Source organism: Fundulus heteroclitus, chromosome 10 (genome assembly GCF_011125445.2).
Source record: "Fundulus heteroclitus isolate FHET01 chromosome 10, MU-UCD_Fhet_4.1, whole genome shotgun sequence".
Classification (NCBI taxonomy): Eukaryota; Metazoa; Chordata; class Actinopteri; order Cyprinodontiformes; family Fundulidae; genus Fundulus; species Fundulus heteroclitus.
In genome coordinates, this window is record NC_046370.1 from 10,880,789 (window position 1) to 11,024,967 (window position 144,179).

At 40.0% G+C, this 144,179-nt stretch overlaps 1 protein-coding gene across 14 annotated transcripts; it reads right to left on the reverse strand.

Moving 5' to 3' along the window:
* Positions 1-1,832: 1,832 nt before the first annotated feature.
* Positions 1,833-104,698, reverse strand: nrxn1a (neurexin 1a). 14 transcript variants are annotated; one of them, XM_036142002.1, is made up of 26 exons: positions 104,412-104,696; positions 102,055-103,441; positions 93,302-93,319; positions 92,640-92,669; positions 91,673-91,684; positions 69,129-69,430; positions 67,274-67,297; positions 65,275-65,436; positions 58,861-58,932; positions 58,319-58,543; positions 56,556-56,703; positions 54,282-54,412; positions 50,164-50,416; positions 43,350-43,553; positions 39,607-39,633; positions 36,216-36,338; positions 34,662-35,043; positions 32,838-33,028; positions 30,222-30,395; positions 27,291-27,410; positions 26,368-26,549; positions 23,275-23,446; positions 22,255-22,344; positions 20,873-21,180; positions 7,373-7,448; positions 1,833-5,508 (listed from the first exon to the last, which is right to left on the reverse strand). In XM_036142002.1, exons 2-26 carry the CDS (start codon positions 102,785-102,787, stop codon positions 5,207-5,209), a joined length of 4,461 nt encoding a protein of 1,486 aa, XP_035997895.1. In that variant the 5' UTR covers positions 102,788-103,441; positions 104,412-104,696; the 3' UTR covers positions 1,833-5,206. The 14 variants fall into 14 exon arrangements, with proteins under 14 accessions (XP_035997895.1, XP_035997899.1, XP_035997896.1 ...); XM_036142006.1 differs by lacking the exon at positions 22,255-22,344 and having other exon boundaries at positions 104,412-104,698; XM_036142003.1 differs by lacking the exon at positions 93,302-93,319.
* Between the last annotated feature and the right edge of the window lie 39,481 nt (positions 104,699-144,179).

Consider the following 144,179-nt stretch of genomic DNA (forward strand, 5'->3'; position numbering starts at 1 on the left):
GGCCAAAAACAAGATCTCAAGCTGTGAACGTCTCACCGAGCACTTTTCAGTCTATCATCTGAAACGAAAAGTGCATCACAACCGCGAATCTAGCAAGAGATGCCCATCTGCCGAAACCGACAGACCAGAAACAGGGAGCATTTATCAGGGAAGCAGGCAAGAGGTCCCATAATAACGGTGTAAAATCTGTTGACACGTTACCCATTAGTCATACAATCCATGAATCTGGTCTTTGTTTATCTTATTTGCATCCTGCAAGTGGCGCTTTGCTTCAATTAGACCAGCATGTAATTATTTAGCCACCACACAGGAAAGCTACCACAGCACATCCCCCTGAAGGCACCGATCTCATAGTGAGGCATGGCGGTGGCTGCATCATGCTTATAGGATGGCGGGGATGCAGGGACAGTGGATGGATGGAGCTAAAAAAACGGAGAATCCTGGAAGAAAACCTGCCAGAGGCTGCAGAAGCTTGAGGAAAACACTGAACACACAACAACCCTAATGACTCCTCGTTACAGAGGAGTGGACCAGTTTCGGTTCAATCTGCTGACTTAATGGCTTTAACAACCGCCCATTACTAAGGGGTGGACCTGTTTTGGTTGTATTTGCATGTTATTTAAGCCATTACAAGGCCTTTGTTTGGACAGTAGTATAAAGCTTGGTATTGCACATTACTCCAGACTTTTTGAATTGAGAATGCTTCCTGGAGAAGAAGCGAAACGTCTTCAACTACAGAAAACAAGTCCAGTTGCTTTGTTTTTTTTTTTTACTTTTTTTGGAATGACCATGACCTGGATCACTGAAAATCTTCACCAGCACAGGGAGAGCTACAATGAAACAAGTTACTCGTGTGTGAGAATGGCCCAGTCAAAGTCCAGACCTAAAAGAAAACATAGAGAATCTGTAAGACTTGAAAACTGCTATTCACAGATTCTCCCCGTCCACTCTGAGAAGTAATATGGGCCAAAAGGTTAACCTCAAGAGACATAAAAATACTTACAGCAACAGCTCGTTCTACAAAGTACTGACTGAGTGGGACCGAATACAATGTATGCCACTGTTTTCAGATTTTTATGGACACATTTAAAGTAAGTTAAACTCATCCAACTTCTTCACACCACCTCATAATTGTCAATTACTATAATACATTAAGGTTTGTGGCTGTTAAGTGAAAAAAAGAGTCAAACAGTATAAATTTCTGCAGGTCTATCTGGCTCCTTGCTGTCACAGCAAATGAATATATTCTTGTGTTATACATGTAGAAAATGTCTAATTGAACATTTTCAGACGTCTTATTTTGTCCCGATTCCAAACAAAATGCGAGAAGACGAAACAAAGATATTCAAATTTCTGTTTTAGCAGACAAAAATAGTTTCTTTTACTGCCTCGGTGCATTTGTTGACTAAATATTGCAGTTACTGTACTTGTTAGACTTGTAAGGGCTTACTCTGGAAATATTCATTTGGACTGTATGTGACTGGATTTGAACTGAACATTTCGCTCTGTGTTATATAAATAAAGCTAAATTGATATATAGACATTAAACATACTTAAAGGAGCAAACTACTACATAAGCAGCCAGGCTATAGGCACAATTTTAATTGAAGAACAAACATAAAAGGGGTATCCGTCTTCCTTTGCCTAAAGCTCCTCTTTTAAGACGCGCTCAGAAAACTTTATGCAAATTTTGACAGCTTGGTTTTAATATGACAGTTATCTGCTTTCATGGCTGGGCGTAATGTATCCTGATGACAGACTGAAGCGCTGACTACAGGCAGACAGCAGCGGCAAAAAAAATAAAAATAAAGCCCAACACCCATTAGACACACTCCAGGCTCACTTGGGTAATATTTTATTTACTCATTAATCTTCAAAACTATTTTTTATAATAAATTTTCACTTTATGTTCATCAAAGAACCGTAACAATAAAAATAAAAGTAAATACTGTAGAAAAATTGTACATATAGAAAATAAACATGGTTAATGAACACCTAAATGTGGGATCCCGCCGACGGAGACGCCTCCTTTTGTTCCAAATGGCAACACAACATGAAGATAGAGGGGAAAGAAAGCCACATAAGTGGACAAAAGGAGGAGAAGAAGAGGGAGAAGAGGGCAAATAGGCCAGTTTAGGACGTGTAGGATTAACATGTTCTGTTAATTTCAACAATACACTGAAATCTCACATCTCTCACAGTCAGTTTCATGTTCTTCCCAGCCCTGGTCCGTATCACATGCATCCGCCTGGTTGGGTCGCGTTTTCGGAAGAACTCGAAGGGGCTTTGCTCGTGTCGTGGCACTGCTTGCGTCGTTGTTTTATGGGGCTACAATTAAGGAGCTGTAGAGGGCTCACACACTTCAAAAGTCCGTAAAGAAAACCCAACAGAATGGCTGCGTGAGGGCAGACAGAGCATGGAGGTAAATGGACAGGGAGTAAAGGATGGAGACAATGCAACCAGAGCAACTCAAGTTGCCGTGTAGCGGGTGGCATCAAGAACTGGACTTGTCTACCCATTAGCAGCACGTGATAACATCTACGTTGTTGTCTTTGTCATTGGTTGCCTCTGCTGGTTTTCGCTTTACTGTAAAAGGTGGACGGTTAGAGGAGGTGTAGTGGGCGTGGCCTTTAGGACATCGAACTAGAAAACAGGGCGCGGCCGACACACACTGCTATACATCCAGGTGTTGCACGGCAACCTCCTCCACCAGCTTTGGACACAACACCGCTCCACAGCACAGCTCCAAGACTCAGGCATGCAGCACAGTCCAGATGGTCACACTTTGTCAATAAAAGATCTGAGATTTAATTCAAAGATTCAGGCCCCGGCTACACTGCTTTGGGTGTTTTTTTTTTTTTTTTATAAAGCAGAAATTTTGTTCTCAGTTAAAAACAAAAACAAGCAAACATCTGAGAGTTTTGTGCAATTCCAATCAAAATACTAAAATAAAATGCTGCTATACCTTTGTTTAACCAGTAGGTGACAAGAGTGTCGTCAGGGTTCCTTTTTCATGTATAAATCACATATTCCTCCTGAATCAACTCAGTCCTTTATGTTCGTTTCAATATTAATAATATTATACATTTATTAATAATAATAATAATAATATAAAATACTTGCGCTTATGATCGATATTTCTACAATAGGCAGGATTTCAATATGAAACCTGGAAAAAATAGGAGCCGGTATGAAGGAAAGGACAAAAGGAAAGAAGGGAGGTAGGACAGAAGGTAGGAGGGTAGTTATGACACAAGGAAATTAAGGAGAAAAGGGTGAAAGAGGGGAAGAGAAGGAAGCAGAAAACAAACGAGGAAGACGGAACGGAATTAAAGCAAGAACGGTGAAAACAAAGGGAAGAATAAGGCAAGGACACTAGAAAAAGTGAAGAGAAAAAAGGAAGGACATAAGGAAGAAAAGCAGTACTCAAGGAAGAAAGGAAGGAGAAAATGGAAGGACAACATAGTAGGATGTAAAGACACATGTAGTACACTTATTTCCAACCTTCTTTCTTGGAATAAAGTCAGAAACATTAATATCTTGCACTAAACTCCATAGCAATGCCGTTGTGGAAAATACTGAAGTGAAATTCCAGACTTTTCCAGGCTGTGAAGGAACCCTGCACGTTTACCCTTTTCTCTGAATTATGAACTTTTTCAGCTTAATTTTAGGTTTGTTGGAAACAGCACCAGGACAAGGGGAGCCTAATGTAGGGGCAAAACGAATCATCATAAAGACTTGTCCTTTTTGCTGTTTCTAGGACTGAAGGCGAGAGTCGACATGTGCAAAGTCTAACATCACGCTTTTAAATTTCAAACAATTTTCCAGTTTGGAAACCATTTAAAAAAAATCCTTAGTATTTTTTCACCAAAAACTCAGTTTGCATGCGGCCATTAGGTGCAAACATAGAGAGAAAACCTCTGTTTTGTCAAAATCTCTGTGTCAGTGTGGACAGGGCCTTAAATTATTGATAAAAAAAAAAAACATTTGAAGCAGGTGTTTGGACAGAACTGAAGATGAGGTGGTGGAGTTTACGATGGTGGCGTATCTGGAGTTTCAACGCAGTATAAATCACACGGAGTAAGATAATTCACGTGCAATAAGATCCCCCCCGCCCCCCTCCCCACACCTCCCTTCCCCAAAGTCTGTACTGCCCAAATGTTCCTTGATATTCATCTTCCTCGCGGTGATCACTTTCACCTCGTATAGTCTTCAGAGTCAGTTATGAAGATCGTCGTGTGTCTTTAGCATTTGCAGGGAGATGTTCGTTTTTGACTGTTTCATGTCCGTCTGTGCGTGTGTGCCGTGTGTACGCGTGTGAAAACACCGCAGTCAGGCGCGACCGGTGTCTGTAGGTAGCATCTGAAGTCTCAAGTATCCCGGGCAGGAAAACATCTCTCAGTTTCCTCTGCTTCCTTCTTTGTGATTTATACAGGACGCCGTAAAAAAAAAAAACCTCAGCTCTGCAGCATAACAACAGCAGCTCACACAGCCCTGTCGGTGCCTGTTTCCTCGTAACTCATCGTCTCTATGGCTACACATTGAGTTCCTGTCCTGCAGCTTCGGGGCTAAGCTCGAACCACTGGTGTGCTTATTTCCTCGCTGTCCGCTGTGCTTCATCGAGTCCCGTCTGCTAACAGGGAGGAAGGCCAAGAAGCTTGGAAGAGACACTTAGTGCTTTTACATCATCTTTGTTCTGGTGTGCTGCCTCTCGCTCAGCCTGCCGTGTGCTTCACTCAAAAGTCTATTTTTCACCCCTCGCAGTCCGAACAGAGGGGTTTGACTGCGGCAGAACCTGGCCGGAGCCAAAGCGGGTTTTCTCGGAGTTTCAACGGGTGCTTTCTAACTCATTTGGAATGGTGTTAATGCTCATAAAACAAGCCCCTGCCAGAGGCTCTGCTCGTTGGTAAATACTGTACAGTGAGGTCCCGAGCCCCCAGGTCAAGTCTGTGTGTGTATGGTTGTGCTTGAATGTATGCGTGTGGGCTTGTTTGTGTTGTGTTTGTGCTTGGCTGTGTGTGTGCAGGTGTGATTATTGGAGAGTAAACATTAAAATCCTCATGTCTATGCCCCTGCGTATGAGTGTTTCTTTTTTTTTTTTTTTGGAGAATATATCTATTTATGTACATATATTGTTATATATAAAGGTGTACGCATATTTGTCTGTTTCTGGGGGGATGGGGGTGGGGGGGGAGGTTTGTCCGCCTCAGACGTAATACTCCTTGTCTTTGTTCTTCTTGTTCTTGGAGATCTTGGCGATGCCCAGCGGTTTGTCTTTGGTGCTGCCGTTGGGCTGCGTGGCCGAGTTGCTGATGTAGTTGCGGCTCTCGTCCACGTGGTAGGATCCTTCGTCTCGGTTGCGGTATTTGTACATGGCGTAGAGGAGGATGAGGATGCAGAGGGCGGCGGCTGCCACGATGCCCACCACCATGCCCGTGGTGCTGCTGCTCTCTCGCACCACCTCGGACGGACCAGGGAAAACCTTCACATCTGGCACCGGAGGGTGGGCTGTGGGCGGGACGGGGCGAGGGAGAGGTGAGAAAAATCATGTGAATTTTGCTGATCTCTTCATACATTATTAATTGGAATTACATGCAGAGGCAGTGGGCGGGGAGCAATAAGACATAAATGCATCATCATGATTAATTATTTGATAAGGACTTTGCATAATGGCAGCGTGGCAAGTGCAAACTGGAGCTGAGAGCCAGACCTATTTACACATCATCTGATTACATGACACAGAGGAGGTCCAGAGCAAAGAAATTACGTTTTTGACACTTGATGATGCAAAAATATTTCACCCTAACATTCATTGTAATTTTTAGATGGGATTTTATGAGAAAGTAATGTGAAAATGGAGGAAAAGAATACATGGTTTTCTAATTATTTCACAGAATAACCATGCATTTGCATTCAGGCTGACTTAGTACCTTGTGGAACCACCCGGTGCTCCAATTACAGTATTTTAAGGTTTATCTCTACCAGTTTTGCACGTCTAGAGACAGAATTTTTTGCCAGTTCTGCCTTTTTAAATAGTTCAAGTCCAAAAAGCCCAAAATGGGGTGTGTCTAAACATCAATTTTCAAGTTTTGCCACAGATTCTGATTTGGGCATGGGCCTGGACTTTTACTGAGCCATTTTAACATGTAAAAATGCTTTGATCTAAACCATTCCTGCCTGAGTGCTGAGTGATAAGATAAGATAAGATAAGATAAGATAAGACATTCCTTTATTGTCCCACAATGGGGGAAGATCAGGGAAACTGAAGTGAGTGGTAGGGGTGAACCAGAAAGGATCCCGCTCAGAAGATCTTCTGCTCACACCTCCAGCTGTGATTTTGTCATCTTCCCTGGGAGGCGACCATTTCATTGTGGCTCTGGCTGTATCTTTAGGGCTGTTGTCATACTGGAGGATGAATCTCTGCCAAATTCTCAAGTTTTCTTCAGCTTAAACAGATTTTCTTCCAGGATTTCTTTATATTTTGTTTCGTCTATCTGTCCACCAACTCTCACCAGCTTCACTTTTCTCTGCTCACATAAAGCATGTGCACAGCATGGTACTGCCAACACCATGTTTCACCATATTGATGGTGTATTTATGTTGTTAAGTATAGGTTTTATGCCACACAAAGCATTTTGCATGTAGGTCAAAAGTCAGATTTCCATGTTTTTCTGTCCAGAAAACTTTCTCCTACATGTTTGTGGTAACCTTTAAATGTGACCTCATGTCTGTCTTTCAACATTGACTTACCATTAAGACCAGATTTAAATGTACAGCTAACAGATGTCAGGTAATGGTTTACAAAGCGCTGAGTAGATGGGGCTGAATCCAGACATTTTTAATGTAAACAGTCCTGAATACAATTTATCCTAGCCTTTTCCCTCTAATTCACATTAATGCAATACTTTGTGTCGGTCTGTTACATAAGATCCCTGCTAAGCACATTAAAGTTTTTGGCAGTAAAGTGACAAAATGCAAACAAGTCCAAGTTCACTTTTGCAAAGCTCTGAAAAATTGAAGAGGGCGGCAGTATTTGACACATTAAATGCTTTTTGATACAAGAACGTCTACTTTTTTTTAAATCTGATGAAAGAAAATAGGCCGTACACAAGAAGAAACACTCAGGGAGAAAAAATAGATTCACCAAGAATTAGGGAAGAATAATAAATGGATAAGAGAAGGTGATGGGTGTGAGAGAAAAGGGAGAAAAGCCACAAAGATAAGAGGCGGTGCCTGCAGGCGGCAACCAAAGTGGAAATGAAAAATTCATAGCAGGGAGTGACCAAAGGAAAGAAAACGACAACTGAGCGACACATGAAAAACAAGAGGAGAAATCAATGTGACACGTGTACTTTTTCAGAACGGGTCTCACCTGAGATCTCACAGGGTTCCAAGTCTTCGTCGTCGCTTGGACACTCGGCCGACGCCACCAGCAGGTCGTCTGCCGTCTGCGTGGAGAAAAGAGACTGAGATTAGAATAAATACATAAATAAAAAGAGACTCCGCAGCCGTTCTGGTTGTTCTCAACACCTTTGAGCTCACAGAAGCCCCTCCATCGACCACACTTTTGCTAATACTTCAGCCTGCAAGAATGGCTGGCAACCATTAAGAGGAGAAGAAGAAAGGAGCAGGGAGGGGCGTTTGTGGGGAGGTGTGGGTGCGTTGGGGGCAATGAATCCTGTTTAACCCACGAGGGAACCACTCATTATCTTCTGCTCTTTCAGCCCTCCCCCTTTTATTTCCTCAAGCCTGGCTTTATATATCTGCGCTTCCTGAGTACAGCACCTCTCCATCTCATATTGGGAATGGCACGAGGGGGGAAACATTAAACAACCTCTTCCTTTTCAAAACCCTCTTGTTTTCAGCACCTGTCCATATCCTAAAAGTGAATGCCTCAAACAACAGCTCTTTCTCTGTCTGTGGGAAAGGCACCCTTTTTCCCTCTCCATCCCTGCTCCTCCTGTTGCCATGGCAACTCTAAGTTCATGCTGTTAAAAATGACGGGAGAATATATATATATATATATATATATAAAAAAAGGGAGTGTGCTCCCTCAATGGGGACCTGTGCATTGATTCGCTATTCCTGCCTGAGTGTGTGGAGCAGATAGAAGAGAGAGAGAGAGTTGGTAAAAGATAGATGGTCGGATGAAGAGGATTTTTTTTTTTTTTTTAGAACAGGCAGTTCTGGATAAAGAGAAAAAAAAGGAGATGAGGGCATTAATAAAAAGTGTGGCCATCTTTCTTTAATACCAGGCTAATACGCTGCACATATTCATGCACTACCATTAAGCATCGTCAGCCTTTGACGCCTTGGCATGAGAGATTTTTAACGTGTGTGTGTGTGCATTTTAACCACGCTGGGCGCTCGGTGCCGGCACTAAATTAAAATTGGATTGTGATGCATTGCAGTGGATGTTAGTAACCCAGTGAGAGCAGCAGAGCTTGAGAGGAAGATTACACCCAAACCGAAGGAGAACTGGAGCCTAATCAAAGCACTAATTGGCCCATGATATCTTGGAATAACAAACCCGCTAAACATGGCTTTCTCACTAACTTGTCTTTGTAGGAACATGGGCTGTATAAGCGAAAGACAGGATCCTATTAGTTTATTTGTCTAAAAAAGCCTGCCTGGGCCTTGTAAGGTACGATGGTGGTCCAAACAAGTCTTTTGTGGTTTACGTTGGCCTGAAACATGCATCAGGTCATCGATGCCTGGCTCTGTCTCTTCCCTTCACTGGGTTTCCAATCAGTTCTGCCCACTGGGCCGTCAAACACAGCTGGGGTGAGCTTAGTCGCTGGCATCCAGCCAGTCAATAAAGCCTCTGTGCCACTGCCAGGACGCGACCAGCACATGAACCGCATCACCCGTGACATCTGCCGCCGATCAATGCCGAGCAGCCGTGCTCGATCATTGAGCCGAAGAAACTTGCGCGCCCCGGCAGACTCATAATCGCACAAGTGCATTTTACAAGGTCCCTCCTCTGATTCGTGACATCACAAAATCAGCTGACCGCCCCCTTCAAATGGGAAGGTGTCAATTGGGAGTATCGATCCTCCTATTGCACGGGACACAGTGAACATGAGGCAAGCCAAACTCAATTTACGCCCCCCATTGTCGACTTGCCGATGCTCCATCTCCACCCGGTTCTCTCCCTGACCCTTTTTGTACCCCAACTTTTCAAAGTCTAACAACAGAACACGCTGACATACAGACGGACAAAGGTTTTAAACAACTGCCGAGGGAAGAAATACACTCAGAAGTGAACAGACAGGAAGCATGCTTAAAGAGTAAAATCTCTACCTGAGCAGCCGAGCAGTGCCAGCGGCCGTCCAAGCCTCCCTGACTGCCTAGTTCACACATGATACCTGCTCTGTCCTCACACACTCTTGCAGAAGATTCAACAGCTTGTCTGCTACTCTCACACATGCACACACATGCACTATATCAGCAAAGCATGCTCCGCTGCTCTGTTTCTATTTAAACTCATCTACACAGGCACACGGCAAACCGGGACGAAGTTAGAGGGTTGATGAAGAGATCCTGACGAGACGAGCGGAGAGGAGCTAGCTCCACTACTGCAGATGGTGAGATAGACTCATACAACGCCTGCATTAACAGCCTATCACTGGAGCTCAACCACAGACTGGGAGGGAGGGGGGTACAGGACACGAAGAGGAGGAGGAGGAGGGGATAGTGAGTAAATATGGAAAGATATGGAAGATAGGAGAGAGAAAGGGAAAGTGAGAAAAAGGAAAAAAAAGTGAGCAAGGAAATTTGGAAGATGAATAGTGGGCAGGCAAAAAAGGATGAAGACAAAGATGTGAAGATAGTGAAGAACAAAAAGAATGGGAGAGGGGAAGGGAGGGAGGATGTGGACGTACAACAAATATTCAAAGAGCTTGTGGACGCGTCAGCTGACTCCTGTTAGCCAATAGGGTGGTCCTCCTGAGCCCCAGGTTTCCTCCATCAATCTTTGCATTAAACACAAGCGCTCACGTACACACGAACTGAAGCGTGTGCATCCAAAAGACAGACAGCGAACATCAAACCCAAACCGGGGTTCTGTGACTCAGAGCGCGCCTCTAGCATAAACAGTCACACAATCTCCTCGCTGGTTCTCAGCTGTCATGCATTATTAATCCCTTCCACTTTTTCAGCACATACACACACACACACACGCACACAGAAAAATCAACTCACTGTGGACTTCAGGAGACGGCGCTGAAAACATTCTCTCTGCACAAAGCACTCGTGGAAGCAGTAAAAGCCACTGGCGATGTGAGCGGATCCACTTTCATTTGCACAAGCATGCACACACCATCGCCCTAATCGCTCAATTATTTGGAGTCGTAACACCTTAGTAAGACATCTCCCACTGCCCCACCTGTGATGCAACGAGCTGCAATCCAGGTCTATTGTTCTGGATCCACCTGAATGTTTGTGTGTTTCCAATCTGTTTTTATCTACACTTTTTTTTTCTGTGTGCTGGTTAAGGCCAGGTTGGTTGCCTGGCAACACAAGGCAACCTCAATAGAGAATCTGTAGACTCTTCTCAAACAAGACAAAAGATATGTTCAAGCTGTCCATTTGGACACTGTGCGGTCTGGGATGGATTTTTTTTTTTGTGGTGCTAAAATTCAAACTTTGTTCTTGCACTATATAGAGGACTAGAAACTCATTATTGAAGAGAGTTTACGGACCCTCCACATCACATCTGTCAAAATCTATCATAACCGTCATAACTGATTAAAAAAAAAAAACAGACTGTCAAACCCAGGACTAGACCTCAACATACCACTGACCACTAAGTTTGAATAAAACTTCTGCTTAATGCACCTCTTGCCATGGACTATTTACTTTACTTTATATACTTTATTTTTTTTATTTAAAAGGGGACAGTGTACATTAATCAACATTAAAACAATGTAAATGTACCCGAGTTAGCTAAAGAGTGCTAATTTTCATCGGTAGTTCCCCAGCCAGGTGTAAAAAAGGCAACCTTAAAAATAATCACAAGTATAAAATCACAAGATAAAATTACAATGCCAATTACATTAAAAAACATTATGGTTAAGAAATACAATTCATGTAAAATAATGATAAATTATTTAAATACACACAGAAAACCTTAGTGCTCACAAGTTTGGCTGTCTACAAGCCATTTTTTTGCATAAAAAAATAAAGTAACTTCTGCTTAATGCACCTCTTGCCATGGACTATTGCATCCTATTTCTTTACAGTTGCCACCTTTGCTGACGACTACAATAATGGTAATGCTAACTGGCTACTTCTCTCTCAGTCCAATATCTGCTGTATCACAGACACCTGGGGTCTCATTTCTAAAACCTTGCATGGAATTCATACTAAAAGTGTACGTACGGCAAGAAAAAGAAAATGCCGTACGGCAAGAAATATTCTGATGACAGCTGTACCTGGTTATGCCTCAGGTTCAGCCCTCAGCACACTGTAAAAAATAACTAAAATGTTCTTAAAATTAATGTATTTGTCCTTGATTTGAGCAGGTAAATAAGCTGATTTGCCAATGGAATAAGATTTTTGCACTTAAAATAGGAACAACTCATCTCCATCTTATTTCAAGTGCAGGATATCTAATTATCTAATTTTAGGGGTCAAAATACTCATTCCATTGGCATATCATCTTATTTACCTGCTCAAATCAAGGACAAATACATTAACTTTAAGAACATTTTACTTATTTTTAGATTCTTTTTTGCAGTGCACGCCCAGATTCAATCATACATGGTCAATGCAAAGTACCTCATGAATGTTAATATGTATTAAAAATGGGTCAGATGATTGTTTTTTTTCATCATGGTGACGTGGCAGCCATGGAGAAAAGGCAAAGAAACTGTGAGAAAAATTCAGAGAGAAGTTGAATAAGTGTGAAAATCCGAGGTAAAAGCACATATGATGCCCACATTAAAATAAGTTAATGAGTTGTTTAAATAACCTGTTAAAAAGTAAACGGCGACATGCTTCCTGTTGAAATTCCCCTGGGGCTGTGCAACATTAAAAAAAGAAAAAAAAAGACCTCAAAAAGCCTTTTAGGAAGCCGATGGGTAGGAGAGCTACCTTTCAGCACCTGAAAGGGAAATGTAGCCACTTTTCCCTGTAGGTTATAACAGAATGCTCGGAGTCAAAAACGGGATATTGGCCAGTCCTCATTACTGCCCAGGAAATATTTGATCCCAGAAACCGCGTTTCTTCAATTCTCCCATCTGCACGGTCTTCCAACAGTTCCAATGTATCCACCGAGCAGCATTACGCATGAGGGTGTTTGACTATTTACTGCAGTTAAAGGCATACTATGCAACATTTTTCAGTTAATTAATATGTTCCATACCGTTTTGGATGATTAAATGAGTCATTTCAGGTCGAACAAAGGTTTTCTCGGCCGCCCTGGTGGTCTGTGGGGGAAATACCGTACTTGCAATTGTAAGAGCCCTCGGCCCGCACCCACAGGCTCAGAAGTCTGGTGCAAGACCGCGAGAGTCGGTCTTGCTTTTACAGCGAGAACTCCATGTGTTTTTGCCCTGCCATTCACTATATGCACACGCGAAAGCAACAACAAAGAACCGCAAGTTTTTTTTTTAAATTATTATTATTATTATTATATATTTTTTATTTTTATTTTTATGTATTTTTTTTTTTTTTTTAATGTTTGCGAGGCGGTAGCGTGAGTTTGGCAAGGCGGCCGCCTCGCCAAGATAGCGCTGCGGGAAACCCTGATGTTTATAATTTTACTGTGTTAGTCATTGTTTGTACTGCCGTTTTTTTTACTTTTCGTTGCGTTCGCCTGTCTGCTAAGCTCAAAACAACCGCGCCTGGCTTGACGGAGAAACCTGAACAGCTGAGCATCTTTACGACAGTGCACCTTTACTTTCGCCCTCTGGGGGGAGCCTCGCTGGAAAATCAACCCCGGTTGCATAGTATACCTTTAAAGTGATTGCCACATAACTTGTCGCAATAATCTGTTAATCTGTGATACACATCTCCCTGGCGATCATTGGAAAAAAAACCCAGAGAAAATGTTGTACAGACTTTTATTTAAGATGGCTTATGGCCATGTACATGTATACTTTAGTGTCACCAACACTGCAGTTTTGAATGTTTATAATCAAGAGGAACGATGATTAAAGTCTGATATGGAGTGAAATTGAATGTCTGAGAGGAATCCTCGTGCGGTTTGGCTGCAATTCACCACTTTATCATCTGCGTCGCTAATTTCCCCTGTCTCCAAAATGAGCGTATGCCTGGGTCGGCTCCCGGGAGGACCCCATATTTTCCTGTCAAGTTTTTTTTAAAATAGAGCCTAACTTTTAGCGTGGAAAGTGATGTAAGCATGTTTCAGGCCCCACTTGTATGTACACAAGCTTTATAAATGAGACCCCTAGTGTTCTCAGAAGAGAACCACCTGACAAGGTACATCCCAGATTGAGGAACTCTAAAAATAAGCAAGAAAATTCTGCTTGTTCGCTATTTTGTTGTATTATCTGTCATTTTTTTCCCTAACTAAAAAACCCCCACAAAATAACGGACTTTAATTGGTCCATTTCTATTAAAGAATTAGAAAAAAAATCACAATGCACACTTCATAGCGCAAAAGCCCTGCCTCTCAATGATGTTAACAGTCCCAAATCATTTGCAGTAAAAATGACAACCAGCTATGTAATTAGCCAAAGCCTTAAACTCTGACATTGCTTGTTTGATGGTCCCCTGATTAACGGAGGAATGTACTGCTGTTTTTCTTTCACCTCCTGGTGGAAAATGTGACAGGGATTCTCATTTTTTTTTATTTCGAAACACTCAATTTTAGTTTAAACTGCCTGTATGCAATTTGTTTTCTCTTTAGAGGAGTGAGTGCTCAAATTATTTCTATCTCAGTCATGTCCTTGAGACACTATTATGTGTCCCCATAAACTGTCCTTCTGCCACACCTACGCACCTCCAAGTTCCATCATGCGCGCTCCTCAAACTCAGCTTATAAATCGACAATGAGATAATCAAGTTGTGACATTTGCAAACTGATTCAAAAGTGTCCATGTCCGCATTGAGATGCATCTAATAATAGACCCCCCCCCCCGCCCCATGCCTAATGTCGACAGCTAATTATTCACACTTGACAGAAATGTCTAATCAATAACTCATTCCCTTATTTACCAGTGCTGAAGGTGTGAGAGAATATAATGACAATGTGAACTGAAAATATGTGTCATTTAAATAGTTTTTGTTGGTGTCGGCCCACTTTGTTTTGTTAAGTATATTGTCAGCTTATCTGTCTACCATGGGATTTTAGAGCATTTAGTATGCCTTAATCACAATCAACTGAATGCTAGGGTAACTTTTTTCTTTCCACTCAACTTTCCATCAATGTGCTTAACCACCACCTTTAATGGTTTACCCTCACTGAAGAGGATGGTAAAGACAGCAGTCCTTTGAAGGACTGTGAATCAGCTATTCTTATTAGTCTCATGTAATATCTTAATTTTGTACAAAATTAACTGAGCTCTCTTCATGGAGAACATGATATAGTGAGCTAGTGAAGATTTACGAACATAATTATAGTTGACACGGGTGACTTATGAATGGGTAAAATTATTCAGCAGTATATTGAGGATATAGTGGGTCTGACCCAGTTTACATAGGGTGGTTTCGATTCTGCCATAAAACTCTGCATGTCAGATTTTAACTCTGGCATCAGAGCTTCACAAGGCTAGAGCAGTTCATTTAACACACATCCACATGAGCGGGGAGACACTGAGAGGTCAGGTGTGAAAGGCATCCCCCCTGACAGCGGTGTCACTCTGCAGCCGTATACATCCAGCTCACATAATCCATTATTGATGCCTGAGGCTTAGCTCACAGCTATCAGTGCTCCATTATTTACGTCTGAAACAGCTGGTGGCTTATACACAGAGGAAAAACTCTCTGTGGGAGTCTGGATGCGAGAGAGAGCGAGAGAGCGAGAGAGAGAGTGAGATAGAGAGAGAGATAGAGAGAGAGAGAGAGAGAGAGAGAGAGAGAGAGAGAGAGAGAGAGAGAGAGAGAGAGAGAGAGAGAGAGCTGCGGGTAGTGGGGCCCACTATTTCCATGGCAACTGGCATCATGTTGAATTTCTTTCCCGGTGCGGCTGTTTTATAACTCAGAGGAAGAACTGCAGCAGCCACAGACGCCCACAAAGAGCTTGACAATATTTTAATTGTAGTGATCCCAACAATAGAGCAAAAGAATAAATAAATAAAAACTAAATAAAAAAAAAAGAAAATCTGACGTGAAGCTTGCTGAGTATGTTTACACCTATACTAACGCCAACACTCCTGATTTCCTGTGCTTGAAGTTGTAATTCTGTATCAATAACTATTATGTCTTTCTGATGTCTCACTAGATTACTGAACACATATTTTGTAAAAGCTATTCCATTCTCCATTAGAGGAAACATTTATGGGCCCGTAGTTCAGCAGAGGGACCAATTAGTTGAGAAATTACCGTCTAATCCATTTAGCCGAGAGAAATGCAGAAAGCTCCTTAAATTAAATACTTTTCTCATTGCAGACCCGGAAGTCTGCAAAGACGAGGAGAAAATTATACAGCACCTCCTGGACCAACAGCAACAAGAAATATTATTTTATGATTATATTTAGAGCAGTTTTTTAATCATGAGATTAAATAAATGAAATAATTTTGTGTCATATTGAATTCCAGCTAAATGTATATTCAAAACGGATGGACTGATGAACTAATAGATCGGTTAACCAGTAATGGACAAATGGATCAATAGACGGTTGGATGGATGAACAAATGAATGGATGGATGGTTGGATCTGTCATGATTTGGGTTTGGTTATGTGTTTTGTTTATTTGATTAATTACTTTACTCTCCTGCCTTAAGTTCAGTTTCTAATTTTGGTTCTGTCTTAGTGTTTGATTTTGTTTTAGGTTATAAGTTTATCTGGCCTGCTCAGACCATTTATGTCACCAGTCTAAGTTCAGTTCACCTGCCAGCATTCTTTTGTCTTCCTGTCACTCCCCTTCACCAGTCACCATCCAATCGGCTTCAGTTTACTCCCAAGCACTTCCCTGTTCCCGATTAGCTCCACCCATGTCAGTAATTAGTTTCACTCCATTCACCTGATCACCCCCTTACTTATACCTGCCTCTGCCCCCTGCAATCGGCCACATCATTGTTTGTTTCTGCCATGTCCATGGGTGAGTTTTGCCAGCATTCCCTGTACTGTGTTTTTCCTCCCTTATCAAATTGCCTGCTTTTTTGCCTTGGACTGTTTTTTACCACAAGCTTTGTTTTTGTCCTGCCCTTCATTTTTGCCTGCCTGTCTTGGTTTCTGCTCACATCTGTTTTTGGAAAAATAAACCTTCTTTAACCTAACCTCTGCTTGTCTGGTTGAATACTGGGTCCTCCTGTCTCTGGTTCGTGACAGAATGATGTGGCCGATTGCAGGGGGCAGAGGCAGGTATAAGTAAGGGGGTGATCAGGTGAATGGAGTGAAACTAATTACTGACATGGGTGGAGCTAATCGGGAACAGGGAAGTGCTTGGGAGTAAACTGAAGCCGATTGGATGGTGACTGGTGAAGGGGAGTGACAGGAAGACAAAAGAATGCTGGCAGGTGAACTGAACTTAGACTGGTGACATAAATGGTCTGAGCAGGCCAGATAAACTTATAACCTAAAACAAAATCAAACACTAAGACAGAACCAAAATTAGAAACTGAACTTAAGGCAGGAGAGTAAAGTAATTAATCAAATAAACAAAACACATAACCAAACCCAAATCATGACAGGATCAATGAATGGGTGGGTGGACTAATAAATAGACAAAGGTATGGATGGATAGTTAAATGGATAAATGAGACTGACTGACCGTTAGCAGATAAATGGGTGGGTGGATAGATGGATGGACTTATTGACAGATAGTGAATGGATGAATAAATAGATTGGTCAAACAATAATGGAGAAATTGATGGATTGGTTGAATGTCAGTAAATATTTTTGGCCCTAGTATGATTGACCACCTAGTTAAAAACCAGGCATGTACAAATTAATTTTTGAGTGAGGTGTTCAAGCCAAAAACAAAACAAAAAAATGTATTCATGAAACAAAAAAAATAGCAGGCTATATTCAACTTGCATATTTATATTCTTAACACAATCAATGCACTTCTAATAAAGTATGGTAAGCCAAATGATAAATTTCAACAACAAAAATAAAACCAGGCAAAATTAGATAGAATAATGTGCATGCTTTTAAATAACCACAAAAAACATGAAATAATCATCAAATATTCTAACTTGAAAACTTATTAAAACTCTGTTCTGAATAGATAAAATAAAAATTCAGCATCTAATCTGCTATTTAACTATTTACAAAAAAGGCCTGGCAGTAGTCAATGGTTACAATGGGTCTATTATTACACCAATGACATCTAATAGAAAGCTGAGCAACATTATTCAGTTTATTCACCATTTTGTATGCATCTCTATATCACATAATATCATGTTTTTCCTTCTACTGTGAGGATCCCCAGGGATGTGACTACTTTGGTTAGCTCCCTGGGGATCCTGCAGTCTGCGCAGGTTAGCCTTCTTTACTGTTCACGCCTAGATCCTTGTTTGTCTCACTAGTCTAGTATTTTGTTCTGTATTTATACTTAGAGTGTATTATTGTTAGATTTGGTTCTTGTTTTAGTTAGCTTCTGTTCCTTATTATTTCAGCAGTCCTGTTAGATCTTTGCCATATTTCTCCCTCAGCCTATTTACCTTCACCAGTGCCATCGTTAACATCTGATTAGTCCCGCCTTGTTCCTCATGGCTTCATTCTCTCTCTCCTCTCAGTATTTAAGCTGTTGTTTGTTTCTTGACCCAATCACTGGTTCCTTGTTGTCTTCTCCACTGGTCTCTGTCATCTGCATTCCTCTGTTCACGGACCGCTGTTCTAAGTTTGTCTATTATTCATTAAGCACGCTTCACCTCATTCTGCTCTGCAATCTGAGTCCTTTAAAACCAAGATGTGACATCTACATTAGTTTCTACATTAGTTTATAACGTTCATTTCCCAGCAAAAGGATTCCTCAACCGTCTGTTGTTAGGAAATATCTTATGTTTGTTCCTATTTTCAACCCCTTGTGTGAGAGCAACTGGAGACTCTCTTGCAAAAAGTTTGTGGCCATGCTTTTCCTTTTCCTTTGGGCTTTCAAATAATAAAAAAAAGATTTTAAATTAAGGGGAAAAATAAGATTAGTGAACTGGTCTAGTTTCAAAAGCATTAAAACTGTCTTTAAATTCTCTGCCTGTCTGCTGCAGCCGTCTGTATCTCTCCCACCATATCTTCTTCAATAAATCAGATAAAAATCATAAAATAGCTGAAAAAGGGTTTGAAATCAAAGATTTTATGAGTAAAAAACATGTATGCTATGCGATATGCATGGATTCTCTTTGTAATGAATTCAGCAGGTGCGATGCCTAAATGCTCCTTCCCTTTTTTTTTTTAAAGACAACGTCAGACCAGGACCACTTAATATCTTCAGCGGCGCTTTAATAAGTACTCTGGTTAATTTTGCATCGACCAAAGTCGGGGATTCCACTAACTCTGACACTACCTGTCTGTCTGATGATACGACTCAGAAGAGAAGTGTGGGGGCTGCAGTGTTTGGACATGACAACCAGCACTGCTAAGAGTGGAGTGGAGGGGGAGGAGGAGGAGGAGGAGGAGGAAGGGCCGAGGCGGGGGCTTGTGCGCACCATAAATCCAGTCGATGCAGAATTCTTGCAAGAGCTCAAAGAAAATGTGCGCTGCCAAAATATCAAAACCCGTTTGGGGGGAATTGATGGTAGAGAGATACATTTTTAAATATTAATGAATAAAAAAACTGGGCTGCAACAAAAAGGGCCCTTTTCTCATCCAGGGCAAAACAGTCTGAGCCCCACTAGGGGTCTATCTGTGCACATTTCTGCTAAAAACTATTGTATTAGTCTTTTATTTCTTCAAAATCATCTTTGAGTAAGTAAATTACTAAAAACATCAACCTTTGGCTTAATTTTGACTAAAATGCTTGAATCACAATGTTAAAAACTTTATTCTCCTCTTTAACTTGGTTGCTAGTCATGATCATTATTCATTCCAGCTTTCTGTTCATAGTTATTTTTCCTGTGTAATGTCTCAGGCTGTGCCTATTATGAAAACATGAATAATGTATTTGGTTGAACACTTAAATTTGTCTCAGCATATGAAACAAGACACAAGGCTAAACTTGCCTCACCATTTGCAGAGTAAAAAGAAAACAATCCTAAACCTCTTAACACATCTCGAAATTCTGCTGGCCTTGATATACGGACTGTGTGCATACTAATCCTCTTATAAAACTCACAATGAATCTTCAAATTAAGAATTTTTAATTACCTATTGTCATACTAAAGGATGATTGCAGAATAGTGATAAGACTTGTGTGCTGAGGAAATCTGAAGAATTACATTTGAACAAGAGACATGACCACACAGAGACAGTCCATGATTGGACAAGGCCCGAAGCAGAATTTGATTAGGATGTTCATTTCTGGTTAGCCACCAGCCATTACAGCATGAAAAACTTTGCTTTTTAAATTGTCCATACCTGAATATTTGAGTAAATGTTCTAAATGTCATGGTTTACAAGTAAGACCGAAATAATGGACTTAATCACATGATATGTTTCATATTATTTGATAAATAAACAGCAGTAAATAAATTGAGAAGCTGTCTCTGACTTTTCCATTTTGTCTGGCAGTCGTGTTAAAAATTGAGCTATTGGTAGATTTTTAATGGTTCTTAATCCTTCATGTTCATTTAAAAATATAAAGCATGCACATTCACTGTGAATTAATTTAAATCATTACTACAGTGGGCAGGATTTAAATTTGGAACCAAAAACTAGCAAAAAAAAAAAAAAAGCGAGGAAAGGAAGGAAGTACAGAAGTAAAGCGGAACAATATATCACAAAATATCGTCAATGCAATATTAGTGTGTGAAATAGTCATATAGCAAAGGTCTGGAGTGAAAAAACTATTGGCTAACACATTCTAAGTTTTAGAAACTTGTATTTCACATGCCAGTTGGTCAAAGTCCCACAGCAGCAGATGCTCACACCAAAGACAAATGACCTTGGCCACGATGCTAAAGATCACAGCGTGTAGCAAAGCATATATGAGAAAGTTAAAAAACTAAATAGGAATTTATCCCAACTGATACTTTCAAAACAATATTAACCAATATTATTGCCATTGAAAGAATTTCCAATATGGTGCAGCCCTGCACACAACGAAGGGAGGTAGGGCAAAGGAAAGGAAAGCAAAATAAAGAAACAAACGAGGGAAAATGAGACACAAAGAAAGAAGGAAGGTAAGTCAGAGAAGAGTAAAGAAAGAACACATGGAAGAAGAGTATGAAAATGCAGAAAAAAAGGAGACAGACAGGAAAGAAAGGAAAGGAGCAACATGAAGAAGAAATTCAGAAAGAAGGGCACAAAGAAGGAATGAGGAAGGGGCATGAGGGATGAAAGACAGGAAGGAGTAAGGAAATTAAGAACTACCCGGACAAAAGGATAGAAGAAAAGACACAAGGAAGCGCACAGATAGGGAAGGCTGAAAGGAAGGACAATATTTATACATTATGATAGGGAATAAAGTCAAGATATACAAATGTATTTTCATGTTCTTATCTTGTTTTACTTGACTCATACAAGAGCAATTATAACCTTATGAGCCTACTAAGCTTAGCCTTTATCCAGACCTGGAAAGTAATGACATGCGTAGGAACCGTGTCAGAGGCTGGCAGACAACATAAACCAAAATTTTGTGCTGACCGTTATCTCGCCCTTCTTCTTATTCGTGGCTGTCGTGGTTGTGATGTCGCTGATGGAGGGGGCGGAGTCAGAGCGGTTGCCCCCGGCTGCAGCGCTGGACTGCGGGGTGATGGAGGAGGATGGCATGTCGCCGACCAGCCGCGCACTGCCATCCACTCTGATGTGCGGGTGGCCCTCGGCGGCCATGTTTAGGATGCGCAGGCCGTTGTAATAAAGGCCGGACAGCTGTCCCTGGAACATGGCAGTGCCTCGCTCGCCTCCGCCGACACGAACCGTCGTCTGGCTGTTGAAGATGGTCAGCTGACGACCTGCACAGGCACAGGCAATCACACCCAACACACCACGGCGCACCAAGAAGAAAAAAGTGGACAAACACACACACACACACACGTGCCAGTGGTCACATACGTGCACACACACACGCACGCACACACAAACATACAACAGTATTTGAGTGTTACAGAATCCAACCCCCTCCCCCGAGGCATGGTGAGAGGATGGGATAGATTAAGCATGGCAGAGCAAATCGAAGCCGTGGAGAACCGTGGAGGAGACCGAGAGATAACAGCGATGGTAGAAAACAGAGAAAAGCACGGAGAAGAGACTGAGGAGTGTGAGCGGAGAGATGAAGGGTACAGAGAACAGCAAAAAAAAAAAAAAAAACAGAGAGGAGAAGAAGAAGAGGGAATCAGAAGGCCACGAGAAGACGAGGCTGACAGATGGTTGATATGGTGATGGCTGTGCAGCACAACATCGTATCTGAAGGAGCAACAGACAGGCAGACAGAGACAGAGATCTAGAGAAATGTTGTCACAGCCCTATAAAGCATGCACAGGTTATAAGCTCTAGCACTGCTCACTGTTAAAGGGACTAGAGGCTAATTTAAGTAGCTCTGCTGAAGTTTAGGAGGAAAACTTTTACATTTTTTTTTTTCAAAAATCATTGCTCTTTTAGTCATTTCAAATTTACATAATTCTTACACAATAATTTGCATGTACTTTAACTTGATTACAATTTTTTTCAATACATTATATCTTTAATAAATGCTTTAGTGTTTACAATTTGACAGTACAATTATTTACCAGTCTTAATAAAAGCATCTTTTATCAGTACTTCTTTTTCTATTTTCCGATTTATTCACATTTAAATCTCTCCATCGTCCCTTTAACCTGATATTATCAGATACACACTAACAAGATAGGTTCACAGGCACTAGAGTTTACACAGTATTACACACTACAGCCTGTCCAACTTTTAATTACTTAGTTATGGATTTAGATTTTTAGATGTTAGTTGATGGTGCAAAATATAGTATAATCAACTGCCTTCATGTTGTATTTTTAAAGCTCAAAGTTTTAAGGAATTTTAATCAGGGTTTTTACCTTTGTCGAGTAGCCAATCGTCAACTACTCGACCGAGCCGATAGGGGATTCGCTGTCTGGCGATGGCCAGGCGCTCGTTATCATTGTTGCCTTTAATTTAGAGATGAAAACACAGTAGTAATTACGCACATCCATACGTGGTACAGGAGCTGGATACACAAAGAACAGCAATGAAAAGAAAGTAATGGTCTGCTCATTGTTGGCATGTCACTGAGGTTAAGGTAAGCCTTATGTGTCGTTATTTTTTTTTTTGTTGTTTTCTTTTTTCTAACAGAAGAGAAGCTGCACTCATTACGTTTCCAGTGAGCGGACTGTTACTCTCTGTTCATTGGGTTTAATTTAAAAAAACATTTCAGGGGTTAACATCTGCAAGAGCACAGGGAAATAATGTTACAGCTGCCACATACTTACTATGACTGACTGAGTTTAGATTACATACACACACACCTCACAACAACTACCTTTTATCATTTTACCTATCTGAAGCCTCATTATGTTACCTATGATTACCACTTTTAAATATAAAAACAAACAAATAATATTCAACAAAATACACTTTTTCTTTTACCTTATTTTTTCTTTCTAGTTAAACATTTATCTCAAAATATGCCATGTTTTAAAATTATTATTTGTCCAAAAATGCACCAACTGTTATTATTTTCTTTTATGGTGAGAAAAAACACTAACAGCTGAATTGACTATTTACATAAATTACCTTTAACACTATTTAACAGGACTAAAATGACACAACTGACTAGTATACAAGCTACTGTAACGACTTCATTTTATGGTTTAAAAAGTCATATTTCATGTCAGATCAAACATATTTCATTTCAAACACAATAACAATAAAACAAATTGTATTGTTCAACCTTAGTTTGTGAAAATAAACAGAAAGAAACAAAAGTTTATCATTCGTCAGTCAGGAAAAGATGGCTTGATTTGGACTGAGGTGTGGTCGGATCTGCCTCAGGACAGGCTGAGCCGGTACTTGGGTTACACAGGTGGGGCAGGGCCTACCTGAGGGGTACCGCTCTATGACCGGCAGGTCGTCCAGCTGAAGCGTCGCGTTGCCACCGCTCCGCGTGAACCGCACTACATGGTACTTCCCGTCATTGACAAACTTGGAGCTCTCCTCAATGTTGATGTCGTCCGTGCCAACGTTGAAGACCACCCTAATGTTGCCCTTGTCCTGAGGAGGAGAGGAATGCTGAATGTTTTTATTAGTTCTTGCTCCAAAAAGAGAAATCTAGATTCTAAAACTAAGAAAAACTATACTACAAAGTTATGGCAGATACTACTACAGTAGAGCTTAACTAAAAAAATATTGAGTGGATGGATAGATGTATAGATCATAGATACAGATGAATGGATGGATGGATGGGGCGACAGTGGCCCAGGAGCTAGGCATTCATCCTGTAATTGGGGTTGCCGGTTCCAACCTCTACACTGACCTGAAGTGACCAGTAGGCAGCCCTGTTTATGTCAGTCTACCCTGAGCAGCTATGGCTATGATGTAGCTTATTGCCGTCAGAGTGTTAATGAGTGAACGTACTGTGTACCTATACAAGAACAGGCCATTTATCATGGATAGAAACAGATGGATGGATTGATACAAATGAATGGATGCAAAACCTAAATGACTGGACAATGAATAAACCTAAATATTTTAGCCTTTTCTGTTTATAATTAGACTGTGATCCTAAAAAAAACATAAAACCAAAATCCTGACTCTCTGTCTAAATGACCACAATGTTGTTTAATTATTATAATAAATTTGGTATTATATATATTATATATATAGTATATATATATATATATAATCTATATATATATATATATATATATATATCTATATATACCACAATGTTGTTGAATTAGTATATATATATATATATATATATATATATATATATATATATATATGTTTATCCAGAATTTAAATGTGACTTACATAACCCCCCAAATAAGTTTTCATGAAAACAAGTGTGAGACTCAATTGTACACAAGACTCCTCAAAACTCTTCAAAGTTAAATATAACTTGAGCTTTTTTAATCACTCTGGAGCTTTCCCACCAACAACAAGAGTCCCAAATTATTAATACACAACCCTTTGTTAGACTTAGATGTGTTGCAAGAGAAATGAAGCTGTAGAGACCAAATGCTCGCATTTATAATGATGTGAGATGTTGACTGTTTTGAAAGTTAGGAGCAAACCCTTTTATCTTCTTTAAAGAAGCAAAGAAAATAGGCAAAAAACAATGAAACTGTATTAGACTGGATTTTTGTTTGTGCCATTGTTCTTTAAAAGATGATAAATGAAGAAGACTTCCTAAATTTTAAGAGATAAATGTGATTATTGATCTTTACTGTAACATATACATATATACTGTATATATAATAAATTCTTAGAATATCTTAGCTGAGCAGCTACATTTCCAGTAACTTCCTATTTTGCCTGTGTGCTTGTTATAACTGCAGACATGGAAAGGCTGGTGAGGTCTTGCTGAAACATGGTTGATTAATGAGGCTGTCAAATAAGTCTCAGCTGCTTTGTTGTTCATGCCCCCCCCTCCCAACAAGCAAATAAGTAGGATAAACCATAAAGCATTATGGTTACAGCTGAAATAATTAATGCAGTTAATGAACCACTTACGTCGAGAATGCGGGGCATTGCACGCAATGCGGCTGCAATAAGATAATTTTGGTAGATTTTCTTTTACAATTTAGTGATTGATCTGAAAAGCAGTAACATCCCTGTAGGTTAATTATGATAAACCTGCTAGGTACGTTTGTTTATTTAGCTTGAAGTGATATAGGTGCATCCTACAGTTTATTAGAATATAATTGAAAGATGTGTTTGTCTCAGTAAAATTTATATAAAAAATGCAACTCACTCATGATGTAGATCTGTTATAGATCTACATTATCTACATCTACATTAATACTTACAAATTTCAAGTATTAACTAATGTTCATCTGGATGATTATAACTAATGAAAACACAAGATTCAGTTTCTCAGAAAACAGTCATGGAAAGTTGGGTGAAAGGAAAAACTGATTAAAAGTACTGTGGTTCATCTCATAGACTTTACAACAGGCTTAGAGCATGTTTAGCAGGTTCTCTCTACTAGATGAAGCCTCTTAAGAATCCGCTGCTGCCATTACCGCTTTCCTTTTTCTTTCCTCAACCAGAGCTGCTATTATTTAGTCTCTACTCTGGTCTTTGTGTCTACTCTGTCTCCTTAAGTATGTATGAGGGATAGCTGCAAAGTTAACAACTTGATGCAATCGGCTTTGTTTCCTCAGATAATATACTGTTTACCTATTTGTGAAGATAAACTGAACTTAAAAGCATTGTTTTAGAAATGGGATAAAAGTTGTGATGTACATATTTGACTGTAAATCATGACTCTGACTGTTTTGAATAAACAATGCATTTCTGTACATACACTTAGTGGTGGGCCTTAATCTTATTGTTTTAACGTTATTGTGAAAAGTTTCTTATCATGATATAAATTTTGGTTTATCTTGACAACTATAATTTACAACTAGTGATGTCTGAAAACCCCCAAAACTGCCAGTATTGACCGGATTTTTGCTATTTTCTCTCCTGTTCGCTTATTGAAAGCATCAATAAATATCATTGAACTCAATAATATAATTAAATATATGGTAGTTACTGTCTGCACTTTGTTGATAAAAAAATTATGTTCCATTATTAAATGTTTTTTAAAGGACAGCATTCATATTTATTGGGCTATGATTAACCTAAATGTTATCTAAAAAGACTGCAAGAAGCTGTAAATAGTCTTTTATCATCGATTTTACAGTTATTACAATAGTACCACAATATATTGTTATAAAATTTAAACCACCCCACCCATACACTCAATCTGTCAGGTTAACAAATGCACCTTGAGACGGCATGCTGTGAATCGACTCAATATAAAGAAATGCATTTTACTTGAAATGAATTGATGAAACAAATACAAATTTCTTTTCTTTTTTTTACATTTTTCTTATTTTATTTTTTTAAATGCATACCTATATGTATAAAGAATAATGTAGCCCAGATAGTGCTATTTCCTAAAAAGGACTGTGGGGTCTTACTATCTGTAGCTGAAGGTAGTCTCCAAGGCCAGATGCACTGTCCACTCGGAGTAGAACGGCATTTTTCTGCTGGGTGCTGAAGCCGAGGGCCAGCCGGTCTGCTCTGGTGCTGGGACGCTCATTGGGGGGCCACGTGTAAATCACCACGCCTCCATCCCGGCCAAAGATATAAGTGGTGCCAGCTGGGCAGCGCAGAGAATAGCCAACATGTTTTATATGTCACAGTAGCTGGTTGTCCTCATTACAGATGGTACCACAGCTCAGATGAAGCAAAAATGTTTCATAAATAAGGAACATTTGGCAAATTGGAAATGTAATAGAAACTTTAAATGTCACAGCTGAACTGTTCCTCCTACAGGCCTGAATAAGATCTAAAATCTGCGTTTCCCAAATTATTCACCATCACTGCAGGAGGCTGGGATGACTCACACAAATACCAGCTCATACATTTGTTTGGCTTAGAGGGTGACAACAAAACTATTCTGTATCTCACTTCTAAATGAGGCAACAGGGGATAATCTGGTGTTTAAGGAATTTAGTGCAGTGATTATCTTGCTTGATGCCAGAGACACGGCACTTTTAAGAGATTCAACTGTAGCGGTCGGACTTTTTGTTTAATTTTAGAAGTAGTTGACAGCGCCCTCCTGTGGTGGCTTTGATTAACACATAAAAATCCACAATGCAGTGTTTAAAATATTTAGTAATAGCGCTGGTAGATTAGTTGTTAATCCACAGTTTGTAAAAAATGCAGTTAAAATGTATCTTTGCATCGAGACCAAAAAACACTTTTTTAAAAGAGGCTTTATTAGATATTCGAGACTCTAAAATGTTGGAGGAAAGAGTTATCACAGCCTTAAGAGGCTGCATCATAAACAAAGTCTTCCTTCATTTATTTGTAGGAGAGAATGAAGGAAAATAGTCACCATCATTGCAAAGCGGTCCAGCGTATGAAGTCATGCTGCAGTCACAGGTGAAGCCCTCCCACTGTTGCAAACAAACTCCTTGATTTGAGCAGGAGTCTTCTTGACATGTTGTGCTGGGACCTGCAGTGAAAGACATGGCGACGGGCAAGGTTGCAAAAGTTAGAGGGAAATAAAAATAAAAACACTTTGCTTTGTTTTTTTTTTTTCAGCCCGTTGTTATTTTTGACAGCCACATGTTGTTATTTTGGGGCTACATTTTATTGCAAAACTTTGCGGTCTCCAAGCTATAAACTATTGTGCTTTAATAACATGATTAATCGTATACAGTGCTGGCCATATCTATAGGCACACCTAAGAAATATGTGTAAACACCTTCAAATAAATTAATCTTTTATTGCAGCAGCATAATATCAAACTGCAAATTGATGAAAACTGGAACTTTTAATTTAAGAACATGAATCCAGTTGGGAGAGAACTGTACATGTGGAATATATTTAGATAACAATAACTAAAGTCGACAAAATGTAGTAAAATCAAATAAAAATCACAATAAATGATATCACAAAAACTAAAGTAAATGACAAAAAACAAAAGTAAAACACTGTCTACTAACCTGCAATCAAACATCAAGGAATAAAGATGAGTCTTGAACAGAGATGTAAATGTCTCTTTGGTCTGAGTAGTGCAAACATAATTCAGTAAACTGCTTTGGTGCAGCTACAGCACCAGAGACACCAAAGACTGGTCACTTATCTCCCTATATTCTAGTCTGGATCTCTGAAGATCTGGGAGAAACTGGCTAGTTGCTCTTACAGGAGTGTTAATGTTAAGAAGATCCATTAAGTAACACAGGGATGGACCATTTAGTACTTTAAAACATAATGGCAACATCTGAAAATCAATCTGTAAACGGGAAGTTAGCCAGTGCAGAGATGACAGGAGTGAAGTAAAGAGGAGACCCTTTTTCATGAAGGTTAAAGGTAGCAAACAAACAAAAAAACAAACAAATTCATGCACCGAAATTATTGTTTTTAACAAAAACACTGCTTGCACCGTTTCTGGTACCCATAAAAATCCCTTAAAACTAGCCCGGCATTTTGCGGATATGTATTTTACTCTTTTACGTTCATCAGTATCTCGGAACTCTTAATGAGCAATCATTTACTTTCTGCTTCCCGGAAGCATAAATGTGACCTGACACAGTGGACAATTTGTATAAAGTATTCTTCAAAGTAGGAAAGACAAGAGAACATGCCATTCCAGAGAGGCATACTTGTTTTGATCTTCACAAGTCAGGAACGGGCTACAACAAAATAGCTACCAGCCAGATGTTGTTGCCCATATCTAGAGCCAGAACTATCATTGTAATGTTTAAAAGAACCAGTGTCACAAACAAGGTGGGATGAGAACCCAAGTTTATCTGGACACCATGCAAAGTGAGCAGGATGATAAATACAGTAAAACAAAATCTTCAAAGCTCAATATTGGAGAACAGTAGCAAAGTGGGGCATCATGGATTCACTAAGTTTCTAAAACAATCATTAGAGGATAATTACGAGCCAATATGTCGTTCTGGGTTGATGCCAGAATAAAGCCTTTTTTGCTCTACAATTAGAAACCTAAAATGTGTGGAAGTCGATTTGAGACACTAGCTGGAATCAACAAACACTCCAGATCGGCTTGAAACAGAGGACGAACCTCTGAAAAAGCAACTCACGGCCACCGTGAAGTACTGTGAAGGATGAGTCATGTTGTGGGCCCATATCTCTTCTAAGGAGCCTTGCAGCTCTGCTTGACTGCACAGCATCATGGACTCTCTGAATTACCAGGATGTTTTCAATAAAAACATCACATTATGAACAGTAGAGGTACAAATAAATGTTATTGGTACCCAGAATAATTATTTCTGAGTGTGGGTGAATTTACCAAGCTGCATAATGTACTCGCATTAAGGGTTGGTTTTGTCGAATTGCTTTCACTGCAATAAAGGTTACTTTATGTTAAGGCTTTTTACACATTTAGCAGAGCAGAGGTACCAATGAACGTGGCCAGCACTGTAAATGCTTATGAGGATTTTGTGGCTAGACTTACTAATAGAAGGATGCTGTATAACTGTATAAATAGAACTGAACCTGTATTGGACTGTTACCAGGTGAAAAGTGTGGCATGCATGTGGTGAGTCTAGATGTTTGGGGCAGAGGCTGGAGGAGGAGTTTGACTGTAGAGCCATATATCCCAATACTCAGTCTCCATCATTCTGTCAGTTTCCTCTCGGTGCCTCATGAGGTAGAAAGCATCAAACCTTGAAACTTAGTTCCCTCGTTGAAGTTCTAACATGAGGCATGGAGGAAAGGCTGTGAAATGATTCATCATTGGAGTATTGAATTGGAGCTAAGGAGTCTTTGGGAAAGGGTACGAAGCATGCAGTTAAGAAGCCAGAAAATTGGAATAGTGGGGAACTCAAGCGGATGTAATGCCTCTAACGGTTAGGAGAGGATAAATCGACTCTGACCTCTGACTCTGGATCGCTGGGATCCACACAAACACTAAACATCACTGGGTAGTTTTGTAGCACACTCAGTCGCTCACACTCACACGTCACACAAAGCGATATACCTTGCAGGTCAGCTTTCATCAATGTAACTTTTGTCGGCCAAACAAAAAAGCAAACAAGCAAAATAAGTTAGATGGTTAGTTAATGCACACAGATGCCTGTGAGCTGTTGTAAGAGTGAAGCCGAGAGAGAAAACTCAATGTGCAAGAAAAAAAAAAAAGAGGGCAGGATGAAGATACAGAGAGTAAAACTCACGGCTAACGGAGCGAGAGCTGGGTTAGTGGGTTATCGTAACAGCAGTGAGTTAAAATGAAAACTAAAAGTAGAAGAGGTAGGAACATGATGGCTGGAACACAACTGATGTCATGGCGCCCCACCTTCACATCCTCTCTCCACTTGCCCCATGGTCGTCAAGGCATCAGCAAGAAGGTCCGGGAGGCGGCCGTTTAGATCTAGTGTTGCCAGGCAACCTTGAAATCCCTCTCGAGAGTGAACCAACTTTGGCAGCTCACGGTACATCTCTTTGGTAACACCCCCAATGTATAGATCACCTGTCGAGGAGCATGAAAGGAGGCACTGTGAACTGTTTGATGTATTATAGATTAATCTGTGAAAAAATTATGAGAAGACTTCTCTAGCCAAAAGTCTTTAGCGCGATGCATGGGCAAGGAGAAGTTTCCCTAAATAGGCTCTCACACTGCACCTTTTATCACAACATACTGTGTGTTGTGTCTAAACAGGTTTAGGAGGATCCAAACGTAAAGAGATCAAGTGTATTTTGTGAAACATCAAGTGTGTGCACCGATTATGATGAACTCCTTAAACATATACTGTGCATGTGTAAGGATGCAGGGTGGAAAATATACAGGTTTTTGTCAGGTGTCATTTCTTTCCATAATAAATGATTGCTTGACCATTTTGGGAAGACAGTTCAATGAAGAGCCTAAGATGGCCCCCTAGTGGACAGATAATTATTAGCTAGATTTTGAGTAAACAGGAAAAACTTCCCTGCCATGGCAACCCAAGCATTTAGAATGCTGAGTTGAGCAAATCTTCACAAGTGCAGACAAAGTGTCTGCAGAGCATAGGAAGACATTTTAAAACTGTTATCAGGTAATTTCTTTAAAATTTAATTTAATTGCCCAGGTACCTTTGTACGTTATATATTGCATAAGGTGCAATATTGATGCCACATATGCTACAACATCAGATGCTTAGACAGGCATTGCGGGGACATTATCTCCATAAGACACACCTTTATAAACTACATAAGACAATAATTTGAAAAGGGTTATAAAGAAAAATATGCAGCTCAGTAAAATAAACAACCTACTCCAGATCCACTACCAGATAACAAAGCTGATCATCAGCTAACATAAATTCGTCAGGCTCACATCATTTCTTCAGAAAGAGAACAATGGTGGAAAAACACACATCTTGTTCAAATAAGCCTCTTTACCTAAACACAATAATTAGCACTAGCTAAACATGCATACATTGTGAATTCCACAGGAAAATCTGACTATACTGCTTTAATTTAGTTCCATCTGGCAGAGACAACTGGTGCTGAAAAGAAAGACTGATAAAGAATGTAGAGTTTTGGACGTCTAAGTAAGGGCTGCACAGTATATCATCATTGCCATGGCAGCATAGGGATTAGTAATGCTATAAATACTGTTTGAAATGCAAAATGTAGCCTGTTGGAAGGAGTCAGTGCAGTAGATGTACACATCCAACACAGATGAAGCTCAAAGCGAGTCGTGGAAACATTACTATCCCAATCCAGTTTGCTGGTAACACCGTGCAGCCTTATGCCTAAGTATTTCTTTACTAAAGTCAAAGGAAAGGTTGCTGTGTGTGTAGAGAACAAACATATCAAACATCTTTGAAATAACGGCATTAAACTGCATGATCCGCAACAATAAACAGAATTACTGATGTGGTTCTTTAGGAAGAACCAGGTTGTCATTACTTGAGGGTCTTCCACCATCGTGTGGTCCGTCCTGCTGGTCCTCTGGTGGTTTAGCTCACACTCACTTTTAATCTCATTTTAATACATGAGATTTAAGTAGGATTTAAAACATAATCTTCCAAATACCAGTAGCTGTCAGTGATGTAAAACTAGTATCAGTATATAGAAAGCAAACAAATACAAATACATCTTGTATGTGATATGATTATAATGATGCTATTTTAGCACCAGTGACAGTAGATGCTTTCTTGTTCTTAAAATAAAAAGAAACTGCATCATATTACGTTTTTCATTCAAATCACGTTTTAAACATTTTAACCGCATAATCCAATTAAACCTCGCTATTTCTTCCCAAGGTTACCATCCTCTTAGAAACTCACACCAGCCCACGCCTAAACGTACACATTTTGCAGTTTGTTATGTGGCAAAAGCAACAAATTGACAGTGAATAGCTGTCAGTTTGATTTAATAATTTAAAAACAATTAATCAATTATGCATGCTTTTACCCCAAAATGTTCCAGCGGGAAGTATGGTTAATTGCTTCTTTTTAATGAATGCAACTCTATAAAACAGGCACAGCTCTCATGTCGGTATGATAATATGCAGCCACTGCCTGAAGACACTTAACTTAGTTTAGCACCAAGACTGGAATTTGTGAGATACAGGAAGCTTAACTCTATCCAACGGCAATAAAGAAAAAAAAAACTCTTTTAGCTGATTGGCCAGGAATAGTCTGGCACTTAACTCTTGAAAGCATTACCTAAATTGGTTTCAGTCTTTGTTTTTAACATTGATTAAAGAGAGGCAAGGTGTTAATTAGTCGACTTAAGAGGGGGAGCTAGATTCTTACTTTGTCTATTTCCCAAAGGCCGAACTTCTCCTTTAGCCTTCCAATCATTTCGGACTAATGAGTGTTTAATCATTAAATGCCAAAACAATCTTCTACAAAGTATCAGTCTAATAAATGGATGTAAGCGGCATCAGCGTCAACCCTATAGTTTTTTTTTCTGTTTTGTGTACCTTTTAAATCAAGGTTCTTGGCTCCCATTGTGGTCTGAGTGGTAACTTTGGTGTCAATCTTGACCGTGTGCAGGTTGTTCGTGTCCCGGGAAATGTGCACATTGTGCCAGTGGTTGTCATTAAGCGGACTGTTGGAGTTGCCCTTGATCAAGTGTGCTCCGTTTCCCAGGTCAGAGATGTAATGAAGGTAACTGGGGGGAAAAAATGGAGAAAGGGAAGGGTTAAAGAGAGTGAGGAGGAGGGAAAAGGCAAATTAATCACCATCGTGATGAAGACCAACACAGGGTCGCACACTTCGGGGCATTATTAACTGTCTTGTACAAGCTTAATTACAAGGCTTAAAAAAGAGGTGCTGGGCTTGTGCATTTTTCATATTGTATTTTTAACAGTCCATTTTAACCTTACTGTCAAAACCTTCTCTTTATCAAGGACAAATCCACTTTGAATAATAAAAAAACGCTTGTTTTTCTGGATAAATCTTTCCCATTTTAGGTCAGTTAAAATCACTAAATTATTTATATTTGCCAGAATAATGATAATGTTTTTTTTAAACAATGCATCACTTTCTAAAAAGTCAGACATTTACATGCACTAAACTATTTGGGAAAGCCCAGAGAATGATGTCATGGCTTTGTAGGTTGCTGTATTCGCAATATTTCAGACAAATGTGAATGTATTTTGAATCAACACTTCCAACAAAATGCATCTGAGTGTAAAATCACGGAAATGTCTAAAACAAAAACCAGACAGGGTTCTATGAACCTCAAAGGGCCTGGTTCATCCTTGGGCACAAATTCCAGATGCCTGAAGGTACTATGTTCATCTGTTCCAATGCAAGTATAAACACTGCATGAATGTCCAACCATCATACCGTTCAGAGAGGAGACAGTTTCTGTGTCTTAGAGAGAAGCTGAAGCTGTTTCAAGAGTGCTGACGGAAAAGGCTGAAGCGCCACTCAGGGATGAAGAAGCTGTTACTTCAAAAGCAACATGGGAAGTAATATTACAGCATACAAAAGCACCAAATTTTGGCAACACTTCTTGTTGTCTGCTGAAACTAAAATTAAAGTGTTTGGCCAAAATGATCACTAGCTATGTTTCCATCCAATCATCATGTGAATTTTAAGCAAACTTTTAAAATGGCGCAGAAGAAGAAGAAGAAGAAAATGCTAGTTTGCCATCGTTCCACCAACAGGTTTGGAGTGAATTATCCAGCCTGCGCAAAGCATAAGTTCGTCAGAAGAGCTATAATAAACAAGAAGTAGAGGTTGCAAACTAGCATGGACCACACATCCGAGAAAAAAACTGAGAGGATTTCAGGAGTGTGTTGCTATCAGGCAAGTTGTAATTCTTCTGACATGTCAACTAGCATTGGCAATGCTACATGCCAATGTCCGGAGACGTAGAAAGAAATGCATTTCTATGCACGTTATGGGAATATCCGGGAAGACGCTGATCAGTCATGCGAGGTAAATGTTCGCTACGTCAGAACTAATTCGGCAAATAAGATTCCATCTCCGGTTTGGTGCATTAACTCTTTTTCGGAAAGCCAAAAAGCACCTCAAGAGAGCGTAAAAAACGTTTTTTTGCCAAATTGAGAAAGTCACAATTTTTGCCATTTACATCAAACTTTTCTAATTCAATTAAAATCACTTCAATTTTTTTGTCTGATTTAATATTAAACATGGAGGAAAATAAAGAAGAAAATATTGCTTTTCATTCAATGTATGTAAATATTTAGTTTCTTTATAGCTTTATATATCCCAGTGTATCTAACAAGAGGATACTACATACTCATGTATACTTTTTTTATTCTTCAGCTCACCCTTTAACCAACTCAATGACTATGAAGTCATTGCCGTCTCCCCTGTTGAAGAGAATAAGACCGTCCGGGGACGTCGTCTTGAACTGCATGAAGAGGTGCATGGAGTAGTAGGCCTGCAGCGTGGGCAGCGTGACGAAGCTGGAGCGGGACCGGAAGGTGATGGGGTCAGCCACGATGCTCTTGTAACCGATGACGGCATTGAGCTCGCAGTAGTCGATGTCGCCGTTCTTGCACAGGTCGATGTAGGGCATGCCGTTCAGCGTCAGGCCCTGTAGGTGGCCAATGAAGTTGGAGGGCACGATTGGCATGAAGCGCTTCTCTGTCACGATGCCCGTCTCCACGTTGTGGAACTCGAGCTGGGTGTGGTCACCCGCCATCTGACCTGGTGGCGGTGGGGGGTAAACTTCAGAGGTGAGGGCTCTGGACAGATGTAGATCTACTAGTGCTGATTTACTCAAAAGCAAACACCTATTTCAATGCAAGAAGTGCTGATTACAGTACTTAGTGGACATTTTCACTTACACTTTAAAATGTCCTCCATGAACAAATACTATCAACCAACCAATTACTGTGCAATAAAAGTCAGAAACCACATCTAATGTTTTTATATTTTCCTTAAAAGGAGCCGAAACCTTGTTGCAATCCTTTAAAGGGGATCAGCAAATCTTCAAGATTTTTGAAGGTTTTTAAAATTTCTTCTTTGGACTTTGACTGACTTTTCTCTATTTTTGTTTCCAGTCCTTGCAACTGGGACAGCATAATATAGTTCAGTTTGTGCTTAAACTGAAACTGGAACGGGCCTAAAAAAAACCTTTAAAAATCTACTCAATTTCTTCATGCTATTTACTCACAAAATTAAGCCATATCAAGATAATGGACAATGTATTTGGAACTACTCTTTATTTGAAAGGAAGCCGACAGAAAATAGGGTTGAGAGAGAGGGGTAAGACATGCAGTAAAGGTCCACGGGTCGGCACTTGAATCCAGGACGGCCGTGTTGAGGACTGAGCCCTCCGAATGTAGGTTGTGTGCTCTACCCCTGTGCCAGAAATGGAACAAATATTCCTGCTGGTGCTTAAATAATTAAAAGAAAACTGGTTAGTTTGTAATATTGCTGTATCTAACACACACATATTTTATTTTGATCACAGCAAAAACAATTGGGTACGGTGCCGGAGGTCCTGAAACCATAGGTCTTACATTTTTGGCCCACTTTTCATCATCTCTTGACAAATTTCATGCCTGAACGATTCAAAGGTCAGAATTAACTGGCATTTATTCCTCTGAACGTGGCTACCTACTGGACTGAAACTGAAATTAATGAGGAGGCAGTTACTGTCCAAAGAAAAACCTGAAAGACCTTCAGAAAGTATGAAGAAATATTGATCGAGACCCTTTCTTAAGAGTGCAAAAAAACATAAGAATCTATCTCCTTGAAACTTAAATATTAAGACCTTTGGACATATCTGCATATGAATAACGTCTTGTGCAGTACATGAGGAGTGGACAATAAAGACCAAGCTGAGTACAAATTTACAAGGCTGCAGTGGTTACCTTCAACAGTCTGCAGGTCGTCCACGGTGAGTTTGAGGCTCTTGCCGCGTCGGACTACCCTCACCGTGTGCCATTCATTATCATTGAGCCCCGACCCAGCAAAGATGGTCTCTGGGCCTTTACCTACACATAGCCCAGAGCACCATTAACCAAATGCACAAAGAGGTGGAAAGAAACAGAGTTGTAGAGATAGAAGAAAACCAGAAGGAGAGAAAGCAGAAAGCCAGGCAGGTTGAATAAAAAAAAATAAAAAATGTGAGGACAGATTTCGAGGAAATGGAAGCTGGGAGCAGAGGGAGGGGGGGGGGGGGGGTTCTCATTCATATCCTGGGGAAACATACACCTCTGTTGCACCTCACACAAACAGACAGACACATCTTCTTTGAGATACAGCAGAGAGACAGGTGATGATGCACACACAGGCTGAAGGATTAACATAAGGGAATGCTTTGGGTGCCTAAGATGGAGACTATGAGTCACAACAGGCCCATCTAGTCCATCTGTGGATAAACAACATCACCATGATGACCACCTTTCACAAAAAATACAGCTGCAAGTCTTTAGGGGTATGTCTCTATGGGCATCAGACATGGGCATCAGAGACTGAAAACTTTGTCCTTTCTTCTTTGCAAAATAGCTCAGGCCAATCAGGGTGGATAGAGAGCGTCTCGTAAAATCAGTTTCCAAGTTCTGCAACAGATCGGATAGAACCAGGCCTTTGACTGGGCCATCCTAAAAATACACATATACATATACATTTAAACCATTCCACTGCAGCTGTGGCTGTAGTGTCACCTCTTTTACGTCTTTGAAAGCTTTTCCTGCTCTGCATCAAGCTTCCTTCACCTTTCCATGAACTTTGACCAGCCTCCTGTCTCTGCTGAAGAAAAGACTCTCGACAAGAGCACCTTCTTCCAACATGTTTGCCACCTAATAGCTTTTCTTTCAATGATAACTATCTTCACACCACTCCTTAATAACGCCTAGATTTGTGAAGTACACAACTAATGGCTATTCTGTGAACATATTCTTCCACCTGAGCTCAGCAGCTCCTCTGGGGTTACCTGCCTCTCAGTAGCTTCTCTGCACAGTGCTCTCTTTGCCCGGTCTCAGTTTAGGCAGTCAGGCTTTCCTTGGCACTACTTTGTGTTGGTCAAACCCAATATAATCCCAGTAAATAAAGTAAATCGATGTTTTGTGTTGTAATGTGAAATATATGAAAAACCTCCGGTGATACAAACACTTTTGCTGGATACTGCAATTTTAATTTGCTTTTCACCAAGAGTGCAATGCTCCAACTGACCTCAGGGTGGCACTACACACAGAGGAGCCACAGAGTGCTCTCCAAGGTGCTGACATGCAGCAAAATGAAAGAAGCTGTGATGTCTTTGCATGATGTCTCTCTCCCTGTCCATCTACAACCTCATATCTTCACATACTTGACTGCACACATCTGACAGACTGACAGCGTCCTCTCGCTCCACACTTTACAACCACCCCTCCAACCTTGAACATGACACACACACACACACACCGAAGTCACTTTCCTTCTCCGAAGAGCTTTGGGCTTGTGAGGTGTGACTGAATCTGCTTACAGTGACCTATAGGAGGTAATGACGGTGCATTGGGGAGGGGGTGGGGGGGTTGAGAAGTAAACTGACCCGAACAGATTCTGCTGCAGAAAATGTCAAGCATGTCTACATCAATCACGGAGGCACGCAGGCAGGGCGCGTACACAAACACAAACTCGCAGGTAGGGAAAAACGCTGACGAGCAAACTTAATTAAACAAATATGAGAAGTCGATCAGAATGGAAGTGGCAGCGTGAAACGGCCGAGTGTGCGTTTGCGGAGCTGAAAGAGCGCGTTGTCCATTAAGAGAGGACACAGGGTTCCCCTGAGGAGACTCAGCTGTGCTCTAGGCAATGCATCTCATCCAGTTACCATGGATCACTGCTTAGCACCGGAGTAAGGCAGGAGAATATGTGTAAGCTTGTGTGAGTTGATGCATGCATGTGTGTGTGTGTGTGTGTGTTAGCGTGGTTCTCCACATGTAACTGAATACTCAGAGAATGAGCAGACTGAAGTGAGAGGGAGGCAGTGATCTGTCTCAACCTGGGAGCAGACAAACACGCACCTATTTTTGGGCAAGAGTTAAAAGGGCATCGAGCATGATGAGTTGAGACTAATAGACTGTCTGCAGTCTGTCAGCTATTTGCTGCAGAGGAAACACAAATCAAAGCAAATAAAATAAACCACCGAGGATTATAAGAGGGGGGAATAATGAAAACAAAATGGAGAAAAGCAATTCATATTTCATTAGCTCTAAATAACAAATGGCTTTTTTTCCTGAACGATAAGCCTCAAATCTCTGCAATGCTGAGGCTTTTATTTGACTGCTGAGTGGACTGTTTCAGTGGCGCCTGGCTGTTAAATAAATTTCTCCTTCCCCCCTTGAATATGATATGCATAATTTATTGTATGCACAGAGTGCCAGAAAAGTGGCTGCCTACTGAAATCTTCATTGAGACGACCGGTCTAAAATTGGCCAGCAGACATTCAGAGCGGCAGCGCTGTGTGGCTAGCAGGGTTTCTATGGCAACTGCAGTCGTCCATTTCACCACCTCTTCGCCGTCACGGAGTTCCCCCACCACCGCCACCGCCACCACCACCACCACGCTCTTTCCTTACTCCATCTCCATCTCGCTCGTTCTCTGCGGTCGTGACAGAAGCGCCACGTGAGGGAATTAAAACTCCGTCAGGGGACTCGGCTCCGATCGCGGCGGGATAGATGGGAACGTCGCCCAGAAAAAAACGCACGGACTCACAAGGGCGGTAAAAAAGAAACACGGCTCAACAATGGGTTTTGTGTTTAAAGGTAAAACAACGAGCTGGAGAAGTCCTTCATTCATCCACCTGCTCTCTCTACTTTCTTCTTAACATGCTTCATTTTCCCATTACCCCTCCTACTCATCTTCTCTCCTCTTCCTCTCATTTTTCTTTTATTACACCACACCCAACACACACACAGACACACACACACACCCACACTTCCTCTCCTCCATCTATCCTTCTCTGCTAAAATGGCCGACCTGGAAAACCCTGGCCCTCAGCAAAAAAAAATCGCGCCTCTCCCTGCAGTGTAGCCTGACATGCACACAACTCCCATATCTCGCCGTTCAATAACACGCATATGTATCTGCAAGCAGACATATGGCACAAAGACGTGTTGAATAAGAGATTAAGATGAAACGGATGAACATAGGACAAAAGGAGTAAAAACTGGTCAGACACATTAAAAGCACTCACTACAACACACACACACACACACACATACTGAGGAGGAGGAGAAGGAGGAGGGGAGGAGTTAGGTGAGATGGAGGATCACTTACTGGCTGTACAGTTTATCCTGATACAGTCTGGAGGGAGAGCAGAGCAGAGGGTTAATGCTGCACACATAGACATATACTCCCCACGCCCTGGGGACGCACACGCCGACACACCCTGCGCGTACGCTTTGCAAATACACTGCTGAGGAAACACTCACTGGACCATAAAATGGACTCTGTGTTTTCTTATAACAGTGTGCTGCAAAATTCATCTTCTCTGAGCGTGAAATTTGTTGGTAAATCTGTAGAAAAATTGGAATATTTCAATTCGGACATAAAGCCGGCGGGGTTATTGGCTGCACCGGCCCAAGCGACAGCTTTAGATTGAGATGGGTCATGTGAGTCAGTTTGTCTAATGACACCTGTAGCGTGAACCAACATTTGGACTTTGGCATTACATTATTTGGACTCTTTGTTTTTCTGCCTGCTTCACCTGGGTAGCTGGACTTTAGGATTTAGACAAAATTAAACCTAATTTAGAGAGGTATTCTGAAAATATTAGGCTGGACTTTCAAAAATAGTTCATGTTTTCTATGACAGTCCTAACTGTTATATAATTTTGCTTGTATGTTAATCACCATTATTGTGGCAAAGATCCTTGTTGATGCATCTGCACAAGCTTTATCTCTCAGATGCTGAGAAGAGAGTCCAAATTTGGTAGTGTTATATTTCCCAATATCAATAACTAGTTTCCACAGCTGCACCAAAATCCACTTCTGACTGGCTACTCTGTATCCTGTGACAAAATTTTGGTGATCAAAGAAGCTCGAAGGGACCCAGTCCTGGGCTCTGATCAATTTTTTTGGTCTGAGGTTTCAATAAACTTGTTTTGCATTATGGCTGCACAAAAATCAGTAAGTGCAATAATAATTAATCAGGCTACTGTTAGGACTGCAATAAATGTTGGATATTATATTTTTTGCATCATGAATTCACATATTTCATGATAATATATTGTAGAATCTGTGGATGGCGTCTCACTATGGTAAATGTTACGCACAGCTGACAGACTATAGTGCCCAAAATGCTTAAGGACACAAATGAGAAAGAGAGGAGTGAAGAAAACAGGGATTTATCCAAACTGATCTAGTCACTGTCATATTGGTAAATATAAATGCATGAATTTATAATTTTGTGGGGTGGTTTCTTTTGCAACACACCCTAAATGGCCTGCCAAGCAGTTTTTTTTTTTTGCTGACTGTCATTGGTGGATGTGGAACGACCGACAACAGCACGTGTCAGACCAAAGTAAGGCATCTTTAACTTCCCCATCTTTGGGGCTCTGATGCTGAAAGCTGAGAAGGATTATCCCGGTGGTTCCAGGACTTTGAAAGAAACACTTGTTTCTTTTCTGCCCCTTGTCAGTCTTTTCTCTTGTGTTAAAATAGGTAATTAAAGTCTGAATTAGACCGCTGAAAGAACCTTCCTCTTGACATCTCAGAGCCAAACGAATTGTCGATAACTTTAAAGGGTTTAATCAGCTTTAATTCTTGCCGGAAAGTGCATTCATCTTTTGATAAACTCTTCCTTAATCTATCTTATCTGTAGATAAATAGTTTATGTCTGTCTTATTTTATCTAGTGTTGTTTCATCAGCACTAACTGGACATTAAATGATTAATCGATGCGATTTTTGCTCTGCGAGAAGTAAACAGTTAATTTTTCCATCTTCATTCTTTCAATTAATATTAATCATGAAAATGGTAAGAAACGTCCTCTTTTTAAGTGACAGGTTATGAGATTCTTTTGATTTTTCATAATCAATGAGACTGACTGGTTTATCGACAGTCAAGTCGATTCAAGTAGGTGATTTCCGCTACACGCTGAACACATGCCAGTAGTTTAGTCGCCCATTTAGAGGAATAATCTTCACAATAAGCACGGAAGATTAAACCCTGTCTCTTTTTTTTTTTTTTTTTTTTACCTGCGATGCCTTGGTGTGTCGTGTGGCGTCAACCACAGAAAAGACGTGGCTGCAGACAACCAGAGACCAACACATGCACCCCTCTGTGAGGATGTGTACGTGTGTGTATGTGTGTGTGTGTGTGTTTTAGCTTGTGAAAGTAATACAAATTCATGTGCCAGTGAGGCTGAAAATGAACAAGAAAAATGAGCTGCTTGTATGTGTGAAGTCAACAGATTGTGTGTTCTTGCGCTGATAGTTTGAGGATGTTGGGGATGCACAGGTCTGCTGGGAGTGAGCAGAGAGAATGCAGCTTGAGGCTTGACCCTCTGTCTAACTGTGCTCGTTGGTGTACATGATCGGTATATAAACAGTAAGCCACATACAGGTAAGACAATATGCTTTTGGTAACACAGAAACTGCTGTCCCTGGTAAAGGTGTGCAAAAAGCCTTAAAATAAATAGCAAATTTTAAACTTTTTTGGAGTGACATAATCTCTCCCTGAACAATGTGGAGAAATCCAACCTTTAATCTGAGAACATTTATTTTACTGGGGAGAAAAAAACTAAGTAAATCCAATTTGATTGAATAATGTTTTTTATTAGCTGCATAATTATTCTTTCCTAAAACAAAGGATTTAAAATAACTGAAACATATTTTTTATTTTATACTTTATTGTTGTAGGTTAATAACAGTTTTTCTTTGGGATTTCTAATTAGTAGTCAATGACTTTCTGCTTCTTTCTATCCAAAGCTCACAGTTTGTGAACTGCAAAAAGCAGCATCTTGGCATCGCCTAGTCTCCATAACAACCTTTGTTTGAGAGGCATGTGAGAAAAAAATGCCTTTTCTGACCTTCCTTCACATGGAGGGATTGCTAAACTATATTAAAACTTTAACTGGATTGGACAGCCTTTTTCAGATGAGATTATAGCTATAATAATAACAAGCAATAAACACTCCAGATGGGTCAAGAGTGAAACAAGAGATGAATATGTGGAGAAACATGTTAATGCCCATTGCTAAGTACGGTGGAAAAACTGTGATGCTTTAGGCCTGTTCCTCTATCAAAGGCCTCATTGCTTGATAAACTAAAAAGCTGGTGTCTTCTGCAGGGAAACTGTTTTTTTACGTCTTTTTTCAACAAGATAATCATCCAAAACATTAACAAAAAGCAAAATTACCGCACAAATGTTTCAAAAGATGCACAATCCACCTTCTCCCATGGCCCTCTCAAGATCTAAGATCTGACTATTATAGAAAACCTACAGGGTGACCTTAACAGAAGCAAGCATAAGAGAGGACCCGGGCCTCTTGATGGTCCAAAAAGATCCTTCAAAGGAGAATGGAGAGAAATCGATCTCTCTCTTAACGCTCCAACCTTGGGAAATGTTACAGGAGACTGAAGGGGGATGGAAGTGCAAGTTGTTACTAGAAGTGATGTTTGTGCTTTACGTGATTTAACAAAAAAAAAAAAAACAATTACCACTGAAGAAATGTACTCAAAATAAAAGTTGGATTTTATTAAATTTTTTAAAAGGGATCATGCTACTGTGATAAAAGATCAATTTATGTTGAGGCCTTTTATAGATCCTCACCAGGGATGCCAGCAAATTTGTATCTCTTCCAAAGTCAGTAACTCTCTCAAGAACAAGTCAAATTACTACACATTGAGTGTAATTTTCCAGATTTGTTCAGAAAAGCAGGGCAGAATTATTATTCAACATATAAATCTGTGCAAGGAATAGCCAAGAGGCTGGTGTCAGCTGCATTCCCCTGACAGGTAATTAAAATTTAAGATCCTACTTTGTGTGTGTGTGTGGGTGTGGGTGCGGATGGGTGTACCTAGGTTTACAGTCAGTCGGACACGGCCGCCATCCAGCTCCAAACGAAGAGTGTCTGCCGAGTTCCGGGATGTGGTTGCCATGAGAATGCCGTAGGCCCGCTGGGAGCGAAAGCGTAGCGAGACGTCCTCTGCCTCAGTGTGCATCACCACAGGCAGCTGCACCTTCATAAACTTACTGCCGTCGTAGGAGAGGATGGTCGCATCTGTGAAGGAAACGTACAAAAAGGGACAGATAAGACCGGAGGAGAAATATATAGGAAAGATGATTGACACAGGGGGGCAGGGAGGGGGTGGGCGGAGGTAGGGGAAAAGAAAAGCACAAAAGCATTGTCTGACATTGAGTGAATCAGATTTAAACATGACAAAGTATGTTTCTGTACTGCTGCATCCCCTTATTTCCCCCGCCGCGACATGCTGAGACTCAAAACCTGCTTCCGACAAAATTATCCCGTCACTTTCCCAACCCTGATTCATCATCACTCCCTCGCCTTGGAGGAGAGGGTGCAAAAATAGCTGCAGCTGGTTGTCTGGCCCCATTATCCGCTTAAATCAAAATGCAAGGTGCCAAGTGTGTTAGCCGCCGCCGCTGACATCCCGGACCCTGGAGTCATAATGTAACAAGCTCAGGTGATCCCACTTTAATGTCTTTTGCATAATCATTTGCATATTCATAATCTTCTCTCCCTGCTACCTGCTGGGGCCAGTCCCTAGCCGCTAAACTGTTTACCTCCGAGAGCCCCCTGTTTTTGTTGGACAATTACATCCACACAACTACATGCACTCCCAATGCATCTGCATCATTATTTCTTCTCCTCCATCTTCCGTTTCTCCTGTATCTCGCCACGCAATTTATGCTTTGGATTCGCTCACCCTGTTTCTGTGTGAGACGGTTGAAACTGAGGGGAAAAAAAAAAAAAAAACCCTGGAAAAAAAAAACAAGAGAACAGGAAGGGAGGAAGGCGTCATGAATACTGATGAGCTAAGAAGGAGGGAAAGAGAGACACAGTGTGTGTGTGTGTGTGCATGTCAGAATAAGTGAGTGAATTTAAGTGTGAACAGAGAGGGGTTTAGTAAAGTGAGAGCAGGGGGAGAGAAAATAAGGACAGAGCACGAAAGGGAGGGAAAAGACGAGGGAGAGGCAGCAGAGCTCTTGGCTAAAATGCAAATGAACCCTCATTAACTTGAGGAAAAAAAGAAGGTGGTTGGCCTGTTATATCACAGATAACATAAGTAACAGCCACACATATACCCACTCGGGCGCACACGTGCATGCATTTTTGATAAGCGAGACAGCTGACTAAATTTTCCAAACCACAGCACCTGACTCACAACCAGCCAAACAGAGGATGGAGAGTCAGTGAGAAGGAAGAGTGCAGGTCTATGTTCGCCAGGAAATTAAAAAGAAGGCGACAGCAAAAATGCACCCTGGCTGTGTCACAAACCATTAAATGCCCGTAGCTTCCACTAAATGGTTAATACCAATAAGAAGAAAGAATGAAAACCGGGATATTCTGTATTTTGCCTGGCGTCAAAATTAGGCTAAATGTAGCATCATAACTTAATTTCTGTTTAACCCATCACTTCTTTTTATGATATATTAAAAAAGTCTTTATATACCCCCCACACCATAATACCATCTGTATGTTACAGCTGACATTGAGACTCATCAGACCGGACACTATTTTATAATCTATTATTCTGCAACTTTGGTGATCCTCTGTGAACTGTACCCTCCGTGTTCTGTTTTTAGCTGACAGGAGTGACTCCCAGTGTGATCTTAGGCTGCTGACGCTCATCTGCTTCCTAGTGCTTTAAGAGATCGCATGTGGAAAACCTTCACTTAAGCAGTCTCTGTAAACCCTGAGAGACGCTTCTGTGTCAAAATCCCAGGAGAACCCTGGAGTGGTCCTCTGCTGCTGTAGCCCACCTGCTACAAGGTGCTACAAGGCGCATTTAGAGATGTGATTCCACTTACTGTGGTCGCAACAAATGGTTGTTTGAGATGCTATTGCCTTCCCATTAACATCAAAAACAGATTTTTGTCCACTCAGCTCTTGCCAACGGGATATTTTCTCTTCTTCCAGCCATAAACCCGAGAAATAGTTGTGGGAGAAAATCCCCGTAAATCAGCAGTTTCTCAAATACTAACAGTATCCGTCTGACACCTAGAACCATGCCACTCTTAAAGTCACCTTAATAACCTTTTATACCTGTTCTGATGCTCAATTTGAATTTAGCAAGTTGTCTGCCATGTGATTGGCTGATTCACTATTTGCTAACAAGCAAGTGAATAGGTGTTCCTCTTAAAGCAGACGGAGAACATCAGATTTTCACTGAGGCAACCTGTTGCCAAGTGTACCACTATACAGAATCAGTCTCATATGACACTTTCAAAGCAAACGTTGTGTTTTTGAGTTGTTTTACAAATTACATGCAATTTTAGTTCAGGAACCTCATATTTAAGGATGTTTTAGTTCTTAGAAACAGGCTGTGAAGGGATATTTAGAATCACTTGCAGTGAGGTTTTATGAAGTTGTTATCAGCCTTCAGCATCTTACTAACAGCACTAAGAGTTGTTTAAAGGGGACATATCATGCTTTTTAATACATTCCTTTTCACATTTAAATCTGTCAGTTGTGATCTACATAAAGTGGAACTGCAAAGTTTTGGTCTGAATTCCCTGTTATTGTTGCTCCACAGCCCCTCTTTTACCCCTGTCCTGAGGTTCGCCTGAAAACAACTCGTTTTGGTGCTGTCTCTTTAAATGCAAGTGAGGCACTTCACACCTCGTTCCCCCTCCAGGTCGCAGAGCTTTCCACTCCACCCCGCTCGACCAGTTTTGTGTTAATACACCTAACAACCAACCATTTTCATGTATCCACTTGTAGCGTCAGCATCCTTGAGCTTGGACTGCAAAATTAGCTGATTTGCGAAATTGGTATGCTGGAAGTTTATGACCTTGTTTAGCAGTTTCACAGCAAATAGTGTGACGGTATTGTTAAAAAAACAAACAAAAAAACATGTAATACAGAACAGACAAATCTGAACGGCTTGAAAAACATGACACAGACCAAATACAAAGATATCTATGCAGACTCCAAGTACACAACAAAATGTAATTATGGGCTAAACAAGTGGATTTTGCATAGGTCCCCTTTACGTCTGGATGAACAGAAAGAAAGTCTCGCTTGGAGCTAATTGCCTATCAGAGTGAGGGCAGTTCCAGAGCAGAAATTTGCCATCTTGAAACAACTCCAGTCAATGTAAACACCTTTCAACAAACTTATGCAGAGTTGTCACTTTGAAATTGAAAGTCGGCAATGTTGATCATAAGCAATGCCGATCATAAATCTCGTACTCTGTGTGGAGGCGTCTGCTATTTTATTTTAGCTTTATACTTACCTCTTGGTTGCTTGATCTTATATGTGAAGTTAAATGGGAAATTCTGTTTTGCAAAATATCTGTTAGTTTGGCTAAGGCCTGAGATGTATGCTGATGTTAAGATAACTCCAAAGATGCTCACACACAAAACTCAAATAAAATTATACTATTAATTTGGGAAATGCATCAATCGATTAGCAGAGATTGGAACTGGCCCCTTTTTTTTTATTGTTCGGACTTGTGAAAAGCAGCCAAAATACATATTTTTTTCTTGTTCAATAAATGCAGAAAAACTAATAACTCTGACAATTCGGTGCACAACCACATAAACCAACAGCATGTACCTTGATGCATTTTATTTAATTTAGTAAAAACATCATATAAATTCTAGAAACATATGTTTTGATGCATCAAATAAGACATATATATATATATTATAAATGATTCATTTTCTAATAGATTCGGACTTCTGTCAAACAACCAATAGGACATGTTTTTCACTTTTAATGTGTTACTGTCTTTAGAAAACAAAACTGGAATTGGTCAAAATAGGAATTGACTGATCAATCCACAAAGAAAACCAGAAACTGATGTCGGCCAGGAAAAGCCTGATTGGTGCATCTCTTATTTTGATTTGCACATGTTATTTATGTAGCTTCAATGCTCTGCTGAGTTCTCGCTGACAAATAAAAAATATCTAAAAAAGCTTCAGATTTCTAGCTGCACTGACTGCACAACAGAAATAACTCCAATGTACTTGTCTCAATACAATGTACTGTCATTGCTGAAATGTATTATTTCTCATTAGCATGTTGGTTGTACTACTTAAAATACATACATCAATATCTGGGTAGATATACTGCCTTTCATTAAAATAAAATACTTTTCTTGTCCAGTCAGGTTTCAGGTATCACCTGCTCCATCCTGATGTCAAACTGTAGTCATGCAGGTTAGAATTACTGTAACTACATCTGTTTTTAACATACTTCTAATAATAGTTTATGTTAGCAAAGAAAAATCAATTGAAGCTGTCTATTGGGAACCTAAATCCAGGGCATCTAACATCTTCACAACTGGGAGTTTTAAACTTTTTAAATTATTGCCCTAACTGTTGATGCGGGCAACTATTTATTTAAGTGAGTAACACTTACATTCTTAGACCGCTGTATTTTCACATATTTACCCATAGCTATTTCTAAACGTTTTAATTAATGCATAGACTATAGATAGTTTGAAGCCATTTCCTGACATATAAACATCAATACACGTCCGCCTTATGGTACAATCTGCGTTATTGTCTTGCTCATTTCAAAGGTGGCTAATTATTAAAAATATGTTTATCATCACTGAATTAATTTGCAAACGTAAATAAATTACAATATTCACCTTAGCTGCAATAATTTTATAGAAATTCTTAAGTGTGTTAATATCTGCAGCACTGGTAATTGTGTTAAAAAGAGGCATTTCTAATATGTGGAAGTTTTTGTCCAATTAATAAATGTAGTTTAATTAAATTTTTTGGACTTTTTAAATTTTTTTGTGTGACCTCTTGGTATAGCAATAAAAAAAAAGTAATTAAGGCTTCTTACGCATCTCATATGCTCAGAGAGGTGAATCTTTTTTGTCGTACTCATCGTCATATGAATGAAAGTCAAGATGAATCTTAAAATAAGTGGAAAGAGAAAATTAATGTCTGAGCCAAAGCACAGTGACTGTGTTTGTTCAATAAAGTAGAAAGAGAGAGGGGGAAAAACAAGAGAGTGGGAGAATGAGGAAGGGAAAAAAAGGGATGGAGAAACCGCAGGTAGAAGGCATAAACACGGCCAATGACTCCCTCCATCTGCTTCTCCATCTGTGCTTCCTCAATCCACTGAACCACCAGTTAGTGACCCCTCAGTGCACACAGAGAGGGATGAAGAAAGATAAAGATGGGACGAAAGAGCATCGGAAAAGAGGAGAAAAGGGGCTTGCTGCAGATTCTTGTCCTCTGAAATAAAACATTTTCATATCAACACCTTTCAGGAAGCCTGTGTGCATTTGTGTGAGCTTTACGTATCTGCTGTTAGATGATAGCACAATCATCACTGGAGACGCATCAGTGGTTGTGACACAAACAACATTTCGACCTTATTTTTTTTTCTTGTCTGACTCCATCTCGCTTCTTCCAACAGACCTCTATCAGCCCCTCTGTCATTTTGCTTTCGATGTGAACTCGTACCTTTTCTCATAACTCTCTCTCTCTCTCTCTCTCTCAGGCAGATTTTCTATTCCCATCTCACACGCTGTCATATGGTGGTTCCAACCCGGTGAATCCTCCCCCTCCTTCCCTCCTCCCTTCTCTGTCATGGCTCCCACTCTGCACATTTCCTCTCTCATCGATTCCCAGTCACTACACCTATAGCAGCCCAATAGTCCTGTCTGCAGCGCTGCTTCCTCCCACTACCTCTCTTTCACCTTTGTTCCTCACTCTCCTTTCCCTGCCTGCCTTTTTACTACGCTGGCTCTGACACAAAAAAATGTGCAATTTTAAATGTGGAGAAAAACAAATAACAGATTTAGCTAAAGATAGAAATCCAAAGCTATTACATTTATTTTGCTGCCGAGCATTTTACTCTTTTCACCTTATTTTCTACCAACAAAGTTAAAACATTTGATCATAACATACTGATTAGTGGCTTGGAGAAGTGGGTGGTATTGTCTGGTTCTGTGCAAGAATGGTTCAGATATAATTTTGCTGACTAGGGCTCACATATAAAAAAAAGATTCTGCAGTTTAATTAAAATTGTGTTTGTTTCTGTACCTTAGGTATAAATGGTGGCATACCAATAAACTACGTATCCCTACCTAATGCCCTCTTCATCTGCCCTCCTCTCTGCATCAGAAGAGAGGTAGTTGAGGGTAAACTCCATTTCAGCTCTTTTATTTGAAAAGGACTTTAGTCACATTTTTATCTGCCATAAATTTTTATGAGGGTGCCTTTTTAGCACATCAGAGCGAGTACTGTCATGCTGATGTAATCTGCTAGGATGGGGCTTTTAAAGGAAGAAAAGCATAACTCAAAGGTATAATGAATAAAATTTTTACGACCCAGTATAACTGATGATCATAATGTATTTTCGACGGTGGATGGGGGTGTTTCTGACTTAACTACTTCAGACTATTCGCCCTTTGTCATTCGTTGTCTGTCACTCATTCTATTGGCATTATTCAGTGTTCTCGGGATGACAAATGACATATCTGTCATTATGACTGTATTTTAAATCATGGCATTTTAGAAATTTTTTCACAAAATGCTGGTGTTTAGAGGTTGTTTTAATTTAGCTGACTCATCTCTATTGTGAGAAAGAGAGTTTGTCATCGATGAGTGTGCCAAGAGTCCAGTTAGTGTTTGTTTTTTCACCCTGTTCCTTGCTAGCGTCTCGTCATTCTCACCTCGCTCGCAAGAGCGCCCCAGGTACCCAGTCCCGGAGCAGTCGCAGACGTAGCGGTTCCAGCCCTCCCTGCAGTTGCCGTTGTGCTGGCAGGGGTTGGACAGGCACTGTTTGGGCAGCTCTCTGGAGCACGAAGGCTTCACTCCGACAGCCCGCTGGGCCTCAGCAAGCCGCCTGATGTCTTTACTCTGGCCGTCCACAAACAGGTCTCTGATGCAGCCTACGTAGCCGTAGTTCAGCAGCGCTGTCCACACCTGAAGAGCAAATAACCAGCAAGAAAAACATTATTTTATTTTTACATATTTATCAACATATTGCAGTTCTCGATAGGGATGTATTAAAACCCCACTATATTTCGTTCTAGTCATTTTTCTGTGCTTAGGAGTCCTGTGAAGGCGATGTCAACCTGCTTTCTCAGTGTTTAGATTCTTACGTTGAAGTAAGGAATTAGTTACTGAGTTGTAGTCTGACTGAATGTGGGAGTCAGCTAATAAAGAATGCTGACCAGACTGGCTGTCAACACTCGGTTACAAAAGGAATGAAGAAACGGCATTGAAGGGACTCTGTTGAGAAAAAATAAGAAAAAAAAAGATTACGATGCTGAGCACAAGGTGCTTCTGGCTAAACGTTAGCCACTAATAAAGCTAAAATTAGCTTCTGCTTTGAAGCTTACTGTATGTGATAAATCAAAAGGCCATTTCACTGTTTTCAAAGAATCTAGTTTTAGTTGTGTACCTCTAATTTTAATTCTAAAGTATCGAGTTGCACAGAACCAAATTTAACACAGACTGATGGTATTAAACCTTTACCCAATTGGTAAAATAAAAAATAAAAAATTCAAAGCTTTTTAGCATTAAAAGAGCGAGGCAAAAAAACAGTGCAATAAGGACTAATCAAACTCGGACTGAATTATCCTACATTGATGACAGATTCTTTAAAACATAGTTTTAAGTTGTTGCTTTTTTAAGTTTTTATGTTTTAAAACAAGAAGTTGGATTCTTACTCTTACCAAAAAAAATATTAAAAATTCCATCTTGTTTTCATAAACCAAATACAACGTATCGTCCAGACTGGTGGATGTAGCAAGACACTAAGTGTCTCAGGTTAATTTATCTTTAAATTGTATTACATTTTATTTTCTCTTCTCTTTGGTTAGGCAGTAAAAATTCAGTTGAAAGGTTATTTTAATTACCACATTATTACAGCCATAAATAATCATTTCAGTATTAGATTTAGTGAACAAAAACTACATGCTTTTTTCTTCTCTTAATAACTAAATAAATAAATAAATAAGTTTTACAAACACAACACTGACAATAAAGAACAAATAACTCCACAAAGAACAAATATCCAGTATCCTCGGCTATAACACCAACCAGCCTGAATTAAGAAATTTAAAGCAAAGTACAAATTTTAAGAGGCGAAAGAAAAAAATTCTCTGTACATTTTAAACATACACAATAAATTGGAAATTGGAAACCGTTTTTACAAATTCCTCCTCGTACAAAGATCCTCGGAAGAGCGACAGTGTTTAAATCTGCTTTCTATGTACGTTTCTGAGCAAGTATTTTTTAAAAACTTTCAGGGGTCAAATTATTGGTTACTTTTTAACTGGGTTCATGTTTAGCAAGAAACATTTCTTTTGTTTATTCATTTAAAAAATGGTTTAACAATGGAGTCGTTAGGCTCATCGTTTGCCTGGCTCACTGGAGGAATGTTGTGATCACATGTGTGGAGGTGTGACTTGGGATGAAATTTTTGCAGAAATCAAACCTATAGCTGTGTTGTAAGTTTTTGAAAGTTGACACCTGAGCCATCCTCCTCTGTTTAAGGTTGTTTTTTCTCGCTTTATGTAAATAGCTTTTATGGATTGATCATGACTTGGATGACTGAGAATCTTCACATACATTTTAACATAAATATACATATAACTTTTAGTTTCTAAGAACCCCAGTTCTTAGGAAAAAAGTTTTACATTAGCCCTATAATTAGATGAGTTCAAATTAAATAGACATCATTTCTATCTATCTATCTATCTATCTATCTATCTATCTATCTATCTATCTATCTATCTATCTGCACATATATATATATATATATATATATATATATATATATATATATATATATATATATATACATACAAATATGTATGTAACATTTTCACAGCGGGTTTCTCTGGATTATAAACATCTCTGGGTAACTGTAAATTTGTCTCAAAAAGGTTTGATGTTACAGTGTCTTTTCACACTTTATTCATTGAGAGTAAGAAACGTATGTAGCCATAAAGCCTTCATTATAATCAAATTTAATAAAAGGCATTTGATCTGTTTAAGAAATCTGATTTGCATTATTTAAGATACATTTTGAGAATTTTAGTTTTGATCTTACAAAAACTCTTTCCATGCTTGAAGAGACCAAAGGCATCCACATAACCAGCGGTGTTGATATTTCACATAACGGAACAAGTAAGGTACATAAATAGAAGATCTGACGGAGTAGAGTGAAAACCAAGGAGTACACATTCTTAGGAGGATGAAAATGCAAGGAAAGGTTCTCATTAACAGCAAATAATGGATGGCAAATTGACTCCACTCCTTTGCTTATCACTTGTGCATAAACCACCAAGAAATAATGAGCAGATTCTAGTGCAAAGTGTGTCTCTTTCATGAAGTAGGCAGACTTTACTGGTGGGAGAAGGCGTCACTTTAAAGCAACATGGATCTATCAGAACCAACAAAGTTAATTCTGCCATTAATCATGTACGAGCAATGTGCCACAAACAAAACCACACATCATCAATCAACTGCTGGTTAATATACAGCTTGGACTGCAGAGTTTTTTTTTTAAATCTGATATGGTGGCTTTTTTCATCCATTTTAGATTACCCTGTTTGTTGGTCTCATCACAACCCTGTTGTGTTATATCGACCATATTATAAACGCAGGTATAAATGGAGCTTTTGCTGTCAAATCTGGACAGGGCATCCAGCAGAACCACTTGATATGCAGCTTAAATGAAGTAGCGTATATTTTCATACCTTATAAAATTGTTTTTGCTATCCCTAATCTCTAAACGGATTAACAAATCTCTAACCGATTATAAATTAATCAGACAAGTGATAACCTATTGGCAAAGTAAGTTGAGAAAAAACAAAAATGGGTACTTATACTTGTTGTCCACTGTATAAGACAAGTTAAATAAAACACCACAAAGCAGGCAGATCAATACAGCGTCTAGCGACTCCAGTTGGATTTTTTCTTTAAAATACATCTTAATAATTCATTTTATGTTAATCAACTAACTATAGTGCATCCAAAAGTAGATGATTTCTTTTTATATCTCCAAAACCTTAAAATCAACATTTTTTATTTGGATTTCGTGTAATGTAACAATATAAAATGGTGCATAATTATGAAGTCGAGGGAAAATAACACAGTCATGAAAATCTTTGACAAAAAAAAAAAAATCTGAAAACTGTGATGTCCACTTATATTTAGTCCCCCCCCGGGTCAATACTTTTCAGTGTTTTGAGGTATGTCTCCACCAGCTTTGAACATCTTGAGACTGGAACTGCTGCACTCTCTTCTGATGTCCTATTAAATTGGATGAAGAGAGTCTGTGAACATCAACGGTTTTAATCATCGCCACAGATTCCTGGTTACAGTTAGATCAAGGCAAGTCTTAGTCATTAATATTCTTTGATCTATCCTTCCTTTCCACCTCTGGCTCAAGGTTCAGGGTCGTTGTCCTGCTGCAAGGTGAACCTCTGATCCAGTTTCCAGTCTTTTGCATCCTCTAACAGCTTTTCTTCCAAGATTACCGTGTATTTAGCTTCATCCAATTTCTCACCATATCTGAACACCTTCTGAATAAAAGCATCCAGTATAGAATGATGCTACCATCATGTTTCATTGTGGGAAAAGTGTCTTCAGGTTGTCAGTTTCTGGCCGTGTATAGGGTTTGCTAAACCTAATAAAATAAATTGAAGTTGGGGTTGCAACATGACAAAATATGGATAAAGCCAAGGGGTGTGATATATTTCTGCATGGAGCTGTATCTGGTTGTTGCAGCTCTGAAATGCATCATGCCACAGGCGCAGCAGTTTAACACACAAACCTCTGTGGGGAAAATGAGTCCCGCGCGATCCTCGGGAAGTCCCCCCAGGTACAGCGTGTCATCCAGGTCCAGGATCTCGCTGTCCCCCGGGGCTGTGTACGCTGTTCTCATGCTATTCACCGAGATGGTTCCTATACACATCAAAACAACCTTTAAAATTGTTCTGACCTTCAGCATGAACATTCTCATCACAGTCTACAGAGCCATCACCACCACCCCCATTATAACAGCCGCCATCATCATTCCTTCTCCTCCTCATCATCACCCACGCATCGCTGTTATAATCTGAGGCAATTGAAATCCAAAAGTACAATAAAACTACCGGGGTGTGCTGTAATTTTATTGTTTCGCGAGCAAAAGCTGAACATTAATTAATTAATTTCAAGTTTTGGTAAACCTTAGTTTGATTTAAAAACATCAAAATACTTAAATAATTAGCTATTAATTACGTTTATTTGTTTAGTTCAGATGGATATTTAATAAAATACATAATTGGCAAAATATTGGGTAATTAAAAATGGAACACATTTTTAAAAGCAACTTCAAAACTAATATTTAAATTACTTTGAAGTATGAGCAAGATACATATAATTAGGTGAACTAAATTGGTGTTTTTCATCTCCGGCATTGAAATTTAAATGCCTTCAAACCCAGCAGGTTACCCAACATCCATCTAAAATACCCATTTAGCTAGAACACAGTTATTTATGCAGGGCAGTGTCAAGGAAGTGGTAGTGGCTAGTTTAAAACAAATGATTTGATTTTAATTGACCAAAAATCGAATTTCAAGTTTCAGGAGCAGAATTATTTTGAATATTTTGTACTTTTTAAGGCCTAAAATTAAGAATATAATTTTTTTTAAGCCTTGCAGAAAACCTTTTAGCTGCAACAAAAAGGCTCTAAATGTTTGTGCTGCTTCATACCTGTCTCCTGACTTCAGAAAATGCTGACCCCTGATAGGAGACTTGGTGGGAAAAACAGTTAGACAACGAGTAACAATGGAATAGGACTAAGAAGAGTTTCAGATTCAAGCTGATAACAATGTATTTTTGGAGTATATAAAGATATTTAAAAATTCCCACGCTAAGATGGAGAGATGGCACTACAACAGAGAGCGACTGTTTGCTTCCTTTTCTGCTTTTCTTCTTAATATTTGCCAACTCCAGCTGGGTTAGAAGTTCTACATTAAATATTGTGCCACCAGTAAATCATTAATTCACTTATTTTCAGATATTTATACAGTTAGAACATTCAAACAAGACCCCTGTCGAGAGCACTGGCAGCCTCTACTGAAGGCTTTTAGTCTATAATTAACACAGGTAGAACAATAGCTACACAGATGCAAGGCTGAACAGACACTATGAACAAACTGATTAAAATAAATCTTTCGTTTTCCAGCACTCTGTGTAAAATACACGTAAAATTCAAGAGAAATAGTTTAAAGTTACCAGCAAGATGATTCTTTAAAATCAGTCAGTTATTTTTTATTTAGTTTGACGCCAACAGAACAACATATCAGGGTTAATTTGTTTTGCTATTTAGTTGTGATATATTAACAAGCATTTGGTGACTTCACAAAAGGTATAAAGCAGTGGATCTGAATTTTTATTACTATGTCCATTTGTATTTTCTTTTTATTTGCACATTTCTTTTAATTAAAAGCTGTCCTTCACGGGTGTTTACCTTTATTCTGAGTGGCTTGCAGCAAGCCGTTTGGGGCATGGATTTCAGGAATATTTTGCAACAATGAAACACCTGGAAGTGGTTTGTGAGGAAGACCTGAATGAAATGAATCCCAAATGTTTCAGAATTGACGTCAAAAGTTGTTTGTCTACCTTAAAGTTTACTAATGCCGGCTGATCTGCTCAATTCCTATGCTTCTTTTGATGCCACCAAAGCAAATACCCAGAAAAATAAATTAGTTCTTAGTTTGCTTTTTAAAAACTTTATTTAGCAAAATCCTGCTGGTGAAATCTATATTTCATTACCCAGCTGCATTTTTACTCTCAGAGTATATCTGTTGGTCAGATCCAGTATCTTTAAGCTATTGTGTAAAAACGTTTATGTACCAAAGCTTTTTTTTTCATATAAAATTCTTATTTTGAGTCAAATGTGGTCACCTTACTGAATTAAAAGGTTAACAACTCAGGGCGAAAAAGTCAGGACAGTTAGGAGTTCTGCATCATACAAAGAATGTCGAAATGTTTGATTTTAAAATCCCTAAAATTTAACTTGCTTTAATGTTTACATCACATCAGAGAACACTGAGTTCACCTGAGCGTCCGTCTCTCTGGAAGTCTACATGATACCATTCTCCATCGTTGACCTTCCTGTCGATGGCCTTGGTCTTTGTGGTTCCTGAGCCCATGTCCAGCAGCAGGTACAGGTGACCATCCAGCATTTCAATCGCAAAAAAATCCACCTGTATGTTTAACATAAACAGCATCAATGTGCTGCGGAATCAATGGAAATAATAAAAACAGAAATCACCAATGCAACTAAGCAGGTGACACTCAATACGCTGGAATACCATTTAAAAGTCAATGTAAAGTTAATTTATTACACTGATTCATCACACAAAGTGATATGTTTCAGATGTTATATATTTATAGATAACATTTCACACACACACACACATATATATATATACATATATACATATATATATATATATATATATATATATATATATATATATATATATATATATATATATATATATATATATATATATATATAATCACTACTAGTTTTGATAATTATGGCTTCAAACTTTTGAACTTCCAAAGAAAGAAAGCTTTTGAGGCAGAATTGTTGTTTTATGGCCCGGTTTTAACCTATAAAATCGTCCTTTACAAGGACATTAAGCTATAAAAGGTACTGGTTAAAAAGCAAGCTGCTCAGAGTGCTTTATCTACGCATATAAACAGAAACTTGAGTGGAGGGAAAACATCAAGAAACAATCAGAGCTTTAAGAGGAATGTAAAACCATGTCAATATGACTCTGTTTGTAATGAATCTATACAATATACAAGTCTCTTTTCCTGAAGTGAAAAACTAAAATATATTAACTTTTTGAGATGCGCCTGTATGCCACTGTTGGAGGTTTCCTGCTAGCAGGCACCCCTGGTAAAATAGCCTTAACATAAATAACCTTTTTACTGCAGTAGCATAATCAAACACAACCTTTTTTTCTTAAGTTCTCCATCAACAAATTTGGGAGTTTATTTATTTACTTTGTTACTTATCTTATCATCTTCCTTTCTGTGCCTAATAGCAAGGTAAACCTATGTCCTCATCCATCAGTTTGTAACAGTTCCTGCTGACTTAAATCTGGATCACTTCCTCTTGACTTTTCCATTTTAAAGAGTGACTAAAACCCTGAAGCTGCAAAACACCATGGATGATGAAATAATATCCTTAGATGATGTAAGCAACAAACAAATGTTTCAGTTTCTTTTGTAACATAGAAATTATTTGGCCACCAATAATTGTGACGTGCTAACATCAGACATTTTTTTTTATCTTTTCTTTTTTTTTAACAACTGAAGAAATGTAAATAAGTTAAAGGACAGATTGTTCTGTGTTTTCATGTGTGGGATTATACTGCTGCAATAAAAGATGCATGTATTTTAATTTGTTTTCATCATCTTTACCAGGAAACCAATAAATTGGGAGGACATTGTATATTTGCTTGCATTTCTTTAAAAACATTTTTTTTAAGTCCTCATAGATCCCTACCAGGAACATATTGCTCTCAAATCTGAATGTGGGCTCCTGGTTTTCTAAGACCTCTGATTTTAAAACTTAAATACAGATCAGAATTAAGTTGTTCACATAAAAAAGATGATTAATGCCATATACTCTGGGCCCAATCTTGAATTTTCAATAGGACAGAAATAATTCATGTTCAACACAATTCACGGTAGGTTATTCTTTGATTGGCGAACAATAAATTTCAAACATCATCTTTTGATTAGCTATTCATGGTTTTATTCTACTCTAGCTTAATGTCAGAGGTTCTTTCTTTGCTTCACCTTGACAGTAGGAGGGGTGCGGGGGTCTTTGCGCTGCTGTTGTCTGGGTTTGCCATGGCTGAAAAGCATGAGTCCGTTTGGCTCTGTGGTCCTGAAGTCAAACGAAATGGATCCCGCCTTCTTCGCCATCCACTTGCTCAAAGCCACGAATGACTCTGGGGTGTCAAACGTCACTGGGTCCAGCGTTGCTACACTCTCGCACTTAAAGGATACCACACCACTGACCTGTGACAGGTGCAGAGACACCAAAATGTAAAGAGGTTTGACTCATTTAGCAGTTTGGGTTTCTAAATCGCTGCACTGAGAATCAAGGCCAAAAACAGTTCCTTTGTAGTTCGAAACTGAAATGAAGCCAGCTCCCAGCTGTGAGCAGAGAAAAAGACCAAAGAGGTTGAGTGCCTCTGACAAATGTAATCCCATTTAGTTGAATTCCTTATAGTTTAAGACTCGTGAGACATGGCAGGAGGTTATGATACAAAAAAGTGCATATGTTCTGTGTGTAAGCGGATAATACATTGTTTAACGTAGCTAGAAGAGAATACCTTCATCTTTGGGTCGCCCTGTTTGGCCAGTCTGGAAAGCTCCAACCGTACGTCGTTGTTCTTGTACACCACCTTTCCAGGAGATGAGAAAGGAAAGAAAGAAAATTCATGTTCAGTTTACAAAAAAAAAGACTTTTTAATTTTGGTCCTAGGCCTGTTACAATAATAGTGAATGCATGGATGGACCATTGGAGAAATACTGCCTATTTATCAAGCTTAAAAATAGGAAACCAAAAATGTACTTCTGTTATATATAAGGATTTTATGTGATTGACCAGCACACTATCGTGTAAAAATTGTCAAACTGAAGGAAAATAATACATGGATTTTAATAGATTTGAGCAAAGCGAGGTGTTTATTTGTATTTGGTGCCCTCAAAACATCTGATTTGACTTAGAAAATAAACATCTGTCAGGTGTTTTCCCCGTCTCAAAAAACAGCAATTATCAAACCACTGTTTAAAAAGAACAATTTAGACAAATTACTACTGCAGAACTACAAGCCCATCTCAAACCTCCCTTTTATCAGTAAGATTATTGAAAAAGCTGTGTTTCAACAATTAAACACCTTCTTAACAACGACCAGCTGCTTTGACGTTTTCCAGTCAGGTTTCTGTGCTCACCACAGTACAGAGACCACCCTTATTAAGGTGTTTAATGACATCCATATAAATGTGAACTGTGGAAGAACCACCGTGCTGGTATTTTCTCTAGTACAGCTCCTAACTGGTTTAAATCCTACTTAAAGGAGAGGGACTTTTTTGTATCAGTAGGTAACTTTACATCAAAGATGACAAAAATCAAATGTGGGGTTCCTCAAGGGTTCATCTTTGGTCCCCTCCTATCTAATATCTACATGCTCCCTCTAGCTCAGATCATAAAAAAACAACAACATCAGCTACCATAACTATGCAGATGACACACAGATCTACATCACCATGTCACCAGGTGACGATGAACCCATTCAAGCGATGAGTAAATGCTATGAGGAAATCAATGCATGGATGTGCCCAGCATTGAAAAAAACTGAAGTAATTATTGTTGAACCGATAGAGGAGCGATCAAAAGTTAGCATACAGTTGCTTCAGCTAGTAGCCGCTGATCAGGCCCTAAATCTGGTAGTAGTGATGGACTCAGACCTGAACCTCCAAAAGCATCTAATGACAATTACAAAGTCGGCTTTCTATCACCTGAGGAACATTTCCAGGATTAAAGGACTAATGTCACAGCAGGATCTGGAAAAACTAATCAATGTGTTTATCCTCAGTAGAATTGATTACTGCAATGGTTTTTTTTTTCACAGGCCTGCCAAAAATGTTGATTAGACAGCTGCAGCTGATCCAGAACGCTGCTGCCTGCGTCCTCACTAAGACTAAGAAAGTAAAGCACATAACCCCAGTTCTAAAGTCCTTACACTGGCTCCCTGTATCTCAGAGAATAAACTTTAAAATACTTTTGTTAGTCCATAGATCCCTGAATGGCTTAGCACCTAAATACATCACAGACTTGTTATCAGTGTATCAACCCTCCAGACCACTCAGGTCGTCTGGCTCCAGCCTACTCTGCAGAACCAGAACCAGAAGCAGACATGGTGATGCAGCATTTAGTTCCTATGCTCCACTTATCTGCAACAAACTTCCAGAAAACTGTAAAACTGCTGAAAGCCATTTTATTCCAACTTGTTTTTATTATGTTTTAATTTTGCCATGTTTTAATCATGTAAAGCACTTTACATGATTAAAACATAGCATAGCGTTGTCCTTGTACTGAAATGTGCTACACAAATAAATTTGCCTTGCCTTGAGTCAAAATCTTGTAGAATGATGTTTTATTGAAACTATGTCTGCAAGTCTTAAGTCTACTAACTTTGTAAATGTAGAGACACATTTTTGTGCCCATTCTGCTTTCGAAAATACCTGAAGCTCAGTCAGATTGACTCGAAGGTGCCTGTTAACATCAGTTTTCATGTCTTGTCACACATTCCCAATTGCTTTTAGGTATGGACTTTGTGTTTTTCTTTCCAGACTAACTTTCCTAACCCTGTTGGAGAAAAGCATCTCCACAGCATGATGTCACCATCACCATCTTTAACAGCAGGGACTATATGTAATTTGCAGTGCATGTATGCCATAAAGTTTTATTCTTGTCCTATTGATAAGAGAACCACATTATTTCTTGTCTCCTCAACAATTCTTGAGGCAAACTTTAAATGGGACCTTGTATGGCTTTCTTCGAGCCACCTACCAGAAAAAGACGAGATTTTTGGAAAACATGACTAAATTCTCCAACTGTGACTCTCCGCAGCTCCTGCAGTTATCATGGGCCTCTTCTGATTTAATGCTCTCCTTGCCTGGCGTGTCAGTTTAGGTGAATGACCTCTTGATACGTGGCATCTTTTGAAGTTGTGCCTTACTCTTTTCCAGATGATGGATTGAACAGTCCTCTGTATCATGTCTAATTCTTGGGATCTAATTGTAAAGCCAAGCCCTGCTTAAAGCTTCTCCACAACCTCATCTGACCTGTCTGCTTTGTTGCTTGAGCCTCATGATGCTTCGTCTACACTAATGTTCTCTAGCGAACCTCTGAGGCTTTTAACTGTCCTTATCATGAGGTTAAATTAGAATTAGGTGAAGCCTTTTTACTAATTAAGTGACTTCTGAAGGCAAGTGGTTGTACTGGTTATTATTTCATGGTATCAAAGTAAAGTGGGAAGAATACAAATGGACATAACATTAAATATATAGTGAAATCATTTGAAATTAAGTCATTTGAAATTGACCCATCATTTAGGTTACACTAAACAATTATCCACTGTTTATTGATGGTTTATCTATATAACCTAATTTAAACACAGTTCAGTAAGGTTGGTGGTTATACGGCGAGAAAATCTGAAAACCACTGCCTTCCTATACTTATCAACCTGTTTGACCCCCTTTAAATGTTTAAGCATTTATGTTCAAAAGAAGCACGGCGAGCTTCTTTAAGATCAATTCTTTGAAACATCCTGACCCTGCCACTTTCATAAGAGCTTTTTCAATTTTATCCTCTTTGCTTTTACTTTTCTTTCATTCCCCTTTTCCACGACACAGTCTGCATTATCGCTGTGCCGTGTGAGTGTAGAGTGTGCCTGTGCTGAGCATTCTGATGCTGACAGGGACAGGCTCACACAGGCTCCTCTTTAATAAACCAGATCTTCTCATATGACCTTTGAGCAACAACGCCGGTCCTCTGCACTGACTTTCCGCCGCTGTTTTCTCATTTACTGTTCGTCAGGGGCATTTGGATGTGTTTGCAAGGATACTAAGGTGACTCTTGAAAATAATAACTTCTGCAAATTGGTGTTAGCGTTTGGGAGTGCGTTTGTGTGGAAGAATGTGCCTACGGCGGATCGAATGCTCAAAATTGTTATAGCCGCGGTTGTTCACGCGTGCGATTTGCTGCATACATCTTAATTTGCTCACACGGATTATCATATCATTGTATTAAATATGTAAATTTGGCAGTGGAGGGGTTCACTTTGACTGTGGCGGTCTTGTTTAAACACCATCAGTCTTAATGAAGCAACACAGAGAGCATTCAGCACCGATACAGATAGCTCTCTGTTTGGCACATCATCTGTCGGCTTGTTGGGTTGTTTGTTTATGCCTCTGTGTGAATCCTGTGTGAGTGAAAGGGAAACTCAGTCAGGTTGTGAATTACATAAGCAAGACGATGTATGAGAATTTAAGTGCTTCGCGTTCAAAGCTACATTTCTTCTGGTTTGATCATTTAATTTTTTTTGTGCGTTTTTTTTTTTTTTTTGTCGGCAAATTTGTACAAATGAAGACGCAAAAGCGTGCGAGCGCTGAGATTACATTTATCGGCATACGTTCGTGTGTTCTCGTCGGTGTGTCATGCCGGTCTTTGGTGCTGCGGTGTTGTGGCCCATTTCAAGCCGAGCGGATGGATGGAGCGTCTCTGTGGCGTAGCTAATTAGCATGTTAGAGCTTAGTGCTGTATCTTCTCCCTCAACGACACTCATCACTGATTCCGTCTGATGCTGGATGGGTATGTGTGTGTCTGGGACTGCTTGTGTGAGTCTGCCAAGTGGAAGAATTTCGGTGTGTGCGTATTAAGAGATAACGTGTGTGAAATGTTTGTGTTGCGTGACAGCAAGAGAAGGGGGGGTAGAGCAACAGAAGAAAGTGTAAGAAAAAGAGGACTATTTTATGAAAACATAAATTTGTGCAGTGCGAAAGCATAAAAAAGGCAGGCTATACTCAAAGGTTATAGTTTACTGACTTTTAATTGACAGTATAAGTGAGGATTATAGCAAAACTATTCATACTTCTGAGCTTTTTCCCATTTTGTTTCGTTACAAACTTCACTGCAGTTTAATGGGATTTATAGACCAATACAAAATAGTGGATAACTGTAAAGAAAACAGATACATGGTTTTATTTGTAAACAAATATGCATCTGAGAAGTGTGGCGTGCATTTAGACATCTAGAGACAGAGAATTGTGCCCATAAATCTTTGTAATTAATGAGCACAACCTCAGTGAACACCAATTTATTAAGTGGATTTAGGTCTGGACTTTGACTAGGCCATTCTGACACATTAATATGCTTTGAACTAAACTATGTTACTGTAGCTGTGGGTGTATTGGTAGGCTCAGGAATTTTGCAGCATCTAACACAGGAGTTTCCAAACGGCAGCCTTGCACGTCAATTGTGGCCATTGGAGTAATTTGATGCAGATCTCTACTACAATTTAAGAAGGGTAGATTTCAGCCTGTGGGCCTTTTATAAATTGTAAAGGTAAAACAGGATGAAGTTTGTTACAAATCCTAAAGATTAAAAATCTTGTTAGAATTTAATAGGTTTTCCACTGGTTTTGCCCTGTTTTTAGCTCCATCCATCTTCCCGTCAGTTTTGCACTAAGGAAAAGCGCCCCCACAGCATTATGCTGGCACTTCCACATATAACCATGGGTAAGGATTGGGTCAGGGTAAATAAGAATGCACAGCATACTTTTCAGATATCATTTTGTAAACTAATATTGAAGATAGGGCATCATTTTCCTTTAACTATTCACTACTTTGTGATTGTTTATCACATAAAATCCAAATAAAATAAATGTAAATTTGTAGTTGTAATGCTTGGAACTTGAAAGAAAATCGAGGTTTGAAAAGCTCCTCTGTTATCTGTTCCCAGCAAAATAATATGCATTTGAGCAGTTATTTTGTACACCTGTGTCTCCAACATTAAATATACACAGTCTCAACACCAGGTTTGTTTGTATATTTAATTTAGCCCTTTATATCTCCAGCTAAATGTTAATTACTTTTTGTTCAACACACCTGGGATTATAAAAAGAAAAAAAAGCATAAAACAGTCTATTTTACAATAATTTTCTAGTGTATTAAAATACAAAAAGACACATCACAGTCACAAATGTCATACAATCATGCTGTTTGCCAACATCTCATAAGGATTGTTGTTTAGAGTAGCACAGGATGTAATTAAGAAACATTATTATCATGTGTTGTTCCACTGCCAACTACCTTAGCTGTAGCGTGATGCATTTTTGTCAATAAAGCGCTGTTGTTGTAGTGGAAATAATATGTTTCATTTGTTTTTTTAGCATCTGCATCGACGCCTCACTCTGCGGGAGTTATGTTTGCAGTGACTCTGATGCAGAAAGACATTAACACTGTACAATCAAGTACTGGTATTTGCTTATTTTTGCAACTCACATCAGTAGGTCACTGCATATTGTAAGTATTCATATTACCCTGCAGCCTTGATAAAGGCATTAGTCTCAAAGGCTAGGCTTGGACATCATAGAGGGCAGAGTTGAACCTATATTTTTAGGCTTAAACTAAGCCTAAAACTAGGCTTAGTTTAAATTTCATTATAATCTGTCAATTTTATCCTCTGACTGGAAGTAACATTCACGTTTGGAGTGTGCCAGGCCGAGTCCTAACATAAACCGACTAAGAATCTGTGAAAGTAGCTAAATCGTGAAAACACCAGTGGAAACATGCAGAAAGTAGGTCAGCAATTATGACTGCTGTAATGCTGTAATGTAAATAATGCTCAACATGCCATTTTTTGTTCAAATCCAAATACAATTGTATTAAGTTTGTTTTTTAATCAAAACTGACCATGATTTTCCATTGTTTTATACTTTTGAGTGATGCCTATCACATTATTTTTAAATCAGAAAACTTCTAGGTTGAACGAAAGAAGATTAAAATTGAAATCTGTCATTGGTGTGACTAATTTTGGGCTTTACTATGTACTTACAGTATATTGTCTGCCTAAATAACAATTTTGTTAAAATTTTCTCTCTGATACCTCATTCTTTGTCCAATATCAGTTTTCAGTCATCATTTGAATGTATATTTACACCATTAATCATGCATCGCACCTCTTTGAGGCAGCCCATGAAGTTGTTGCTGACAGGAGAACCGGGCAGGTCGGCTGTGCTGGGACTCCCTCCCACATAAAAGAAGTCATCAGAGCCCAGCATGGTGTAGTCCTCCTGCGTGTAGCCCGTCGTGGTCAGGATCCCGTCCACAGAGATCGTCACCTACATAACAAAGCACAGGGAAAGGACACGCTATATACTCACACCAAAGGCAGCGCTAAGCGCTAGCTAGGCGCTGACCAGCCAAATTAGCCCCCGTTACTGTTGTAACCAAATGTATGTGCCTTCTGTTTGTAAAAGCCTGAATTGGTTTTGGAGGAGGGATGGTTGTGCAACTGGTGGGATTTGATTTAGTGCAATTGGATCAGTGCTGACTGTGAAGTTCAAGTAAACCGATCTGATTGTGGACTTTGCTGGTAATACTGGGGCTATCATAATGTTCATACCATACGACTCTTTCCCTGCACCCTGGGAGTCAGACCGTGCTGTAGGCGTCATCCAACAGTAAACAGCAGTCAGTCCATTATTCAGAATGGCGACTCTGTGCTTGATTAATTTGGACTTGCTGAAACTCAAAGCTCTGGCGCACCCAATATTGGATTGGGACTCTCGACATGCAGTCTTTCATTAACTTTAACTGCAAACTACTCACATTATAAAACAAAACTAATCCGTCCTGCTTTATGCAAAATCAGGGTAAATATTTTTTGTCTTACTTTAGTGGCTTAATAATGAAAGTTTCCTTATGATTAGCTTCTAAGCTGCTTTACAGCTTAGGTAGAAAATGCAATAGGATTTACTTAGTGGTATACAAACAACATCTCTCTTAAATGGTTTACCTACAGAGACACTAGTTCTTCTGTAATTAAATTAGCTCACTCTGCTGCATAATGGCCTCTATAGGGGCTTTCAGCTGTCACAGAGATCTAATGCTGTCACATGCACGTTGCAATTAGTTTTATCACTCAGATTTTCTGCAGTACATTACTGACCATGTTTAACTGCCTATAAAGCTTGCAAGCACATTACTTTCCCACTAAGATACAGTGTTAGCATCACCAGGCAAATTTTGCCCAGCCAGGCAGCTGTTAGTTAGGTCTTCACAGGCATCTCCGTGCTACACAGCAGGTGTTAGTGCTATTTACTGGTTAGTAGTTGTTAGTTGCAGCACTGCTGGCAGGCAAAGTGGTGTTACTTGTGGTGGGTTACTGAGATCGGGGTTAATGACTTTTGATGCTGTTAGTAGTTGTGATGATGTCATGTTACTGTGTGAGTTGTGATGATGGTGTTAGTTTGAGGTCTGAGGGGGGGGTTTGTTGGATCAGCGAGTCTGAATGAGATGACAGACAGAAGAACACACAAGTATTGACATACACACAGGTGTTAGCAGGGCGAAGGATCATTCCACGCACACGCACACACCCACACACATATATTTATATATATAATAATTAAAAAAACATGCAGCCTGCTCCTCTCTCTGCATGCAACCACTGGCGAAGAGGACACAGCAGATAAAAAAAAACAAAGGACAGGATGACTCAGAGGCACCATGAGGAACATGCATGACAGATCGGAGGACGAGAAATTCAAAAGAATAAAAGAAAGGAGGAGAGGGGGAATCTCTCAATCCACTTTGTGGAATAATCAGAGAAGGATTTCTTAATCAGGGCATGCAGGGAAGGGGTGTGGGGCTCGACATTTGCGTGCATGTGAGAGAGATGAGCCAATCTGTGCACGCCTACATGTCAGTCACAAAGTGATGAAGTGAAAAAAAAATTATAGAAATAGGGGAGGAAAGGGATTTTTTTTTTAATAAAAACGTGGTTGGCAAGGAGAAGGGGAGAGGGGCTCTTTAAAGCGTAAGAGATTACCAACCGCAATTATCCTTTTATTGCTTTATTTTTGATGTCTATGATTCAAAAGGAAATAGACACGGGGAAAACCCAAACTAAGAAACAATTAGAATGATATCTACCGAACAATGGAGTTTGTTTACCATAGCGTGTCCAATGCCTGAGTGCTTTGTAGGAGAGGGGGAGAAAGGAAGGCAAAAAACTGTAAACAGAACAACTCCGGGAACAAAAAAAAAAAAGAAGGAAAAAGCTAGAAGGCCTCTGGTGAGATTAGTAGGTTGGTTGGAGTGGTTTTGCTAGGAGAAGGGCACAGGTTAGGTTAGTAGAATGAATCATTCCATGGATGGTGGTTAGTTTCACTAGCAGGTTAGTTCAGTTAGTAGTCAGGTTAGTACACACAGGCAAACGGCTGAGGCAGAGCACAAGAAGCACCTGAGTGCTGGCGGATCCTCTGTGTTTTTCTAGTTCACGCTCTCTTATTTGTTCATTTACACACTCGCTCACAAGCACGCACTCGACTGGGAAAGCACTCACCTAGAGCTGAAAGCAGAGCTGGCCTGGTGGTTAACCCACTGTAAACTAAGACCAAAACCTCAGGTGTTTTCTTACTACCACAGCATCGCTGCAGCTGAACAACAGCGCGCTGATGGCAGCTTCTACATTGATTATTTTCTTCCTGCGGACTACAGTCTGCCCTTCATCTGCAGCAGGCTATGCGGTTCACCAAAGTCAAGTACACACAGAAGCTGCCTAAACTGAACACATTCATCAGTTTAATCTGTAAAACATCACTTAAATGAAAAACAAAATACATTCTGGGTTCTTTATTTCTTTTACCTCTGGTTTTTCATTTTGCATTTACAAAGGAAATAGCGTTGTTTTCAGAAAACAGTTGGTCATATCAAAATAAGTTCTGATTAGCCAGAGGTGACATTTGCAGAGCTTTAATCTGAAATAAAAATGCTAAACCTCAGAAGCCAAAAACAAACTAAAAATGTGTCATTTTTTTCTTAACTCAAATCTAACATGATTATTTAAAACTATAGCTTATTAATTTGTAGGGGTGTAACAATACGAGACGGTGAGCAATAAAACAAAACTAGGTGAAATTTCTGTTTATCGTTCACAAATTAAATAAAGGTTTTTGAAGACAAAAAACTGTGATTTAAAGTATTTATAATCAGAGCAGAGTGTTCCAGTCCAACTTTGACTACTTCATGCTTTGCACTTTTAATGCTCATCTCATTCAAACATTGTTCATTGGAAGGCAGAGGTGGGGCCAAATCATTACTTATTAAGTCCCAAGTATGTCCTAAGTCTTTACAGTCAAGTCTCAAGTCTCTGTAAGAATAATTTTTGCTTCTCTTGTGGCCTTAATTTGATATCAGACATTCATTCCAGGGTAACGGACACCGGTGGCGTAAAGCCCTATTATTTTTTAAACACAAATGCCATCATATTCTGGCTCCTGCAGCTGTTCTTCATCAGTGCTGCCTTGGTACTTCTTCTTCTGTTGTTGTATTGTATGACTGTGTCTGGTAGGAAATTTGTGCACATGGAGACATTTTTGAAATTTAAAAATATGCATATGATCAACAATATTGTCTGGTAAAGACAATGCGAAATAAAGACATTGCCTGACGATCTATCCTCAACAAGGTTTTCTAATCTGGTTTAAGTTGCGTTATACAGAAGGAATGCTAAACTAATATTTTAAAGTTGTTTAAAAGTTCTACATTGTGAACATTTTACTGCAAAATAAATGTATTTTAGTAAAAAAAGAAGAAAAATATTATGGTGATTTAATATCATAAGATTTTGTTACACCCCTATAGATTTATGAGGATTGAGTTATATAATCATGAAAATTTCCACTCTTTCATATTCCGATGCACTTCCTGTCTTCTGTGTCTAAACATTTTATCCTAAATCCTCATCATCGCTTCTCCTTCCCGCTCGGCCGCTCACTCCTCTCTCTACCCCTTGTAGTCTGGTTACCTGTCTCAGGTTGCGGGTGACTTTGACGTCGTGCCAGGCGTTGTCGTTGAACTTGCCGTTGACGGGCTCCACCAGGGCTTCGAAGGCCCCAGAGCCGAGATTAATGACAAGGGACACGGCACCGTTCTTTAGTGCCAGGTTCACGTAGTCGGCTGACTTGCCCGTGTGCAGCATCAGGCCGTTGCGCTGCAGGGTCTTGAAGGACAGCGTGATTTCGTCACTGCTGGACTGGATGGGGTTGGGCGACAAGTCGTAGCAGAAGTACTCCGAGCCCTTGAAGGTGGCGACATATTCTTCGCGAGCTATAATGAGAAGACGGAGAAAAAGGGGGACCAATAAGTTAGTAAATGTTACAGGGTTGTTGAACATTATTCTAATGATTAGCACATTATCTCAGGTATAATGCCTCTTCCCACACTGCTCCTCATAAACCTCTCAGGGAAAGAAAATGGTGGGCGTTCATCAGAGCCAGTCGAGTAAAACAAATCTCAGAAGGCTGGTTAAATTTGATTCCAATGCTCAGTACAAAAACATATTCCTTAAGATGCTGAAAAATGTTGTTATTGTCAAGAAAAGCCTCACTGATGCCAGCAGTTGGAAGAAACACTTCCTTCAGTACCTCTAATCGCACCATGGAGTGGTGGGTAAACAAGCTTTGATCAGTCATGTGGGTTAGAGATTAAACAGCGTGGATATGAGAGAGACAGTCGCGAGAGTGGAGCGTTCCAAACTCGTTATGAAACCTGCCACGCTCTCTTTTGAGAGAACAGCTGTGCTGGCAGTCGAAAGTGATGTGGTCTTGTTTGACAACATGGCTCATTTCTCCAAGTTTGGAGAAAGACTGCCATTTTTTTGGTGTAAGTTTGTGTGGCAGCAGTCATGATTTGGGGGAATTTGATAAGGTTGGGAAAGAAATTGCCGATGGAAATGGCGAAGAGCTGCCTGCAAGCATCATGGTAGCCCAAAGCCAATTATAGTACCTTGCAAATATATTCATAGGGCTTGAACTTTTTCATATTTAGTCTCACAACCACTAATTTTAGTGTATATTTCTTGGATTTATGTGGTAACCAACACAAGGTAGTGCATGATTATGAGGTGAAGGGGAAATTAAACATGGTTTTCCAACAAAGTTTCAGATAATTAAAAAAGTTATTGTATTACTGTATTGTATTACTTGGATACCCTCCAATTAAAACCCTTCACAACTATCCATCAATCCCGTCTATAGCCGCTTTTTCATGCAGGGTCACAGGGCTGGTGCTGGGGCCAGGCAAGGAAAGCATTAATAAGAGTAGCAGCCAAGAGGCCCATGATAACTCTGGAGGAGCTGTAAATATCCACAGCTCAGGTGGGAGGATCTTTTAACGGGACAACTTTAAGTCTTGCATTCATCAAATATGGCATTTATAGAAGAATGTCAAGTAGAACCCTATTGTTCAAAGATAGCAATAAGAAGTCTAATTAGCAGTTTACCATAAACAATGCAGAGGACACCCCAAACATGTGGAAGAAGGTGGTAGGGTCAGATGAGACAAAAACTGAATGTTTGTGTGTTGACTTTAAGTAAAAAAAGGCATTATGCAATAGAAAAACTAAAAATTATAAAGCACCCCGAACTTGTCAAAATGAAACAAAGTGGTGGGAGCATTATTCTGCGGTGACTTATTTTCCAGCAAGGACATGGAAGCTGGTCAGACTTGAAGGTGGAGATAAGATCTGGAAAGAAAATTTAAATTTCTAAATGTGCAAAGCTACTAGAGACATACTGCAAAACACCTGTAGCTGTAAATGCAATGAAATGTGGCTCTACAAAGCACCTTTTTACTCAGATTTTTTTAAAATAGTGCACCATTTTCTCTCCATTCTTTAATTATTCACAACATTGTGTTAGCTCATTACATAAAATCCCAACTATTTAGAAAGCAGTTTGTGATTCAAACGTGACAAAATATGAAAAAAAAGTTTAAGGTGTAGGAATAATTTTGCAAGGTGCGGTAGAATTTAGAGAAACAGGCATCCGGCCAATAGAAACTTACCTTGAACACCCTCTGTGACCTCCAAGGACACTATACCAAGGTTTCGCAATCCATCATACTTAAGCTCACATTCACTTATCTGCTCTCACACCTACTCACACATCAATGCATAGCAGGCAGAGGGAAAAAAAAAAACATGCACGCTAGAACAAAAAAACAAAACGATCGCATAAACAGGCAAGAGATGACATTATCTCTCCTCCACCAAAGCATCACCCTTCCTCTGCATCCCAATGTCTCTCACACCTCCCTCCTGGCCTCGCGCCACCATTCCCCTCCACACATCTTGTCGGCCTCTTATTTTCTTTTCTTTCCCGCTCTCCTCTCTGAGGAGCCTCTGGCACAACCACCATCTTGCAGTTCGCAGTAACGACGGGAACAGTGGAGCGTTTAACGCGGACCAGGTGAAGCCGGAGAAAGACAGACACTTGGTGAAAGAACCGCCGTAGAGTCGAGGGCTGGAAGGCATTTCCACGTAATGAATAGGCTGAAGTATGCTGGGTTATTAAGGTGGCGAGAGGAAGAGATAGGAGTGCTAGAATGGAATTGGCCGTACTCGAGTGAATGTAACGCAAAGAGAATAATGAGGAGGAAAAAGTGAGAATATATCACAATTCAACGGCCAAATTGTGGCAAATTGTCTTTCTGTGGTTCTGTTGCATGAAAAAAAAAAAAAAAACAACCCAGAGTGTGAATGCCAATATACAAGTGAGAAACAACACGTTATTTGCCAGCATGTGTGAGAGTTCCTCTGGTGTGTGACTCCTTCCCTCCCAGCATGTTAATTAGGATTGTGTGTGTGCGCCTGCAGGAAGAAAACACTGCGTGCAACTCTGCATTTAGGCCTTTGAACGTGCTGGGGAAACTATATATTATTTTGTGTGCATTAAATGTGTGTGGTAGTGGGTGGGTGCTGGTCTCTGTAAATATTGGTGTATAGTTGTCAGAAAAGCTATTACCAACTCAGGGCCTCGGGCTGGTCTTTACTGAGAGAGCGAGGGGAAGGGAGAGAGGGAAAGGGGCATACATACAGACACACACACACACGCACACGCACACTCAGACAGAAACGACAACCAGCAATGTTAACACAATCACACAAACACACAGGCTCAGACAAATGTAGATGAGGTGCCGGCAAGGAAAAGGGGAGGGCAGCGTGTTCACAAAGAGAACACACACAGGCGTCCAACAGCATTCAAGCGGTAATTTACAGAGGTGCCATTAGGTTTCAGCGCGGCGCTCCGCCGTTCTGTTGTTAATTTACAGACACGTCATTAGAGCAGACAGGAGAACATAAAGAATCTCCGCATCGATCCGGGCGCCCCTGTCCGCGAACGCTCGCTCTGTTACATCACGCGTGCAAATCAGACAGGAAACGCGGGGTTACGCAAACGTCAACAAGAGCATGTGGCGAGCATGCATCCGAAGGACGCAAAGAAACAACCCCTCCCCTTCATCTCTCTCAAGTGGGCAGGTTGGAGTGGATCTGTTGTAGCTCAGATTAATGGAGTGAGTCAGTATTAGCTCAGAGTAAACACTGAAGCAGACACTGACATACACGCCACATGTCACACTTCATCCTGTGGAAAGGACTGTCGATCAAAGCCAGGGAGACAGAGGACGGAGGAATACAGTGAGACACAGATACATTAAATGAAAGACGAAACAGGGAGAAGAAAAGTTCTCATACCTCTTGAACTTTTTACCACGTCCCAACCATCAAGTTCAACGCATCTCTTTGGGATTGTGTGTGAAAGTAGCACATTATTGTAAAGTAGAAGGAAAACCACACAAAAGTCCATAAATTCTTTACAAATAAAAATACAAAGAGTCGCTCGCATTTGAATTCAGTCACAATTACTCTGAAGCTCCAAAATAAAACCCCATCCAGTGTAACTGCGTGTTCTGCGAAGGCCTCAGAGGTTCCTTAGAGAACACGAGTGAAAAAACAGCTTCATGAAGACCAAGCACAACAGCAGACGGGTCAGGGATAGAGCTGTGGAAACATGGCCAGAGTTCTGTTAAATCAAAATTAAAAACACATTTGTTTAGGATTGCCTTTGACTGTTTCAGTTAAACTGTTTTACTGAAACATAATTAGTAATAATTTAAGTTTGTAGTCCAACTGTTTTTAATATATGCTTTTAGTTTCCATTTTCTATGTTTTATTTTGTTTCAATTTTGCTACATTTTATTCCAACTTGCTTTTATTCTGTTTTTATTGTCCTACGTTTTAATCATATAAAGCACTTTGCATTCTCTTTGTACTCAAATGTGCCATACAAATAATTTTGCCTTGCCTTACTAAACTGCTACTATTGTGCACTCTATAAATTTAGCCTTTGTAGATGAGTGGTAAAGAGAAAATCATTGTTTAAAGAAAGCCTTAAGAAGTCCTTAAGAAGATTGCCACAACATGTCAAAACTGTGCTCTGTTCAAGTGACACTAAAACGTAACTTTTTGGTCCGAATTTCAAGAACTATGTGTGCACATCACCCTGAAGACCCCATCCTCGTCGTGAAAGCTCAAGAGATTCATCTTCCAGCATGACAACGACCCTAAGATCAGATCAGGGGATATTAGAAAATCTTACGGTGGCAATAATATTGGTAAATATTACGACGATGATATGAGTTACAATATGGGCCTTTTTTTATTATCTCCACTCTTTCTCATCAGTGGTCCCCTCACTCAGTGACCTTTAGCATTTTGGACAATGTAATGTTTGTCCGGTGTGAGCATCTGCTGCTGTGAGACTCTGTCCAATTGGCTAAATATCACATTAGCATGAAAAATTCTAAAAATGTTAATAACATTTGCAAGTCAACAATTAATGCACTTTGAACAGTCCTTTGCAAAATTAATATTGCATACACAGATATTAGTGCATTTGCGATACACTGTGCAGCCTTAGAGGACATTTCATGTGTTAGAATGGCCTAGTCAAAGTCTAGTCCTGAATCCAGTCTAGAATGTGCAGAGAGACTTAACAATTAATCTTCACAGGCACTCTCCATTCAATCTGACTGAGCTTGAAATATTACACGAGTAGAAATTTCAGCCTCAAAAGAGGTAGAAACGTGCCACAATAGACGTGTATCTGTAACTGCAGCAAAAAGGCGCTTCTACAAAGTATTCACTCTGAATACAAAATAGCTGCTGCAGTTTTCAGATTTATATTTAAAAGGAAAACGAGTAAGTCATGTATTTAAATTTTCCACTCTATCAGTATGTACAGCTTTGTGTTTGTACAAAAAAATTAAGAAAACCCTGTTAAAAGGTTGAATTTATTATTGTGACAAACTATGATCAGTCTAAAGGCATTGCATGCATGTTTCAAGGACTATCATGAGCTATAAATGTTTGGTTTATATCTAATTACAGTAACTGGTCTGAGGTCTGTCGGGCTATTCTTTGTCTGGCTTTGCTTCTTACAAACCATCTCAACAATACAGTCTGATTAGATTAAGTTAAACAAGCAACAGCGCAGATACGCAGTCCAATCCCTCAAACTGGGTTTCTGCCTCTCCAGGAGGCTTTACAGTAAAGCTCCCTTAACTGCTTGGATATTGATTCTTGCTTAACTTGTTGATTTAAAAATGAAGTGAAAAAGCAACCAACTTGTTATTTTTTTTCTTATAGAAAAATGTTAAGTATTGGCTAGCTTTGGCTGCTGAAAGGTGTGTTTTGCTGTTTTTTGCAGTTTCTGATGTTTATATTTTAGAGGATCTTCAGAAAAAAATGTATACAAATGAAAACCTACCCTACCAATATCATAGGAGAGGCATCTTAAAAAAAAAAGAATAAATGAAAAAATATTATTTTGGTTTGACGTTTGTGTCTCAGAAAAAAATCCTCATTTATTTTTGGCTGGTGCCAAAAATTGTTGAACTGTGTGCCACATTATTAGCTTGTCTTTAAGGTGAATACATTATATACATTTAAAATATGACAGTGTAGCATTTAAATTTAGATAAATATTGCAGGTGAACTAACAAGGTTTGGCTGCAGCTGTGTGTTTCTCTGATGTTTCTGTCCAACATAATTTTTTTTAATGTGATGCTTACATTTTACTATTCTTCTGGGGTATTAAATGCTTGTATGACTCTAATATTTGTTCCTTTGCCTTGCAGTAAAGCCCTTTGTATTGCCTTGTGGTAGAAAAATGTGCTGTACAAAATAACTTGCCTTGCCCATGATTAGGTTTTTACAAGAAAGTCATTTCTGATGCTATGTTTAATTCAATGCAGTTTCTCTTTATAGCTTTTATTTCTGATGAATTTTGGATGGAGTAACATGACTTAGAAATTAGGGAAGCAGTCTACAGGTGTTTATTTTACTTGTTAAATAGGGAGTGCAAGGATGTGTTTTTCTCCCTTACACTTCATGCTTGCTACAAAATTTAGTGAGAAGGTCATGGGTGACATTTTTTTTAAAACTTTTACCAAGTTTTTTTTTCTCCCTTTTTCCACAAGTTTTAGACATAGATCAGTCCCGGTGGTTGCTTAGCTTCAGTGCTCGCCTATTTCTCAACCAAAATCAAATGTTTACAACGTCAGCACTTATTTGGCAAATATGTTTCTAGCTCCCGTTTAGTGCATTAACTCTTTGAGAAAAGCCATAAACCGCCTCAGGCGAGCGTAAAAACATTTTTTTTTCTTAAATTAAGGAAGTTATTTTGAATTTTGACATTTCCATCAACCGTTTCAAATGCAATACTTCAAAATGTGCATAAAACAAAATGATGGAAACACGGCTACTATCAACTGACCTGTGTGACCTGTATGAATGAAATGTCATGACAGGTTTTAAAGTATTAATAGACTGCCAAAGGTTTTTGAAAGGCAAATTTAGGTGCCCGTTCGTTTACTTGGAGGAGGAAGAACCATTTTACATTAATTTAGCAAACTGTAGATAGTTTATTAACTTTCCTTATAGGCTGTGTAACTTCAACACTTTTGCCAACGTATTTTATCTGCCTTGTCATGATTATTAGGGCTTTGTGTTTATGTATTTGTGCTCCTTAGGTCCCATTTAGAGTTTTTCATTTTTAGGTTTTTTTTTGTTTTTGTTTTATTTAGTCTGGTTCTTTTTTGTTCCCTTACTTCCTGTTTTCTGTTGCCCCTGTTTCTGAGTTTCTTAGTCTCCTCCCGTCTTTGTAATGGTCACTCTAGAATTTAATTGTGTTCTGTTCTGTGATTGATAGTTTCTCTTCACCCAATTATTCCATTACATTCTCTCTGGCTCCGTTCTCTGGTTTTCTAAATCAGCAGCTCTCACCCTGGGTGATTAGTCTCCGCCTGTGTACTGTTTCACAGATCACCTCTCCTCAGTGTATATCCCTCTTTGGTTGAGTCTGTCTCTGCTGGTTGTTGTTTCGGATTTATCTCAGTCCTAGTTTCAGGTTTCTGTTCTTCATATCTTTCCACGTTTCAGATTTTGGTCCCTGAAATCTGTTTTTTGGACTCTGGCTCCTATTTTCTTTATTAAACCTCTTTATTTTTGCATCCTACTGTGCCTCCTGTCTGAATGCATTTCAGTCCTACACACAAAACCTCAATGACTTGCTTGTACAACAAATACATTGTATATTCTGCAATTAAAACATGTGCATGAAGTAATCTTTGCACATTTGCTTTTTAATGTTTATCTCTGCCTTAAAGGCATCTTTGCATATCTGTACTCACATAGGCTCTCCTAGGCAGCACTGTGAATTAAAATATGCCAGCTGGGAACTGTTTGTACGAAAATGTCCGCTCACAGCTAGAATGTCCACTCAAGTTGTTGACTTACTTAAAATTCACTCAAACATCTTGTTTTAAGTCCATTTAACATCCATGAATTTAAATACTTTAAGGTCAGTTTTTCAGTGTTGAAATAAGGCTTGTATAAATAGCAGAAAACTCTACTCATGACAATTTTTTAAGGTTTCTGACCAGAAAAAAAATATTTTGCTGGTCACAATAAATCTGTCTTAAACAGCCTTTGATACAATTCACATTTAATGTTCTGCCACTCAGCTAAGAAATGAAAATGGTGGAGCATGCAGATAAACGATATACCTAAATACTTCTGATTTCATCCTGATCTATTCAGGCTTGTTACCAAGTGGATCAGCAAAGCATTTAACCATTTATGCTGTTACTGAAGGAAGAAGATCTCCAGATAGCTATTTTTTAGCACGAATGAGTTTTTCAATATGAAGTCAGGGGATTCCCAAAGGGATCACCAAAGACACGGCTAAAGAGTTAAGGAGAAACTGTCCTTTGTACGACATGTGCGAAAGGGGAAAAGAGTGAAACATTGAGCAGATAACAGGAAGGCTGAACAGATTAGAGCAAAGTTCTTCTCTATCCATTTTAGCTTTTTAGCTAATCTTTCATGTTTCACATCGGCAGCCATTTGGAAATCACAGGGAATACACAGCTGTTATTGTAATGAAAGCAACACACGCAAAAAAAAAAAAAAAAATGCTTTAGGCGCCTTGAATGAGGTGAGCAGCTTTGAATCCTAATAGAATTTCTCAAATTACAAGGTTATTCCTATTTTTTGCAAAAACTTGTATGTGTCTTATCTTTACCTGATTTTTATTTTAACTTAAAAGTGCATCAAGGTACATGCTGTTAGTTCATTTGTATATTCAACAGAAAATGGTGGGAGTGTTTAGTCTTAATGCCTCAAATGAACCAGAAAAAATATAAAGATTTTTCAGTTGACTTTGAGAAAATTGCCCAATTTGAATCTCGGGTCCTTGTTTTAAACAGCAATACCCTGCTTTTTTTTTAAGCCTGTGTGAGACAGCAGAGAGAGCAAGACTTTCGAGAGATGACAAGGAAGGATAAATTGAGTACAGCTAAGTGGTTTTGTTTTGTTTTGTTTTGTTTGGTTATTCTTTTGAACCATTCAACCTATTGGTACAGAGCATGTTGGATTTGGCAAATTCAGAGGTAAACTAAGAATCTACATCTTCTAAACTCTAGAGCATAAACATAGAGATTGTTGTTTTAGTGATGCTAGTGTTAACTACACTGATGGCTAATATGTTAAAGGCAGTTTAAAATACCAAGTCTGTAGTGGTTTTGCTTTTGTTTTAAATTAATATTAAAAATTCTGTTTCATATCTCAGAGAGCGGCATTATAATACCAGCTGCTTCTAATATAAAAATTAATGAACACTCAAAGCAAGAAGGATGGTGACTTCACTTATGGCGTAAAAAAGCGATTTAAACTAAACCATGTGAAAATATTATAACCCCAACGTTGTTGAATCATGAATTAACTGATAAATCCCATTTTCTGATTTAGTTTCACTAACCACATTCAGGCCACATACTATCTGACCCACAGAATAAAGATGTCACTTAAATAGAACCTGTCTGATAGCATGAAGTAGCCATTTCTAGGGCTTCGGGAATCTAGCGAACCACAGTGAGAGACTATCTATGAACAGTGAAAACATGAAGCAGTGGTGAACCTTCCTAGGAGGGGCTGAGTAACCAAAATTATTCCCAGAGAGCGTCACACCTTGTCAAAGACGTCACAAAAGAACATTTAAACAGCCAGGTAGGCTGTTTAAAAAACAGAAAGAGCATTTTGAAAGAGCATCTCTGTCAGGAGAATATCAGATCTGTGATTAGTTCCATGAAAAGCTATTTTTAGATTGCCATTTATTTGAAACGAGTATAGATAATAAGACTTACCATGCAATAATAAACTATAAGAGGCAAGCATAAAAAGATGGTAGAAGGAGAAAAAACCCTTGAAATGCATTTGAAAATATACGTGAAATGTGTTGAAAAGGAGTAATGAACGAACAACGAAGGCTACAGGAAGAGAGGGAATAAGCAGAAATTTAAAGATGATTGACGTTAGACCTTGAAAGCTGCCATTAAGCTGCTACTCTTATGAATAAGGCCATCTGTGATGGGACAGGAGGGAGAGACAGCATCGCTGATCGGATCTCTGTGGCTGCGAGGGACCAGCTGCAACTGTACCTCCCCTCAAATAATCAAACACACATCACACAGATTTTCCTGTGTGCTAGTACGCATACGGTGTGTGTGTGTGTGGTTTATGGTTTTGTCTCATCTCATGGGTCTCCTCTTCAACGTCTTATTTGGTTTCTCCATGGCAACCCTGTGTTACAGGGGGCTCCAGCAAAAAGAAATACAAGAGTGTGCATGTGTCTTTCAGTGTTTGAGAGAGAAAGAGAGAGCGAGAGACAGGAAGAGAGATGGAGAAGGAGGAGAAGAGAGAGAAAGAGTGATTGAGTGAACAGTACATTATCATGGACAGCTGTACTGAATCAAAATGGCGGATGGAGGCTGGGAGCACATCAGGGGAGCCTTCATTATACAGCACCTGATAGAGGGAGCAGGGTTGAAAGAAGCAGGGGAGAGAAAAGAGAGACGCACAGGGGGGATTTGAAAGGAGAAAGCAGGGAATGGAAGCACTCATTGAGATGGGAGAAATGGGGGGATAGCAAGACGGCTCGGGGTATGGGAGTGGCAGATCGAGGGGCTGGGACGGCCGGCCGGAGAGAGGGAAACAGAGAAAAATGCTGGTGTATCTAAATCCTAGTGTTGCAAGCCTCAATCATGGTAGCCCTGTCATTCCGTAGATAGCACACTGCAATTCCCCTGCACCTCGATTTTAGCCCACCATGCAGTTCTGCTATCAGCTCCTCTCAGGCACTGCATGCACACACACACACACACACACACACACACACACACACACACACACACACACACACACACACACACACACACACACACACACACACACACACACACACCCTGAATGAAGGCATTCCTTCTTAATAACTGACAGGTGGATTAACTAAACACTTGTATACAGTGCAGGCCAACAGATGTAGATGGCCAGGGTTAGTATATGTATATATACACCTATATATATATATATATATATATATATATATATATATATATATATATATATATATATATATATATATATATATATATATATATATAGCCGATATATAAAAACGTTCCACTAGCTGTTCCGTCAAATCGGAAAATTCAGTCAGTAAAAGGCGAGTTCGCTAAACAACTGCTGTTTCCATCTCTGCTCAGTGATACTGGCTTTGAAACCGATTGGGTTATCACATCACAGCCAGGGGAGCAATACTGTAGAGGAGGATATTACTGTCAGGACGCAATGACAGATCGCCTGTCTGAAATCCTGATGTCTTTTCTTTTTCTTTTTCTTTTTGCCGTTCGAATAAAGGCATTAGCTACTAATTCGAGACTCCACATTGGTAACGGAAACTGGCATTAGGAAGGATATCATCAGTTAGATAAAGTAGTAAAAAGGCATTGATTTGACTGGGGAAAAAATACGAGACGCACTAATTAATAACTGGCCGATTTAACCTGGACCAGCTCAGCATCAAAACAACTTGAATAGCAAACACCTTTTAAGATGGAATAAAAATAACATACTCGTTAGGGATGTGTGCTTTGATGCACAAGTGCAGATAATCTTATTTCTTAATTTTCTGTTGGATTCAAAAGTACATTCATCAAATAATCTATCTCTTTTATAACAGTCCTTTGACTAAATAAATGGGAGTTGATCCAAACTGGAATCTGCTGATCCGAACTTAAAGGTACATATTCACGTTAATTGAAAATTTAAAAATGTTATACGCCAGCAACTCACTCTGGTTGCATACATTTTTCTGAAAGACTATCTTGTGTCCTGCTGCCATATTATTTATTGTTTTTGTCTTTTAAGCATTGTTTTTACTCAGTTTGTTAGTAAATGTAGCCTTTTCTGTGCATATTTACCATTAAAAGATCATGTAGCCCTTAAATACATTTTAATGTGTACTTGATGTCTCTAGGAGTGCAGAAAATTTTAATATAGTCTCTCCAGGTGCTGCATGGATATCTTTTTATTCTTTTTAGGTTATATTCTTTAGGCCATTTAGTTTTCTCTGTTTTCAATTAAGTGACAGTTTTTGCTGCAGAACTGCTGAGCTAGTTTGTAGTCCAAGCTGAAGGATGTCGAGGCTACAAGTGGATAAGGCATTGGTTGTTCACAACATTTATAAACCACTGCTGATAATTGTCCTTGCATTTCATAGCATTTCCAATTATTGTTAGCTTTAAATATATTTTATTCAACTCTCATGTCATTTTACACCATACCGTAGATTGTGTGATTTAGTTTCTCCCCTGATTTTTGTCTTTTTTGATCCTCCAATGTGTTGTCATCTTGCACAAGGTTTCTTAAATTGTTGCATTAAAAGAAGAAAGCATTAATACAGAAACTAATTGGGAATGGAGAGAAGACAGCCAAAGCCTAAAGTAAACATCCGCATTGCAATACTGTGCTGACAACACAAGTCTTTAGTGAGGAAGTTTTTACTGAACGAAGACCACTCAAAGAATAAATGGGTTTAATCTTATAAATCCTTCTCTTTTTTTGATGGATTTAAAACTACTGCCTCTATCAGCATATTTCTAATGGTCAATATCCATTACATTACATTATTCGGTTGTCAGAACTGAGTTTTTATGTGTTATAGACCTTGGAAGGAAAATCAAATACTAGTATCGACCAGTAAAAGCAATTGTAGGTGCTTCTCGAATTTCTAGTGCAGTTAGCACCCTATTAAATAAAAGCTGCACAATATAGGGAAAATATGCAACTGCTATATAGTTGCTGAATTGATGCCAGATGCAATAAACTTAGGTTTTTTCTCTCCTCTTTTCTTTACCACAATGAATCTCTACCTCTTGCATCTAAATCAGGTGTGTGCATCAAAGGCAGCGAGGGTTCATTTGATTGGTCAACGATAATATTGGTATGCAGAGCATGAATGCATGGCACTAATAAAGGCCTGCCAGGTGTTGCAGTCCAAGCAATCTTTTGCAGTACCGGGCTTATTTCTGAATATGCAGCCTGATTTTAAATACATTAAACTAACACTAGTGGCAACAAAATCTGTCATTTTACTTGATTAATACAAGATTTACTTTTTCAAATTGAGTTTTCATCACATTTAAGAGTCATTTAACTACCTCTGACTTTCATTTTAGGTAAAGTAATGAGAAATGCACCTCCTGCCACTTTGCTAAATCTTTTTCTATTCGTGTCTTTTTTTTTTGCCCATATTTCTCCCTCCCCTCTGCCTCCATCTGTAGAGTTAGAATTTGGCCTTCTCCCTGGTACCCAGGGAAACCGGTTTGTTTCCATGACAATGTCTTCAGGCGGAACAGCGTATTTGTCTTAAGCTGGATAAGATCAGAGTCAGTTTCATTCCTTTTTAGACAAACGCGCACAGAAATAAGCGTGGCAGTATCATGTTGCAAATGCACAGCAAGGATCACAGAGGCAAGGTGAAGCATGCACAATGTGAAAAATTTACATTTGCACAGGTCGTTTGTATAGCAACAAGGACAAACCCTTGGAGATATACGTACAAGGAAAAAATAATGAAACGCTTTCAGCTGCTTGTTAATAAACAAGGAGGGTAAAAGGGAATATTTTCATAAAGGTAATATAGTGGGTCCATAATGAGTATTCTGGCTATTTCAATTATCTAAATGCCAAATGCCAGACAAGCATTTCCAAATCAATGTGTGTTTGGGTATGTTCTTGTTTTGGCAAGCAGCAAAGAAATGAACATCAAATGCCAGATGGGGTACTGGAGTGAATCGCCAATTGGGCCGCTATACTTCCAGCACCCGCCCAGAAATGATGGAAATTGCTGGAGCAGGTAAGAGACAATTGGAGCACCCACTAGACTTTCTCTTTCATTCCAAAAAGACAAGTGTGTGTGTGTGTGTGTGTGTGTGTGTGTGTGTGTGTGTGTGTGCGCGCCAGTTCTGTGTGAGCAATCTGCATCATGGATGAAAACCATCCGGGCTGATTCTGAGACTGTGTCGTGTTGTGGAGCCCAAGGAGAGATGCATCTCTCCCGCTGAGAAACGCTGCAGTCTTATCTCTCTCCCTGTCTCCATGTACGTCTCCGACCTTCTCTTTCCACCTCTCTTCTACCGCTTTCCGAATGAGTTCGTATCTTTCCTCACCATCACTTTTCCACACTCCTGTGCCCGATCCTCCTCGCACCCTCCCTCCCGGCCTCCGCTCTATCTTTCCCCCCTCCTTCGCTCTCTGAAAATCGTGGGGTCCGTTTGATGTCTTTATTTTTAGCCGATTACACAGAGCCTCAGCTTTGTCTGTTCCCTATTAGTAGCAATGAACGTTAAATGTGTTAATATGTACACGTGCTAACAGAATGGAAATTGCATACAATTAGCCGGGGTACAAAAAAGCCTACATTTATCAGCGGAATTGCAACACATCTCTGATGTTGAATTTAGTATTTCCTTGATAATGTGGGGGCAGGACTCTGTATGTGGCGCTATGACTTTCATTACAAAAGCTGCATGGGTGTTAAGCATTAATGAGCGTTCTACTGTAATGCGTGTTAGCAAAAACGAGACGAGGCAGAATTAGTCCCATTAGACAAGGGGGAAAATCCAGGAAAATTGTGCATTTCGCAGTAAAAAAAAAAAACTTTGCAATTGCTTCTCGAGTCCTGACGGCCGGAGGGGACAGCTTTTTTCACAGCTCGAGATGTGGCCATCAGAAACCAAATTCACGCCAGTCAGTGAGGCAGCAAGCCAATCAACAGACACTTGCCTCTTAACACCAAGCGTCTCTCTCTTTCTCCGTCTTATGTTGGACACTGCTCATTTGCTCGTCTTGTGACATTACGCAACCATTATCGACTAATGTGTGTCTAGTAAGGATGCTTCATTGACAATTATGCCGTATAACTCAGTATTTCCTTTGCATTTTATTCCGCAGATTTCCCTTGATAGGATGTTAGGGTTGGTTTGGTGACACAAACAGTTTTTCTGCTTATTATGTTTCTGGCAAATCAGAAAGACTAGTTTTCTTTTTCCATATGACCACGGTGACATATTATATGCTTCAACAAGTAGATACTATCATTTGGGAGGAAAACACTCTGTAGGTTCTCTGTAGTAATACAAGCACAAAGTATTTGGTGTACACTTCAATCTGATCTTTATTACAGAGCCGTGAGAAGGAAAAAAGAAAGAGTGGCGAGAATAAGGCTGTTGTTGAATGACAGCCATAAGAAGTTCGACATCAGGGGACACAGCAAACACGTTGAAGAAGGTGAACTGGTCAGAAGGGATCAAAACGTTGAAAATTAAAGCATATTAACACCTAAACGCAACTGTGGCAAGATTAAACATTGATGTTCGCTGATGATCACCAATGTGACTGAGCTTTAGCTAAGAAGAAAGATTTCAATTTCTAGGTGTGCAAAGCCAGAAGACATATGCCCTAAAGACTTGGAAATATCACTGCAGTGGACTGTTATTTGCTCAGGAAAGCTAAATACAAATGTACACTACACTCTTTAGGCTTTTAAAATACATTTAAGTTTCTGATTGTAACTTGGCAACACGTGAAAAGGTTCAAGTGGTATTCATACTTTTGCAAGCTATTGTAATTTGATCACTGAAAAATTGTGTTTTCCTAAAGTTTCAATGAAATCATTGCAGTTTGTGTCTTTAAAACACCTATGTTGCATAAAATGACACTTGAACACAAATATTTGCCCTAAGAAAAAAACTATTGCGATGTAATTATACTAAAAGGTATTGTCATACATATTTACTTTAAAAGGGATAAAAAATTTGCTCTGAATATCATAATATTATAATATCATAATTAACTTTTCCTGCTAAACTCATAGTATTTTATTTCCTTCTGGGATGAATAAATAATTTTTGATTGAACTCAATATGGCATTAATTCACTAGCACCTATTTAAGGATCAGGAGTCACTATTCTTACATTCAATCTACACTTGTATGTACATTAAAAAGGACTAAGACAACCAATCATTCTTATCTTAGGAAAACCAGAAGCTAATTGTGGTTTTATCCCTGCCTTTGTGCTGAGCCAGGTAGCAAAACAATGTGTTGTTCACAAGATCAATCAGGACTTATCTGATAACACCTATACTCAACCTGACTCAATACCACACGGATTGTTATTAAACACATTGAAAACAGTAGATTTGCACATGCTCTTATAGTATTCCCTCCTTGGGATCAAAGGATCAGACCTAAAAGAAAGTTAGGTATCGACCCAAGAAAGCCTGATTGGTGCATCTCTAAATATCCATTTTAGCGATATCCCAATGGCAAATGACTGTGTGGATGCAATATTTAGTAGGTTGTCACATTTCAAAGTGTGCTTGCCAGTAACATATTTACAAATGAAATTGACTCTCAATGCCTTTGATGCCCACATTTGATGTAATTTATAGAGCCCAGATTGCTAAATCTGGTGTAACGTGACCGGGACATTAAAATAATGAAAAAAAAAAGAAAAATAATCAGGAGAGTAGTGAAGAAGGACCAAATTAAACTAATACTGCCATTGCAATCATCAAAAGTGACATCTGAATGTTAGTTTTCCTAATATTAACTTGTATAATGAGAGTTTTTTTCCCCCAAAGTTTTCAGATAAAAAAACACAATTTTCAAGAATGTTGTTCACTCCAATAAAAGCCAATTAAATCATGCTGCTGTCATAAAGCATCAGACTATAACAGGATTAAGTAAAAAGCATGTTTAACTAATTAAAATAAGTAAATTTCTTTTACACTCAGTGGCTGATTTATTATTAGGACCGTACATGTCGATGAGTAAGAGGCATGAGACATGCTGTGCGTTGCTGGTACTGACTGGTTCTTCTTGCCTTGGCGTCTGCTACCATTCCCAACCCCACATATGGTGAAGTCAGCGTGCCGCACGTCTGCTGCGGTTCTCTGTGTTTTTTTTTTGTTGTGTTTGTGAGATATGGATAGATCCAGGACAAAACCATGGGTGGCGGAAAGGACAAAAAAAAAAAACCCTCAAGCAAACAATTGTAAGAGAAATCTAAAGTGTGTGACATTGAACATGTGCCCCGTTATTGAGTGGAGTGCATCCCCCATCTGTGCGTTTCTGCCACAAAACAATGTGTTAAAAAGAGCAGTTTTGGTTGCCGACGCTTTATGAGTCACAAATGATGACTCACAATCCACCTCCCCTGAACAAGCACACACACACACACACAACCACACACGCACTCAATCCAACACAGCCTCAATCCCTCTCCTGCCTTCAACCACTGACCATGAAGAATATGTGCAGGCAGCCTTACTCATGCATATTTACACCCAGCACACACTAGCTCACACACTCAGCAGGCACTCTCTAAAGGTTAGTGTGTGTGAGTGTGTGTCCGTTTGTCCGTCCGTTCACGTACTTTTAAAGGTCACTTCAAGCGAGGCTGACCACATGTCTAGGTTGTGCATAGATTCTTGGATTGATATCGAGAGCATTTGGACAGGCTGCAAACAAACATCCATTATTAATTTGACATTGTGCCTCAAAGCTTAAAGGAAGATGAAAAAAAAAACTCACTTTGCACTTTATTAGGCAAACCTGTTCAATTTCTTGATGGCACATCATAGTTAATCATTAAATCAAACCTTGTAGGCATTCGGATGTGATGGAGATGGCTTTTAAAAGTGGCATTGTTGCTGGGATCAGCAGTTTTTGACCACAAAAGGTCTGGAAAGAAATTCAGTGAGTCGCAGTTGTGTGGACAAGAATAGCATGATTGTCTCACATCAAAGGAGACTATGCGGACTGGTTTGATATGAAAAGCAGTAGTACCTCAATAACCAAATGCACATTATGTCCAACCTTGGAGCAGATGGACAACAGCAGCAGAGGACCACACCACGTGCCTCTGCTGCCAACTAAGAACAGGAAAATGAGATTACAGTTCACACAGGCTCACCAAAATTGGAGGAAAACAAATTGCAAAATTTCCCCTATGCTCTGGGGTCTGGACTTCAGTTGCTACAAACATATTACAGGTTCAGAAATTGGCTTAAACAAAGCATGAATCCACCGTGCCTGGTGGAGGTAGTGGAATGGCTAGTCTTCTGATTGCTCCTTCCAGCAGGATAACGCACCATGTCGAATAGCTCAAATCAAATGCAATTTTTATCTTGAACATGGCAAGAAGTTCACTGCACTCCAGTGGCCTCCACAATCACCATCTAATTTCAATAGAGCACCTATAGGATGTGTCTGAATAGGAGATTTGCTTCATGGATGTGCAGAAAGGACAAATCTGCGGCAACTGCAAGATGCTCTCATGTCAAAATGGACCAGAATCTCAGAGGTATGTTTTCAACACCTTGTTTTTGAGCCTGTCTGTCCTCAGTTTAGTAGTTTATTCCTTCATATTTGTTCATTCATCCATTCCTGTTAGATTCTGCTTCCCTTCTGTTTCCATCAGATCAATGCTCTTCTCTCTCCTTCGGTCTAATTACCTCTACGCTTTCCACCTGTGCTTGATTGCTCCACCTGCTGTCCCCTGTGTTTTTCCTTCTCTATAATCAGCCAGCTAAGCGGCACTCAGTGACAGGTCCTCCGCTATGCTACCCTGTTGCGGTCTCCTCGTTGCCGTGTTCCTGATTCCTCGTTTTCACCAGTCTACCTGTAGGTTTGTTGTTTGATTATTTTATTAAATCACGCCTCATCTCACCACACCGCTTCTAAGTGTCTCTCTAATAGTCCAGCAATTAACATACCAAACCTGACAAAAACTGGCAAAAATCCAATTTTCCTGACTATATAATGATCAGATAAATATATTGAAGGAAGATGAAATCCCATCAAATCTACTGTTAGCTGTGTTCAGTTTTACCATTCATACATTTTGGGATAAATATTTCACCTAAATGTAAAGAAATTACTTCTAATTATGCAAAAGGCCCTGCAAATACACTCATCTACTGCTTTTTAAATTATGATTAAAACTACTTTAGTTTAAAGAGTCTGACTAAAACTAAATTAAGTGCTGTCAAAATTAAGATAGACCAGCAAGTATCTTTCGGGCCGGTGACTGTGTGTATTAAGCTATTCAAAATCTGCAATCACTCATTCACCTGGTGCACCCCGTGGCCAGGCAAAGAGAAGAGAAAGAAGGCAAAAAATCTGCTACTTGGCTTTAAGCACATTTTCCATCCAGATTATTGCTGCTCAATACTTTGAAAAAATAATCCATTTCCCCTTTCTTCCTTTGGCTGCTCGATACTTATGAAAATCCAATTTGGCTGCCTCTTTTCTGTCTTCCTTCCTTCCACAATTGGTTGCGTTTCACCCACTCAAAGTGATTAGTGATCTGTGGGTATCATTTCCAGGGAGAATGATAGCTGTGTGTTATAGACGAGGGGAAAGGTCCACGGCTCCCCATCAGGCCCGGTGTCCCTTGGAAAATGACTGGACCAGGAGGGCAGGCGGGAGCGACGCTGCCGCTTTGCAGATACAGCCAGTTGCTCTACATCACAGGGGCGAGAAGACGACTCACTTTATCTCTCGCTCTTTCCCACTCTCTCTCCCTCCCTCTATCATTCATTTCTTTAGGTCTTCTCTCTCAGACGCTGTCTCTTTTTCTCAATTTCTGCTGCCCACACAAACACACACACACACACACACACACACACACACACACGCACACACACACACACACACACACACACACACTATATCTTTTCAAGACAACTCTCCGCACTACCCCATCCACCCCCTCAAAGAAACTCATTTCAGCTGTGCGGGCTCCTCAAAAAGCCTCTTTACGCTGAACTAACCTAAGCTAGGCTCCGTCTGCACCATTTGACAGCCTTTACATCTCAGTATGCAGAACAAAAAAACACACACACACTCGCACAAAAACACACACCTTTTTTCATGTGTACACAAACTTCAAAGGTGGGTGGAAGAAAAAAAAAAAAACAGCTATACTTTTAGCCTATCGCTATCCAAACACACCTCACAGTGAGGGGCAACGACAAACAGATACACAGAATACTTTGTGTAATAACGCTGAAAACATATGTTAATACTTGTCAGTACCTAAGCAGGTGATTTAAAATGCTGAGCATAAGCCAGATTAAGCAATTAAAAGTTCACTTGCCACCTGGATGAATCACTGCAGACATTTAGCGGCAGAAATGGGCATTATGAGCACATTGACAGTGCTGTGTAAAAGGATTTGCACCCCTAGAACTTTTTTGTTTGATTTGTCTTTGTTTTACAAGTACAAACTGTAATACATCTTTTTGTAATTTTATGTACGTGGCAGAGAGGTGCAGCACAATGCAGTTTATCATTTTAAAGTCGGAATAAAAGTCAAAAAAAAAACTTTTGATACCCCTAAAGTGTGATTTAAACTCGGTATAAAGCCAGGTGTTCTTTGAAGGCCTCAGAGGTTCGTTAGAGAACATTAGAGATTAAACAGCATCAGGAAGTACAAGGAGCAAAGCAGACAGGTCACGGAGGATGTTTAAAGCAGAGATATGTTATAGAGCAATACCCCAAGCTTTTATCCACTTACAGAGCACTGTACAATTAATCATTGAAGCACAGCAGAGGAAAACTGCAAACTCACAGAAAATGTTCATACACCTAAAGTCGTAGGCCAGACAGGAGAAGCGTTTATTAGAGAATCAGCTAAGAGGTAACTCTGAAGAGCTACAGAGATCCACAGCTCAGGTGGGAAAATCTGTCTGACTGACCGAACTACTATCAGTCATGCATTTCACAAATACTTTATGTCCTTTTACAGATGAGCTCCAACAAGAAAGCCATTGTTAGATGAAAACTATAAGAAGTCCTGTTTGTCACAGGCCCTGTAGAGGAAACAACAATCAGACTAAAATTCAGAGTAAGATTAAATCTTTATACCTACGTGCTAAATGCTAACCATGAAGGAAAACCAGCTCTGTTCAAGACTCTGAATGAACAATGCCTACAGTGAAACACGGTGGTGGCAGCGTCATGCTTTTAACCTGGCCAGCCAGACTGACCCACAACGTAAACACTGCATTTCAGTCTAGAAAGCCGTGGTTAGAGCCCGATTTTCAAAGGAGGAGGAGGAACAGAGTCAGCAAAAACAGGTTAGAAGAACCAAGCAGATAACTATGAACGTGACTCAAACTACAAGCAAGACGCTCTGTTTCAGCCCTTAGAGCAGCCAGTTGTTGAGGTTTTAAAAATATATCTAGCTCGTTCAGAACATAATAATGGGCATCATTAAAATATCACTTTGTTGCGGCCGATGTCTTCACTGTTATGGTTACAGAAAAGCACTGCTGCATTATGGGTAAGTCTGGCGCTAAGACTGACGCATCGTAAACTCCCGCCCCCCCTGCTGTGATTGGTCCGGTAAGTTTAAGATGGACAGTCAAAGCATGCCCAGACTGACAAGCTGTGTATTGAATATAAATGGCATGAGTCAGTCTGGCTGGCCAGGCTATCATGCTACAGGGTGGCTTTTCTTCCATGGAGATAGTGAAGCTGTTGGGAGAAAAGGCGCTGCAGAAGATTTGAGACAGGAACAGAGATGCACCTTACTAACAGGACAATGACCATAAACATACAGCCAGAGCTACAATGGAATAGTGTTAGATCCAAGCACATTCATATGTTAAAAGGATCTAGTCAAAGCTCAGACCTAAATCCAATTAAAATTCTACAGCAAGACATAACAATTTATGTTCGCAGATCCAGTCTGCTTGAGTTTGAGCTAGTTTACATACTGTTGTTTGCACGTTATTTGCAAAAAACAAACAAAACAAAAACGGGAAAAAAACAATTCCTTCCTCTTCAAAACTATGCACAACTTTGTGTTGTTCATGGACATAACATCCAAGGAAAAAAATGGAAGTTTGAGGTTGTGACAGGACCAAATGTGAAAAGGTTCAAGGGGTATATATACTTTTGCAAGGCACTTTATCTAGCAAAACGGAGCAAAAAACAATAATAGAAGCATAGTTTTAATAGAGATAACTCCCATGATGGAGTTTAGTTGTTCTTCCATCAAGATGCTTCTATCCACCATCTTTAAAATATATATTTTTTATATATTAAATAGCCCATTGCAATAAAATGCACAATTTCTCACTATGGGGCATATCCATCACTATGTCTGCTTTTGCCCAATCAGAGAGTACAATAGCCCGTCACGGTCAGGCTTGTCTTCATGTGCACCAATCAGTGTATTCATCAGCGTCATGCAGAGCTGAAAGATCAAGCAGCACCTACCTTCAGATTTTCACATTTTCAAAAGCACAGTAGGCTGGAGCGTCTATTCTTTCGCACGCATGCAGCCACACACACACACACGCGCGCGCGCACACACACACACACACACACACACACTTACATGCCGCAACACCTTACCTTATCAAAAATGACACATTCCAATTCTATCTCAAATATACAAAATCTGTCGCTGAGAAGCTCTGAATGTCTGCATTAAGTGTACAGTCAGGAGCCTGTCAACACATTCAGCAACCTCTTCACCATCTATACAGCCCAGCAGCCAAACACATAAGTAAATCATGGGTGTACCTCTGAGTTTTCCTAAAATCACAGAGGGGTTGGTGTCCCACACAGTGAGAAAGAGGGCAGGAACAAAGAAGGAAAGAACAAAGAAAAACGGTGGCACTGTGAGTTCTGGCAATCAAAAAAAAAAAAAAAACATTTTTTTTTTCTTCTCAAAGCAGAGCAGTCATGGCTCTTGTTTTTGGGCTGCTTTCAAAAACAATGGACTACATGGAGGCTGGGTATAACAGCATAGCTTTTACACACACTGCAGCAAACAGCTGTATGGGATCACATGCGCTCGTCGGCGTATGATCGGGAGCCCGTTTGAGCACCGGAGGTAGCATAAAAGACACATGCTGGAAGCTGATGCACAGTGGAGGAGTGCAGTGAGAACTGCCATTGATTTATGTAAAGGCATGCATGTACATGTGTACAAGAATTATGCACACACACACACACACACCACATTACTACAATCATACTCCTACATACTGACAAGGGAACCCAAAATGAGGAGAAAAAACCAATTCAAACCATCCGCCATCCATGGGTCAGTGGGTCACACGTCCTTTAGCTCCAATGCCATGACCAGGAGTTAATTCCAGCAAAGCTATATATATATTTATATATATATATATATATATATATATATATATATATATATATATATATATATATATATATATATATATATATATATATATATATAGATGTGTGCATGTATATCCAAACAAATGTGTAGTGAAAGTTGCTCTCAGGTTGAGAGATAAAACACATCTTAAATTAAATTGTTTTTATAACAGTATCTCATGAATAACTGACCTGACGTCTGTGCCTAGAGAAACAACTTCCATCCGCACCGGGTGTTGATGAGATGGAGGAGGAATACGAGGAGTTTTGAATGTAGGGGTGTGTGGAGGAGGAGGGTGGGGGGGGAGGGGGTGATGGGAGAGCAGAGGATAACAGGAAGTGAGGTAAGAGGAGGCCATACCTTGGTCGCCAATCATCAGGTGTGCCAGACCTTGAAGGAAGACAAGAGCACAGTCAGCACAGCAAAGGACCATGAAGTGTGCGTGTGCGTGCTTATGCATAGACGTGTTTCGATGGTGCAGGAGTTTGTCATGCTGGTGGAGGCTAGTTCTCTGCGTGTGTGTGCGTGTATATAAATATATATGAGTCATCTAAACTATAAGAATAAAACCATTCTGAACGCACTTACTTATCCTAGGCACTGATCCTACGCACAAAACAGGTACGTACAAGGATGTGTGCATACAGCCATGAACTGGGTCGTACGCGGCGCCGTATTTATCTGTCTACGTCTATGTAACCTTGAGGCAAGTGCCACTTCAGATGATTGCAACAAGAGATGTAGTACTTACCAGATGACAGCAAACAACCTTTACTGTACATAACCACCCAAGACCAAAAATATACTTAAGTTGGCTAACTTCTACCCTGGCTATGTATTGCTACTGTATAGAAACTAGGAGATGTTATGAGAAACAGAAGCAGAACGAGAACATTAGAAAAGCCTTGAGAGATAGATAGATAGATAGATAGATAGATAGATAGATAGATAGATAGATAGATAGATAGATAGATAGATAGATAGATAGATAGATAGATAGATAGATAGATAACATGACGTACCTGGAGTGTAGATGTGCTCTGGAAGGGCGTGGCAGCCGGGCGAAGAGAGAGAGAGACAGACATTCATTAACATGCATGCTCAGCCCAAGGGTCACCATGGCTACTTACTGTACATGCACACCCGTCCAGGGGTCACCGTTGCATTGTGCATGCAAAGTCAACACAAACGTCACGATGGGTACCATGCTGCACTGGTATCCAAAACTGAGGTTTGTTTAGACGCATATTCACGCAGCCACATTAAAAAAAATGCACAAGTTTCTTTCTCTTTTTTTTTTTTTTTTGATCTTGTCTTAAAAGCACACACAAGCGTCCACATTTTGTAGGAAGAGAGGGTGGAAGTAAGAGAGGGGAGGGGTGTTTTGCCGTCAATATACACTCCTACCTGTAGATTTGGATTCAAGAGCCGTTCACCCCACAACTTACCTTGTAGCTGCTTCCTCTCCCCAGAGCACCCCGACAGATAGCATGCAACACGCAAACCCACAAACCCAATCACACACATTCCCTCTCACAGTCTCTCTGTCTTTCACGCAAACACAGCAACATTTACTATGGCAGTCATAATGACATGAAATAGCAGGGAAAACATGTAGGGATGGATTAGCAGTGCAAAGAGGAGGAGGGGCATGCATGATTCAGTGCTGGGTCTGACTGTGTGTGTCTATGTTTGTTTGTGTGTATGTGTGTGTGTGAAAATGTGTGTGCATGTGTGTTTTGATTTGCGTGGTCAGAAGAGTGTTTCCTTGCCTCTGCCCTTGCGATAGTAGCATGGCAGAAACAGGTTGAGCCATTAGCATGCTAACAGCGGTTTGCCCTCAAGGACAATGCAAGCCAGGCCAGGCTTAACAAGCCAGGTTGATTCTGCTCTCACTGCGGGGCAAAATGCGTCAGACAGCGATTATATTTAGGTACTGACCTGCTCAAACCAGGGCTGCCACTAACAAATTCAATTTTTGGACTAATCGATTAATCTAAATAGCAAGTTTAGACGAAAAGAGAGCTACTTTATTTTATTTAAAATTCTGTTACAACAAACAAAATTGAAATCAAACAAAAATTAGCATTTTAAAGTATGAAATACGTAAGCAAAGAGCCAACATCACCAACACAGAACTAAACTTAATTATTAATTACCCTTATTATTTATGTATTTACAAATAAAAAAGCCTGAACACTCAGAATAAAAAATATGGAAAGATTTAACTGGACATAAGCAAAAGTGGACTCCAAACCAGTCATAACTACAACTTCAAAGGAAAAATGCTTCTATTACAACCTTTTTTTAATGTAAAGTTGCTGTCAAACTGCTTTCTGACTTGCCATGCGTATTGAAAAACCTCACAAGTGGTTGAAAAGGTAAGGAAAAAGTTCTGTCTCTTCTTTGCAGCATTAGCTCCCATTCTGAATAGTGCATGTGTATTGGGATCAAGAGTGAGGAATTTACAGCCTTCGCTTTACTGTTTCCGATTTTATAATTTTTTTTTCATATTTAGGGATTGCTGATGTTCTGATAATTAAATTTTAAATGCACTAGTGGCCGAATAATCAGAAAATAAGTCTTGCTCTCAGTTTGAGCTTCAAGCATCCAGCATCCCCAGGTGAGAGAGGACCTGCATAGTGTAGCGTGAGATTAAGTGATTTTATTATTGGATCACTGGTGCAATATTTGACTCGCAGCAGAGTCGATTTTGAAGCAGTGGCGTACGGTTGCTGTATAGATGGCACGAGGGAGCCGTGGCACTCATGAGGAAAACGTTTTTCGACATGTTTAAATAGCCTGTGGTGACCTGGCTTAGCTGGTGATCAGATTGTGAATGCTACATTGTCAAATGCATGGTGGGACAACACCAGAGCTATTTTTCACACGACATCATGGCTGTAATTGTGCGATGGGGGTATAATGGAGAAAGAAACATTTACAATTAACTTGGATTCGTTAGCTGTAGAGTGTCTAATCTATGAGTTTATCTGGTTTAAATCTGATTCATTAAGATATTAATATTGCATACACAATTACTAACTTTTAGAAACCCAATGTGATTAAAAAAGGATTAGGTAAAATTTATTTAGTCGGCTGCACAAAGATCACGGATTTCTGAGAAAATCGAAAAACTTTTAGAAACCAGCTCAACTGATTGTGAGGCAGACACTTTGTTCACCATGTTCGCTTTGAAACTATAGCTTAAACGAAGCCATCCAAGAGACATGCAAATAAAGCTTCAGACAGAAGCCAAGAGATTTGCAATACACAGCACAGTTGTGAGGAAAACAAATTTAACTTTTGTTAAAAAGTCTAGGAAACTAACAACAGGTAAATTCACAATATCATGTATCAATTAGAATAATATTATGGTTGAAATCATTGAATATGTGGGCTACATATATGAATATATCTTATTAATATTAAAAGTTGTATTTTTGCCTAAAACTGACATTTAAATGTTACTTTAAAGCACAACGCTTATAAATGACACAAAGAGAAATGGCAAATAACATTATGAAGCCCTGAAATCGTCCCCTAAGCTGGTCTAGAATCTGCAAAAAATATGAGCACAAGAGTAAAATAACAGGGAGCTTCAAAACCTTACTTTGCAGCAGTTTGCATGATCCATGGTATATATATATTTTTAATTTCCCTTATAGTCCCACAGAGGGGAAGTTACTCTCTGCATTCAACCCATCTTTTAGGGAACAGTGTGCTGCCGACAGTGAGTAATCTGTGGTCAATGGTCTTGCTCAGGGAGCCAGAGTGACAAACCTAGTACTAGACTGCCGACCTTTGGGGCCTCTCCAAGATGCAAACGCCCGGCTCTCTGACCACTAGGCCACCATTCCCACATAGACCTTGCAGTAATTCTTATATTAAAAAGATCTCTGTTTCTTAGCATCTTTAATCTTTAATAATAATTTAAAAAAAATGCCCCAGCACATCTGAACTAAGTTTGCATCTTCTGCCTGGGAATGGGCCAGTCATCTGTGTCAAGGTGTACTGACGTATCAAAATATTTCACTTCCACAACCACAAATATTTTCCGTCATGCTGTTTCTACAGTTTAAAATCATTTTAATGAGATACCAGAGAAGGGGCAGGAGTGACAATAATTTCTATATGGTGTAAAGAATAGCTCAACACTACCTCTTCCCCTACCTGTGCACTGCTAGTCAGCTGCCTGTGACACATTTCCCTGTCTTATAAAAAAAAATACAAATTTGGCTGTGTGGAGATATTCTTTGGCATGAAAACCAGCCAGCACTGGAGTGGACACAAAGGGAGCACCACCAATCAATATTATTACGATAATGCTGTTTGAAGACTAAAGCTGGCCTGCTGCAAGCTGCATGCCCATTTGTCACCAGGCTCAACAGATCAGCTCCTGATTAACTGGCTGATATTAACTTATTTACTTATTATATATAATATTCTATGCAATGACCACTTAATCCAACAGCAAAATTTAAGCAGGCATATATTCAAATTTTTAATAAGTGCCTGTATCAAAATGGCAGTAAATAATTGTGATGATTTTCTAACATTTTACTGCAGCAATCACTGTCGTGTTATACTAGCAGCTGCAGGAATTGATGTTGCTTTTTGTTGTAAATAAAATCAGTTATATCATAATACACATTTTTGTGTAAATATAATTAGACTATATTATGTTTTCTTCTGGTAATCACACATTCAGAATCTCATACAGTCTGAAGTTTGCTTCTGACATACTCTAAGTTGATTAAGGCTACTCTCTGGTTACGGCATGAATATTAGCTGCAGCTTACACAAACTGCGGTTGGAGGCATACCACTGAGGCGGTATCTTTGTCAGACCAATATGAACTGTGGTGTATGGGACCAGATGCAAAAACACTTCACACCATAAAAAGCACTTTAAAGCACAATCTAAGTCGTCCACAAAAATACATCATGTGCTAAATTTTCCTCTCTAAGCTATCTGTATCTCTAAACTATTTAAAGAAAATGAGAAACATGAATCAAGAGGGTACGGGAGGAGAACTAGAAACACTGCATCCTGTTCTCCAAGGTTTATCTTTTTGCTAAATTGCTCAGAAACGCTCCCAGTTCAATAGCACGCTGATTCTATTTCCTGGGCTAATGTTGACAAGTTACTGTAGATTTATAACAAAGACTTGAATGAATGTTTCCAAACCATCCGTTATTGCCCCTTTACTACCTCTATGAAACAGAAATTGTTCCTTAAAGGGATAGTTCAGTAGTTTCAAAGAGAGGTTCTGTTAAAAGGCTATGAGTAGCTCATGAGACCAGATGCTATATGATGTTGGCTACACAACAATTAGGTAAGATTATAGCCATTTTTTTTAAATAACAACTCCCAAACAAGCAAATTAAAACTTCTGTGTTATTAAAATTACAAGTAAATGCTTTCACTTCTGTAGTCAGAGAATCCAAATTTTGACAAGTTCATATATTGCATTTTTGTCTAATTCTATGGAGGTCTGAAAGCCCTTTGTGTTTACTAAATAAAACAAAGGCCTCAAAAATCTATTTATTATAGAGTAATAGTCTATTCAAGTCTAAATACAATTTTGATTTGCTAGAGATGATTTACTACAGTCCGGACTCATCAAAAGCAACAAAGTAGGTCTTTATTTAAGTTCCAACCCCAAGCTTTAGCATTGTTACCGGATGACAGGCAGTTGATGAGATCTCACAGTGTTTACAAATTGTTAGTATTTTATCTGTCACTCCGTCACTGTTCCAACTCCTCACCTCTTCAAATTCCTAAAATAAAAGCAGCTGCTGACACTCCTTAAAGACATAATCATCTAATTTAGAAAACTGAATGGAAAACAGCTGGAACAATTTATGATCTGGTTTACATCTTTGCTTCCTGAACAAAATGTTTCCTCTACATGGTCCTAGATAAGTAAATAACAAAATAACTTTTGATTTTCAATTAGAGAAGATCTAGTTCACTCCAGACTAATCGAAAACAGTGTAAAACCCCTTTAGCACAAATAGGAATCTACAGTGCAGATACTCATTTTGGCATTGTTAGCGGCTAATGGTCTGCCAGTTGTGGTATTATTCTGACAGCCTGAATTGTTGCAATCGGCTTTGTCACCATAGCTTTTTTTTTTTTTTACAAGTACTCAAAAAGGATGTAGACGTTTTGGGGAGATTCTTATATCCTTTGGTAACCATATGTTGTTGGGCACCCTGATGAGAAGTTCATAATTTAACTTAGCAACCACTTCTTTCATTACAAAATTCACAAAATAAGAGTGTGAAACACGGATACTGCCGTGTAAATTAATGGTATGTTAAATAGGATTTGCATCAATGCAAAAGTCCTCTTTGATACAAGTCCCTATCTCACTAGCTGTTAGCTCTACCCTCCAAAAGAAACTAATCTTTATACAAAATGAAGATGTCACAATAGTTATCTACTGTAGGTAGATTAATAACTGCTCCTACTGCTTTTAACAGAAGACCACCTCCCATACTTAAAGGTGCCTTTAATCTCAAAAATGGAAATATTTTTGAGCACAAAACATGGCTCGGAAAACAAACAGAGACCCTGCTACTCAGCTCATAAATAACACCCTGTTATATTTTATCCAGGTCTGTAATTTTATTCAAGAGGCAGCATAAGTGTCATTTTTCTCTTGTAAAGCTATATGATTTTACCCAATGTCAAACATACTATTGCTCAACCCATGAACCCATTTCAGGAGAAGATCTACTGCCAAGAGAGAGAGAGAGAAATAAAATCTGTGTACCAGGTGTTATCCACGACACCCGCAGCTAATACGTGAGCCCATTTCGAGGAATATATATCTTCCACTTCATAGATGTGAGCAGTCTCTTGTTGAGTGACAAGTGCCAGCGCAATGTAGGCGATGTTTCTGCTGAGAGCCTTTATGTAAAATGTATGCATCTCCTATTTAGCTCGTAGAGATTGCCCTGCTGTCAGGTACATCAGCAGCGGCGTGAATAATGGTGGTCCTGGACGCATAGCTCACAAACGTGTGTCTACATGTGTTTGTACGTTTGGGTTGCATATGTTTGTGCAGGTGTGTGTGTGTGTGTGTGTGTCGCCGAAAAGCAGCAAAACAGCAGACTGGATTAGACTGGATTGGATCACATATACTGTAATTCTTAGTGCTGCAAGGAGCCTTTGAAAAGCTTAACTGGCCACCTCCCGTATTTAAGAAAACCTAAGTGCTTTGATTGCAAACACTTATGACAGGAGTTAATTTGCTAATGAATCGTTATTCAGTTTTATATCTATATTCAAATATTCAGATTACTATTTCCAAGCACCGCATAAGAATTGAATGCTTGCTTAAATTGACCTGTAGTACAAAAACCAAGGATTTTAAACAAACAATTAAGCGACAGAAAGAGTATGCGTCTATTAAAAGCAAGAGCAGCTAGATACTTGACAAATTTTAGAATCAATTAATCAGCAGATGATTTGTCAGATTATGTCTTGGTATATCTCTAGAGATTCAACAATCAGTGGTGCAGAGAAAGAAATTGGCCAATTTTCCCGTCAGATCAAATATTGAAAATCACATTATTATCTTATTCGTTAAATGCATCAAAAATACTAAGACCTCCTACTAAGTTGGGAGTCTAAATGCGTCAACCAACAGGATGTAGTTTGGTGCACCTTTTAGAGTACAATAACGATCAGATAAAAAAATTGGTGACATACACGTTGATGCGTAAATAGTGATCGTCTTATCCTTGATTATCTGTTGGATTTAAAACTACTACCTCTATCAAGATACCCGCAGCACTTTTTTTTTCTTATTGATGTGTTAGAGTCCTTGAAATTAAAACTTTAAAAATCCTAATAGGCAAATGAAAAGAAGAAGCCTGATCTGTGCATCTCTAGATAACTTATCATATACGGCAGTAAAAAAAAAAGCATCAGATGCATAATTTTTTTCTTGAACCTATAAATAATTAATGTGTGTTTATTTTCAGAGTTCACAATTGAGCTACTTTATGATTCTTCTTCTTTTTTTTTTGTTTTTACAGAACAACTAATTGACTAATTGCTGGAGCGTGATTTATTAATTCTCCCCCCACTGGATTAATTATTTCTGCATATGCGAACACAAAGCAGCGGCGAATGTACCTTTACTGCTGCTTGGTGAAGATAGCTGCTTCCCGCAATGAACAAGCACGTCACACACAAACCTATCACCGTGGAGGCTTAACTACTCTAGATGTTAATGGGAGAAAAACGATGCCCGACGTCACCGAGCGTCGGGCTACAGGTACCAGGGAAAATGGGAGGCTAAAGCCGAAAAGGAGAAATGAAAGAACTATGATGAAGAGACACTCCTGGCATGAGGTCTCCTTATTAGTCCTGTCTCCATGGCAACCCAGGCCATCCCACGGTCCACTAAATGAGAAGGTGTGATGCAGTGGGTGGCTAAAGAGATGTGTGTGATGCTGACAGCGGCGCTGGGTGGAGTGTAAGGTCATTTTTATTATTTTTTTCTTCCCCTGTGGAGGAACCGCAAGGCCACCCAGCCGTTTTTGGCAGATGCATTTGGGTCATTAAATTTTAAGAAAAGAGTGAAGCAAAAATCAATCGTCTGGGCAAAGCTGGAAGGTATCTTAGGTTTACAGCAGTTTCGAGAGCTTATTGATCAAGAATGCAGATTTTCTCTGAATGAAGTCGAACAAATCTGACAACACACACACACACATCTTTAGCAGGGTGGCAGTGAAAGCATTTGCACTGTGGGCCATAACAAGGTAGCGGAGCTCATTAAGCAACTGTTTTGCTTTTGTAATGGCCATAATTACAATGGCCTGTCTATTGGCACTCGTTTTGACCACATGCTTGTTTGGCAGAACAGAATGAGAGCATCTCTGTGGCTTTTAAATATTCAAGCATATTGTTCCTTTTCGAGTAGTTATTCATTGATGAAGTGCGCCCTGCACTGTCTCTGTCTTCTATAGGCGCACTGTCACATTAACACACACTACACCAAATCGCACAGACACAAATAGAGCATCTCAAAAGGCTGGAGGCTGTTAAAATTAATGGCAAGTGATAGATTCTACACACATCATTTCAACACCATATGCATAGTAGGTCTGAAGGCCGTCTAAAATCAATCCAAATCCATTAACACAGGCAGTCAGGTGTCAGCCATGTAACAACCGGTGATTTCCAGCCTCTTAGCCCGGTTCCAATTAGAGTTTCTCAAGGCCAGCCAGCTACCACATCCATAACGGATCTATATGGTTACTGGGCTCTGCCAAACACACCAACGTGTCCCTTCAAAGCCGGCCAACCGGGTTACACCTTTCATTGGGTTTCAGGAATTTTTATTGAATCTGCTGACTCTAAGGCTTTGCCGTGCCACAGCTGTTCCCACCATCTCAGCACAAGGCTCACTAAACGGGTTGCCCTTCCTAGCAGGGGCCCTTATATCTGGCTTTGGGTGAACATAGTACACTGGCAGTTGTTTGCAGCCAAGAAATCAATACCAAGCGCAATCAGTATGCAGGCCTTGCCTTTTTGCGTGTGAAGCCTGCTGGTCTGTAGATGCCAACCGAGGAGAGTTGGGAAGATGCGAATGCTACGTTCTTTTAACGAACCAAGGGTAAGGAATTTTTTTTTAGTTAAATGTGCAGATATGGTTTAAGAGAGATCTGTAAGTCAGTGTGTTTATATAAATGTGTCAGAATATGTAAAGGATGAGATGTATATGATGGGTCAGCATGGTTTTGGGCCTTACCTTCGCTGCAGTCATTGCCCTGGTAGCCAGTGTCGGAGCAGTCGCAGACGGTCCGATCGTTGACCACGCTGCACACCCCTCCGTTCTGGCATTGGTGGTCCGGCCCGCAGCCAGCTGTTACAGTGACGCCCTCCGAGGTGTCCAGCGTCACCAGCGATCCGTTGATGCTCACTGCCGTGATCCAGCCACGAAAGGCTGGTTGTTCCCGCACCGAGGGCGAGGTGAGGCGTAGCGGCGAGGAGTGGAGCTCTGCTGACAGCCCGCCCATGTATGTGTGACTGAACACTGTCATGTCTCTTCTCTTACTCTTCACTTCTGCCCATCCCTCCAGTCGACCATCCACCTCCAACGAGGTGTTCCTCCAGTCCCGCTTGACGCGCACCGCGTGCCACTGCCCGTCACTCACCGCCACGCCTGACTGCAGCTCAGCTGGCTCAGCGCAAAAGATGGAGAAGCGCAGGCGCAGGTGGCCGTGGAGAAGCAGCAGCTCCAGGAAGTCGCAGAACCCTTCGTCATCCAGGTAGAGCAGCAGGCCCTCCTGGCTCTGAGTCCGCAGGCTGAAGCTCAGCACGCTCTCGCAGCAGGCGTTCCACACCGGGAACCGCCCCCACTGGCTGGATACGCCCCCAAACTCCAGGACCTCTCCTTGGGCCTGGCCCCCTACGCTGCACAGGCACAGTCCCAGAAAGAGCAGGGGGGCTGCTGCCCAAACGCAAACCGCCATTACACTCATGCACACACTCGCTCTCACACTCACACACACACAAAATTGAATAGGGGCTAGAGCTGGGGAGTTCCCTCTAGCCTACAGCTCATGGTGACAACTGCAGGGCACTTCGTAGAACACCGTCACCTGTGCACCCTGCTGTCTTGGTAATACTTTTAACCAAGGAGAGCTCGGATACAATGCGCCCCCAGAGACAGAGGGAGGGGTCAGACAGCAGCACCCTCTGTTCTTTCAACACCCTTTGAACATCTCCTTCTGCCTTGGCCTGGTGTTTGTCTTGTCTCTGCGGTGTTCAGCGTCTCCTCTTCATTCCCTATTTCAGTCATGAGACTCCAGGTGTGTGTGTTTGTACGTTTGTGTGTTAGATGTGGAACAAACAGGATGCAAACTCCATCTTTGTGCCCTAGATAGGGTCTTATCCCCCATGCAGGCAACTCCCCACGGAGCGCGAGTGTATTTGTGTGTGCGTGTGCCGCTCACACACCGGTAATGGTGAGAAATGACACCGTCATAGCAGTATTTTCTCCCTCTCTCCTTCCTTTTCTTAGCGGGGCAAGACTTAAAGCGTGTGTGGGCAAATATGCGCGTATATGCGAGTGTGTGCCAGCAGGTTGAGGTATGTGTGTCTCTCACTGCCGCGTCATCACTCTCTCCAGCGACCTACAGAGAGAACAGAGACGGCACAATCAACCAGGGTCAACACACACATTCTTCATACATTACACACACATACACACTCAGGCTGAGCCTGTTGTTCTCAAATTACACTTTCTCATGGATTTTGAGCACACCCTTGGCATGGTCACATTGTGACAATCTGTAAACACCGCTGGATTAATTTAGGTGATAAAAGCCTCACTTTAACTCTACCTCACACACACACACCATCTTCACAAAGAAGATTCACAATGCCGCAGGAGGATTTTTTGGTGCCATACCTGCAATCCGGCTTCAAGTCACAAATGTATCACTCCAACCCTCAATATTTTCCTGAATACAGTTTTTATTGAAATAAAAATTTGACTCAATTTGATGATTTTGCTAAAAAATATATATTTATCATTAGAAGCCGTATTACTGCACCTTTTCGGACTTCGGTTAGCTACATCCACCACTGCTGCTACTGCGGCGGATGACTCAAACCGAATTACAGGCTCCGAAGTCCCCGTTTCTAACGTCTGAACGCCTTCTGTCTCAGGCACGCACGCACACGCACACGCGCACACACGCACAGCCCGCACCGGCTGGGAATGTAACCGCTAACTAAACTCACAGGCGGCTTCGCACCGTCTTTGAAAAGCCAACAGAAAGCGGAGACATCACAGGTATTGATAGACAGCGTGAATGAATGCGGCTGAGTTATCGATTCTCGATTTGCAGCCATACCTCTTCTCCATTTCCCCCCCCTTTTCTCTCCCTGTGGCAGTTGCTCAGCCTCATCGTCACCTGCGTCCTATTCGCTCCTATAGCTACTACATTATCGCCTGCTTTCGTTTTTTTGTTTGTTTTGTTTATTTATTTATTTATTTATTTATTACAAACAAAAGCAGACGTTAATTGGGTGCGAGAACGTGTCTCTTCTGTAAATAAAAGCCAAATAATCGCTTTTGTTCAAAGCATGTTTGCTTACCTCACGCGCGTCCTGTGGTTCCGCGGCAACAGTGCCGCGCGCGACCCATCGATCTCCCTTCCCATTTGAGGTGGATTCTGAATCCGCGAGAGGAGAAGGGAGGAAAAAAGGGAAACGACCAGACAGGAGCACAACTATCACGGGCTCGGACTGAAGATGACAAGGTGTTATCGCCTCCCGCTCTCTCTCTTTCTCTCTCTCTCTCTCTTTCTCTCCCGCTATCTGACTCTGGGTCGCTCTCTCCTCCGTTCTCCTGAGGAGGAAAAGGTGCAGTCTGATGATGCTCTCGCGGCAGACTCGGCAGAGGGGTGAGTCACGTGGTTGAGAGGGAGAGAAAGTGTGTGTGAGGAAAAAAGGGAGGAATGGGCGGGGAGGTGCGCTGCTGCAGCCCCTTGGACAACGTTCACTCAAAGCGTGCATTAATATATATATATATATATATATATATATATATATATATATATATATATATATATATATATATATATATATATATATATAATGTACATATACTGCTTACACATACACACACACATTGAGGTTATAGGACTTAAACAATTGGGAAAAGCCCAGAAGCTTATGCCATAACTCTTTGCTGGTATTGGTTATTGGTCAAGCGAGTACACATTTTATCAAACCAGCTGTAGCTAAATAATTTGATTAATTATGGGGATAAATTGCCATAAAATACACATAGCTTTCATTCTAATGTATTTTAATACTGTAAAATGTTTCCCCTCAGTGGTTCTGAAACCCATTTGGTACATTCGATTTGACAGATCATGACCACTGAATAAATAAGAGTGACCTCTTGTTGGAAGAGGATATTTGTAGAACTCACAAATCACATTCACGTACAGTTAGAGTAGATTTTAGCAAAGCAGGTGTGTTTTGACACATGGTTAGTAAAAACGTTGTCTGGCAGATAGCTTTATTTTGTGCTAAAATTTATGATACAAAAACACCGAAATGGCAAACATACGAATTAGCAAAGGGGTGTAATTAACGCTTTAGCTGAACAGGTAAGTCAGAACACTGCAGTGGTGTTATAAAGAAGAATTGCTTGAATAAAGCAATTAAAAGCTCACTCAACTAGCATGAAAACTTCGAAAACAAGTAATATTTTAAGTAAGGAAGTAAGTAAAAGTTTATTTATGTAGCACCTTTAGCAGACAAGAGTGGGTCATGAAGTGCTCAACAAAAAGTACACAACAGTTTTAACTGTCAAAACTCATGAAATATTTATTTTGCTGAGTGCATTGCAGTTATTATGACAATGGAAGATTGATGAGTGTTTTTCACAACTCGAATAACACCCAAAGAAGTTTAAAAAGTTAATAAGAGCGTATGTTGAGCAATGTTTGCTGAAATGTAACTCATCCCATGACTCAGTATGACTGAGAATGTGGAGGTGAGAATTTTAGAAACCACCAGGCAGGCTAAGTGGAAGAAATGACTGCCAAACTGAGGGCGACTAAAATAGAAAAAAAAAAAAAACTACACTGAAAAAAATAATACCTGCTTAACGGTTCAAGGCGTGATAAAAAACTTTTCCTAGAATTTAACACAACGCCGTAAGGCAACAAACTCAACACAACATTGTTAACGTCACCCAGCTCTGTGTTTGCTTCAGAATGCAAACGCTGTTCCCCAACATTACAGCCAGTGTGCTACAAACAATAAGGATTAAACTGAAATTCCTTTTTTTTTTTTGTTTAGGTACGGATTTAATGCTGAAAACCTACAACACAGTTTAGTATAAATGTGTTAGAATTCTACAATTTGTCTTAATGAGATTTTTTTAAAGGGCGTAGGGAAAAGACTTTTTAAATATATTTCTTCAAATGTTCAGTTGGAAAATCCATTTTTTATCTTCCCGCCTACATGGTCTGTGTTGCTCATTAGTTACAGTTAGTTTTTGTCTCACTGTGCACAGAAGGGCACATATCCTGATTATATATTTTTTTTCTTTTTTACTGTTTGTGCCATTTTTATTTGGATTCTGGATTTTTTTAAAACCATTTTTTGTATCCGTCCTGTCTAACAGCGTAGCACTAACAAAACCGATTACCTTTCACAAGTGGAGCGTTACACTATAGTGCTTCACTTGATACTTATGCAAATAGCTTTGGACATTATTTTGGGATAATTTCAAATTCAATGGACACAGAAACGTAAAGGTAAACGAGAAAGAAAGGAAGAGAGAAAGGTAAGGCAAAACGTTAAAAGGGAGAGTAGGTGACAAAAACAGAGCAGAGGGAAAAGAGATTACAAGACAATGTCTTTGGATTCTACTTATACGACTGCAGAAAAATAGATAGAAAGAGAAGAGCAGAGGAGAGCCCCAGGAAACCCCCCCAGCAGCCACAGTGTAGAAGCCCCCGGGATCTGCAGGGGCGACCCCGCCGGCATCCAGCAAGCCAGATGCAGCCATGGGCAAAGGGACCCAGGGCCCAGGGCCACACCGCCCCAAAGCAGAGCTCAGGCCCAGCAAAGCAGTCTCCAGCACACACCCCAGGACCCAGGCCCCGACACTGACAACCACTAAATGCACCGACAGGTCAAGGAGCAAGCCACCGGCAGGGAGCCTGGCGTGGGGGATGGGCTCCACACTTAGTAGAGACCTGAGATCGTCCCAGGAGACGCGGCAGCCCAAAACCCAACCTGACAAAGAAACAGGCACACAGTCAGAATCACACGTTCTCACCCTGACGCCCACACATGCAAAGGCTCATAACCATACACGCAATGTAATAATATGCAAGAATAGATGCTGTACAAACACTTGCACTCACCACACACATCCTGTACTGATACCCCAGAAGGGCATCCAGCCCCCAGACCCGGGAGGTGCTCCCCTTCACCAGGGTGGAGGAGAGCAGTAGCTACAAGCTGAGACCAGGGCCAAGCATCGCCCCAACCTGGGCATACCCCATCCATGCCCCAACCCCAACCCTCTGCCCCAATCCCAGCACCGAATACCCCAGACTCCATCCATCTAGAGGCGGGGCCAATACAATTCAAACGAGCCAGCCAACCAGAGACCAGCTGGTCATGCCACCCCCACACGGCACACCTCTGCCACAAAGGCCACACCGAGCCAGCCAAGCCAAAATTTGTGTCGTTGCATATCACCAGCTTTTAGGTTTCTGTAACAATTGTCCTGACAGCTCTGAAATATAGGCCATCACTCAACTTTCACACAGATTTGGTATTCTCAATGTTCGCTTGCAGTCCAAAGTTTGGAAGTGATGTTCTGGTTTGATTCTAAGAGTTCAGCGTGACAAAGCTATAGTCCAGAATCAACATATATGTCTCAATCTGTTGCTGCACAATATATAAACATTATTCTTTCTGGGCAAGAACATTTTCCTGACTTTGCTCAGTTAAAGGCTTGAATGATGACATCTATGTTTAGTCGTCACTGGATAACTTTATTGTGAACATTTGAGCCAGAATTTGAAGCAGACTTTTATAAACAACACAGGGTTTATAATATTATGATATCATAATGGTAGAATATTAGTTTTGCTTATTTTAGCATTAAACTCTGCCATCTATATAGATAACAATGAATAATATACACCAATCAGGCATCGCATTGTGATCACTGACATATAGAGAATAACACTGATTACCTCTTCATCATGGCACCTGCTAGTAGGTGAAATATGTTAGGCAGCAAGGGAATATTTTGTCCTCAAAGAAAACATAGGTGAGTGTTGTCATCCCTGGTGTTCTGTATTCATTTACTGTAAACCTGTATTGCTTACATGGTTTGTGTCAACTATCTGTTGTCTCTATTGTCCTCTAGTCTTGCTCCCCGCATAAAAGCATGCATTCCGGTAATTAGACTCACCTGGTTCTGATCTTGGCAACCATCCCCGACAGTTAAAATGCTCTTTCTACCCTTGCAAGATCCTTCCATTATCAGGCCTGTTCCCCCATTCGCTTGACTGTCGCCCCATATTTATTTATAAATGGCTGGATCTTATAAGTTTTTCTTCTTAAAAGTTTGCTTTTCATTAAACTCTCCAAAATTGTTGTCTGTGTTTCTGTCCTCCATCTCCAAAACACATGACAAAGCTAAGGGTTTGAGAAGCTTCAGGTTGGCAAGGGCCAACTTGTGAAGGCTATTCAATTCAATTCAATTCAATTTTATTTATATAGCACCGAATCATGAAACATGTCATCTCAAGGCACTTTACAAAGTCAAGTTCAATCATATTATACAGATTGGGTCAGATTATACAGATTGGTCAAAAATGTCCTATATAAGGAAACCAGTTGATTGCATCAAAGTCCCGACAAGCAGCATTCACTCCTGGGGAATCGTAGAGCCACAGGGAGAGTCGTCTGCATTGTACATGGCTTTGCTGCAATCCCTCATACTGAGCAAGCATGAAGCGACAGTGGGAAGAAAAACTCCCCATTAACGGGATGGAAAACCTCCGGCAGAACCGGGCTCAGTATGAACGGTCATCTGCCTCGACCGGCTGGGGGTTACAGAAGACAGAGCAGAGACACAACAAGAGAGACAAAAAAGCACAGAAGCACACATTGATCCAGTAATTTGTTCTACATTAGATGGTAGTAGCGGGTGAGCCGTCTTCTCTGGATGATGTCACAGTTAACAGAACGCCAGACCAGGTGTACCTACTATGAAGATAAAAGAGAGAGAACATAAAGTTAAAGCAGAAATGGCAACACATAATGCATAATTGAAGAACAGTAGAACTCTATAGAGTGAGAAAATTAGATCCTGATATCCCCCAGTAGCCTAAGCCTATAGCAGTAAAACTATAAAGGTAGCTCAGAGTAACATGAGCCATTCTAGTTATAAGTTTTGTCAAAAAGGAAAGTTTTAAGATTAGTCTTAAAAGTAGACAGGGTGTCTGCCTCAAAGGATCTGCTTTAGGCTAGACGACTGGTTTGGAGCATCTCCAAAACCGCAGCTCTTGTGGGGTGTTCCTAGTATGTAGTGGCCGGTGTGTTTCAAAGGGGGTTAAAAGGAACAAACATTGGTGAACCGGTCGCAGGATTATGGGCAGCCGAGGTGCACTAATGCATGTAGGGAGTTACAGGCCGACACATTTGGTCAGATCCAACAGATGAGCTACTGTAGCTCAGGTTAAGGAAGAAGTTAATGCTGGTTCTGAAGGGAAGGTGTCAGAATACACAGTCTATCACTGTTTGTTGCCTAAAGGCCACCAGAGACCATTCGGGGGGGTCCGTGTTGACCCCTGTCTGTTGCAGGAAATGCAAAACAAAATGCACACAACAAGGATCAGAACTGGTTGATGAGTTGTGGGAGAAGATAGTTTGAGAAGCAAAACAACAAGTTTTTTTTTTGTCTCCATTCAAGCATCTGTTGTCCTGTTTAGAATGGTTTGTCACTCAAGTGCCCGAAACAGCTGGAAACCGAAGGACGCTTTTACGAGATGAAACAATGAGTCTTAGGTTTCCAATCATGGACATGCTCAGGTCTATCTGAAAGAGAAAATAAGGTTAGTGATGTTCAAGTGGGATTAGTATGGATTGAATTATCTGGTCTGTCTTTGGTTCACAGGCCCTGCAGTAGGAAGCAATGTAGTACCCTATTGTCTGCTTTTGTTTTTTTTCAGTTTGACTGATGGCGCCAGAGCGGATAGAGGATGGACCTGCATGGAGGTACACTAAAGTCCAAAGGTTTTCAAATGTCGGGCACGTTTAAACTTAATATCATTTTCATTCAACCCAGAGGTTAATTTGTGATAGAAGAGAAAAAAAGATAATACAACAAAGGAGCATCGGCGTTGAACAAAAAAATCCTTCTCTTTTTTTTTATTTTACATTTTATTTTAAACCTGCATGCCAAGAATTATTTATATCCTTGAAATTAAAGTAATCCAACCTTTCTTGTAATCACTGATCAGCTTCATGCATGTTTTGCATTTATCTTAGGATATGAGCTTCAAGTCCTTGAGGGCGTAATGGCCATTGCCATGTGGTAATATTATTTCTAGTGAGAAATAGCCAGTTTACTAAATTTAAAAGATTACTTTAACCTAAATATCTCAGAAGTACAAATATTTGTGGACTTTATTGACTAGTATTAGTTTGTGTGTGTCCTCTGTTAATCAGCACCTTCTCCACCTTGAGATGTGTGAAAGGTGTAGCCGAGGCAGGGCTGTACTCTGGGTGATTCAGTTCAGCATCTCAGATGATCTGAAGATGAAAAATCCAAGTGGTGGCTTAGAGAGGATCCAGGAAGTGACTAGGATGCTGTGGTTTCGGAGAAGACAACTTGAGAGGAATTCAGCATTTATTTTCCAAGAAACACACACTGGATAATTTTCCAAGAAATCGTTTTCAGGTAACTGATAAAGAGGAACACTGTACCTAACCAAAGTGAAAGTTAGGCATGATTCAACCCAAGCCAGGAGAAATAGGAGGGACAACACAGAAAAAAAAAACTTTTTGGATAATGATAGCTTGGAGATAAACTGGAGAAATAAGTGCTATCAATGGAGGACTCACTGTCTTACAGGACTTGGGTCAGGGGCCACCATAACGTTATGCCAAACAAGTATTTAAAGGAGCTATAAGTAGTACTGACAACTTGTGGCTCAAATCTGTACAACAGCTTACCAATCACAACAATCTAATATGCCGTTTTTAAATGGTGTGTTCCTGTTGTGAATTTTTTTTTACTTACACAGGATAGGTATATGATGTTGTATGCTGTTTTATTTTTGGTTCCGCTTCTCTTACTGGCTTCCATGTCAGTAGACTGCTGCTCTTTTGCCAAGATAAAATACCAAATGCTGCGCTCTGAACTCTCATATGATTGGCTAAGGGACCAGGAAGTAAACACGGGCTACACACTGCAAAGAAGTCGTTCCGCATCGTACCTCTATGTTTGAAAGGAGAAAAGTTTGACTAAGACATTGTTAATGGAGAGGACCGATCTTTTATAGGGAATGTTACTTCCGTCTTGGGTGACAAATGAGAATGATATAGGTTGATTTTACAGGAAATAGCTTCTTTAATTTCCACATTATTCTTTTACATCTTTAATTTTGGATTCTGCGTTTGCACATTCCCTCAGAAACTGTCTTGGCAGTAACATGAGTGTAGTGCAAGTGATTTTCTACAGCTATAGTAACTGTTATGAGATGGTAGAACGAGGCACCTGTTACCCACAATCTTTCCAAAATTCAATTGAAGTTGGCCAGTGGAGTTGTTAGGCATGTTAGCAGCTGGACGGATTTAACTCAGAGCACTTTATGTTATTAGAAGCAGTCTCACATTCAGGCAAGGTTTATCTACTAGTTTTGATGTAAGGAGATTAGCTGGGTTTGATTCAAGCGCTGAAGTGCGTGAATAAAAGGTTTGGCTTGGTGGCTTGGGAGAAATAAAACATTTCCAGTACAGTCCTTAACAGCCGACGGCATAACCAGTCCCTAAAGCATTAGTAGAATAACACCTGTCACAGCTGCTGATTAGCAGCCACTATTAGCAGTTTGGAAGGTTGATTCCTGTAAGTAATTGTTGTGAAGGAGATGTTTTTTCCAGTGCTCACATGTCCATCATACCTTTTTTTTCCCCCAGCCTCTGTGGGACTCCAGCTGGGTTGAGCCCAGCTTAGGAGTGCTCTCCCTGGGCTCTCTGTTGCAGCCACTCCCCCCTTTAGTTTCCTGGATCCTTGTTTGTCTGTCTTTGACAAGCCAACATATGCTTCACCCCTCAGATACTCTGTTAAAATTGCTTTTTCCCACCGACACCTTGAGCCGGACAGCAGACCAGCTGGGGAACTGACTGGCAGCTTGGGTGTCCTGTAAAAAGTGAAGAAAACCCCCCCAAAACATGACGTCATTGAGGATGCTCTGCAAACAATAACCGTAGCTCTGTTGGAGATGTGCAGCTGGCAGCAAAAAACGTTCCTTCCTCCTGTTTTTTCACAGTGGTTCTCATCTTTGGAGGATTGTTTAATCTAACAGTTGTTTGGTGCTTGGAGGTATTTGCTTTTATGCATACACTGTTTACTCCAGCAAGGCAGAGGACTGTCAGATGTAGCAGAGAAGCATCTCTATGGATGAGCCAAACTACCAGAATGGCCACACAGCTGGAGAGGAAAGAGTCAGATCGATTTAAGCAACAGATATCAAAGCAAAAGGGTTTGACTGCACAAACCGTAGCCGACATTGAAGATAGGAAGTGTGCACGTTTGGATGTCGGTTCTTGTGTGTGAGGGGAAACATTGGAGAAGCAAGAGGAGACAGGGTGGAGGAGGCGTTACTATGGAAACTATCTCAACATCAGCACATGGTTTTTCCATTGGCGAGACCACCACAATTCCCCTCATACTCCACTGGTGCTCCTCCTTCTCCAGCTCCTGCCCCCCAACTGTGCCAGGCTGACCTTTTATACCAAATGGCATTAAAAAATAATAGCATTCTTCCAAGGACACCTGGCAAAGAGAAACACCAACGATTCAGAAAGAATTGCAAATTACCAAGCACAGAGAAGGTTCAATACATACCCAGACCATGACTACCACTTTGACAAGATTAAGGTGTAATTAGGTTTGGCCGTTGATTAAAACATTATAATTCAAATCACAGTAGTTTAGCCTTTTACCCTTTAAAATATCCAGTACTTAAGAAAGAAAAGAACACATTTTTGTGAATGTCTTTTTGAAAATGATGTTTATGAATCAAAAATATTTTAATTAAAATTTCTGTTAAAGGCAAAATATGGAAATGTATAAACTAAATACAATTAAATTTTAATTACATATTTTCGGTTTAAAAGGTTATTTTTTATGAATCTTTTAATAATTGTGTCTACAGTTTTGAAATATTATCTTCAGATATGTCTAGTTATGCATTTTGACCTTAAAAAGAAAACACACAAATATATTCATCAATAAAAACATATATTCATCTTTAAATAAAACATTATACGCCAATAATTTGTCCTGATTGTTTTTACTTTTACCTGAAAAGAATTTTGCACCAGGTGTAATCAACATGTGACATGTGTCATGTGTCAGCAGTACAGAGGAACCATCAGAAAACAACATGGTGACAATCGATGCAGCTACTACAATGCTAAGTCTATGGTGGATCCACGTTCTGGAGTGTCAAGAGGTCTTGAGGTACGTTTCATGCATGTCGGGCGTGGCGTGTTTTGAGTTTTCAAGCATCTGATGCATGTCCAAAGCAGCAGATGCTAGAGTTGGAAAATATGAACTTTTGCAGCCAGACGTGGAACGTCAGCCAATCAGACAAACTCCACTACTGGGGAATAAAAACAAGCACATTTAACATTTTGTTTTAAAATATTTTCAATACAATTAAAAACATTTATTTGCTGAGTTGAGTTGAATATAAAAAACATAAATAGAAAAAACTAATTATTCAACAAAAAAGTATAACGACTTACATTTTAAATTTCAATAAGTAATAATTTAAATAATCAGTTAAATGTGAAAGAACTACATATAATAAAATTAAAATTTTGTAGTTTAGATTCAAAAAGTAAACTTTTAAATATTTGTATTTTTATTTACATTGTAAATAAGTAATAAAAATAAAGGATAATAATAATTGAACTCACAATGGAGAAATTCACTTCTGCATCTTAACCCATCCCCTTGGGGAGCAAAGAGCTGCCACTGTGTGGCGCCTGGGGAGCAATCTGGGGTTAAGGGTCTTGCTCAGGGACCCAGAATGGCAGCTTGTGGGAGTTGAACTCAGAACCTCTGGGACAAAAGCTCTGTGCTCTAACTACTAGGCCGCCACTCCCCAAGGACAGCTTGCCATTAGAAATAAAAATCCTATATTCTGCAGTTCAAACATTTGAAGATTTCTAAATTTTTAAAACATATTCCTTAATTTAAAATTAAATTGTAAAATGAATTAAATGTTGCAGATTGTTACATTTCAACTTTTCAATATTTTAAATTTGGATTTACATGTTAGTATCCATTTCAATTGATTGTTTGTTTGTTTCCAAGAGGGGAGAAACATAATAGGCAGTCCATAAACAAAATAAGGCACAGTTTCACTGGATTACAAAAACCAGTAATGTATTTTATCACTCTCCACATATCTGGTATTTTTCGAATAGTTGCAAGACGAAGACCGCAGTTAAAGCCATTAGAAGTCCCTTTTACAGTTTTACCATACTTCATGTGGGGGCCACAGCAAACATGTGGAAGATGGTGCTCTGGTCAGATGAGAGCATAACTGGACTTTCTGGTCTTCATACACTGCAAAAACAGAACTAAAAATGAGTAAAATTTTCTTGGAATTAGTGTATTTGTCCTTGATTTGAGCAGGTAAAGAGATAAGATTATCTGCCAATGGAAAGAGTAATGATACCCCTAAAATAAGATAATTAGATATAATGCAATTGAAATAAGTTGATGGAGATGAGTTGTTCCTATTTTAAGGGCAAAAATCTTTTTCCATTGGCAGATTATCTTATTTACCTGCTCAAATAAAGTACACATACACTCATTTCAAGACAATTTTAGCTTATTTTAGTTCTTTTTTTGCAGTGTACAAAACGCTCTGTTTGGTGGAAAACTAACCTTGCAACCCAACCTGAAAACACCAGCCCTGCAGTGAAACATGGAGGTTGCATCACAATGCTGTGGGAAAACTTTTCTTCTCCAGAAATGGGAAAACTGGTTAGTTTATAGGAAGACTGCTGAAGCTAAAACAAAGGGGGAAATCCAGAGGCTACAAAAGACTTGAGACTGGGGCAGAGGTTAATCTTCCAATGCAAACATAACAGCAAGAAAGGAATGGTTTGGATAAAAGCATATTGTTATGTTTGTAAGATATAATGTCACAATTAAACAAAATAAATAAATTCTCCCAGTTAAAACTCAGTATTTTTATGGCCATCATGGGAGATTTTTTTGTCTTTTTTTGTCCTGATGAACTAAAATTAGCGTGCATAATCATTTTCTAAATTAAATTATTAAAGTTGGAAGAGTTCAGGAAATATTTTTTTTATTTATTTATAGGGTCTTAAGACACAAAATTAAGAATACAGAGGAAAATGGTCAAACATAAGGCAGGCTCTGTAGGGCATTCTGCAGAGCATGTTATCTGTTTTAACAGCAGCCATCAAGACATGACGTGATGCATCCTCTGTCTCTAAAACACAGGGGGGAAAATGCATTATAGCACAAGCATTTAAAACTGCTGCGACTCTATCTGTTAACATTACGCTAGACAGATATAGGCTGCAGCTTTTAGCATTAGGCCTTATTGAATGATGAGCCAGAACCTTGTCCTGCGCTTCCCTCCCCAACAACGTTTTGCCTTTCTTGGCCTCTTCTCTCTTTCCCTTTCTGACAGGCTGACAGCGAGCGCTGACCCCTGACTCTTTGCCTACTCAGCAGAGAGAAGGTCACTGTATATGTGTGCGGGAGTGAGCGTGTACACATATTTTCTTTATATACAGTATGTGTGTTAGCGGTAATATATGTCTAAACTGCCAGCAGAGAGAATATACAACTAAAAATAAAAAACTCATCTGTCAGCATCCAGTCTGTTTGTGTGTCTGTGTGCTGTCCGTGCACCCAGAATCGGATCTTGCGTCTACATGGAAAATCTACTTTGAACATGGCAATATTTTCCTCTGATTGTATTCACATCACGTGTGGTTAACAAATCAGGTAATTCACCCAACAGAAAGTCAACGCAAATTAGTGCACAAATTAAGCTGTGTGTAATATTGTGGAATGATACAGGGGGGAAGTATTGAAAACATGAAGAAAGTGAGGTGTACAAAGGCTTGGACTAACTGAGAGCCTATTAAAAGGTTTATCACAACAACGGCATCACACAAGAATCATTTAAAGGTAGGCTCCATCCGAATACCCTTATAGATAACGACTCTTTTTTGCAAAAGCGGAGGTGCATCCGAATAGTGCAGTCAATAAGGAAGGAGGTAGGGAAAGTAGCCTGTATATGCTCCCTCCCACGGCTAATTTTGCCTGGGAACCCCGCGAGGTCCCTTACCCGTGCTAAGAAGCCTTAAGGTGTCCCACAATACTTTGCGTGACATGATGTACAAGCCTAGCCCCCTCATGGAAATCAATAAAACTGTCCAGAGAGAAGAGAGCGTGCACTTTGTAGTTCATTTTCAGCCATGTGCGTTCCCGTCACGCAATGACGTCGAAATTAAAGGCTGTCCGAAATCGGCACAGTAGCCCGAAGCTCCTTTCCTCCCTGGGAAAGAGTTGTTACTGTTGAGGTCAAGGAACTAGGAGTTAGAAGCTATTATTAAAGGTATTCGGATGGAGCCGTAGAGGCGGCTATTTTTCTTGGACTTGGGGAAAAACTCCAAGAAAAGGCTATAAAGAAGTCTTGCTTCTTTATTGCTTTAATGATGAGTAAAAGTAACAAATTGTCTCAAGCACTGGCAAACATACTGAGGGTAGATGTATTAATAAACTTCTGAAAGGTCCATTGAGAACCATTCAGGACGACCTGGGACTTGAATGGTACAGTTTTCCATATTAAAGTACTGTAATAGTTTCCAATCACACTCATTGCAAAAGACACACAATTTTAACAAAATGAAAATCTTTGGATTTCACATCAAAAGTATCATACAACTGCAAGGTTTGGTGGGAGGATCATGGTGTGGGTTTATCTACAAATGTGACTAAAATACTTTAAAGAACTAACGGAAAGATAAAATGGAAAATGTTATCAAACTATTATTGATAAGAATGTAAAGAAAAAACTCTTGATGGATCTGTAACCTAGACAATGAACCCAAACGCTCGGCCAAGGAAACTGAGCTGGTTTCAGGGAAATTACATAAAACTGGACAAACAGACCCAGAGAGTTAATAACCTAATTTGAATCAAATTAAAAATCAATAGGAAGAACTGAAGATAAGCGTGCATTGAAGAGGCCCACCAGAACCTTTTACTTGGAAGAATTAATCAAAATCCAACTGAGTGATATAAACAACTACAAACAGATAATTATATCACTGTATAATATTTCTCACTGTATACATTGAAAAAAATATTACACATTTTTCACAATTTGACATTAAATCAGGCTACATTTCTTTTTATATTTTAGATCATGTAGGATGACTAATTTGTTCAAATTCCGAAATGTTTTACCCAAAAAATGCCTTACTGTTTTGCAGAATTGGCCTTTTGACTCGAACGGTTTACTTGTCACAATAGCTGGCCTTAATTTTGGTCCGCTATTCTCAACAGAAATTGTGTACCTAAGGTTGTTTTTGCACCTAGTAGTCTGGTAAATTTAGTACACTGCAAACAACAAGTAAAATGTTCTTAAAGTTAGTCTATTTGTCCTTGATTTGAGCCAGTAGATAAGATTATCTGCCGATAGAATGAGTATATTTGCACCTAAAATAAGATAATTAGATATCCTGCACTTGAAATAAGATGATAGAGAGGAATTGTTCCTATTTTAAGTGGAAAAATCTCATTCCATTGGGAGATCATCTTATTTACCTGCTCAAATCAAGGACAGATACACTCATTTAAAGAAAATTTTACTTATTTTTAGTTCTGTTTTTGCAGTGTATAACTGTGGACTAATTTCTGTTGGGTTTGCCACTCTCTGCTAGTTATCAGTTTCTCCTGAATTGTCACATTTAAGTAGTATTTCATGTATTCTTATATATTTCTGGTGCAATTTTTCAATTCACTAGTGTAGAGGTGAACCCCACAGCCTGAATGTTACCACAAATTATTTTTTAAACTATATTCTGGTTAAGAGCTTACCAGCAGCTGTGATATATTTTGAATTTTACCACATTTCTATCAGCGCTTTTATGTCATCTACACTACCGTAAGCCACTTCCTCCAGCCATTTTGCTACAGATGTTTTGGTGTTTTTTTTTTTTTTTACCCAAAACGATGTGCATCGTAGCCTGCTTCCTGGTTTTGGGTCACTTGAAGAGGACCATGTCACATGTTTTTAGGCGGACAAGTTTGCTTTTTTAAGCTGCACTGGCCTTTCTTTTCTCCTAATGTGAGGATTAGTTTGCTTGTTATCAAAATATTCCACAAATATTTAATGTCAATAGCCCCAGTTTGAAATATGTTCAGCGAGAAAACATTGACGTGTGCAGTAGTTTTCCACTCAATGCCTTCGGTTGCAACCAAGCTTAAGATAGCCAGGTTCACGTACTTTGAGTTGTAAATGAAGGCAACACATAAAGAAATGTGGCTCTTAACTGTAATATGATATCAGAGGTGGGATTATGTTTGAGTGAAAGACTCTTGGTGTCATTTGAAACACTTACCTCCAGAGTGGTGGGAGAACATAATTATAAGAGCATCATTTTATGAGTCAGTCAGACCCATAAAACGATGATACAGAAAGGGTCATCTCTGTCTAAGTACGAGTGTGTATCAGTGCATGTATAAGTGAGTCTTTGTGTGTTGGTGTGAGTGCGTATGACAGGCACCCACCCTTTTCTAAATGTGATTAAATGGGAGGTTTGTGTCTAATCGTGTTGTAATGAGTTTCTGTGTAGCTCATACATTTACTAATTCCGCTTGCCAATAGTGCAAACAGCCACGCGTGTGCATGTGTGCGAGCGTGGGAGAGGTCACCTCCCAGCAATCTCGCTCTCATTTATAACAATACCGCCGACCTGTCCTCATCGAAGGATTTGCAATTTCTAAACACAAATAACATTAGCTCGTGTGTGCACAAGCATGCACAACCGGACGCCCCCCCCACGCAATGCGGCCGAACGGGAGCAAACGTGCAGTCCATCTGTGTATGGATCTGTGTGTCATTAGGACTCTCAGCAGTCATTAGCATTGATCATTTGACCAGCAGAGGAAGAGTGACCGACAAGGATCAGACAAAGCCTGTCCGATTCAGTTTATGTTAGTTTTTTTTTTTTTTTTTTTTTAGGATTGGGGTGGGGGGTTCTGTTCAGTCTGGAAATGTCTGGAATTGGACATACAGTAAGTCCTTGTTTTCCTTTTCTTTCAAGATTTTGTGGCACCAGTGATCTCATTAGTAGCTTGACAGGATGAAGGACAGAGAGATAGAACTGCTCTACCACCTGAGCCACATGTCAATCCAGACCTGTGAGCGTTTTACAGAAATGAATAAGATTCAAAATGAAAATCGAGTATGATAAAATATTGGCATATTTCGAATTAATTACCCTCCATTGTTTAAATGTTGCGTCATTTAAACAATGTTAAATGTTGCCTCCTTCCGTCCATCTATCTCTCTGTCTGCTCATTATCCATCCATCCATCCATCCATCCATCCATCCATCCATCCATCCATCCATCCATCCATCCATCCATCCATCCATCCATCCATCCATCCATCCATCCATCCATCGCTCATGTGGTCTATTGCTGCACATATTTCTGCCCCTCTTTTGTGTTCATACTTTGGCTAAAAAGGACTGGAAAAGTGTTGAATTTTGATCTGAAAATTTTATAGGAACTCTGACACTACAGACAGAATACAAGTCCAGGGGCTGTATGGATGAAGATGGACGTGCCTACATGTGTAGCCAAATGGAAAGGGAAAAAAAGAACGATTATCTCTTGTACCAGATGTGCTCATATTTGCAGCAGGGCTGTGTGTCTGTGGGCTGCAGACCACACAAAACTACATTCTGACCAGCGTTGCTGCTTCTGGTTGTCTTGGTGACGCAGCTCCTCTCTGCCTTCGGCGCACCGTGCCCCGCGGCTCGGTGGGGGTCAAGGGTCCGAGTGGTTTGTGTCCGAGGGCCACACTCGCATATTGGATAATGAACAGGGAAACCAGTAACAAGGCACATGCTGTCACCTTTTCCGTGGACTCCTGGCCTTCTACCTTGTGGCCTCCAGAATGTCAAATAAGCTGCAGAGCACACACCCTTTAGAGGTTCAATGGCAGAGCTGCAATGTATCTCAGAAGAAGTGAACACCTGCAAATTACACAGCCAGGCAGCTTATTTTTACCACAGTTTCTTCCACCTTGTCTTAAAAATATTCAAATGGGCTTGTTTAGGGCTGTGCGTCCGTTCGGCTGCTCCCTTATTCAAGGCTCTCCACAGTAAGTCAATACAACTTACACAGAGGCTTGGCAGAGTTTTCAGCTTACTATACCACAGAGGGACATAGGACTATGCAATAATATATAAGCAGGCCTATATAACATGCAAGTGGAACAAGAGAAGTACAGTTATGGGAAAAATAATGTTTTCAGAATGTCAATATAGCAATGGGGAAAACCAAACACAGCCTTGCTGTTTCTGTGGGATTTAAGAGGGAAAGTAGTTTCAGCTGCTGTGACCAGCCCAGACAAATGGTAGAAATGTAAACATCTGGGGTTGTGTAGTCTTCTTTTTAAAATGTTACTTCCATGGAGATCTTTAAAAAAAAATAAAAAATAAAAGTCTGAGTCGTTTAGCCCAATTAGTCAATTCTAACAACCACATGCAAACAACACAGGAGATCTTTAAGTGGGGTGCCGTTCAACCTTTTTTTTTTTTTACCATCTGTTTAGGTTGTTTTCTGACTTTTCAATTATGTTCTGTTTTGAGGGACAAAATTTAGGATTTATTAGTGAAAGAATCGCACCTAACAACATCAACTTATGAATAGCTTAGTTGGTAAATGTACTTCATTTAAATGTGGTACCTAAATGTGGGTCGCAGATAATCTTTGGCACACCAAAACCAAAGTTCTACAACAATTTTTACAGCTGAATCAGTCGTGGACATTGATAAGAGATATTATTATTATTTTTGTTGCTGTTACTACTACTACTACTACTACTACTACTACTACTACTACTACTACTACTACTAATAATAATAATTATTATTATTATTCATTGGCTTTTTTCATACCTTACATACCTTACCTGAATCTATAGCCGTGTGGAAACCATTAATTATTAGTTGGACTGCCAGCAGTGACTGGGGATTGGAGAATGAACAAACAGGTTCCTTGCAGGGAATCGCAGCAGACAGACAGCACAGGAGACGCGTGCCGGCGCCAAGTCTTCCTCCAGTTGCGTCATAGAAAACATAAATGATAAAACAGACCAGATATAAATAAAAAAACCAGGTCTTTTTTTGAAACAGAAATAAATTGGTGACTTATTATTGTCCAATGAACTGGGAACCTCCTGAGGGTTGTTCTGGTGGGGAATGTCATCTTCTGGACCGACCGACCTGAGACCGATTCATATGCACAAAATAGCACACAGTCACAGCAGCCTTAACAAATGTTACAAATAAAGGTCAAAATCGAACACATTGCCTCAATGGCAGCATTACCTCATCACATTATTATTACTTTAATTTTGTGGTTTGATGGTGGCAGTTAGGGTAGGGGTAGCTATAGTGACGCTATTTGTATTGAATTATTTACTCCATGCATTTTTTTTAGAATAATGACTTAATTGCTGTCACACTCTGAATAAAACACAGTGTTACTACAGGCTTTCCGTCTGAGTGCGACTGCACAGTTTTCTCTGGCAGCTTTTCTAGTGCTTCTGTTTATAGCTCAAGTTGAAGTTGGATCAAAACCCTACATCCAGTTGGAGCTTTGGAGGTGTACACATAGAGTACTGGGGCAAATGCCTGTGGCACAAGCAATAACAATGACATGCGCACAGGTCTCCTATTTTCAGTGCAGCCTGTAAAGCTGGCTTCTTAGTTCAACCAAAAGCTGCCGTCCAGGTGCATCTCAGCTTTTGAGAATATCATTGCGAAGTTAATTCACTCCTGTAGCTCAACGCAACGAGTGAAATTCAGATTATATAGATTCATTACACACTGAATGGTATATTTCAAGCATATCTTTCTGCTAATTAAGATGATTATGGTTTCCAGCTTGAAAAAACAAAATACACATATATCCACCTATTCATTTGCCATAACCGCTTAGTCCTTTCAGGGTTGTAAGGGCGAGGCTAGTGTCTATCTCTAGAGGTCAATGGGAATGACAGGGAACACCCTGCAGAAGTCTGTAGTCTAGAGACACAGAGGACCAATAACCAAGCAAGTAAAATATTAAACCTTGTGCATCTTTTGGGCTGTGGGAGGAAGCTGAAGTACCTGGAGAGAACTCACACATTTACAGGCAAGGTATGTAAAGTCAAGCAGAGAGATCCTTGAATTCTAACCCAGGACCTCCTTGCTGCAATGGAACAGTACCAAGACCAAAACTCAGTTTGTCATAGAAGGTTAACGTTACATACCAATAAAAAATGGGCTTTAGTAGAGATATGTTGGTCTCAACAGGGAGTGTTGGCCTAGCGGCTAGAGCAGCGCGCTTGCACTCAGGGAAGGATGCAAGTACCCGGTTCGATCCCCAGCGCCTGCACTCTTGGTCCCTGAGCAAGACCCTTAACCCCTGATTGCTCCCCGGGCGCTGCACATGGCAGCCCACTGCTCCCCAAGAGTGATGGGTTAAAAGCAGAGAACAAATTTCGTTGTAATGTATGTTTCAATGTATGTTTCAATGACAATAAAGATGATATTGCTATTACTATGTAATGCCCAGCGTATGCACTTGATACTTGGTTGGGACTTTTTCTGCATGAATTACTGCATCAATGCAGTGTGGCACGCGTTAACCAGCCTGTGGAACTGCTGAGGTGTTAAGGAAGCACAGATTGCTTCAGTAGTGACATTCATGTAATCTGCATTGTTTGGTCTTGCTATTTATTGATATTTATGGGGTTTATGTTAGCCAGTTTAGGCTAGCCAATCAAGTACCTGGTCATTAAATCCAGCATTGGAGGTTTTGGCAGTGTGAGGAGGGACAAGCCCTGCTGGAAACTGACGTCAGCATCTCCATAAAGCTTTTCTTTAGAGGGCAGGGTGAGGTGTTCTAAAATTTCTAGGTAGGCGGCTGACTTTGGACTTCAGAAAACAGTGTGGACCAACCCCAACACGTGGTACTCCAAATCATCACTGACTATGGAAGCTTCACAGTGGACTTAAAGAATCTCCCAAAACTCCACAACAGGCTTTTCTTTACATTCCTCTCAAGGCTGTGTTCATCCCCTTTTGGGCAATTTTTTTCTCCACACTTTTATCTACCTCCATCCACTCTGTAAACAGCCCTCTTCTTTGGCATTTTCCTTTAGTGGATTGTTGTTAATGTGGTGGCAATGACAGTCGGTTGGATAGTTGGAACTTCAGTAGTCTTCCCCACGACTGTGCAGACCACAGCATGGCCTTAACACAACATTTATGGGGAAGAAAATCATTATTCATTGCTGTAATGTCATATTAAAATTTTCAGAGAAGCTGGTTTTTGGGTTTTCGTTAGCAATAAGCTACAATCATCACAATTATTAGAAATTAGTGATTAAAATATATAAGTCTGTGTAATAAATCTATATTATACAGTTCAAAAGCTTAACTTGTTTTACTTGTATTAATGAGATAAATAAACTTTTTATCATATTGTTGTTAATTAATATGCACCTACAGTTAGTTAGGTCTCTCTGTGGCTTATCTTCTTTCTGCTAAACGCTTTCTAACAATTTATCCATAAAGGAGCCTTCTGGAAACCAGCATCTCATCTTCTCATTCAGGTCCACCATACACGGGAGCATTAAGATTTCCCTGAATGAAAAACCAACCCAGACTTGACGCGCACAGCATTTAGTTTGCATTGATTTTACTTGTGAAGTGCCCTATTTGCGTGTCTGCATGCACGGGAGTGTGTAGGTGCAGCGATGAACTCTTAGGCCAATTGAAAGAGGGAGGTGGGTGGGGGTAAAATGAGTTAGGAAGTGTGAACAGATAGAGGAGGGGTTTGATGACAACAGAGGGAGAATTGTCGAGGTACTAATTGTCCATTCTCAATCCTCCATAAACTTTAACAGCCACTCTGCCTCCACATGTTATTCTAACTCAGTCACAGAGGATACCTCTGGGATGTGCAGCTATTTCTCCCTCACTTCCCTTCTTTTTTTATTCATAATGACATCCCTATCCTCCCTTTGTCTCCTCCTCCTCCTCTTCATTCCTTCTGCCATCGTGGGCAGAGAGAGAGAGTAGGGAGAATATGCAAATACCACAGACGATTTGAAGCATATGTGTGCATCTCTCACGAGGCCAACCAACACCTGATCATCAGACTTTCTCCCACTTATCTCTCGTTTTCCCCCCCTTTTCATATCTCCTCGTCCTTACTCTCCTTCCTTCTCCTCATTTCTTGCCATTTTGTCCAAATTTGTTCCCCCTTCAGGTTTTTTTTTTCTTCCTCTCCCGTCGCTGTTTATCTCCCTGCCAACGCGTTGCGTTTAACCACTTTGTTCCCCCTTTAAGATAAAGATAATTAAATCAGCAGCTAAATGAGAGAAACTGTGCTGCTGGCGTCACCACTTTGATGTTCGCTTTCTGTTCGTGATAGCATCAACAACGAGTCGTCGGTCCCAAACTGCTGCTGCTGCACACCTCATGTTACACTTGCAGCCTCCTGCTTCCTCCTCCCACAACTTACTGTACACACAAAGACAGATTTGACACGCTAAGCTCTACTGTCTTAGGTCCCCTTTCTTGTCATCCAACCACAGCATTCTTTACTGCTGATCTCACCCTCTTTTCCTTCCCTCTCTCATTCCTAATGTGATGCCGCTCCCTCTCTTCCTCCTCTCCGCCTCCCGCCTCCTTCCTCCCGATCAGCAGGTTGCTAGGAAACTGTGCTCCATTGATCTGGGGATGGGGGTGGGGGGGTGGGGGTGGGAGGGGGGGGGGGCATGATGACAAGCTCCCATAACTGTCACAAAACACACACAGGCACACACAAGAACCCACACATGGGTATTGGAGATGTCTGGTGGTTGCGTTAAAATGAAGGCGTCCGCTTATCTGATAAGGACAAGGAACAGGGAGGAGAAGAAAAGTGGGAGGAGAGAGTGGCGCTTTGGGTACCCTTCCTTCACCGTTTCCATTATCATTCCCTGTTTCTTCCCTTACCCTCAAACACACGCGCACACACACACACACACACACGCACAGTTCATGTAACCCTTGCCATCCCTGGAAAACAATTACCTTCCCTGGTGGCTCGGCTAAATTTCCAATCTGACCCATGGCGCAGTCATGGCCACCTCATCATCGAAAGCCACCAACTGGCTTCATTCCATTTGTGACTCCGCTTCCGCACTTATTACTCGCACTGTCGCAATAAAATGAAACAAAAAAGGAGAAGATGGTGCTGTAAACGTAGTGGCATCTCGTGCAAGTAGTTAAAAAATTTCCAACGGCGTGATGGTAAACGCACGAACCGTCCTTAAGAGATAATGAAAAGTCAATACGTGTCTAAGTTGTTCAGGTGGTGGTACTTTTAAGGCATCTGTCTGCTGACTGCCCTTCGTTTGGTTGAATTTTCATGTTAGTTGCATGAAGTGTTAGGATTAAATAACCTTAGTGTTATATCTAGAAAATAAGGTCAATCGGGACCCATTCAACATTTTATTTTTAAGTTACACTCAGCTGAGGCTCAGCTGACAGCCATGTTGAGATTAGTGCACTGGTATGCTGGTACAAAACTTGGCATTAATGATTTCAATACTCAAACCAAAGAGCTTAGTTTGTGAACCAGGAAACTCTTTCTCTTAGTTTTGTCCGCTCACGATTACTTGGAACCACAAAGCGAGCTAGACATGAGGTAAATTGTCAACATATCAATAAAGCACAAAAGAAACACGGCAATAATAGCCTACCATTTGTACAAAGATCCTCAACAGAGAAAGCAAATGGGTCATAATGGTGGGCTACCTTTGTGATGTTAGCAGCTGAGGATGTAAAAACGTGGGGTAAAAGTAGAAGGCTAATACTACAATTGATGTTCTTTCCTAGCATTATTCTGGCTTGTGTCTGACCTGTGTTGAACAAAATGGACAAGCTATAACTGCATCAAGACCAATAGACATTTTATGGACTCAAATGTCATGATCTTTACAGAAAGATGGCCAAACAGCCATTTTTCAGGCAGTGATGTTGAGCTAGCAGGATGTCACCACTACTATGCAATAAGGATTGCTGATGGCTCCGGTAAGACTAGAAGGTTGTACATCTGTAAACACAAAGCTTGATGACACTGCTTACCAAATTTGGAGTTTCTCATTGTTGTGTATATCTGATATGATCTCCCAAGAGAACTCAGATCACCTACAGTCGCAGCTTTGTGTGCGCCACCTATTGTGCAGAGGACAAATTTCATTGGAGTGAATGTTGCAATAACAAATAAAGATCATTATTATAAACCCCCTATGTATTTGGCATGTAATTCAAGTCATCAGTCACATCAAGAACATCAGCTCCTCTCCATTATCAGCGAACTAAACAGCTTCAACGCTTGTTTTATGAAGGACAACTATGAACCTCCAACCTAGTCAGACCTGACTGCTGACCATAAACGGCTAATAGTCTCTTCCTCTGACGTGAGAGTTGTATTGAGGATGACCAATGGACCAAAAGCTGCAGGTCCTACTAAAATTCTGGGCTGAGTGCTCAGAGCATGTGCTGGGTAGCTGACAGGGTCCTCCTGAACTTAGTCAATCGTTCCTTGGCCTATGTTGTCCAGCTGACCTGCTTCAAATCCACTTTGATCACATCAATACCAAAACATTCCTCACCCCAACGTGTTTAAGTGACCACAGTTGAGTAGCATTCATCCCCATTACATCCCAGTGCTTAGAGCGGCTGATTCTGGCACATCTTAAACACACCTTCACGCAAGATGGAGTCTACATAACGCCGCACTCTGTTCTCTCACACTGGTACAATGAACGCACTAAACCAGAAGGCTTTTCATTGACTTCAGTTAAGCATTTAACACTGTCGTCCCCATTAACTTAATCACCAGACCCACAGATCTGGGCATCAAGCTACCGTCTGCAACAGGTTAACGGACCAACAGATCCCAACATGTTCAGTCAGACCTCCACTGTCCTCTACCCTCATTCTAAATACTGGCCTATCACAAGGTTGTGGGATGAGTAACAGTTGAAACTAACGAACCTGCTGGTAGTTCTAACACTGTCATCAGGTTTACATCACAATGATAGGTCCCAAAGAAGAGCTGGACTCCAGGAGAAATATAGTCCTCGTTCACCCATCCACATAGAAAGTGTTGCAGTGGTGTGTGCGACCAGCTTCAAGGGCCCAAAATTTCACGTGCCCTCAACAGGACGACTAACTGCTCCAATCCGGTCAAGAAGGCTCACCGGTGCCTCTCTTTTTCCTGAGGAAACTTAAAAAAAACATATCTTTTGAGACGCCCGGCTCAACTTTTACAAGAGCATCTGTACTAATTGTAATACAGTATGGGTTTGGAAATGCGCTGTCTTGGACAGAAAGCCATCGAAGAAGGTGTCAAAAATCGCCCCAGGGATCAATAATGCATCCCTCCCTACGATTGGGGACATCTGCAGGAAGCATCTCTGCAGAGCAATAAACATTAAAGATCTGTCCCACCCAGCACACAGACTGTTTGCTCCCTGGGAGGCGCCATCGAAGCCTTCAGACTAAAACCACCAGATTTAGGGACAGCTTTCTTTCCTAATGCAATCAGCCTACTAAACTCTGCCCTCCAACACAAGACTCATCAAACTTTTTCTCCATCCCTTCACATAAACATTCACTAACCACCCAGTGTAATCTGAATTTGTTTCATTTTAATTCAAAAGCAAAAGTCAGCCAATCAAATTTACTCATCCCTACTTCTTCTTTGACCTTATCTAGGAATTCATGTTAAAGAAATTCGAGGACTGGAAGTGGAAGTGGAGTCTGTCCCAAAGATGTAGTTTTGTTCCCAGTTATTTTACTAAATCTGTGACAAGACACAACAAATAATAGTTTGACTGACATAAAATAGTAACTAACAGTAAGTAACAGTAAGTAACAGTTATTCCCATGGAGCCACTGTCTGAGGTTTTTGTTTCTTGTACAAATTACTTTCAGATACTGCTTATCTACAATTGAGATTTTTTTTTTTTTAGGCTTGGTACTTTTTTGCGTTTGTTTGTTTTTTTTGTCCTCCATGTCTGTATTTCTTCTAATTTTCAAATATTCCCTGCTGGATATGCTTAGCCAGAAGTACTTATTAGAAAGTATGTGAAAACAATTCCAAAGATAAACCTTTGGGATTGGAATTATTAAACAATAATATTTTGAAACATGACAAGAAATGTTGACCTTCCTTTGAAATCTTTGTACTGCACTATGTTTCCAAGTGAGATGCTACCAAGGTGAGAGTAAGAATTCTTTTTATTGTTTTTCTGGTTGTTTTTTTTGTCCGCATCGAGGACTAAGGCCTCCCTACATGGGTCATGCTCACTACTCCTGTGCCATATGAGCACGCCCCAAGTAAGACAAGCTCTCATCATAAAAACTGGGGCACAGATGTGTAAATAAGACTTTTTTTCTGTGCTACTTTTATTTCTTGGACATAGAACCCAAAAAACATGGCATATCCCTTTAAACTATTTACACATTTTGGCATGTTTCAGAATCATCTTATAGTGCAGCCAGTTTAATTTCCCTCTACTGGAAGTTCTCCTCAAGAGAAAAGCAAAAACAGATCTTCCAAAGCTTTGTATATGTGTCAGAATGATGAGACCGAACTATTCAGACCCATCACTTTGTACTTGGTTCAAGCAAACACAAGCTTTTTTTTTTGGGAATGTTTCACCAGATTATTATGACCATTCAATGAAAGTTACTCCCATTCTTCTTGGCAGTAACATTCAAGCTCGTGCTGGTTGGGGAGTCACTGCACAGCTATTTTCATGTCCCTCTAGAGATGCTCTAGTGGGTTCTGGTCCAAACTCTCAGTAGGTCACAACATTTTCCTGAAGCCACTCGTGTTTTCTTGGCATTCAGAAACAGGCTGTTGAGATCGCTCTATATTTGTCTGCAGCCATCATTACCTTTATCCCATGCAGTCCAAGGATTGTGCTAATGAGATAATGAATAGTGCCCAGAGTCTTACAAGTCGAATCCAACTAGGACACTGTTCAATTTCTATCCTTGTGTTATCAGATCAGACAACCTTGCTTCTCGTAGTTTGAGATACATCCAGGTACTTTTTGGCACCTTTTCCTAAATAAGCAGCTGATAGCTTTCTGTGCATTTCGATGGACTGTTTCTGGCTGCTGAAGTGCTGCACTGGCAAGGTCTGGCCTTTACACTGGAATCACACACACACACACACACACACACACACACACACACACACACACACACACACATACATATATATATATATATATATATATATATATATATATATATATATATATATATATATATATATGTGGCTATATGGCAACAGCATTTCTACTATGGTCTCATCTGTCCAAAGGATATTCTTCCAGTTTTGTGCCCTTTTGGATGCAAGTTTGCAAATCTAAGAGGCTTTATCCAGATTCATCTTCCTGTTAAGCCATAAACTGACATGTACTGATATGAACTGCTGACTGAGGCCTGTAAAGTCTGACACGCTCATCAGTTTATGGAAATATCTCAGAAGTCGTTGGGATTTCTACTCCTGGTTGACTACTGTTTAGCAGGCTTTCAACTAGAGGCTAATTGTTCCCATTATTGAATGATCTACTTCTTTTGTTATATATTTATTTATTCTTCTGTAAATTGCATTTTAGGCGAACTGTTTCTCTGTGATGGACTGGTGATTTGTCCAGGGTGTACAGCTGAGCACTGCCCAAAACATTTTTTATCACTTGTTAGACTGTTTCATTTTTAGTTTTTGAAAATGCTTAGTTTCACTTTGGTTTTTATCAGCTTTAGTTATTGTTGTAGTCTTTTTTGTAATACAAGTTACATATTAGGGGCAAGAAAAAAAAACCTCAGTGTATCAATAGTTGTGTGTAACTTGCCTCTCGCCCATTGACCACTGGGGATAGGCACCATCGCCCTGAGACCCTGCACTGATATTTGAGGATAAACAATGAACGGAAGGATGAATGTTGGCCTTGGGCTTTTATCTACATGAAAAATTCCTTTAAAATCACTAAAAACGATTATTTCCAGAAACTCCAACCAAAGTGGAGATTTGAGAAAACGCCATTTTTGTGTTTGCATGTGTGCATGGCAAATCAGAGTTTTTAGAGTCTGGCACATCACAGCCTGCGAGAAATAACGCACAGCTGATGTCACATGTACGACCATTGTCACAGACTTGGCCGTGCAGTGGTGGAAAAATTAATGCTACCAGAGAGGTGTTGGTTTTTATGGTGGTGTTGTGATTGACTGTTTACAATATGTAGCCTAATCAATGTTACACTGAACAAACCCCTGCTATGAAATCAACAGCATCTCCGATAATTTATTTCCAACTGAGGCCGCATTTCCTGTCTTCACCTCGGCATAGAGACTTCAAATCAAAGCATATATGGAACGTTATAAACATTACAGTAAGTCAATGTGCCTTTTTTTGTTGTTTTTTTACAAGCCCAACTGCTCCAATACCTTGAGGTGCAAAGGAGAAAGAGTGCTTGGACGTCAGCTGTTTTACACCAACTCTCCCTTCCACTATGGAGGGACCACATGGTTGTTTTGAAAGATTCTGACTGGCTGACAGGTTTCGGCTTTGCAGTAAACTGCCCACTGTTATGCCATAAGCTGGTTGAATATGCTTATTATTATTATTAATTATAATTTGGTATTATAATTTAAATAATAAATCATTCAACTCAAAATTTCGCTATAACAAATATAGTTCAAATGGTGGTGATGTTAGCTATAAGCTTATAAGTATTTATACCACTAATGCATTAGTTAACTTGCTGTTATGAACTCATTTATGCTGGAATAAATGATCAGGTCGGACTGTTAACCGACCAGGTTTATCCAGCAGGCTGTGAGAACCCCAATGTAACTGCAATTAGAGTTTAAATCCTTATTCCTTATCACCATCCAATGATATTGTCTCTGTATTAATGTCAGATGTTAACTCCAAAGGAGGTTAGCTCTGATTTCTGAATACCCAGGCAACTGTGAATTGGACTGAACACAAAACAATGTCTATTCCGCAGTGGTTGGTTTTATTGAACCAAAAGCAATTCCCTGTTACAGTAATTCTCTGATTCAAACAACTTTGGAATTCTTACTCATTACTAAACTAAAACATGCAAAATATATATGTGGAAATAAAGAATAAAACAAAATAAACAATGGATTAAAATGAGCGGTTAGCAGATCTTAACTTAACTCAAAGTTGTTTAACACCGCCCTCGAAACACCGGCATTTCACGTATCAGCATTGATAGACAGAACAGCTTCGGGAATCTCACTGGACGCTTTGATATCTTACGAAAGCTAATTCAGCTAAGCTACCTACAGTTCAGATACACGTGACCCTCCCAAGATGGCTGCTACGATGACGTATGAGGGGAGGTCCTAATGACGTAGCCACGCTTACGCTGATGGGGTAATGCCTCGCTTCGAGGGGCGTAGCTAACTGGGAGTTTAAAGCAAAGCCCGCGACTTGCTCGGACAAAGAGATTAAACTGATAAGGAGCGAAAAGAGAGAGAGGGGGGAAGCAGGGAAGAAGATGAAAAGAGATAAATCGGTAACCCACGGCGGGGTTCTTGATGGATCACAAATCAACACAGCAAATCAATTGTAAAATGCATGCACATACAAAGAAAATGTTCAGCAAAATAATTCCAACTTCGTCGTGGAATAAAAGCATTAACCAACACCTACAAAGTTCTACCGCCTGCCCAGGCACTTCTAAACACCCTGTTGGTGAGACAGAAATAAAAGGGGAGAGTCCGTTACTTTGAGATGCCTCGGGGCTGGTCCGGAGCGCTCCCGAGTGTTGCGGCTTTCTGGATGCGTCTTGACGAGCGCAGTTATCCGCAGGCTGCAGCGGGACCGGGATGGGAAGAAGCTGTTCGTTTCTTCCTCCGGGTCCACAGTCGCTTTGTTGGCCAGACAAAGCGGGGTCCTCTTCGATCACTGGGAGATATGGCGTCTCTCAGTCTTTTGATCAGAGGGAATTTAAAAGTACTTATTTTAGTCGACCTCCTGTCTGCACAGGGAATAGTTTGGCTTCGAAAAAACTCTCGGTCCAGCGAGGAATTCGAGCACGTGTTGTGGGATCACCCCAACGGAAACAGCTGTGTCTTCTCGGGTTGGCTAAAGCCAGGGAAGAAGAAAGCTCATCGTGTGTGATCGGCTTTTATAGCCATCACCATAGCAACCTTATCTTGATCGGCGGCCATTTTGCCGTGTTGCGTGATGGGAGTTGGTGGCCATTTTGACCACATTGCATCATGGGTAACGTAGTCCGTTACCGCTTTCTGTCACGTCTGAACTGGCACAACACCACTATGCATTTGACATGTTTAAAACATTGCTCAGTGGCGCGTTTTGTGTGGATAAAAACCTTTCTGAAAACGATCCTGTGTGTACGATATTGTTTTTCTAAACAATGTGAGGGAAGATATTAGTTTTTCTAAAGACCCAGTTACGTATGTACACGGCCGTAGATGCGTCCCTTTTCAAACACAACTCCAAATGTCCTTGCAACATCAGAGCCCCGCACAATCCTGGTAACAACCCATTAATGTGATTCAGGTTTGTTGGAGAGGGAATAAATGTTAAAGTTTCAAGATTGTAGCCCTTCTTCAGGACTGGAATTGGGCACCCCTGCTCTAAGCACACAAATATGGTGATAACTAGCAACGGGTAAATCAAACTTGAAATATTCACAGAAGGCCTGGATTACCACGACTATACCAAACAATCAGGGAACTGAAAAGGGGGGTAGACGGGTTACAGCACAAACTGCAGAAGACCCCAACCAAGGATCATAACACCAATCTGTAACACCATATCTTGCTCTGCCCTATACCTTTTGAACAAGACACCAAAATACTTGAACCCCTCTGCAATGTTAGCCATGAGGTCTTACACAGAAAGTTGTAGAGCTCATTAGTTTTAGGCCATTTTTCAGGACGAATGGAATCCCAGTTAAATTGGTGAAGCATTTCTAGTACAACAGATAGAATCAGATTCCACAATCACCTATTGGAGTAATCATTTTAGTTTTAGTACATATACAAAACTCCTTGATTAAAACTAAGCTTTACTTTGTCATGGCGGAGATGCACAGTTAAATATGAGGTTGAATTGAATTATGTTGTTCAATGATCATAAAACCAACTACATCTAAAGGTCTGCACACAGTCTCCTATTTGCAGCTCTTTAATCTCTATGATATACATCAAACATAGTGAGCATCTGAGCGCAGTATACTCATCAGTCAAAAGCAAAAGAAAGCACTCTGAATTGGGCTCTGTGCAAGGCTGCTGCCGAAGGAAAAAAAAAATGCTTCAATGAGATAAAGACCTTGAGATATATCAGAAAAAAAAATCTTTGAAACATTAAAAGGAGTATACTGAAATACTCTGAGAGCTGAAATAAAGTGAGAAGCAAAAATGCTTAACACACCATCAGTGAAGGACTTTAACCCTTTCTGTTCAGCTGTGCAAAGATTTATAAAGATGAGACTAAAGCTGTTGCATGGGAACAGAGGAAATTTTCGAGCACAGAGATATTTAGGGTTGGTCATCAGGGCAAATTTCCAGGACACCAAACATATCAGTCCAAAACATGCCAATAGGAAGTAATAACACCATGTATCTGGTAGTTGTAGGCTTGACTTGTCAAGGCAGGGACTCAACCACAAAGGTGTAATTTTGCATCTGGCACCAAAATGTCATAATCACATCTTACATCTTTTAAGACCTTTGAGTTACACGGTAGGGGCAACATGGATATATTTGTACAAAGCACATGGCACCGGTGTCATAATCTTGGACGAGTTTTCCGTGGTTCTTTTTGTGTTCTCTCTCCCTTCCAATCCAGCAGTTTTCTCACAGGTGGACCTGATTCCTGAGTCCCCCTCACCTGTAAATTACGTGCAGTCAGATCTGCATTTTTAGGATCAACGCTCCAGTTGCTTGGATTGCCCGCCATGGTTGTGTAACGATCAGTTTCTGTCAGAAAACAATTTCTTGTCGAACTTTGCAGTAACTTCATCCCTCGTGTCTCTTATTTTTTTGGGGGGATTTTTTGCGGCTCTAGTGGCTCGCTTTTTCTGAAAGTAGGCTGACAGGAAGGGGGATGGAAGAGGGGGAGAGACATGCGGCAAAAGACCGCGGGTCGGATTCGAACCTGGGTCGACCGCGTCGAGGACTAAGTCCTCGATATATGGGTCGCACAACCCGCTACACCACAACCCCCCCCCCCCCCCCCCCCCCCCCCACCCTCGCTTTGTGAATTTGAAAACCTGATGTGTCCATTGATTGTGAAATCCCTGCATCCTGCTCACTTCAGTCCTGATTCACTCCAAGCAGCAATACTAGGCATTCAGGAAATGCTGCTCACAAGAGCGAGAACAGAAACCAGAATTTACCAATGCCTACCTACTCATCCACCCTCAAGCCTCTATTATCAGTCAAGCTGAAAACTTGCAACAAAGAAAATTAGTAACAATACCTACCTGTTGCTGTACTGTTCCCTACGGTATGCACTGTGGGATTTCCCACCACCCTCCAGTGTCTGTAAACCTAGACAATAATCAGTCCGGTCCATACTCACCACCTAAGTCCAACCTGAGCATCAGTGACCTTACGCTCTTCCAGACAGACTCAACTACTTTATAGTGTGAAAAGCCTGGTCTCATAATATCACCCTATTTACAATATTTTAAACCGAAATATGGTCTCTGCTTGATTCAGTTGAGTAACAAACTTACCAAACAACAAATGCTCAATGGAGTTAAGACCTGAGAGCCAAAGTGAAGACCTCAAACTCGTATTGGTGCCCCTCAAACCATTCCTGAACCATTTGTGCTTCGTCTATCTCTTTGAAAGTGTGTACATTGCCCGCAATGATGTTTAGGTAGGTGGTTTGTGTTAAAGTAACATTCAGATGATGGTTAGACCCCAGGTTTCCCAGCCGAACACTGCCTAAAACATTACGTACAGATTGTAATGCTCTGTATGCATTATTTTGATGTTTGTTGAGTACAAGTGTGCAAAAAGAGTGAAAAGTTTGTTGCCACATCTGATGTGGAATGATAGAGCCCCCTTAAAATTTACCACTCAGTCCATTACTAAATGGCTTTATGAATCATCATGATTTGTGATTAATGTCTGCAGTTGAGCAAAGGTAATGACGAATGAGAAAACCGACGAGTTCAGTGGTATGCTCATGTTTATGTTTCCAGAAATAGAGCTACTTCTTGCTTTTGCCATCTAAAGTCTGTCAAGTGTCCTATTCAAAAATCCTCTGCCTCAAGAACGACAAACAGTTTCCCTTTTGTCAAATCAAATCTGTCTTCTTCACCTGCCAAGAGCAACACAACAATTGACAGCGTAATTTTACTTTGTCAGCTTCCCGCCGCCGAAAACCTCAACTGCCAACACGCAGTTAGGGATGTGAAACGGAATAAAACAAAAGGAGAACAAAAAATCACAAATTTTCCCCTTACTAACACCTCTTCATCTCGCTGCTCCTCCTCCACACTTCACTTCTTTCTCTGACTTCAGTTCAGACTCCTGCAGCTTTGTGCTGCTGGCTTCATTCCAGCAATTATCTGCTTGGTTCCACTCTGACGCAACTCAGACTCTGCTCATCGTCTTCTTCGTCATCTGCTTCGCCTTTCTTAGTCAAAAGCGAGAATCCATCTCTGACATCCACTCCTACTTGTTTCCAGAATGGGCATCAGCTTTTATCATTTCTTGTTTTTGTTTTTTTATTTATTTCTGACTAAATCTCATCTCCATCTCCTCTGTGGCTCTTCAGCCAAATTGACACCAACATCGACTCTTGCTCTGATATGAAAATCCCCACTTTGGCCCTGACTCCCTGCCAACTGTCCACCAGCTCTGACTCATTTCTACCTAAAAAGACAATTTTCTGGGCAAAAATGGATACTGGAGCAGTGCTGGGGCTTATGCCCAGAGCTGTGCCTGAATAGTTGCGCTCCCTGGCTGTGAAGTACTATAGAATTGCATACTTTCTGTGCTGGCAAATCAGGAGCAGACCAGAGATGATTCACAAAGCAAATAGCAGAGCAAGCAATACAATGAAGTGCCACAGATCTGAGGGATTTTTACTTTTTTTTGTCAGATCTTAGCTGTCCTCACTTAGCAATCTAGCAATCTATACACGACCCCCTGCACAAACACAGCAGAAACAGCATTCCCCATCGTTATCCAAGGGGGGCGCCCCGCCAATGAGACAGCCTCCCCACTGGGGAGATTACGGCATGTAGTGTTCACAATTAATGTCATTAAATTAACTAGCCTAAATAAAAGAAAACGACAGATCACACTGTAAGCCATTTCTGTTCCCACTTGGCCGCTCCTCTACTTTCAGCTCTTTTTGTGTCACCGACACAAAGATCCTGAGTCACATGCACTTGCACACAGGTGAACAAATACACTCCCACCAGGAGACAGCGCGCACACAGGAATATGTAACCTTTGAAGCGTCAAATGTGATAAAAGCTGGACAAAAATACACAAGAGAGGAAAAGGACGAAAATATGCAAGAGACCAGGAAAAAGTCTCAAACAGACGGACCATCTGCAAAGCAGAAAAAATATATCTGCGTTTTTTTACCCGCACCAAATTTTGTTACGATGGCAGCACTTAATCTCCTATGAGTAACAGCGGGAGTAACTCTCCTACTCCTTTTACAAGTATACAAAATAGCCCAAGTGCGTCATGCCCTGCACCTGACAAGCAGCACTACAGCAGATAAAGACTGAAAGATGGGGAGAGACATTATGACGATAAGAGAGACTGAAAGGTGGATGAATACAAAAAAGACGGAGAAGATGAAAAAGATTTAAAAAGAATGAAAATAGATGTATAAATACATAAAATATACATAGAAGATGAATAAAGAACATTATGGGAAACACGGGGAGGCAGTTTACTCACATTAAATTTTATGAAAGAATCTAGAAAGATGAAAACATTTTTCTGTAAATTACAGCCATTAAATTCACAAAGAGCGGTGCTGTTTACGGTACATAGCGTGATTATGCCTGTGCAAATTCTCAGTTATCCGAGTCATCGCAACAGCAGACAGGCTTAAATCAGAGGCAACCGGACTTTTGTTCAGTTCTTTGTGAAAACGTTTCGACACCTTCCTCGAAACGTCTTCAGAAAGAATTCCAAAAAAAAAGTAAAAAACAAAGCAACTGGACTTGTTTTTCGTAGTTGAAGACGTTTCGCTTCCTCTCCAGGAAGCTTTCTCAATTCAAAAAGTCTGGAGTAATGTGGAGTAACAAGCTTTATACTTGTTACTCAACAAGTATAAAGCTTGTTACTATTGCTTTATACTGGCTGTAGTATAAAGCTTGGTACTCCACATTACTCCAGACTTTTTGAATTGAGAAAGCTTCCTGGAGAGGAAGCGAAACGTCTTCAACTACGAAAAACAAGTCCAGTTGCTTTGTTTTTTACTTTTTTTTGGAATGGCCATGACCTTGATGACTGAGAATCTTCACCAGCATCTTCAGAAAGTACTGAACCAAAGTCCGGTTGCCTCCAATTTAAACCTGTTCGCTATGGTGTGAATATGTTTATGGGCACCCAAAGGCTGGTGGCAGAGGAATTGTTAGGATTCTGAAGCATAGAGGTAATTTATTATTACAGTAATACAGGGGATGTTTTCCTTGCCTGCATAGAAATGTACATACCCTAGCACAATTTCAATATATTTTTGCAATTTTGCAGAGATTACAAAGGATGCAAAACACTTTCTGTCACTCATGGTTGGTGGTTGGGTGAGTCCAGGTGAATGCTTAGTTTACACATTATTTATACTCGCCATTTCCCTTGAAGCATATTCTTCTTTAGAGGGGTGGCTTGGCTGTTCGATCACATCCCCACTTTGGTGACAATCTGTGCACAAAGTGAGTGGCGCTTGCCAAACAGAAAGAGCAGCAATATAGGGTCTAATAGCACATTAGTTGTTAGAGGCATACCTACAGTTAAGCATAAACACAGAGGGATTATTGTAAAAATAATGGCTAATGGCTAAAAGTGGCACTTGTGAGGTCAAGCTATGTAGTTAAGTGTTGTACTAGGAATGCTCTTAATGTGTAAAACACTTCTTCTGCTACCAGTCTTTCAATAGAGGATTTTATCTGCATCGTCGTCTACTATTTAAAACAAGAATGCCAGCACTTCAACTGCGTATCAAACGAAGGTTTAAATACCAAGAAGATGTTCGTTGCAGCCCAGTTCCCTGGTGTCAACTGCAACGCGAAGCTCATAAATGTGCCTGAAGATGGAGGACACAGAAAAGACAGGAAAAGTGTGGTGCAGAAAAGCTGGGTGGGAAAAAAAAAAAAGAAAGAAGAGAAAACCCTTCTGGCGCATGCTGCCAAATTTGCAAAAATTACACAGAAATCTATATCACACGCACACACATTTCCATCTTTGTTTTACTCAAAGTCTTGCCTCACAGAGCAACAATCATGAAACCTCGCTCAGGGTCAGCATGTGTCTACACCAACATGGATTACTTGCTTGCTGAATGAAAATTACCTTTATTTAAATGGCATCTACTCACACAGTGCCTACTGATATCAATAATTCATTGTAACATGAATACTCTTTTTTTGAAGTGAAACCAATTTTTTTAAAACTTATTCGTGTGTTGTTTTATCAGAATAAAATAGCATGTAACCTTTTTAAACCTTTTAAACTGTTTTGAAATCTTGCGTTACCACAACTGATTTTTCCCTCCTAACTTCAGTTCATATATTTTTTAAAGCAATTTTATACACTCCACACACCATGACATTATGTTTTTCACTGTGCAATCTGCTGCAAACTCACTGTTGCTACCTTTATGAACATAAGACTTAGTTAATTATAAACTGAACAATCTGGCAGTCTGAAAAAAACCAAAAGAGTCTCCCCTGATCAGGCTCTTATTACACTTCACTACTGAGACATGCTGATAAGCTTCCAGCTTTAGCTGGAGCAGGGCTCAATGAAGCTTTAGAGAATTAATTTCTATTGGAGTGACTGGGCTTAAGTCTTATCTATACAGATTTTTCAGAGGCAGTATCTCGAATCTCCCCTGCATGGTTTGGCCAAACTGTGTGAAACATGCACGGTTTTAATTCATTTAAAAATGTGCATGAAGATACGGTTGGATCAGAATTTTACATCCCCTTATTGTGGGCATGAATGTCTGACTAATAATAATAATACTAATAATTAGATTTATTTGTCATTGCAACTTAGTACACTCCAATGAAATGTACCGTCCCTTAGGGAGCAGTGGGCGGCCACTGTGCATCAATTTGACCACATACAGGTGCAATGATTTGTCTAAAACAAGAACAGGATGCACTGATTTTAATTCATTTGGGACTTTCTTTTATCTACACAGGGTTAAAACAATAGAGAGGCTTAAAGGGTAACTCACCTCCGTTCCAGAGCCTTGTTCTGAAATCTCAGGTTTGATAAAATTGCACCGAAAGGAGGTAGTGAGAGCTGGGTGTGGTTTCCTCAAGGTACGTTTTTGTGATTTTTATTTCCCAAGAACTAATTTAAACATGTTATTCACAGGGAATGTGTGAGTAAAAAGCGGCAAATAAGTCTGTAAATCACATCCTTCTAACATAATCGAGATCCAGATTTCCAGATTATTTGGCAGAAGTATGGACTTCTTCACGGAGCGACAGGAAGTCTTGCTGTCATTATATTAAGATTTTATGAGCTTTGACTAAATGCTGGCAGATCATTACAAGTCTGGGAAGGGATTAAAGAGGTTTTCAAACTATTTTTAAGATAATGAGTTTTAAAAAAAAAAAAATCAAATGAAAAGGATTTGAAAACATAGATAATCTTCTCTTTCTGCAATTAAATTCAGCTCAACAGCTGTTTGTCGGATGCAAAAAGTAACCTCCGGGAAGCCAGCATTTCATACGAACACGGCATAAAGACTGTTTGCAGCATGCAAACTATAAATAACCAGTAAACACATACATGCAGACCTGGCCATTTGGACAGATGCCCCCGGGACAGACAAATCGAAGTGAGCGCCGTTTGGTCTCAGTAACTGCAGATGTCTGCTTAAGATCAAAGGTATCTTCTGAGATAAACCCCGTCAGCAGCTGCAAGGAACGGTTGTAGAAATGTTATGATTAGATTCTGTTCTGACTTGAGAAACTGGACTGGATTTCACCATAGATACATTTGAGAAAAAGTTTTAAACACATCTGCCCTTTTCCCCCCAACAGTGTTTCTATTTCTCAAGGAGCTATTAACATGAAAAAACCCCATCTTAGGCTATGTGAAGTAATGTGAAATTACACAGGAAATAAGTGTTAATAGTAAAATGTATTTGATACTTCATAGAAAACCCAGTTTTTTGTGTAATGACATGGTACTGTGCGATGGCTGTCTTCAATTCAAAATGGAAGTGTTGCAGATCTCCTTTATGCCCTCTGATCTGCAGATTCTCCCTTTTTTTTTTCCTTCAATGCATTCAAGTTGGGTGATTGACTGGGCCATTCTAGCAGCTATTATTTCCCTGCTGAAAAATGTAAAATCATTTTTGTCTCCAGACTCTTATCAGGAATTTCCCGGTACATTTTTCTGCCAGGAGCATGTGCTGAAAAGTCCTCCGAACTTCCTCCCGCGTAATGTTCCAGTGCAGTTCCAGTTTTCCCCAGACAAAAAGACAGATTTCTTTTGATTTGTTTAGTTTGTGCGAATCACTTGAGTCGTGACCAACACCTGGTGTGAATTGCATGTTTTACGGCTCATTTAGAAATACATGTCCTGAGATAAACGTTCACACGTGAAATACTGATTTTTCTCACCACATTACTCAAAAAGAGTTGTTGTTGCTAACCTCTTCCCGTTCATGTTGACTTGACAGATGGAGCGTTATCCCATCTTGGCCTTTCACATCATAGCAGGCTGGCGTTAGAGCCTCACCTCTGTCACAACAACAAAGCTGTGTTCAAGCTCGCCGGCACTCTGTTCCTCCAGCATGTTGATTCCGTTCAGTGGCTAACCCGATGCTAGAGTATTCGCACATCAACTTTCAAGCCTTATTCATCTGTCGTAGCCTACACAAAAGAGATTGAATTGTCAGCGAGAGAAATACTCGAAATTGCATTCCAGAAACTTGAAAAATCAAAGTTTACATCAGTTTCAGATTGATATTTAACCTCACTGAAACAAATCAGCCTGCAAAAAGGCTTGGCAAGTGTATTTGTAAAGCACATTTCAGTAACAAGACAATTCAAAGTGCTGTACATCAACAGACCATAAGAAGGGAAAACATACAGAGTAAAGTACATTGCAGTGGAGATAGATAGATAACTTGGACTCCAAACATAATCTAATGAAGTTTCAGTGAACTACAACAGTTTGAATTCAACAATAACATTTAAAGGCAACTCTAAACAAATGTTTTTTTTTTAACCTTGATTTAAAGGAGCCAGGATTTCAGCACTTTTATCGTGTTCTGTGAGTTTGTCCCAGATAAGTGGGGCATAAGAACTAAATCCTGCTTCTCCATGTTTAGTTCTGGTTATGCAGAGTACACTTGACATAGATTAGATGAAAAAGAATAAAATAAGAGGTTAGTAAATGGCTTTGGCAAAGACACATTTTACAAACCTTGAAAACCATCATGCAAAATGCCCCAAATATGCTCTGCAGAAAGAAAGCTCTGCTTCCAAGGTCAATGTTCAGGAAACCTATTCTGAAAGAAAATAATGCTGTTTTATTTGCTTTTGCAAATTACACTGCACGACAAACCCCAACCCTTAATTAAATCCATTGATATAATGAGTGGGACAAAAATAAATCTACATTAAGATCTATTATTTGTATTTGTTTTATCTATTCGTTTTACAAAATCACCTGTGCCCCACCTTTTGGTTTCTGTAACAATCACTCACAAACTAATGTATCTAAAAACCTTTTTAAGGTTACATTTGTAAGCTGCTCAGAGTTTCTAGGCATATCCCTCTCAGCGACACTCAAAAATTGGAAAGGCCAGAGAATTGGGACAGATGCAAATGGCTGCAAGAAACTAGCCATTAGGTTAACATTGCCTAGACCTACAGTTAGTGCAACAATTATAATGTTTGAAACAACTGGAACTGGGACAAATAAGGCTAGATAAGGATCCAAGTTTATCTGTCATTGAAGAGGGTGGTAATTAAAAAAAAAGTCCTCAAACATTACTGTTAGAGGACTACAGCAAAGTAGAGTTATCAGGTCTCCAAAAAGGACTGGTTGTCCTTTTTGGAGACCTGAAAAAATACTTTTCTGCCCTAGCAATCCCAACATAAGCATTTAAAGTTTGCAAAACCCATTAGCTGTAACTGTGTGCTTTTGTTAGGTCAAAGTAATATTGAACCTTTTGGCAATACATGCTTTTGGTTTGTCTAGAGCACAATTGGTTTATCCCCACATCAGGCATTGTGAGGAATCGCCCTCAAATACTTGGATCCCTTGTCCAACACACCTGAGATCAAATAGCTGAATCCCCTCATCAGCATTTAAGTTAGCTCTGCACAGGCCTGGTAATAAGACATTCATTAATTCAGGTATGTTGGAGAAAGGGGTGCATCTAAAAGGTGCTGGGTGGTAGCTCTTGAGGACTGGAATTGGCCACCACTGATTCAAATAAACATCTGGTGGACTTTGCCAGAAAAGTGGAAATGGTTTATCATAACAGCACACAGCTTCAAAGCACATTACCAAATCTACACAGAAATGGTTCACCAGACAAAATCAAACTCCTTCAATGGTCAATTTCAACTTTCAGACCTAAAGCCTATGGAAAACCTGTGTTGCGAGCTGACGAGAAAAACAAACTTTCTCCCTGCTTGTGAAATGTCATAACACAAGACCGAGTGCTATTCTTTTGGCAGCAGGAGAACGGATTAAGTATCGGCAGCAATGGCAATATATGTGACAAAGGTTTTTTTTAAAAGGTACATTAACATTTTCCAAGGAACAAACATTCTCAAATTAAAGGTTGGATTTTTTCTAAAATGCTCAACGTAAACGACCCTGCAATAAAACATGAATTATTTTAAGCCCTTATCTAGGATGCCGGTAACTATAAAAGGGTGAGTTAAAAGGCTTTTACTGTTACATGTTTTCCTTTTTATCTTAACATTTGCTCCTCGATGTTAGACACGCGGATGACGGACCAACATGGGAAAAGTGGGGTTGTTTATTGGAGCGTCAATGCAAAATGTCATTACGTAATACGTTGACTTGTTATGAATATGTTCCTTATCTCAGAGTCGTTAGCTCCTCGACTCATAATAGATTCACAGTCTTTGGGGAATACGGCACCACTGATAGATGTGGCTGCATTCGCTAAGCCTGTATATGAGCCCGTGAGAGCAATCTCAGGAGTCATATGAGCAGTTCATGATCAAACAGACCGAGGCCCCAGAGCCCGAAATGGCCCTCTCAACTCTGCTCTTTACTTATAGGGGACTTTTATGGCTCGATTGGCCAATTCCTCACTATGGCTGCTTGGATTCGGAGTCAGAGGTTCAAGAGCTTTATTTGTGCGTGTGTATGTGTGAGCGAAACCACCGCTCCTCGAGTGAGTCAATATGCAGGAGACCTTTGGATGAGTTTTGTAGACCTCAATCGCTGCAAGAGAACAACTAAATATCGGAGGTTAGTCAAAAGATCCTGAATGTTCAT

What these genes read in the sequence shown, in the direction of transcription:
- nrxn1a (XM_036142002.1), bottom strand. Translation starts at nt 102,787, where the DNA reads ATGAGTGTAATGGCGGTTTGCGTTTGGGCAGCAGCCCCCCTGCTCTTT. An exon ending in GACTCATTTTCCCCACAGAG is followed by an intron (nt 50,417 to 54,281) that starts GTTTGTGTGTTA and finishes TTTGCTCTTCAG; the next exon opens with GTGTGGACAGCGCTGCTGAA. An exon ending in CCGACTGACTGTAAACCTAG is followed by an intron (nt 39,634 to 43,349) that starts GTACACCCATCC and finishes CTCTCCCTCCAG; the next exon opens with ACTGTATCAGGATAAACTGT.